Raw genomic sequence first — 144,179 nt, forward strand, 5'->3', positions numbered from 1 at the left:
TATATCCTTGATGATATCAAGACAATGCATTGGTATGTTCTATGAATTAGGACTAAATGATGTGACACGATGTTTTTGTTTTTTTTGTTGAAGCACTTTATCGAAAATGAGTGTACGTAGGAACGTCTGTGTGGGTGTGGGTGAGAAAGAAATGAACGTGTAAACGTGTAAAAATTTATTTACAAAAAATCTGCAAAACAGAATGAAATCATATATCACGTTATTGAAAATGAAACAATTCCACCAAGCAAAGTGTATTGGTTTCTTAGAGGGTGCATATCATAAACATAACACAGACTTGTTCCTGACAGAGAGTGCATATCATTAATATAACACAGACTTGTTCCTGACAGAGACGCTCTACAAGTACAACTTTATGCAATGTATTTAAGTTGTAAGTAAATGAAGCACAACATACAATAACTGAAGCATAGCAATTAACAATTTAAATCTTGGTACAGCTACATTGATACACTACAGATATAACATTTTGTTTCTCAAGTATCGCATTACCCATTATAAAGCAGTTTCTTAAATCTATATGTTATAAGGTATTAGAAACACTGACATATTCTAATAATGCTAGTTTTTGCTTGCTAAAGTGAAATCTAGCCCATTAACTTTGTATAAGCAGCTCATAATCTCATTATGCGGATTTTTCGAGAAACCAGTCGTCCTATATTTACACAATATCTGAAAGGATTTGTATGATGCTTGGGATATTTTACGCATCTAGCTTTTCTCTAGACCTCACACTAAAATGATTTTAAAAAGTTTAAAAGATTCACGAAATACGACTTTTTTTTGCTAAAAGCAAATCTAATGCCTTGACTTATTTAGGGCCTATTTATTTTGTCTATGCCAACGTCCTTTTTCTGCCGTGAAAGATAAAGAGCATATACTGTTAGGAAAATTATGACTATTCTATTCCAATGATTGTATGTATGCTCGACTAATTTAATAATTGCTAAATACACCTTCTCGAATCTCGCTTGTGGTCATCTATTTTCGTAATTTTAAGTTTTTAAGCTCGGCCGGGCACTGATCCCTCTACAATTTCAAAGAAATTTGATAAACATTTTCACTAGGGTCAACAACCAAAGCAGACCATGTTAAAATGACGAAAAGCAGAGTAATTACCGCTGTTCGCTACTAGAGATTTTTGTGTGGATAATCATATTTTGTATAAAGCAGAACATTCCCGAGAGGAGACAGTCTGCTCATTGCATCCCCAGCATAGGTCCACCTCCCAATTATAAAATACCCCCCACTCCTTCTCCTCCATCGCATCCACTAGGGCGGATGCTACGCCATCGGGTCAGTGCTAACAGACAAGACTTTTTTTTATACTTTTGTCAAACTTTGTTGTAAAACTCTGTCACCCTTTTTGTTTCTCCGCGTTTACACTCGCGTTTGAGTAATTCGTAAAATAAATGAATTTTATAAAATGCGTTAATATAAAATTTAACAAGGCAATAATCCGAACATATAAACTTATTCAGAACGTTTTCACCATGATCACTTTGCTCCCATATATACCAAAAGACATTTAGAACATAATAATTGAGCAGAATGATAATTAAAATTGCACATACAATTTTTGGATTATAATACATAACAACCACATTTCTTTTCTGTAGTTGCATGCTTAAGTCATATCTATCTATCTATCTATCTATCTATCTATCTATCTGTCTTTTTTTGTTGGTTTAGCATATGCTGCCGTAAATAACAATATTTACTCCGTTAGATATGACAATATTCATTCATCTAAAACACACATATGTTACACTAAACTAATATTAAATTTATAGGGTCTTGCGTCATAAATTTTAAAATCTATAACATTTTGAATCTGAATGTGCAGGACACTTCTAGCATCTGACTGAATCAGACTGATTTTGAATTGTAGACATGTAATGATATCGGACTGATTTTGAATCGTAGACATGTAATTATATCGGATTGATTTCCTATTCTACATTTCGACGATAATACGCTATCTCTTTCCACCTCTTGATAGGTTGCTTAAACCCTTAGAAATGTTCATTTGACATAAATGTAGGGAGCTGAGATGTTCTGGACACTACAATGATAAGTTTAGATACAATATATGTATAAAACTGCAACATTTTCATATATTCGAAAGGACCGGTTAAGTTAAGTCACATTCAATGAAAAGCACAAAAACATTTTCATACATTCGATTTCCAGTTTAATAAATATCTTCTATGGTATCCCAAGGACATTGTCATATGGTTTACGCTAATCTTGCAAATGGTTGTACTTTAGTGAGATTTTATTTTCTCCTCATAGTAGAATACACATCAAGATTTCCAGTTTAATAAATATCTTCTATGGCATATCTCCAGGTATTACAGTTTTCTTGTGATAAAGGAATTTAGAAGTATTTTATGATAAGTAGAAAGAAGTTCAAGTGGGTTTTGTACACATTCAGATATTGTTTTTTTACACATTCAAATCGGTTTTGAACACATTCAGATAGATTTTTTTACACATTCAAATCGGGTTTAGTAAACATGCAATGCAAATGAAAAAGATTAACATTCCACTCGAAAATCTTATATTGAATGACATACATCAGGTGATACAACACCAGAAATGTAACCGAACAGAACATACTCTAAATGTAGAAATCTATTTAGCACTTATACAATTATTAACTGACATTAAGTGAAAAACAAATGTTTAAAAATGATAAATGATATTTTTATTAACACATGTAAAGAAAAAAAAGCTAGTCAGATGTGACAAGAGCAAACAATAAAGTCATTCACAACTCTCTCATCATACGTCAAAGTGTAGCGACAATCGCACACAAATAGAAATGGTTATAATTTTAACGACGATGGTAAATATGACCTTTGGTCATGTAGTCAAATCTAACACACTAACAAACAAATACATACAAACACAATTGAACGGAAAGATGGTTATATGAGAATTCACGAAAGATCTTCTAAGAAAAAAACTAGAAGGTTAATGAATAGAGAGATAAGGTGTCATAAAAGATACTTTGTAAGGTTGGGCCAAAGGGATGACAATGAAGTTGAAAGAAGGAAAATAAAGGTATCACTTTAACATTTTGTCCGTGATCGTGTCATACATCCACTCCAGTCAGCGGTTGTATAGAATTTATAACATTAGCTTAGAGTAGAATAAATACCAATGAATTCAAAGTGCATACTTTAGAAGCATAGAATAGACAAGAACGACACGTAAACATTTATTTATAAATAAAGTAGATTAACTGAGCAAATATTAAATGGAACGATTTTAAAAAAATTGAAAAGCACAAAACCCCGAAACAAACAACAAAAAAAACCCCATACATTGAGACAAAATCCTCAGAAGAAGAAATACCTTTAAATGTTGTCATACATTATATTAAGCAATGTTCGACAAATTTGAGTTCGTCCGACTAAATTAAAAAAATCTTTTTCCATACTTCGAATATGCTATTTAGCTATTGCACTATAAGAACGATGTAAGTAGTATACAAACGGATATTTCTGGACCACTCAACTAGTTTAATCGCACAAAATAAAACGGTACAAATACATACTTGCAGTGGATATATGACGACGTTATCTTATATAAGTAAAACGGTTGAACACCACATATTTTCAGCAAAGACACGATTTTCATAAGGATTCAAACAAGTTAATATTATTTATTAAGGTATATTACTTTACTGATTAATTCAATTTATTCAAGGAGATTTCTCACCTTTCCAACAAATTAGATAATTTATTTGCTTGAATTTTTGCTGATAAGTGTTCTCCATATCAGAAATACATGTTTGCGATATCTCCATACAATGCTAACACACCTTCAAAAACTTTCTCTAAACTATAATAATCTACTGAGCTGACCATAAACGTTTCTTGACCTCTACCTAAGAAGCTAAATGGTTTTCATTTCTCTTTCTCTTGTTTTCAAAAGGTTTATTTCAGATACCACGTACATAACATTTAGAGGAAATATGAACCTCACAAGATTCCTGTATACATTTTGATAAGAATGTGTCAAAGGAGATTAAAATTAAAAATCAGAGTTTCAATGACAATATAACAAAGAAAAATGAATAGTAAATTGATAGATAATTATTTAGTAATTATGACATCATGTTATGCTGTGCTATCCAATCAAAAAGTATTTCTCACAATCAGTGTCTATATATATATAGAGAGAGAGAGAGAGAGAGAGAGAGAGAGAGACAGAGACAGAGAGAGGGGGAGAGAGAGAGAGAGAGAGAGAGAGGAAAGCGAGAAGAACAACACACATTTACATATGTTCGAGTTTAAATAAAACGTTCTGGTGTCATATATACAGTGATACAAATGCGATCACTGGATCGAACGAATTAGTATAATCCAACCCATTATTTTATACAACAAATGAACATTTCATTTTGAAAAACAATATTATTTACCAAAACACCTAAACATCGAAGTTTAGACATTTGTTTTAAGGCAGACTTTGACAAGCATTAGACACGAGCAATAATAATGCACCATGCAAGATGACGGAAACAATTACTTTGCAACGCAATCGAAGGAAATGAATATAACCAATAAAATATTTTAAGAGCAATTTCTAAGTTACTAATGGTAGTGATAGCTACATTATTTGCATATACAAACGTAACATATATATTTTTAAAACATTATTGACAGAAAGGATTAATGGGACACCAGTCACGTGCTTATTATCATAAAGCTGAAAACAAAACAAAACAAAAACGAATAAATATACCCGTATTTGAGCAACGCAATATGTACAAAAGCAATTTGATACAATTTCAGTGGAACAAAGATGGAGTACGAACTTTATCTGTACAATAACACCTAATTATACACTAAGATTTCGTCACCTTCCCCCATAACGAATTGAAATGAGTAGAGTTGTATCTTTCTCTTCAAGCTCCGCGCGTTGCATATTTATGTAACAATTCAATTCAGGACAAAGTTTTAAACTGAACATATGGCAACGAGCATGTCTATGTGAGTAAACCCTGGAATAACAGTAAGATAGCTCATTTGATATTAAGCTTTGTATCTTGGAAAAACGAAATTTCATTTCATTCAGCGAATGTACTGAGTTCGACTCTCTTTTGGGAAATACTAACTATGCACTATAATGATAAATATTAAAACTAGGGTACCAAGCTATTCACTGTGCATGAAAAAGGTCTTATTATAAGCATTTCGATCAGATTAGGATTATTACTTATCATAATACGCCGTGGACACCAAGACGTTATCTACTTCATTACTATCGATTTGGATTGTCCTTATCACTAGTACCATCTGATAATAGATTAACTTTTGCACTCATTGCATTATATGTTTTTTGTAGAGACCAAAATGGTCCTTATACCTGTGTGTTTAAGTTTACAGAAGTTATAATTCCCATTAGATATTGATTAATGAATGTTTTCACGCACTTAATGCATATAGCGACAATATGCGACCGTTGCTTTGCTAGCCTGCCACGAAATGAAAGAAGGAGATAAGGAAGAAATCCAAATATGAAGGTTTGTCTTTACTTCATGATACAAATAAAAAAAAGAAAAGTGAAATAGCCATTGACGGTGTCTTAATTTTGTTTAATCAGTGGACAGCCCATTCTTAAAATGGGAACTAAAACATACATTAAGCGGAAAGGTATATACTAGACTGAAGTTTGTTAAAATTGATAGACTATATTTTGAAAAATGCAAACATAACACAGTTAAGCCACACAAGCACACATGATTCAACTGTGAGGCACATGGAAAATATGTTAAAGATTGTAATCTTTAAAATGCAAGCATGCGCAGTTAAATAATACAAAATCGTTTACAATGGACTGAAACAAATTGCATCCTATGCTGAAAAATGTAGAGAAACATTGATGAGTATCGAATTGCAGTTTTGTTAATAGCAGGTTAATACAGTAACACATATAATATTTACCAAAAAAATGATTATATGATTATATATTTAGACTTGTACTCTCAAAGCACACAATAACGAACCTTACAATGAATTGCAAAATGCACTAGAGAATCAATCATACGTGGCTAGTTATTTATCAATAGACGTACGATTGAATTAGCAAGAAAATGTTATTAAGTTTAAAAGACGTGCACATATATTTCAATGTTGATTGTAGCCATCACAAGACATGTGTTTGATTCACTAATTGTAGCCATCACTGGACCTGTGCTGCATTCACTAATGTATTTTCAAAAATATTTAAATGACGAGAAAGCGTCCGTATCCATTTGCCACACATTGTACCTACATGCAATATTTTTCGCACACTGTACGTTTATGCATTTTGTTCAGCTCTTGGTTCGAAGGCAAGTAAAAATTACTGTTTTCTTATTACAATGGTCTCGGAGGCAAGTCATTCGCGACCGTTTCCTGGTATCACAGGATGCCGTGTCTGCAAGCTTTTAAAACTATAACACTAGGTCTAAGAATGTTCAATAATCGTACTCCGTTGAGTACGCTGACGTTCCATACGTATCACGGTGGGCAGTAAAGATATAACGTTTTTAATTTTGTTTCACGTGTGCCTCTAAGGGATTTCTTGTCTATGGTGGCAGCGACCAAATTCTTTGTTTCAAGCACTTCAAAAAGCAAACAATTTGCAAGAGATTGCAAGATTTAAAATATACGCACAAATTAAATATGAAAGAAAACAAATTAGGTTTCTACTCTTACATTAATATATATATATATATATATATATATATATATATATATATATATATATATATATATATATATATATATATATATGCAATAAAGTGACTACGAACAGTGCTAACCTAGTATCTAATTAGCCTAAGCGCTTTCGACTCTCATTGAGTCTTTTTCAAAGGCAAATACGAAAGATATTTGTCAGCATCTGCAACAAGTTGAAATGGAATAGTTGAAACATAATGTATTTGAGGGTTTAATTCCTGTAGAAACAGCCATGTAAACTTTCGGAAGCACAACGGCTTTTGTGTTTTATTTGTTTGTTTTATATTTGTCTTTGAAAAAGACTCATTAAGAGTCGAAAGCGCTTAGGCCAGTTAGAAACTAGTTTTGCACTGTTCGTTGTCGGTTAATTGCATTTATCTTAATCAAGCCCTGACACACGTGATCCGTTGCTGGATCCAGTGCACTTGAAAGGATCTGTTATTCGTCATATGATTTGTATTCTTTATATATATATATATATATATATATATATATATATATATATATATATATATATATATATAATTTGACAAGTAACATAATGTATGCTATATGTATGACCTGAACTCTTATCTTTAGAAACAATATTCTGAATCAATCTGAACTAATTTTTAATGAAGCAGACGATGTTAGCACTATGACCATCATAGGCGCAAAAACGTTCGTGCACTCTCTTTTGTATAAAAAGTCACCAACAGTGGTACGATGTAGATAAAGACGCAACAAGTACAGACACGCTGAAGTAAGTCACTTCTTCAAAAGAAAATGGAACGATTGTGACAAGAATATTTTGCAGAGGGATGCGGGTGATATTGTTGTATTATTTAATCTTGTCGATGGACATCATGAACATTAAAATGTTTTCGATAAGCCGAGTATTGTAACAGCAGTTATGATATCCCAGATCGGGAGGGACAGTTGCATATAATTAGAAGTTTTTAAATAAGGTTACAAATAAAGCGCACCTACCGAAAGAAGTACAATACTGAAATCTATCCGATCCAGAATGAGAAGGAATAGCACTGTATTGACAGGTCCTAGCTAACGGTAGAAATTAACGATACTATTCAGTGACAAAAACATAATTTGACAGGTGCAACACATATTATTGACTACAACTAACAACCACTATGATCGTGAAATAAGGCGCTTGAAGCATTTGATTTTACTGTGTCATTCAAAAGATATTATCGGAATTTTTTAAACGGCCCAACACGGTTAGAAAGTCACTTCATAAACTGTCAAAACTGATGGGCTGAAAGCGAGAACCTTTGTAATTTAATTCAAACGTAGCGAAAAAGATATTCATTTAATTGATTTAAAATTTTAGAATGCAAAAACACTTGCTGTGTTAAAAATCAAGATAATCGAAGTATATGACATTTTTAAACAAGACAATAATATTTGTGAGTGTGATATTCACACTCTTGAGAGCCTAACACTAGAAACGGCAATTCCGACGACAAAACTTTGATTAGGTGCAGTACGTTACACGCGGTGAATGTAACATTGTCTGCTTATCACTACATTTACAACATAAATATAATACAAGGGTTGCTATATGAAAACAAAACGTCTTTTGTTATAATTCAGCTGGAATACCATCTTTTAGAATCTGAGTCGCAGAAATTTAAGGTCGTTAGTTCTGCGACGGTTGTTCTTATAAAAGTGTTTAAAATAAAAGATTGCCTATTCGATGTAGAAATAGTGGCCAGGTACTAGTTTGCTCAATTGATAGGTTTCCCACGAGTTACTTCACCCCACGATTGTCTTACGTTGCCATTTCAGCTACTGTCACAGAATTCAGACAAAAGATGTTTAATTACGGAGACACAACTAGCTTAGTAACACATATTTCGGCTTTATATTGCAAGATATATTTGACGGTACAGTTGGACTTCGTATTTTTCTTTCCGATTCTGTTTCAAAGACAATAATTAAAATCTGATACATTTTTTTCTACCCTTTTCCTTGGTAAACGAAAACGTACCTTTTGTGTGAAATCCTACAATAACCAAAGTTGTTGTCTTCTTTGTGTTTATACCTTATGCCCCTATTTGCCCATGTATTTTGCCGCTATTAGGGATGAAGGCATATAGTATAAACTCAACACCACAATTGGAGGATGTACCAGTCGAAGTTCGTGTGTTGACGTCCTTTGTGCTGCAGACATGAACACCATTTGACAAGGGAAGTAGAGAACATTTTCATGTAGCTAGCGTGTGGTAAGAGAGGAAATTCGGCAACTGGGCCAGCCGGTTAGGGTCATTTCAGTTTGAATACATTTTATATGTTACGTTTCATATAATGGCACTTCATTTTGCTGCATCTTTACACGCCAGAACTCGCAGCGGTTTAAGAGCCAAAGTCAACGTTGCACTTATTCTTACAATACATTCTATGATGCGAGAAGAAAAACCTACAATAAATTGCAAACAGGTCTTATAAGATATAATTGCTTTGAACGGTTATAAATAGAAGCTAACCCTGAAGCTCATTACATGCTGAATTCTTCTTAGATCCCATTATTCCGTGACAAACAATATCCTTCTTCACAACAAAGTTGTCCTAATTAGCAGCCAATTAGACTGGTGCACATCTATGAATATGACGTCTGAACGAGATAGCAGATATCGTTCCACATAGCCTCTCAAGCCACAACATCACTATCTGGTCGTAAATCCACCTCAACTGTTGTTTGATCGGGAGTGATATTTACATCATTCGTCTCTTCTACTTCCTCTTCTTCTTCCATTTTTATCATCTCTGTGTTCCTATTCTCTTCCATAGATTTAGTTTCATCCGTTTTTGTGTTATCTGTATCTTTCGTACCCTTTCTTTCGATGATAACTTCCATCTCTTCAGGAATATCTATAGCTATCTCATCGTATGATGGTGGTGGCTTGGCGTCCCCCTGGTCTCTATCATCCTTTCTGCCTTTGTAAATTCTAAATGCCCTCTGAATGATTCGTGCTGCATAGTGCTCCTTTTGACGCATTAGCGTGCTGCTGATCTGCTGGTACAGAACCGCTCCTTTTTTTCTCTCTTTTAAGTCTACTGGCATATCTCCTAAATCCGACGTTCCCAAGAAACTTTTAGTCAAAGCATCTAAAATGTCTCTACAGTTAACCCTGTCTCCTTCACATATAGGAATATCGAGTTTGACCAACATGAAGTGGTTAGGCTTGGGGATACGCAGTGGATCCTCGAGATAATCCACAAAGTCAGAAAGCTCTGACAATGTAATGTACTGGGTAGCTTTGGGATCATACTTTTCCCATTTCTCATAATACATGTCAAAATCATCTGGGGTCAGACCTTGTTGAACATCTTCAGTGGCCTGACTAAAGTTCTCCAAGATGACGGCGATATACATATTAACAACCACTAAAAAGCTTATTATTAGATAAGTTACAAGAAAGAGCACGGCTATGGGATATGATCCGCACGTATTTTTGTGGTCATTCTCCGCTGTTCCATTTTTCTTGCAGTCTTTCTCGTTCATGAGACCTTTCAGAACCCCATCCCAGCCAGCTGAAGTGCACATTTGAAACAACGTTACTACGCTTGAGCCAAACGTTCGGAAATTGAAGACATCATCCAAACCTCCTGTAAGCTCCACATGCATGAAAAAACTCATGCCGAAAGTTGCATAAATGGAAAGAACAAGAAATAGCAAAAGTCCTATATTGAACAAAGCTGGAAGCGACACAGCTAGTGAGAAAAGAAGAGTTCTAATTCCTTTAGCTGACTTAACCAGTCTCAAGATTCGACCTATACGGAAGACTCTGATAACTCGAAGCAGCGTGGGTGATACGGGGAATGTTTCCATTGTGGTAGACAATGCGCTAGCTGAAAGAAACAATAAAAGAAAAGCTGACTTCAACCACGATGCCATCACTAGTAACTATCATCATCAGTATTATTATTATTATTATTATTATTATTATTGTTATTATTATTATTATTATTATTATTATTATTGTTATTATTATTATTGTTGTTGTTGTTGTTGTTACTGTTAGTGTGATGACTTATTTCCGTTATTAGTTTCTGTTACTGGTATTGCTGTTACACCCTTACTCATTTCATAAAAAGAGCGATCATATAATTTGTGTGCATCATTGGCAGCCGGTAAATTATCGTTTACTGTTTCTTTTCCCACCTGAAAACTAAAAAGCTGGTTATTTCCTGAATTTATACAACTTTTGATAGCAGTATTAGCTCCCTATCTCAGCTGACATGTCAGTCTGCATTTTTCATCAACTGTATTTGATTAAATCATACGATGTAATAAAAACAAGATTACTTTATATATACGGTTTCAAGAATCAAATCCAAAAATAATCCAAGAATAATCCACGAATAAAATTTTAGAAGTCCTATTAATAAAATATTCTAATAAATTGAAGTTCGAGGTCCGATGAAGAATCCAAGATGGAAGGCAATAACGTATGCTGTATCCTGTTTTGTGTTGTAGTCTATAGTTCCTTGTAGAAACACAAGAAGTAATCCGGTGTTTGAAATCCGAATAAACTTTTTCAGAAAATGTCTTTGTTCAAGAATTCTGTATGAGCACAAAACTATTTCCTGAGAAAAAAAATAAATCTTTTAGTATCCAAATAATCTGATGCAAAATTAACATATAACTAAAAAATTGGCTACAACAGAAGGAAACGACTTGACATCAAGCGTTTTTACGCCCAGACTATCTAAATTCTCTCTAAGCATCACTTATTAAAACTAACCAATGCGCAATTTCGGAAATGCCTGAATTGCGAAATAGAGGATCACGTGATCATGTTTACATATAAAAAATTACGTAGTCCTAGTATGACCTTCACAAAAACCAATCATTTTACTCCGATAAAAAATTTGTTTACTTCACTAAAACTATTTACAAGCCTAGGGTCACGTATTCAATATAGCCTCGATCTCTTCATCTTATTACTCTCACAATAGAAATAACTTTAAAAAAAAGAACTTGTTCACGTGGCTGTTACTAAATTTGAATTAAGGTCGGGAACTAGGTCAGCTTTAAGTGTTTACCAAATAAACTGTCACGGTCGAACTATTTTCTGAAAAATCAAAATCCCGTAAAGAAGATTATATTATAATAGCATGTAATAGAATAAATTGTTTTAAAGCTGAAAAACAAACAATACAATTAAAATAAATATGAGTTACATCACATTTACGTAACACTACCCCCATAAAGAAAAAAAAAAGATTTATCTGACAAAGCTTCTTTTTACCAGAGATTAATTATACAATAGGTTAAAGAAGAACATAAGAAAAACTCGTATGAATTACACACAGTGTACATGAAATTCAAAGACAGTCATGACCTTAGCATCTGTAGGTTTAACTTGTCCATGTCCCACGATATGACCTAGAAAAAGTTACACTAGCATGGCAGAACTCGCTTTTTGATAAATTAATTGTCAAACATGTATCATTGAGTCTGTCAAAGAATTTCCGAATTGTTGCTAAATGTTCTTTCCAGGTGTAGTTGTAGATGATGATATCATCAATGTAAGCATCACACTTGTCTAGACCAGAGATAATCATAATCATGAGACGTTGAAATGTACTTGGCGACCCTTTCATCCCAAACGGCATTACTTTATATTGGTAAAGTCCATCTGGAGTCACGAATGACAAAATTTGCTTTGCTCTTTCACTTGTGGAATTTGCCAAAATCATTTCAGAAGGTCAAATTGGGTACTATAATTGGCATTTCCGATCTTAATAATACATTCATCGATTCTTGGTAACGGGAATGAATCTGTTTTTGTCACACTATTGACCTTCCTATAATCAGTACACATACGGAAAGTTTTATCTGGTTTTGGAACAATTATGCATAGTGAAGTACAGTAACTTCTACTGGGCTCCATACAATTAATTCTCCAGCAATTACTGAATTTACTTTTTCAAGTATTCCTGTTTCAGAGGATTCATACTGTACGGATGTTGTTTCACGGGTTTGGAATTTACAATTTCAACGTCATGGAAAATTTTGTTTATTCTTGTAGCAACGTCTGAAAATAAGTGCTCATATTCAAATAATAACTGTTTATGTTCATTTCTTTCTTGCTCTTGCAACTGTGAAAGCTTCTGGCCCCGATCTTTCATAATTTTTGAATTCCGTAGATTTGTAACTCCAGTATCAGTAGAATCTGATGATAGTCCTTCACTTAAATCTTCAAAAATAAATTAATTGCATGTTTAACTTGGCTATCTCTTTCAGTATACTGGTACTACGATAATTTATTTAGATCCCAAGAGCACTAATATTATAATTTAACTCATTCATTTTTTTCCTAACCTTGGACGGGCCGTAATATCTAAACTGAAGAAATATTTGAGGATTGAGCATGAGATAGAACTCCATTATTGTCAAACTCAAAGGTTCTCTTCATTGAAGTTCTGTTAAACCGTAATTTCACTTTTGGCTTGAATTGCTGAATACCAAATTCAAACATAATAGGCAGGAAAGTTCCAGACCTAACATTTGACCCTTGACCCGATTGGACAGACATGGGACGGTCAAATTGAGTAAAAAATCTTTATCAAAGCCTTTACTATTGTTTAAGATTTTATATTCCTCAAGGGAACTGCCTCTGGAAACCTTGTTGAGGCACACAAAATGGTCAAAAGGTATTGATTACCTGACATGGTCTTTGGTAAGGTACTAAAACAATCTACCATAATTCTACTAAATGGTTCGTCAAAGGCAGGAATATGTTGTAGATGAGCGTTATGTATTTTTTGATTGGTTCTACCATTTGACAGGTAGGACAAGATCTCCAGTATTCGCCAACATCACTTTTAATTTTTGGCTAATAGAAGTGAGTCAAGATCTTTTGATAAGTTTTATTATTCCCTAAATGACCAGCCAAAGGAGTTTTATCGGCCAGACTAAGTATTTCCTGTCTGTAAGGTTTTGGAACTACAATTGGATATGTCAATGACCATTCGTCACTAGCAGGTACATCGGGAGGTCTCCAGTTTCTCATAAGAATTCATTTTTTAATGAAATAACAGACTTGAACTTAAGTAGCTTTAGTTTCACTAATGACCCTTTGAAACATACAGGAGATCTCAGGATCTTTTCCAGTTCGACGAAAACTGATTGTCGTTTATCACCCTGATTCGAATAAAGAGAATGAGTAGTTAAAAGAGGATCACTGTGATCAATAGCTTCTGACTGATCCAAATAAGGAGTGAAAAGTGACCTCATCAAAAGCCCGACCATTACATGTGTCAGCTAAAGGAATACTTTCCTTATCTACATCATTCTTAAGAGCTTTCTTTGCTATAGCTATGGTAACTTCACAAGCTGGAAATAAATCAGTGAATTCTTTTTCAATTGGATCGACTTTCTGATCTAAGCAAGGCTTGTCAGTTACAAGTGGATTAACCACAACCTTGTCTCCAGCTAGGTCGTTGCCTAATAATAAATGAATGCCCTCAACGTATAAAACAGAGACTGTACTGATTGTCACGGGTCCTGAGACTAAGTCTGATGACAAATTTACACAATGGAGAGGAACATTAACAAAGCCGCACTCTGCCACCTGAATAAGAACACTCTCGTTAGAAGAAGACTTCTCAGAAATACGCAAAATGCCTGACAATAAAAGACTCTGAGAAGCTCTTGTGTCCTTTAAAATCTAAATAGGGATAGGATTGGCCGAAAAAGGTTTCCAAATCACGTAAACTAGCTTATTTTTTAATAGCATCTAATAGAATAATATTTTTTAAAGCTGATAAACAAACAATAAAATTAAAATAAATATGATTTAAATCAGATATACTTAATACTTCCCCCATAAACAAAAAGAAATATTTATTTGATAAAGCTTTCGTTTTACCATAGATTAATTATACATGAGGTTAAAGAAATCATAAGAAGAACTTCCATGAATTATAGACAGTGTACATGAAATCGTAATTATTAATATTATTCTTGCGGTTGTTGTTGTTGTTTGCTGCTGTTAGTGTGATGACTTGTTTTTATGATTGGTTTTTGTTACTGGTATTGTTGTTACACCCTTTCCATTCCATAAAAAGAGTGATCATATAATTTCAGTGCATCTTTGGGAGCCGGTAAATTGTCTTTTATTGTTTCTTTTCCCACTTGAAAACGGAAACCTCGGTGATTTACTGAATTTAATCAACTTTTGTTAGCTATATTAGCTGACATAACAATCTGCATGTTTAATCAACTTTAATTGGTTAAATCATATGATGTATTAAAAACAAGATGTTTCCGTATTTCCCACTATTCCAAAGACTTATAGGCTACTACATTTGTATGGGAAACTATGAATGCGTTTTTCTGAGCTATACTGCACGACGTTAGAAGCAACAAAGCGCAGAACAGAGTTATATTTTCCCATACAAATGTATAACCTTTTACTTATATATTTGTTATGTATATTTGATATAATTTATATTTAATTTAATTTAATTGTTTGTTTGTTAGTTTTAAATTTCTTTTTAAAATTCCGTTGCATGCTATTGTCATGTAATTTTATTTACTGGAATTTGACATTTTCCAGAAATTAGTTTGACCTATTTTTATCATTAACAGCGAATGATAGAAACTTTGTATTTAATTTCTGACCTAGTTCCTGTCCTTGATTCAGAAATCAGTGAGTTGAAGTAAACAACCTTTAAATATTTTGTTAAACAACTTTTAATTTTTTTAAAGAATTATTATTCTTTCTTAGTGTAAGATTTATAGAATGAAATCGAGGCCATTCTGGAAGTACGTGATGTTAGGAATGTAAAACTTCTATGTGGTTATAGAAACATGATCATGTGACCCTCATACAGGAATCTATTTTGCGTTTTAAATTAGTGTATAACAGTTTTCTATGAAGACTCTAGTCAGTTAGGCTAAAAACAATTAACACTTACAGGTGTTTTGCTGTGACCAGTTTGAGTTGAAATTCTATTTTATGGCATCATTAATTATCTTTCCTAGAAATGTTTTAGTGCTCATGCAGAATTTTTGGACAAAGGCATTTATTGAAATATTATTGGGAATTCAAAGCTGGAATATGATTTTCTGTGGTTCAACAAGGAACTGTTGACACATCAGTACAACACTCACCAAAGCATTGAAATTCTATTTGGAATTCAAAACTGGAATATGATTTTCTGTGGTTCAACAAGGAACTGTTGACACATCGGTACAACACTGACCAAATCATACTTCATCGTCCTCCATGTAGGATTTTTTTCAGAACTTCAATTCAGATTCATTTAGGACTTTTTTAAGGAGTTATATTTTTAAATCTTGGATCATTCTTGAATTATTTTTGAATTTGATTCGTAAAACGGTAAGTTCTTTTTCTCATTTTTTATCTTGTTTTTCTAAGAAAATAAATTATTTGTTAAATCTTACAAAGCTAGTTGTCTTTACTCTTTAAACACACACACACACACACACACACACACACACACACAATTAATTTTTCCCCATCTATCTTATCTGAATATAATTGACTTACCTAGAATAGATAGTACGACAACCCCAAAATCAAATACATTCCATGGAATTTTGAAGTAATACCATCGTAGGCCGATGAGCTTGAGAACGCACTCCATGGTAAAGATACATATGAATGTGAGGTTTACATACTGCAACACAATCACAAACACTGGTGACTGGCCGTAGTGTTCCATTGTCATGGTGACCATGTTCATGATGATGACAACCATAATGGCAATATCAAATTTCTGGTTGGTGGTGACATCAAAGATGATCGCGGCTGGTAGAAACTGAAAGGCAAAAATATCTGGCATATAAATGAAGTATATCAGAACAAAAGTCTTTTTACAGTAAAGAAGGAACTAAAGTCTTTGTTACTGCCCTCAGCCTAACCTAGCTTAAGATCGGCGCCATAACCTTGGGGAACACCTGTTTGCCGTTGAATAAATCAGTACAGTGCAATTCCGAAACAAGCAGTTTACTGTTAAACATCTTTGGGTAATCAAACCATAAAAACGAACCATATACGAATTTATTGAATTATAGGTTCAGTTCAAGTTTTAAATGTCACATGTCTACTGTATTTTTGAGAAAAATAGCATTTACAACGTGATATAGTATCGGAAAGTTCATCACATGTACAATAAATGGTGAATGGTCATTTTTCCAAACGTGAATGCATTAGCAACATTGAAAAATCAACATTATATATATATATATATATATATATATATATATATATATATATATATATATATATATATATATATATATATATATATAATTGACTTACCTAGAATAGATAGTACGACAACAGTTATATATAGATATCACTATAAAATATGTGTGTGTGTGCATGTGTGTGTGTGTGTGTGTGCGCGCGATAAAATTACATCAATCTAAATATGTAAAGATTTTTACAACGACCTATTCCTATGCAACATTTCATGGATATATATATTTTCATATAAAATTAATATTAATTCGGTTATATCCTACGCTGTAGGAAAGTGCGATTTTGACAAAGGTCCAGAAAAGGTTTTAATAATTTTTTGTTTACCTTATTGGCGTATCATACATATTTAAAGGACAGGAGAGAATCATTAAAATGAACGTCAGTTTATAGGTGTGTGTTATTGACAAAATATGACACAATCATGATTTTTTCATTCTTACGATCATCAAAAGTAAATTCTAATTTTGATTTTTTGCGGTAACTGGGTAATTATGATTTCTGATCTGATAGAATATATGATGACGTTGTTACTTGAATCAAGTTGGAATGAATTAGAATCCTATTTCAAATTGTCTGCTTAAGCGCGTTAATTAGCCCAGAAATTAGCGAGGTCCGGAATTATTTGTACTGCACGGAACTAATTAAATGTGTAAGGTGTTTTGCCACTGTTAAATTAATCATGGCATTTAAAACCCAAATAAGCTGAAAAATAATAACCATCCGGTAATGCGCATACTTTTATGAACAAGTTCTTTCAATAAACATTAGCTGGATATAACCAGTTTTGTATAAAGCTTACAAATCCAATCATTCGTCACTCAAGATTGATATTACAAAGTGTTAAAGTTCCCTTCAAAACTAGAAGTGCGATAGTAGTCAAAGCTAACATCACTTACATGAAGTTGTAATGCCACACCCCCCAAAGTAAAACAGTATCTTCAAGTTAACATAGGAAGTATATGTTTTTCATCTAATATTGATATGATATAATTCTGTTAAAAATATAGCATGATGATGAAAAATTTAATATAATTATTTCAGTGATATACTATTCGGTGAAGCATACTCACAGAAGATGCTTAAATATTTCTGTATAACGAACATAAACATGTTTTAATATTCTATGTAAATTAATTGTAGAAAATGCCTTACTATTCTATATCACATGCACATAGAATACGCCTTAATATCCTGTATTACATACTCAAAGATGCTGTGCTAGCCTGTATAACATACTCAAAGATGCTGTGCTAGCCTGTATAACATACTCAAAGATGCTGTGCTAGCCTGTATAACATACTCAAAGATGCTGTGCTAGCCTGTATTACATACTCAAAGATGCTGTGCTAGCCTGTATAACGTACTCAAAGATGCTGTTCTAGCCTGTATAACGTACTTAAAGATGCTGTGCTAGCCTGTATAACGTACTCAAAGATGCTGTGCTAGCCTGTATTACATACTCAAAGAAAATGCTTTAATATCCTCTGTACCATGCATATAGAACATGCCTTACTATTCTATATCCCATGCATATAGAAGATGCTTTAATATTCTGTATTATATATATATATATATATATATATATATATATATATATATATATATATATATATATATATATATATATATATATATAAGAGAAATTAGGAAAAATAAAAGATACTAATGATAACGACTAACAATGACAACATAGAGTGAAAACTTACATTATCGTTTAATGACTGCCGATGCACATGCGTTTCTTGTTGTCGGGTCCGTCTTTGCAGACGTCCGACATAGTGATCACTTTTGATCACTAGGCCAACATCAATATTCAAGCTTTGTGGATAAAAAAATCAATGTGAAAATAATTTCTAGAATACTTATGTTCTAGGCTGAAATAAGACCATATACAATGCTTTGTTTCCATCCTTTCCTTTACATCCTCGTCCTTTGACGAGAAGGCACAAAATATTCCTGTAAAAGTAAATCTCTCTCGTCTTGGATGAATTATATCAGTATAAGTCTTTTATATCGTTAAATATATTCATATTGTTGATCTAGTTAAATCATACAAATCACCGTGTTTTCTTTACCACAAAATGTCTTCCTTTAGTTTTCTATCTCAATGATATTTGCTTTGCACAGTTATATATAGATATCAATACGTCAGGAAAGTCTTAAGTTGAATGGATTTTTCTATATTTTACTTATTTAATATTTTTTAACTGAAGTTTGCATTTTTGGATTTAAATTACATATAATTTTAAAGATATATGCATCTAATTCAGCATAAAATATATTACTTGCATTTTCTTAAGTAAATACGTAACAAAATTTTCTTGACTGAAACAAATTGTCAATTTTAAAAACTAGTGACATTCAGAAATCATATGTGAAAGCAAAATATTTGTCTCCTAAGTAAAAAACAACTGATTACCTGGACGTCAGTTTTTTCCACGATTTGTGTTAAAGTTCTGTATTCTATGTAGTTTCAATAGTTAGGAAAAACAGGGTTTACCCTGTATTTGCTATCGTTAGCTCCATTATTAATTACTTTCCAAGGTTGTTGTCAACCGTTCACGGACGATCCGATTTGTTAGTAAGTAAAGAAATATGCCCACTGGCGAAAAATCCCTTTTGTCTTGATTTCGGAATAAAGCAGTTATATTTGTTGGAAGTTGAAATTAATTGCTTCAAGTCTGAAGAACAATTATAAATGATCAGTCTAGTTATTGATATTCTGCTCCAAGAGAAAAAAAAATTATCTCTCGAATTATAACAATATGAAAATATTCTTTCTCTCTCTCTCTTTCGTAATTTCTGGCTTCGATTTCCTTTTAAAATTAAATATGGAAGTATAATGCGACATCCCTGGAAATCACTGTGGGCATCATGAGCATACAACAAAATAATATCAGTGCTGGGTACAAGGTGCTGTTAAAATGACTACAGTCTGAAAACCACAAGCCATATACCGCATACTAAGATAAAAGAATAATTAACCAGCTTTACTGTCTTCTGCTTAACAATTACTAATTAAAATTTCAGTCATTAAATACAGGATAGATTATGCTTTTTAGTTTAGTTTTAGTTTCGTCACTTTATCGTAAAGCTATAATATGATAATGAATCCTTAAAATAATCATTTTTATAATCTTCTTCATAAACAAAACTTATTTAATGATGCAAAATATTCAGACTTTATACAACTAAGATTTTATAACAGATAAATATTTTTTAAACTCCAAAATATATTTGCTGATAGTTTTCCTCCGATGTCTAATTTTTATAAATATCCGCGCTCTGAATTTACGTGACTTTGTAAATTTTTCGAGGTACAATTTACTATATTTAGCCATTAGGCATTATGTACCTAATTTCAGCAAGGGAAATTTCCGCAGGTTATTATCGGATAGGAAAACATTCGCAAAACGCCCATAGTAGCAATAAGAGGAATTTCTGTTAAGGGATCTTTGGTATTTTTAATTTAGAAAAACGATATCGATGAAAAAATAGACGAAAAATATTTTTGAATAAGGGAAATCAGATATTTTTGTTAATATTTAGATATTTCTTTGCTTGCTGATTCAATGTGTCCAAATAATTCGCTAGATTTCAGAATACATATATGCACTCTACTGGAAAACCATACAGCATAATTATGCATCGGGCGATCGCAAAATAGTAACTTTTTGAGGAGGAAATTAACAATTTAGCGATACGCGTGTATGGCACCGTATTAGTTGTTATATTAAGTGAAATTGAAAATCATATTCCTTGTTATAAATACACCGTTTCAATGAAACGAATGAAGAGAATTTCTGTAATACTTACTATCACCTAAAAGGAAAGAAACATTAGGCTATAAATGGACACGATATTTGAATAAGAACCGCAAATAACATTCAAACTGCAGAAGATCAAAACTTTGGTGCAGTGGGTGCTCATTAATATATCAAATGAACTATGTAGTCCCATGCAGGAAACGTATTGCAAATTATAAAAAAAGTTGTTTGGATGATTGATTGTGCATGGACAATAAAAACTAACGCGAGGCCTAGGGATTGATTTCTGGGGTGACTTGGATGACATCCTCTTCATTGCCTGGTAATATTTTTTCTGGTCATCGGTCATGAACATTTCAAGAGACCCTCCAGCCTGCAGATAGAATATATAGGTCAAAGGTCAATAATGCTACTACGGTTACAGAGCACATTATGGATAGGTCATGCGTATCGCATACTACAGTAACTGAAAAGCTGACTATTCTGCCAAGTTTAAGACGTTTGTTCGAAGACTGCAGCATCCACATTGGATAAATACTATATTTATTACCATAAGGATTAAAATCCATAATTTTGAAATAAATGTCAAATAATACTGAGACAGACAAGGATTACTTTCAAACAATACTTTTGAATTAAAAAGCTGTCTAATTATTCTTGTTTGTACTGATGCCACAATCTCCGACAAAAGTACATGATGTATTTTTGCTGCACGGTGACATGGATATGTTGCTAATAAAATAGCATAAATGTCATCTTTGCAAATGACATGAAATGAAAGTTGGAAAAATTTCGAAATTGCCCGCTGCAATTACCAAGTCCTGCAATGACAACTGTTTTGTGTGTAATTTTGTTTACTGTCCCATCTCACGTATCGTACAAGGTTTCCACAAAGTGAATAATTCTGAAATTTAGTCAGTGCAGTAAAAAGACACACATAAAACATCTATACACCGATATAGATTGAGGAAGAGACGTCGAAGAGCACATAAACAGCCAGGTATGGATGCTGGTCTACGCAGTAAGAGTAGATGAGGACAACATGGACCAAGGAGGGAGTTACAAGTCTCTACTGACTTTGGGTCTCGGTATAGCTTTGATGGGACTCTTCGCCGCCATTCTCTTCATGGCCTTGTAATATTTTTTCTGATCTTCAGTCATGAACATTTCCAGAGAACCACCTGCCTAATGAATGATACAAGTTGAAACAAATAAAGTCGATATACCTACATATATTCGATGTTATCCACAGTATGCTCGCTTTTGTTACAAATATCATCACCTTATACAACCTTTAAACCATGATACAGAATCACCTGCAAGTATTCAATTTATTCTGTCATTGCTTAAGTTATTATTTCACCTCATTGCAAATTGATAGTACGATATTTTGTAATTTCTTTTAAAATTTTGTACTTACAAATGAGTTAAATTTGTCCGTTATTTGTCTAGTTTAATATATTTAATATACTTCATATTTAAAATCTAATTACCTCTTCAAAACTGCGATAGGCACTCATAACTATACTTTATCCCACCTTGAATTGAAAATCAGGATTATTTAATTTTCTTTTCTTTGGCATTTAAATAAACATGTATATACTTATCAAGGAAAGAATCATTCAATCAATAAATATAAGTTTGGATGGTTTAGTTAAAAAGCGTAACCTTTGAAGTTTAAAAGGGACACAAAGGCAGCATTTAGTATGGACTAGAAGTGAGAATACATGGATATCGTTGAGAAGTTAACGATATACCAAACACGCGTTATTGGAACATCTTTGAATGAATGTACATTTCACATATTTTTTAATAGGATTTATATAACCATGCTTCAGAATTAAGTTTGGACATGACAAGTTAATGATGACCGCAAGGATTGCTTTTCGTAAAAGTAAATGCGATGAGAAAACTACTTGGACCATGTATATGACAAGTTAATGATGACTGCAAGGATTGCTTTTCGTAAAAGTAAATGCGATGAGAAAACTACTTGGACCATGTACATGACAAGTTAATGATGACCGCAAGGACTGCTTTTCGTAAAAGTAAATGCGATGAGAAAACTACTTGGACCATGGACATGACAAGTTAATGATGACCGCAAGGATTGCCTTTTCGTAAAAGTAATATCCGACGAGAAAACAAACTGGATCATGGAAATGGCTTTCAATGATGACCGCAAGGATTGCATTGTCGTAAAGGTAATATGAAATAAGAAAAGAAATTTGATCAGTTACTTCTTATCTGTATCGAAAGTGTAATACAAAATCCTACATGTTGTGTTTTAAGAGGTATCTGCATACATAAAATGTTTACTGTGACCCAAACAGACCGTCAGTGAAAAACATATAATTTCAATATAAGAACAGACTACTTGCATCGTTTCACAAATATTGCTAATGGAATTTTTGTGTGTGGCTTCAAGGGTGAAGTGTCTATTTTCCTCAAGTTATAGCGTTCGGTTGAAAACGTTTTAGTAACGGGACAGGTATATACTAATATTCCCCTTGCAATGAGATGAGAAATGCTTTAATATTAAGACACAGTAAAAATAATAGGATATATTACTTGCATAAACTCCTTATTTGATATAGAAATCAATGCCTTGATGTCGACGGGTTGAAAAGTAGCTTTCAAAAGCAAAATCCTTTTGAAGAATTAATAACACAACATTATAAACATCTTGTATTGTTAATTCACACGATTGGTGGTCATTCTAATCGGCTTTAGCAACTAAAGTATGGATCATTATTCTTATTTGACATCTTATCATTCTTTATTACAACATGTTATTACACACTGCAACCATATACAAAGTGCATTATATATAGTATATACAAATAAACGAACATTATTGCATGGTACTGGACTAAATTATATATTTATAAGTAACTGGAAAGATAATTTTAAAAAACCTAACTATATACAATTAGAAATTTTAAAACTCTAATAGAAAATGGCTTATATTTCCTCTTTTGTAAGTCACTACTAGTTAACTACATGAACCATACATACGTCTGCAATTAAACATACCTTTTTTTTCTGTTGGTTAAAGTTGTCGATAATGACACCGATGAAGAGGTTCAGGGTGAAGAAAGATCCGAATATGATGAACAGCACAAAGTACAGATAGAAATAAATGCTGACCTCTCGTTCCGGTTGTTGGTCGGGCTGACGAATTGAGGTAACATTGTTTAACTTATCAAAGTAGCACAAGGGTGATTTTGCTGACACGAATGCATCAACACCAATGTTTAAGCAATTATTCTGAACATTTTGCAGCATTTATATCTTATAATGAATGAAAAACAAACACGGCATGAAAGACGAATTATTTTAAAAGAATATGTATTTTTTTTTTTATATGACATAATTTTGTTATATATATATATATATATATATATATATATATATATATATATATATATATATATATACTGACGCGTGGCAAAATAGACTGTAGGTTAAGAAATTTCGTTTAGATTGATAAGCGGGTGATGATGCAATATATTTCATGCATTTAATCAACTTAAGTTATACACTGCCGATACACCTCACCTACATTTACCAGTTTATTACAACCGATGATTATTCTAGAACTCAAAGTAAAGTCGATATAACTAGCATTAGAACACAATGTATGTTAGATGAACGTATCGTTCATTTCAAATTACCGATCACATTATGATTAACCCTTATCAGTTTTAAAATACAAGAAATAATTGCAGTAGTCGGTTGCCTACTTACTCCCATAATGTCGATAGCATCATTCATGATGTCAACCCATCCCTTGTAGGTAGCCTTAAAGTAGAAGAGATCATTTATTTTTAGTCTATATCAGCGGAAAGACAAGTAAGCTCTGAATTCGTTAAATGTTCAATAGTGAAACTAAAAATCAGTTTATGGTTATACTTGCAGACACATTTTCATACTTGGCGCTATTGCATAGATAAAACTATACTAAGTTGATCCAGACATTTTGGGGAGAGGGTGATTATAAAGAGAACGGTTATTTATTTTACTCAAATGAAAATCTGTGCTGCTTTTCAATGAAAACATTTAGTACTTTTCTGAAAATAAAGGTTCGACTGAACATTATGAAACCCGGGTTTTCAACAATGATATGACTTTTAACTATTGCATTTTGAATCGAAGTCTAATATGTTTTACTTGAAATATATAATTATTTTTAAACCAGATATTTACCGATACACCTAAAATTAGCATCCGCATTTTTTAAAAATATATTCATATGCCGGACAGTTTAAATAGAACCAACACAACATCAATGTAAAAAATATTTCACGAATACCTCGACAACAAGATACATGAATTAAGCAGTTTGATAAATTAGTCAAGGTGTAAGGCGTCTCCATATTAAAATATAAAAATGGTCTGCAATGTAACATTATTTTGGGGATTATATATCAATGACTTGAAAAGTCTTGCAAGTCATTCTAATGCAGTTTTTGATTTTACAGTGCGGAAAAGCATACTTTATAAATTTGCAGTAAATAATCTGATAAAAAGTAACTGTCTAAGAAAGGCAACTATAAACCATAAAACTAAAAATTCTGAAATTTGTACTTTACCGGGATGAGCCTTTTCTGTAGTGCAACTATAAAACATAAAAATAACGATTCTAAAATTTGTACTTTACCGGGATCAGCCTTTTCTGTAGTGCAACTATAAAACATAAAAATAACGATTCTAAAATTTGTACTTTACCGGGAGGAACCTTTTCTGTAGTGGTTTGTGTGAAGACTGTGATGAATTTCTTGCCACTTGTAAGAATCCTTCAAAACGATGAACACTACGAACTTACTAGACGAGTTATGCTTCTTTTTTCGCTGAAGTAAATATGTTTAATGTGATGACTGGATGTTTTAGGCAATTTTTCCCTACGTACTCACGCATTTTACATTCTTTAAATTCCCTTTTCATTCAGTCAGTAAGTCCCAGAAACGTTGCAAGTAATCAAAATACAATCTTTACTGTAAAAGGTCCAATTTAAAAACTTAATATCACCCTTCAGCTCCTAATTACGAATAGGTAAAAGTTGGAGAACTCTTTCAGAATGGACGTTGGAGTTACAAATTAACATTCAGCCAATTTCAGAAACTTACCACTTGAAAGAGTGCTAGATACGAGTTGAGAACGTTGTCGAAGTTAATTGGTGCATTGATCCAGCTTACATTTCGACCCGCCTTCTCCATCTCCAGACATTGTGTCTTGTTGATTACTTCCGTGCGGTTCAGTTTATTGCCATCTTTGTCTGCACATTTATAGAACTTTCCAGAAAAGAGCTGGACTCCCACAATACCGAATATCAACCAAAAGACGAGACACACGAGCATGACATTGAAAATGGCCGGTATCGCCTTAATTAAGGCATTCACTACAACCTGTAGAAAATATAGATAACTTAGTGGTACCAATAGTATCAATATTTTATGGATAATGAAGTATTAGTCCTTCATTAATTAATTCTTTCTCTGCATTCTTTATATGTGTTCGTTCAGTAAGCATGCACTATCCACTAAATAACATCGAAGTATATTTGACATTGGTATTGAGTTTCGTTGTATTACGACATTTTGGTCTTAAACTAAATAATTGAAAAGAGCGAACACCAGCAAATTTTGTAAATATTCAACAAATAATTTATTTCTCAAGAATACAAAGTGAAAATGTAAACATACACATTATTGCAAATTAAATCACAAAATAGTCCAAAAAGGTTTATTACCAGTCCTAATGAATAAAGTTATAATTAAATTTCAGTGGTGTTCGAAATAATATCCGACGCTAAAGGTGTTGATGTGCCTGTAATCTCAAATATGCTAAAATACCAATGGCCTGAAGTGTGATGATGTGTAAACAGTCTTTATATGAATCACAAAAATATAATCCAATATATACTTGTTTGAATTCACTATAATTCCCAGTTAATGTCGCTGTTCAAGAACACTACTGAGCACTTTGTAGCTCCAGAGAATAATATTTTGAATCGATAATTCGAAGCGAATTCAAATACTAAACAGAACATAATGACCGATTCTGCTTCAACCTCTTACAGCACGAATAATTTTTTATTATAGATTAACAAGGTTATAAAGCCATATACCTGACATAAGTCACACAACTCATTTTCTTTATAAAAAAAACCTATCAGTTAATGGAAACTTCCATTCTAGAATGTTATGCTACTAAAATTATAGAATGTGGAAAACATCAGGTCGGCTGGACATTTTTAAAGAGGAATTCTAATAACCATGAACCAGAATCTAATAAATATGTTTACCTCTATTGATAATGATCCTAATTTTTAACCCACACTCATAAAGAAAATATTAGCGATTTATTATTTGCTTACAAAAATAAACGTTATCTGTCACGAAAAATATGATCTTGATTTTGGACAAAATCGAGTACAAAATACAGTTATAAAGTATTATCACGGAGAAAAATTTGACAATTACCAATTATATACACATAATACTTTCATAGTATAAAGTATTCGTTTTTTTAAAAATAAGACAATCAAAATAAAGTGACGAGATTCTTTCTAATTATTATTTTGTTTATAATATTATTATTTGCTGTAAAAATATTCCCAACAACAACCAGTCAAATAATATCTTAATAGATGCATCAGTTCATTTTATTACTCCATTGCAAATGAAGGCATAGATAATGTCCAAAGTCATCTATCGGTCCTCCACTCACTTTCACTCTCTCTCTCTCTCCGAAGACTATGAACAGGAACCTGACAATAATAAAAGAATTAATGATAATGAAAAATACAACAATAATAAGAAAGACAAAAGAACGGGGGAGGTGGAAGCAGTAAAAATACCCTCATTCCTTCCCATCTGGAGACGGCCCTCAGCGGTCTTAGTGCTCTCAGAGTTCTCAGCGCTTTGAAAGCCCCGACCTCACCCATGCCCATACTCTCTGCCGCCAGCATTACTATTGATATCTGCGAATACATGTATTTCAAGCATTGAAGCGATTCTAAATATGACATGGGCTACTTTTATCTTTGTACTGGACAAAGCAATGTCCTGGTAAGTTCAACATTTTAAGGAGTGTTTGGGATAGAGCCTGATTTGAAATTTAGGATGCTCTGCAGCGACTATGCTTAAACCAGATATTTTTAAAATGTCTGACAACTGGACATAGTTTACCCATATTTCTGACAGTTGGATATAATTTACTCATCTGTTGACAACTAGACATGCTTTACCCATCTGCCTGACAATTGGACACAATGTATCCATCTGCCTGACAACTGGACATAATTTATTCGTCTGATAAATGGACAAAAGTAATCCATCTGAAGTCAATAACAATAATATTTGTTTTATATGAAGATAATTCTGTTTGATAGATAAATACCTGTTATGCTGTTGGTATGATGATGGAATAAACTGGAAACATGACTGCCGCAATAAGTCATAATAACATAAAGTATATCATGTATATCGAATATCCATACTGATGCTCCAGCATACGATCAATGAAGTAAATGAAATGAAGAATTAATAGAACCTATCACTTACCCCAACAATTACAAAGTCCAGCCAGCACCAAGCATCGGTAAAGTACTTCTTAAACCCAAAAGCAAACCACTTAATCACCATCTCACCTATGAAGATGTATGTGAAACACTTGTCACAATATCGCAGAACATCACCGAGAACTGGCCTCGATGATAAATTGTAGTCCTCTAGGGCCTGAATAATAATAATAATAATAATAATAATAATAATAATAATAATAATCCTGTTGAGGATAATGTTAATACTACTACTACTACCATCACTACTGCTACTACCATATTAACAACACCAAAAACAGCAGCTATTTTTAATATCATAACAACTGTTCCCTGCAACATTATTCCCTCTTAATACCTACTTTGTATGTATGTATGTATGTATGTATGTATGTATGTATGAGTATATGCATAAATATAGGTAATGTTGTTTTCTTAATGCTGGAAATAGCGGTAAAATAACCTTTCTCTTAAGGAATAAAAAGTATGGATATTTCATATGCATATTAGTTATGCAGTACTAAATATAGTCTACAGTAATTCATGGGTATTTAAACCAGTAGATGTGGGTACGAATATCCTATCTGCAGATTAGCTAGTTCGAGGTGACTTTTTAAAAAATGAAAGAGATAAAAATGAGCTTATACTTACCAGAGATAAAAATGAGATTATACTTACTAGGGATAAAATGAAATTATATTTACTAGAGATACAAATGAGATTATACTTACCAGATATAAAAATGAGATTATACTTACTAGAGATAAAAATGAGTTTATACTTACTAGAGATAAAAATGAGATTATACTTACTAGAGATAAAAATGAGTTTATACTTACTAGAGATAAAAATGAGATTATACTTACTAGAGATAGAAATGAGATTATACTTACTAGATATAAAAATGAGATTATACTTACCAGAGCTATGCTACTCATGACAATCATGCTGATGATGAAGGTCTCAAAGTACTTGTGTTCACATAGCTTGAATGCCAAGCATCTCAGCTTCCACCACAGCATGCCAATTTTAGTATTCTCAACTTTAGCACAACAAATACATTTCCTTTTACAGACTTCACAGAAGCAATCATCCGGGTAAGTCACAAATTCAACGTCCACCTCGTTGATTTCGGGTTCGCCCTCGGCATCCACCTTCTTCAAACTTTGATTCTCCATGCCCTCCGACGTACTGCTGAGGTTGGAGCCAGAGTCAGACCTCAGGCTTTTCTTTTCATTCGATGCCCTGCTGGCTGGTCGTGTTGACGCCTCTGAGTGCTGAGAGGGAAAAAGGTTCAGTCAGCGAAATTGCATGTACATTTGCGTCGATTTTAAGACAATATGAAAGGAGAGTTGTTAAGCTCTCGAGATTCCATACTCTGTCAGAAAATATCGCTGCCGTACGAGTGCTTTGACTCATGGATAATATCAACCTTAGTTCATCGTCTCTGTGCATTGGTACCAATGCACGCTGACTGGATATATCTTATAAGTGTTACGCTATGGCATTATGGATATACTACGATGTATGTCGCGTGATAGATTGCAACATTGTCAACCCTATGCCGCATCACTTGGAGTAATAATACATTTCTGACTTTTTCCTCTTATGTATTAGGCAAAATCTTTGCATTTCAGCATTACAATATTTCAGAGTAAATATCACAACAAATGAAATGTATATTGCATGATGCAATTATCAAAAGATACAGTTTTCTTTTAGGTAGTAGTCTACCACTATATTTATAGCGTTGTAACCATGATAATATGATACAAAGAAGAGTTAATCTACTGTGAGGACTGTAATATAGAAACTTTCCATGCTCAGACCACCCCAACCACATCTCCACCCACACTAAGCAGTCATTTCCAATATTCGACTTAAGGCAGTTCTTATTATGTTGCTCTTAGTTTTTGCAAGTATTTTTAATCAACGTACAAAATAAGAAAAATACACATTCGAATATTTAACTATAAATTATTACTTTGATATGCACTTGTCAATTGTTAGGTAAGAAAAACAAACGCTCAAACATCGCTTTAATAATTCAGTATATATACGAGACAACTATACGAAAGCCATGGAAGGAAGGAACAAAATAAGACGATAAAAGCATACAGCATCTGAATGGTTGCCCAATACTTATAAAAAGCACAAGTAGAATACATTTCTTGAGGACAAAGAGATTTTAAAAAATTGATTTTAGATATTCAAAAAAACAAAATCAACAGTTTTCGAGCGTTAAATTGTACGGAGACAGATGGGGGCAGACACGAGGCACCAGGAAAAAAAATTAATAAAGACAGACAAGAAGTAGCAACACATTGAATGGAAACAAGTTGGGACACACTAGAAACATCCGTACAACGATGTAATGAGAATAGATGAATCTAGACGCACATAAACATAATATTGCTATAAAGGAGTCCTCAGAACGCATAGAGGCAGATGCGTTTAAAAGGGTAAATGTATCAGGACAAATATTTATTAAGAACAGATGGGGACAGACGCATTTAAACATACACGACGTACTAAGACAAATATTTAATGAGAGTATACTGTGACATAAAAATCAGCAGGGAAGGATTTACAGAGAACAGATGGGGACAGGCAAGGATTACCAAGAAAAAAGATTTACTTAGAAAAAATATGGGCGGATGCATTGTAACAGACAGGAAATACCAGGACCAACCGTTAATGAGAATAGATCAGAGCAAACAACAAAAATAACAGACAAGGCGTACAAAGACAAAGATTTATTGAGAACGGGGGTGTGGGGTGGGGCAGACAAGAAATGACAAACATGTAACAGTAACAGATGGGGACAGATGCATTAAACATACAAGACGTACCAGGACAAAGATTTATTGAGAACGGGGGGGGGGGCGGCAGACAAGAAATGACAAACATGTTATAAGGACAGACCAGAACATGTATGAACTACCCGTACAAAGAATTGATGATATCAGATGATTCCAAACAAGTAACCGGAGGAAAATGTAATGAGAACATATGAGGACAAACAAAGTACAAAATCATATATTTGATTAAACAGATTGGGACGGATGCAAGTACCAAGATAAAAGATTTAATGAAGATAGATGGGAACATACCAAAAAAAAAATCCATGACAAAGATTTAATGAGAACAGATGGAGAGAGACAAAAAAATCCCAAACCAAGGACTTCATTAGATCGCGACAGATGTATTTCAACAGATAAAAACGTACTAGAACAAAGATTTCATGAGCATAGATGTGAACGTACAAAAAGTACCGGGAGAAAGATCTGAGAGAAAATGGGAAAGGCAAGAAGTACCACGAAAAGTATTTAATTAGATGGCGACAAATGCATTTATATAGATTAAAAGTGCCATGACAAAGATGGACAAAGATTAAATGAGATCAGATGGGGAAAGACAAGAAGTGCCGAGACAAAGATTTCATGTGAACCTTGAGGACATATATATTTGAACATACAAAGAAGTACCGCGGCAACGATTTAGTGAGAACAGACCGGGACGGATGCATGTAAACAGACAAGAGGTGCTAAGAAAAAGATTTAATGAGAATAGATGTGGAAGAAAAGTAACAGGATAAGGCTTTAAGAAGATGCAGACAGAATCCACGCATTTACACAGAGAAGATACCATGACAAAGATTTAATGGGAGCAAATGTGGACAGAAAAAAGGTAATATGACAAATATTTAATGGAAATAAATGGGAAGACATGATGTACGAGGACAAAGACTTAATTAGAGAATACGGGGACATATATAATTATCAGCCGAAGAGATTAAATGAGAACATATGGATCCAGATAAGAAGTACGCGAACACAGATTTAATTAGAAAGGATGGAACCATAAAAGAAGTATCAGAACAAAGATGTAATCAGAACAGATGGGCAAGATGCATTTGATCACACAGAAAATACCAGGGTAAAGATTTAATGCGAGCAGACGGGGATATGTGCATATAAACAGATATAATATACAGAGACAAAGATCTAATGAGGACAGATGGGGACAAGTGCATTTAAACAGACAAGATGTACCAGGACAAAGCATTAATGAAAACATGTGGGAACAGACGCAATTAAACAGGCAAGAAGTACCACGAAAATATTTAAAGAGAGCATTAGGGGATGTACAAGAAGTACCAGGACGAAGGTTTAATGGGAACAGATGTGGTCATGACAAGAAATACAAGGACACCGATTTAACGAGAACAGGTGAGATTAGGTACATCTGAAAAAAGTACAAGGACAAAGATTTGATGAGAACAGATGGGGTCAGACAAGAAGTACCAGGACAATGTTTTAATGAGAACAGGTGTGAACAGATGCATTTCAACACTCGCGAAGTACAACGACAAAGAGTTAATGAAAACAGGTGGAATTAGGACGTGCTAGGACAAAGATTTAATGAGAACCGATGAACACATGCGCATATAAACTGACAAAAAAGCAAAACAAATATCTAATGAGAACATATGGGAAAGGACAAGAAGTACCAGGATAAAATTTTATTGATAAAAGATGGAGACATATGCATCTCACACCAAATGTACCAGGACAAAGATTAAATGAGAACAGATAGAAACGTACAAGAAATAACAGGACGAAGGTTTAACGAGATTAAATGGAAACAGACAAGAAGTACCAGAGCAAAGATTTGGTGAGAGCAGATCATGACCGAGGCAATTTTAAATAGACGAGAAGTAGCAGAATAACGATTTAATGAGAACATATATGAACAAAGAGGACCTACCGGGACGAAGATTTAACGAAAAGAGATGAGAATTGACAAGAATTACCAGAACAATGATTTAACGAGAACAGATACGGAATATACATTTAAACAGCGAAACATACCAAGAACTAGATCCAGTGAAAACAGATGAGGGCAATGTAATTAAACACAGGAAGTACAAAACATTAATGAGAATAGACGAGGATAGATAAATGGAAAGAAAATTGTTGATTTTTTTATAGCTACTTTAAAGAGACAATATGCAATAGAAAGTCACATACAATCAGCGATGCAAAGAAGAAAGGTTTTTGCTATAGGAAAAAAATGTTTATTATATACCGCATTTTGAATATAATTACTAAATATTGCCAATTGTTTTGCATAATTTGTGTTGTTGCTGTTGTGTTATTAAAGAAACATAAAACGCTTGAAAACTTAATTTGGAAAGCTAACTAGAGCAAGCTTATTGCTTGCATGATAGATGTTTTAGAAATAAAATCACAATTGAATCATGCAAATTTTCATACTAATATAAAACAGTAACAGGCATGACAAACAAAGAAAAATTCAACACCAATTCACAATCAAACAAACAACTACAAGGAGGGTAAGTAAGACAGTTTAGATGGTTACAAAACCGGAGTCTAAGTGCAAAAAGGTGTCATTGAAGATGCATAAAATTTCATATGCAAAATAGAAACAAATATATATTCTTACCATTCCATCTGGTATATCGCCATCCATCACTGAAAATTTAATCATATAATACTTGAACCGTCTTGTAGTGGTTTTATAAACAACATACTTTTAATGCATTCGAAGCTTGTATATTAAGTACCACGAAGCATAGTAAGTATAACTTCTCTGTCGCTTATTAAAGCATTGTATGCACATATTGTAAAGCCATCTTTTCCTTCAAAATGGAAGAATGATTTTTTGACATATTTTGTCAACACTTCTTTCGAGACGTTTATTCGCTACATATGCAATGGCGAAAGCAAAATTGAAAATAATGAAAGCATTTTGATAGGAAAGGATACCTATATATTATATATATAACAAGCGCTTTCAGCTATTAGCCAGTCTTCCTGGAAGGCAATTATATAACAGATAGGGAAGAAAAACAGTAAACACAAAGAAAATTGTTAAATTCACACAACTTTACATGACCGTTTGTCAATCAGAAGTTTCGATTATAAATTTTAGATAGCGATTCTGACTCCCATATATATATATATATATATATATATATATATATATATATATATATATATATATATATAACTCAGATAGATATAAAACTTAGCCAATCCTCGAAATTAGGCTTACCTTTCAAGTAAAAAACTAAAACAACACAAAAATACCCACACAATCCCCCAAAACCTTAAGTCTTTGCAAAGGTTTGCTCTATAGACAAACTGTATCAGATATAATTACTCTTTGCATACAGATATTGGTTCACTTGCAAAGTGAAAAAACGAGCTTGTCTTCATAGAAGAAACCGCTTTTCTGAATTATGTCACAATTTAATTGTAAAATCATACATACATTGTCAGTTAATTACCATTCTCTATGTCGATTATGAATTTAAAATTACGGATTCAATCTTAGTTCGCACGTGTCTAATATACACCATTAATATGAGATACACATTTGTAAATATACACAATTAATATGAGATACACATTTCTAATATACATAATTAATATGAGATACACATTTCTAATATACACAATTAATACGAGATACACATTTGTAATATACACAATTAATATGAGATGCGAATTTGTAATATACACAATTAGTATGATATTTACAAGCACAAATCTCCCAACATCAAGGTTTATGTTTATTAGAATACTAGCCGACCTTAAATGTAAGCCATCCAGAGAAAAGAATACAAAGAGATTTCTAAAAAGCTGCGGCTTTTGCTAAAGCGCGCTCACACACACACACACACACAGATATAATTACTCTTTGCATACAGATATTTGGGAGATTTGTGCTTGTAATACTAGAGTAGTATATGAAATTGTGTCATGAATGTAGTAATGATTTATGTAAAAGCCGTACTATATTAAGTAAACAAAACTGTGTGTACATGCAACATTGAGTGATTTAAATGCAGTGCACACATTCATAACGTGTATTATGGGGAATTTTGGCACCCAAAATGTGTACTTAGAATCCTCAAAAGCTTCCTGTCACCAGAACCTGGACTAAATTTTCATCATGGAGCAAAGCTCATAACAATGTTTAAATACGATTCGGTTAGCTTCCTTTGTGACTCTAACAAACTTTAGCAACATCGAGAAATTTTGGTATGGACCTTGTCTTGCCGACTATCAAGCATGAAGCTCCTTAAAGTAGGTGATACATGGATCAAGCATTTCAGAGTGTCGGTGTTTCTTTTCATTTTATTCATTTGAATGTCTTGAAACGATTTCTTCCCTTGACTGACATTATGTCATGTTTTGTATTATTATACTTAGCAAATATGCAAATATACAGTGATAATTTGCGTGTAAATTTAAACATATTACTATCTCTAACACAAGGAAAGGAAAAAAAAAATATCGTGTAATTTATCCATTTTCAAATGAGACACGTAAATAAAGTTCCTGAATTTAATTCACCAGGATTGAAGCCCACCGAGACATTAAATGTATCAAAAAAGTGTATGAGGCACAAATCGTTGTTCCTGCCTGTGTTAATATTTTGCACACACATTAAAGAAACCATCAAAACATGTAGCTATTCTAGACAATCCATATCACACCTAAGCCATGCAATGAAATACAAAGAGAGGTTGGTGGGTCCCTTTGAAATCGTTTTGTAAAAGCTGTTGAGGTGTGTTTGGTGAAAGTCATGATAGAGATGAGGGTGAACCTGTTGTTTTGGAAGGTGAAATGTGCCCACAATCAACCGCCACCTGGGAGTCAAGCACGTTGCCATTACCAATAACAGAGCCGTCTGCGAATGCTTCCTTGCCGTTCACTCTTGACAGAGGATGCTTTTTTGACGTCGACAGCTTAACCTTGACGCACACAATCATGTTCACTTTGATCCAGTTTCCAAATCTGCAAAAAAGGTTAGACAGCTAATTTCTCTGCATACTCGGTGAAGAATAACAGGTGAAGGGGAATACAAGAATTATAAAAATGTCACTAAATCACAGGTTGGTAGTACATTTGGTAACAAATTCCAACTGAAGGACGAGAAACAAGAGGAAGCAAAAACAGAGATATAAAGGATGCTTCATTTTCATATTACCCAATTAAATATGGTTCCTTATTTGATTCATTACTCAAGCTTTGATCGAATTCTGTCGGATATAAGTTGCTGAGAGTCTACCAAAGATGAGTATCTCCTATCTTCAGTTTCGTTGATTAACATACATCTTTCTGTCCTAATAAAGATGGACAATGCAATCGATATTTTGGAAATGTCATTTGCTCCAATAACAAGACTCCATGAATAACAATCAGAGACGTAGACAATATGGCGCAGTTTAAATATGTAGGTTGATTCATGCTTATAAGGACACTAGATGATTTGTTTCCTTTGAGCTAAGCCTCGTCTTGTACTACTTTTATGACTGTCATGACAGAGTGTGACTCATGACGGCACATGTAACTAGTACTTCCGATTTCAGAGTAGCATATGACTGCAAAGATATTATATACTCATTGAGTTACAATGTCAAGCAAATTTACAATATGCTGTCCGTCGTCCCCAACTCAAGATTTCCGTTATTTTCCATACTAGGAAGCTGTAATTTGTCTCCCTGGAAAGAATCCAGTTCACGTCCGTCATTATTGACTTATGGGCCAAATTTTAGACATGTTTTAATCCAATCATTATGATAATAATTTAGTACATTTTCAAAATAATTTTGCAATAAGATTCAAAGCATATTACTGTCATTTTTAGAGCTCTATATTTCTACTATCTTTCATTTAGAGAATCTTAATATGAATACAACTTTTGCGTCTGATCAGCTAATGCTTCATAGCTGATACTCTTTCAATAACATCATTCGTCTTCATTATTATTATTATTATTATTATTATTATTATTATTATTATTTGTAATAGTCACAATAGAAAAATTGGTTTTCATTTTCTTTTTTTTTTCAAAAGATTTTGTTTGCTGCGAAATCAAACACAAATTTGTATCAGAAGACACATAGGTAGTAAACAGTGCAATTCAGGCAATCTATCTAAATTGAAAATTACAAATATATTTTTAGTTGTCATTAATAATTAATTATATTTATTTTATGATCCATCAATCATTTTTATTCCATATAAAGACATATACACATGTATGTAAGTATGTATGTATGTATGTATGTATGTATGTATGTATGTATGTATGAATGACGCATAAAATGACAATGACTATTTATAACTCTCTTAAAACTAGTGTACATCACCATATATGAGTGAACAACGGAACATAGTCTGCTAACCTTCTGAACCGGTCAAACGCCTGGGCTAATTTGTTGGGTTCTTCATCCCCAGAGTCCGTTCCGGACGAGAGGTTTTCAGATCCAAACGAGCTCAGCAACAAGGCAAGGAAGAGATTCAGGACCTGGAATGTCATTATTATAGGATATACAGAAATTAACACTTAAAGGAGTCAGACCAATGATTCTATTCTTTTCAGATTTATACGTTTCCCACCTCCAAAGAAAGAAAACAATCAATGTTACTGGCAAAGAACCACCCCCACCCCTCCGACCTATTGTACAACCAGAAATGCAAGAGTCCGAGATAACATTGTCAAGCTGGATTTAAGACACAAACTAATTCGATTTAAATTGTGAACGGTATAGTTTTGGAATTTAATAATTCAATCGGTATGTAAATAGCACCTTAGTTTAGATAATGATATTACCTGCGGCAAATGAAAAAGAAGTTTATAAAATAAATAACACGATTAAAACCAATTTTGACTTTTTTTGAGGCGAAGAAGAGTATAGATTAAGTATAAAAATATCGAGACAAGGAGGTAAATCATGATATACCTATTTTCCTGTTTTAATTGTACAGACTCCGTCTCGATTTTAACAATGTTAAATAAATAATTGAACATGATATTGTAAAAGAACTAAAACATTGTTAGACTTAATTACCCATGGGACTTGGCTGAATAAATGTTGGTCAACTGATACATATTTTACAGATGAAGAAGACTATTGATGTTGATGAGTGAATAGTTCCTCCTATTTTCATTAGATGTTTTAAATTGCAAAACTACAATAATTATCAAGTGAACACAGCTTTATTTCAGAGAACAGAGCTTTATTTCAGAGAACAGAAATAAAAAATATCTAAAATAAACCGAAGCATAACCAATTACAAAAATGTTACAATAATTAGTTTAAGAAGTTAATTTTTTTCCCTCAAAATAATTGAATGAATACCTTCTATTTCGGAAGTGTTAGTTATTTGACTCTTTCTTCCCTACTTCTCAGAGTGGGTGCACATTCACTTTGTTGAGTTTAACAATTTAAATTTATTTCAAATTACACATACCACAAGATTCCCGATGACCATGGTTAGGAGAAAGAAGGGGACACAAGGCCAACTGGATACCCTCATGCATCCCCACATTGACTCTATCCATTCTCCACACAGCACACGGAATACTATCATAAACGAGTGCATAAAATCCGTGAAATTCCATCGCGGCAATTCTTCACCGAAATCTCTTTCGTATTTAGCATAGTCTTCTCCAAACAACTGCTGCCCCATGACGGCGAATATGAACACAACTATCCCGAGCACAAACGTTAGGTTTCCTAAGGCGCCCATAGTCCGCGCCACAATACTTATCAGCATGTTTAGGGTCGGCCAGGACTTAGCCAATTTGAAAACTCGTAGCTAAAAACAAAAAAGTTTTATAAACTTGACGTGATATTTGTAAATATGTACCCTGTATATACTAAAGTCATTTAAAATCCATTTGAAGGCCGCATAAAACTGACATATTTTAGTTGTCTTCTTCCTTTGCAAGATACTTAAATTTTGACTGCAGAAAAAAAACATCATGAGGATATCTATGTTTTATGCTTTATGTAGACACGAGACAAAGCTGCTTTAAAAAAGAAAAAGCAAACTGAAGAAAGGCATATTATGCCAAAAGACGTTAACAGTAAATATTGCATGAAAACAAAATCATCATTATAATGAAACGTATACTCTCATGGTTCTTTTATTATATAATTTGTCATAATGAAGTAATTACGTTTTTATACGCGTTACTCAGAAATAATTAACAGCATTGATACAATCTGCCAAAATGATTTTTTGTTGTGATGGTTTCTAATTGCGAGGATGACTACAATTTTCAACAAACTAAACGAAAGGAATAGACAAGAGGAATATTTACTAATTGACTTAACACAGTAATTCATATACATATAAAATACATTTTGAAGCAATCAGAGAATTTTGCCGCTTAAAGACATTCCAGAAAAAGATTCTTAAAGTGTGTGTGTGTGTGTGTGTGTGTGTGAGAGAGAGAGAGAGAGAGAGAGAGAGAGAGAGAGAGAGTCTAGATGTCATTTGATCTGTTCATAAAGTTGAGAAAGATTAGAAACAAAAATGATCAAAATTCCTGAACATAATCTTAAAAACTGTTTCATCATCATATCATTACGATCATCATCATTCTTCTTATTATTATAACCTCTTCTATGAACGGCTTTAAGAGGGATATTATTTTAGCCTATAGTATATTTTGTTAACCTAATCTTCGTTATTTTTCGCTAAACATTTTTTTAATTCCTGAAATGAGATCGCAGCAATATTGTTCTCTGTACGTATAATTTTTTACGCAGGTCGCCAAACCTTGGATTATTTTGGAAAACTTATGTTTTAGTTAATTATGGGAAGTCGGAAGATATGGATCACTGCGCATTAGAGGAATATTCAAAAGAATGTTGAATATTTACTATATGCTAGTGTCGCTCATGAGACATATTTTCAACTTCACATTTTGATTTTAAAACTAGTTATGTCGAAAAATAACGACGACAGACAACTGTTTGTAAGCAAACGCTGCCACGATCAGCTCCAGAAATGAAAGTATTTTCTGGTTTATTACAGACACTTTCATACTTTATCGATAAATACTTCTCTGATATTGATTTTAGGACAGCCACTTTCATAGTTTATGGATAATTGTTTCTCTTGCATTTTATATTAGCATTTGATACTCATTTTATGACATTCGCTTTAGGTTTTCCAAGCAGTCATTAAATCGAGAGAATTTAGAACCCAGTCTGCACAACACTGACGATTGGAGATTCTTGTCAAATAGAAAATATTATAGGTTTGATTATCAGAAACAGTCACTAAGTATATGTGGCGAAATGTAATTATTAATAACATATGCACGACACCCATAGTAAATGGGACTTGCACAAACACAATCATCCTGTGCGTAGGGTGTATGACTTGCACGCACACAATCATCCTGTACATAGGATATATAACTTGCACACACACACACAATCATCCTGTACATAGGGTGTATGACTTGCACACACACAATCATCATGTACGAAGGGTGTATGACTTATACACACACAATCATCCTGTACTTAGGGTGTATGAATATGTTTATGGGCCTGAGTTCCCGATTAGAATTTATGACCACAAATTATCAAATTGTGAACGAGTCTATAAAATCAAAAGTACACTAGTTACATCTAGCAACTTTCCTTTCATAATGAGATTTTTCCATTCGTGATTCTTTTTAATTAGCTTTAAATTCAACAAAAAATCTCCACTCAGTATTAATTCATCATATTCTTTTTCTCAAATTCAGTTTCTTTTTTAAACTCGAACATTTATTTGTGACGAAATTAAGACAAAGTACTTACCAAACGAAATGTTCTGAGTACGGACAGTCCCTGTACGCCCTCCAATAACAATTCCATAAAGCTAAGCATAACAATGAATATATCAAAACAGTTCCAGCCATCCTTCAAGTACTTAAGCAGACCCAGAGCAATTATTTTCATGAAAGCTTCCACGGCAAAGATGTATGAAAAAACCTGAAAAGTAATTCGCACTTATATCATTGATATATATCACGATTAAAGTGCAGAGCTTTACACCTTGTTTGGATAAACAAAAATGTCTGATTATTTGCTTCGTAACATGAAACAAATTTATTATCCAGTAAATAACAAAAATCCTCATCGAACTAACTATACTGTATGTAGCAAACAATTATACAAAAGAAGAAAAAGTTTACAATGGTTCCACTTCTAGGATTTCTATTTTTGTACTGAGTTCAATATATAATAAAGGCACAGTCATGTTTTCGTCCCCACCTCCGGTAATCCATGAACAATGTGCATAACTGTATTTAAAGAATCTACGCCTTTCTTCATTGATATTTAAAGATGGTTAAGATTTGGGTTCTAGAGTATGCATCTAGACCTTACTTTTTATGTTCATCTCGGAGAAGATTGCCAGCTCTATAGCGTTTGTTTTACCATTTCTTAATTTTCAGAGGTAAATTATTTAAAACTGGAGAATCTTTAAAGTGTAACGTTTAGGTTTTAATACTTAAACTATGTAATGCACTTTAAACAATAGTAATGCATAAACTGTGAAAATTCGTGAAAATTCATTCCTCTGTTTCAAGAATGGTATAATGTAGTGAACTTTGTATTATTTCATGTACTGAGTACATGCCCAGCTTATGAAAACAACCATTTCGTTAGATAGTTCATAGTTTCCTTAATAGTGTACATGAAAAATAACAATCCAAATAGGTGAAAAAATGTAAACGTATTTTAACTCAATATTGTTAGAAATGTAAAGTAAACAACTGTGCCATGTGCCTGATATTTCTACAGCAGTCTCCCAAAACACCTAAGTAGCTCCAAAACGAGTAAAACCTATCGTTTCCGGTAGGTACAAAACCCAAAGCATTCGAGTTCTTCAGATTTTGTATTTCATCTTACCTAAACGTTTTGATATGCTACAGTTTAAATCTCTCAAATTTAACTTGAAATATTGATTGTGTATCTGCGTAAACGTTTTAGTCATACAACGGAATGGCACGGTAGATTGCTTCTAGTTCTTCATAAAACAAAAATGATAACCTTATGACCACCGTACAAATTCAATATTCCATTTAACAAGCTATTACAAATATCATGCTCAAATTGGTTGAAAACTATTGCTAACAAAAGGTAATGATACGGAAAGTAGAGCTTACCTGATTTCCTCTCTCTAACGTCGTCATCATTTCCTTGCTGATGCCATGGTAGTCCATTGCCATAAACACAGTGTTAACCAAGATACATAGGGTAATAAACAGGTCCACGAAGGCATCCAGAACGAAAAGTGCGACATATTTCTGCACGTAGCTTTGCCACCACCACGGACACTCCCAGCTATTCACTATCCTCCAAACCTTGTCTTTTAAAGGTTCCTTCTCTATGCTTGCAATGCTTACAAAACCTGCATTTAAAAATGTAGCATCAGCATACAACCACCCTCAGCAGATTAATATTTTGTGTATGAATGTCCGTTCGGCATTAATCTGAATATTATAACTTAGGTATTTATCAAATGGGCAAGACACGGTATTTGAACTGCATTTAGTATGACATAGATTAGCATAAATGTGGAAGTGTTCATTGTATGCTTTAGTTTTTATTTATAACTTTCCATCTTCTTTTTTTCTTATACTGCCTTTCGTCTTCGGACTCTTCATTCTCATTATTATTATTATTATTATTATTATTATTTCCTTATTGCTATTGTTGCTAGTGCTGTCAAAGAAAAAACTTACTCTTTCTCCTTGACATGTGATCCAGAAGATCATTGAGTAACATGACATCTGAAAAGAATAGAAATGGAAAAAATCTGCTTACCATCGATAAGAAGAATAGAAATGGAAGAAATCTGCTTACCATCGATAAGAAGGATCTATTCATACTGCAACGCTTTTTAACTTCTTTTATTACTGAAACTTTTATTGGGTTTTTTGTGTGTGTTATTTTTGTACACCAAACAAATGTAAATTCACAAAAACGAGTTTCGAATGTCAATTTTTACATTTCATTTGACATGTTAAACGGATCAGAAAATAAACTTTAAAAACTCTGCAAAGTTCAAGTTTGTCAAAATATCATTTAACTGAAACGTCGGCATTGGGAATGCTATGTGAATAATATTAAATGTTATAGATTTCGTAATATTTAATATTGAAATAATATTTACGTTGCCATTTCCGTCCCAAGCGTGATATTTGCACCGAGAGTGATATATACAATAGGCATGATATATCCATAGAAAATGATTTGTACAATAGGGGTGATACATGCACAGAGAGTGATATTACAATAGGTTTGACGGCAATAGGTAAGAGAACGGATGAAGCCAACGAAATGATCCAAAACAATACAAGTAAAGAAAATCACAAATATGCTAAGGTACAATTTGTATTCTGACCACCGCCTCTTTGGTAGCTGATTGTATTTGATAGTACATATTATAGGAAGAAAGATCACAGTTTGACACAAATTATTAAAAATGAAATAAAAGAAAATAACGTCACCTATGAAGTACAACTCATTTGACGGTACGAGAGTAAGATTCATCTTTCCATTGTTTCCATTGCACTTAACTAAAATCTCAGTCCCTGATCCTGTTTTAGTATAATGTATTTATGACCTGCCGTCTTGTACGTCATTAAGGCTTTGTAAATTAATCATTATGGTCTTCCACTTCTGGTTTAAAATATATATATATATATATATATATATATATATATATATATATATATATATATATATATATATATATATATATATATATATATATATATGTATATATTAAAAAAAATAAAAAATTAAAAAAATAAAAATCCATGTTATCGGTCATAATCAGTGATAGTTTGCCTTTGGTTATACATATCTGATAACGATGTACTTAATCCGAAAGAAAACATAGTAACAGGCAAATATCCATATATTATACAAAACGTAATGTTAAAAAACGCAACAAATTGAAAATCACTGGATGGTATGCCGACTTTACCATCCATTGGTATGGGAGAGACTCGAGTGGGTATGTGTCCTGTCCTAGGTTATAAACCATTTTGAGAACGAAATCAGATTCAGATTAAAAATTAAATATTGAAATTAACTGTCAGAGTCTAATAGTATTTTCAAAACATAATGCAAGTGAAGAAGTCTTTAATTTGATATAGTCTTGTTAAGTTCGTTTATTTCGCCTACTGCAGAAAAGAGTGATATACAGTCAAAATGTATATATATATATATATATATATATATATATATATATATATATATATATATATATATATATATATATATATATATATATATATATATCCTGAGATCTGATTCTAAAAGGGTATTTAATAGCCAGGTCAAATGGGTTCAGTCTCTTTGAAAAAGATGATCACTGTCTGCTTGAATGTATAACAGGCAAAATTTTTAGAACGCAATCATTCTTACCTTTGTGATCTACATTTGTAACACTAGGTGCCCGGCACACCGGAGAGCTGTTGTCTCCCTTTCCGAACTTTTTCGATGTATCTCCGTTTGAAAAACAGCTGTTAGTCTCCTGTCAAACATATATTGTGAACAATAATAATTTTAGAAAAGTGTTATACATGTGTAGTGATAATATGAACATATTTCTCATCAAGACAAAGATAGAAATGATAAAATATGTTTCATTGACATGAACAGTAAAATTATTGACTAGACGCGACAGAGATCAAAATGAAGCTCAATACGTGTCTGTAACGTAAACGGTAAATGTATTAATCAACGAAGACAGATCAAAATGAAGCTCAACATGTTTCTGTAGCGTGAACAGTAAAATTATTAATCGTTGAAGACATAGATCAAATAGAAGTATAATATGTTTCATTAACGTGAACGGTAAAAGTATTAATCAAAGAAGACATAGATAAAAATGAAGCTTAATATGTTTATGTAACGTGAACGGTAGAAGTATTAACCAAAGAAGACATAGATCAAAATGAAGCTCAATGTATTTCATTAACGTGAACGTTAAAAGTATTAATCAAAGAAGACATGGATCAAAATGAAGCTCACTACGTTTATGTAACGTGAACGGTAAAAGTATTAATCAAAGAAGGCAGATCAAAATAAAGCTCAATATGTTTATGTAACGTGAACAGTAAAAGTATTAATCAAAGAAGACATAGATCAAAATGAAGCTCACTATGTTTCATTAACGTGAACGTTAAAAGTATTAATCAAAGAAGACAGATCAAAATGAAGCTCAGTATGTTTATGTAACGTGAACGTTAAAATTATTAATCAAAGAAGACAGATGAAAATGAAGCTCAGTGTGTTTCATTAACGTGAAATGCATAATTATTAATCAAAGTAGAAATATATCAAAACGAAGATCAAATAGTTTGATTGGCAGGAAACTGTACAATTATTAATAAAAGAAGAAAAAGATTAATATGCAAAAGGACAGCGAAGTTATGTAATTTTGGCGACTGTAAACACCACGGGTTAGAGACTGCCGCATTAGTAAAACTAAAAAATACAGTATTGTATAACATGATTCACTGAGACAAAGCTAATCAAGCACGATAAGCCAGAGGCGAAGCTGCGTTAGCTTTCAGACTAGTTTGTTCTACGTAAATGCTGTGACATCAGTGCTTATTCGGCTGTCGGTTCTACTGATAAACCATTTTACGATGATTGCGAGAGGGTACTAGTATTTGATAGGATGTTTGTGCAAGGGAGAGTAGATTACAAGGAAGTTATCTGAATTTGGAAGTAGGACCGTTTTGGTATGGATGGGATATAAGGTTAGAAAAGTAAACAGGCGTAGTTATTTTCAATGGCTTCCATCTCTTACCGGAAATATTTTCACAGATTACAGTAGACAAATGATTAATAGTGAGCCTTGCTTCCTGACAATAAAAATGATAAGTTTTGAGACCTTGGAGTACATAATGTATACATGTAACCAGTATATCCTTATACCTACTCCTTCCGTTTATAAATTCGTAGATAAGCATACGTTCAAAACTCTCAAGGGATTCTAGATTTCAGTGTCTGCCAAATGTATTGCAACACTGATTTAGCTCATTGCACATTTCATTCATCTTTTTTTCTTCTTAATGGTTCAGGAAATTCAGTGCATTTGTGACAAAGTATGGATGCAGCAAGACTAGTTTACATCTCTAAGACACTAATTTAGACAAAACACGGTGCAAGAAATCAGCATACGATGTATTGCATTTTATATAATGCTGCATTTGAATGAAATGACTGCAGTTTATCATGCAGTTGGTCTTTCGCTATCAGGCCATATAACGCTTGTTCGCTCTGTGGTCCTGTGCAAAATCCAAGAGAATGCTTAATTATAAGAACAAAATTTGTATACCATGAATTGTCTCCCTGGAGTTATTCAAGGTATCACTGCACTTAGCAAGTTAGTTCAACGGTTTCCGTTCTTTTGTGTATTTGTGATGAAATTCAGTACAGTAGTTTCACCAATAATATTTTTAAGTTAAATATAAACTTAAGCCATTTGGTGGGTCGAATTAAAGTCAGACTAACATTTCAGTCAATCTGATCGCCTCATTCTGTACTTACATGTACGTCTAGGCTCAAGTTATGTTGATGAAATTCAGAAATATGTACCAAGCCTATATACGGGAATTACATGGACACGACACGTAAAAAGTCATCATACGTTGTGTTATATTATGCTTCAGGAAACATTTCTATTCGAATGAAATAATTAGAATTCTTTGTCCTAACGACCTTTTCGCAATCGGTCTGATCACACCTGGTTGCCTTATCATCGAAATGCTATAATCAATCGGCTGAAATCAATCACATAATCAATATTTTTTCTCTTCTGTTTATGGTTTATTGGTGTTTTCTACTGAATATAATAATATTCTTCACTGGTTAAAAAGTCCCCTTAAAAGTCAGAGAAACAGTAATGATTTCAGAAAAATATTAATAATGCTTAAGAATTGGAATCGGATACAATATCTAATGAATGAATTATTTAGTGTAGTGATACCATCAAATAAAATCACTTTTAACAGAAAGCAAAGACGGGCGAAACAATTGTTGGTAAGAAGGTGCTGTGGGAATATTTCCATGCTAAATGATGCCAAAGAATGATGCCAAAAATAAAAAAAAAAAATAAAAAATAGAAATGTTCGAATTTCGAGCCGATTGTTCCTTTCAGAATAAAAATAATAATAATTTCTTTCATTTACTAATATATACAAAACTATAACTTTACTCTATCAGACATTGTAATTTGAAGACACATAAAGTTTACCTTGTGCCTAATAATTAAATCGTTTTAATGCAAATAATGTGTCTAGTTTGTTTGAGCACGATATGTATCTGCATTGTCAAAAAGTTTTCTATCTTTATCTTTAACAAACACAGGCCAGTCGTGTGACAAGTCTGCACACATATTACAGGGGACATATGGTCAATATAATGCGCGTGCTATAAAAATTCGTAGGTTTCCTTGGAAATCAAGTCATAGAAACTATACAACAACATATAGCAAAATATTTTAGATCAGTATTTGCTCAGTAAAGGCAGATTTAATTTAATTTTAGTACAAACGTATGAAGTCAAGATGCTTATGTGAAACGTACCACATGCAAATGGGCGAAGCTAAATAATCAGTTTTGTATTTTCTCCAGGAAAGGAAGGCAAAGCCGCAGGGACAACACAGCTGGACATGAGAACAACGGGAAGCTGGAAATTAACACCTTAACGGCATAATCGTGGAAAATTATGCAAATAAAGAAGTCAAAATCAAAATTAAATTATTGATTAGTTCACATAGAACATAAGCTTATGTGGTCAAAAGATATGATGGAAAACAAGAAAAATTAATAGAAGTAAAAGGAAATGAATATCACTCGCATGTGTGTTAAACACCATGTCACGATAAGTAATTAGAACAGAAGTATTTATCCCACGATGATTCGATCTTCAGTTAAATCTTTTCTGCTTGTTTTTTATTATATATCTTTCTATTACTTTCAGCTTTGTTCTCAATGTATACAATTTTTATTGCATCTCATGTTAAATTTTCTAATCTTTAATTTTTGCTTGTTATAGACACACACACACACACACACACACACACACACACACACACACATATATATATATATATATATATATATATATATATATATATATATATATATAGTTTTAATGTCTTCAAATACAACGTTTGATTGGTATTATGCGCAGAGCTCTCAGTGACATTGTAAACAGTTAACCTTTCAATGGAAGACAATAATACTATATTGTATAATCTTAAAACAATATCGTAAAGAAAAGTAACCAAACAAGGCTTTTGTCCTATTTTTAATTCTGTTAGGTTTATTTTTATGTAATTTGACCCCATCACTAGAGTGGGAAGATGATTGTAGCCTCATCACATTCGCATCCAACTCAATATACTACATGACTGCAGACCTAAGTTCGTAAGAAAGTGACACAAGACCCTGCCAACACGGAATCACGTGTGATCCAAATAAAATAATATAACAAAATATATTACAATCAGTTTTGCAAATAAGAATTCACCAAGTTCCAATAATAATGTTCAAAGGTCAAACACGTGGTCCTCCGGAGAAACAATATGTTGATTGTCTAGGATTGACAATCTCATCAAATTATTTGACTTTGCACGTGCATTGGTTGTTGTGTTTATATTCTTATTTTAGACATGGAACGTCCTACCAAAATTTAAGACATTTAGTGAAAGCTAGAAAGACACATTTTCCTTAATCGGCATATGAAGGAATACACATTAAAATTGTAATATTCACGGTCATTTGAACTTCCAGACATAGTGCTTACATACATTTTATTCAGTTGTTACGGAAGCTGACGTCACTGAACAAAAAGGCTTAAATGCCGCTATAATAGTGATACTGCGATAATAGGACGTGCTATTGTGCAATAATTAGGCATGTATGCAGATCTGTTCACTCATCATGCAAGGAGGTCAAAATGTATGGTCTTGAAACTAGTTCGAGGATATTAGACGTTGCAGGTCGCATCTAGATACTTCGCTTTGGTTACTAGTGTTACGACTCTTTAGTCATCAACTAAGTAACAGTTAGAAGCAAAACCATGTTTCGTATAACTTATCAAATAATTTGATTATCTATGCTATAAAATGAACATTTAGGAGGAACGTACAGTACAGTATAATAAATTTAATCCAAAATAATCAAAAAAGTTCTGTTAAAGTGGAAAAGAATGAAATGTTACGTATAAATTTCAGATCCGGAAATAAAAAATGGGCCGCCAAGGATCCTGACATGTCAAAATGGCGTTTTATCAGAACTCAATTTGAATAATTCATAATAATTATAGAATAATATTGTAGCAGAATGAGCATTTTCTATTTTAATCGAATAATACAAACAAATGTTTCCTCTCAAATTATATATAAAGATATATATAACATAAAATACGTATGCACAACAACACAATAAATGAAAATGAGAAAATTGTCTAAAGACAAGAACTTATATACAAGCGTAAAAGATAAAACATGCATTTTCCCCCTTCTTGTTAAGTGACAGATTGCAAATCTCCGACATCGTAAAACAATTCACATTATTTAAACCCCACCAACGGGAAATACCTTAATTGGTCTAAGAACCCCCTTGACCAGTCTGTCCAATTCGAAACAGTCCTAATCTTATCAACATAATTCTAATAATGTTATCATATGTAACTGAAAACACGTACGTAAGCATTAGAGATCCTGTGCAAATTTACGTTTTTAATGATCGTAAACTAGAACCTATTCATGTACGTAATTTCAACTAAAGATAATCACTATAATCTACTGTCGTGAAGAGAATTTACCGAAATTATAGATATGCATATAATTAAATGCATTATATCTAGTGAATGCAAGCGATAGTTGCAGGACGAATATCAGTTTCAATATGTTTTATGTACATATTTCGTCCTTAGGCCTATAAATCAAATATATTATAATCGGAAAACAAACACTATCACATTGGCTTTCAAACTACCAAAATAACATTTGATATTTGCCATTACAAAATTAGTCCAATCAATCCTCTCCTTTGTCAGGGTCGAGTCAGTTAAATGTGAATGTCCAATCATGACCGTATTCCCTACATACAGAGTTTCAAAGGTAGAACCAGTGTTGCTGATTCATTGCCAACACTCACAGCACCATTCTGAGCCGATTACGGAAAAAGCGCCCATTTCTACCTTAAACATATTCATATCTGTGAACTACATCAAAAACTCTCAAGAAACAAATTTGATCATCTTATCGGATTCTCTTTCAAAACGCAAGCCTTAAAAGGCCTTAAAATTGAAAGTCAGCTAATATCCCAAGCTCAAAGAGAAACGCAACTTGCGTATATAATCTGGAAATATTTTTCTTCGCTGCTGACTGACTATCTGACTTACCGACAATATGCCACCAGCTAGTTTAGTTCTAGCTCAGCTTATTTTACTAACCAATCAAATAAACTACTTATTTTGGAGGGCTAAATGTAAATTTTGAAGGTTTTATTTCCTTACGTTTTTCGGAACATTTCACCCTATTTTCTGGGGAACCTTTTGCAGATGTGCCATAAAAACACATACATTGTGGATTATGTTTCAGTAATTTAGCTGACTGTTTTGAGATTGGCTGAAATCCGTTGTACTTCTTTACTGTAATATTCTGTCTCTGCCATGTTCGTTGTAGTACTTCTATTTTTGTAATATTCGGACTCTACCATGTCAGTCGTGGTACTAATTCAATTTTTGTATATTCTAACTCTTTCATGTCTATCGTAGCACTTCTTTATTTTAATATTCTGACTCAACCATGTCCGTCGTACCAATACTTCATTATTGTAATCTTCGGACTCTACCATGTCGGTCGTACTAGTACTTCATTATTGTAATATTCGGACTCTACCATGTCCGTCGTACTAGTACTTTATTATTGTAATATTAAGATTATGCTTTAAAATAGGTCTTTTGGGGCATTTTATCAATCCTGATATAATGTTTATCATATATGTCACGTATCTATTTTTTAAACCAACATTGGTGAAGTCATCGTTTCCTTTTTAAGAAATAATCGTTCAGAAGCAACATGAGCATAGTTTGTTAGCAAAAAATGTTACATATTTCGCCTCTGATAATAGCACGTTTATTGTTGCGTTACATATCACTGTTATATAACTATAAGAAAGACTTAAGCCGATTTATGAAATATTTGTGCCACCGGGCTTGTATGCATGTATCAAGGGTAAGAAAGACATGGGACCAATATAAAATAATTTCAACATGCGATAATAGGTATGACAAATGTGTACAAGGTAAAGAACATAGATAATATTTGATGAGAGACGAATAAAGGTTGGAAAAAACTAACAAGATGATGCATGTCTTTGTACATGTCTTCTTTAATTGATAACGATATAAGTATAACTGATTGATATTGTTTATCCAATAATAGGTAAGAGTCGTGTTTGTGAAGCAAAAACTAGACTCGTGTTTGCAAAATTTGTTTTGCCCAACTGCACACATACAACCACCTGTAATGCCAGAAAGTGTCAAAAATGTATCACAATGGAAAATATTTGTATAATTGCACAAAAATTGAAATATATGTTCCATGTACGCATTCCTGACACGTATACTTAATTTAGTTAATCGATCTGAAGAGATTGTTGCTTATGATGTTAGTACATTCCAAAAATTCAAACGCGAGCATTGAAAATCGAAATATTAGGTTAATGACCGCAAAATTTAATCAGAATATATGTATAGTAATACAAATTTATGTATAAAAAATTGTATTTCTCAACCAGAATTAAATTTTAATTAATTGTGCGAAGACTGACTTTGTCAAAAGAGACCAAAGCGAAAACATGCGTTAAAAGGAAAAAGGATGTCATCGCGGCCTATGAAAACTCATAATTTCATCTACAGCTAGAACTAAATATGCATTTGCATATGAATTGTCTAGTTAATGTCGTTTTAATCAATTGACCCACAAACAGTCTGATAAACAAAACGTTGAAAAAAGAAAATACTCATTCGAAAAGTTAAAAGTATGTTAACCAAATATAACAAATCTAATCAGGTAATCTACGTATGCCTACAAATGTGTCAAACAAAATTAATTTGTCTACGTTGATAGGTTTTTACGCAATTTTGCTAACAAACCTATAGAACATACGATGGTACGGTACCAAATCAGTAGGGAATAAAAATGGAATGGTCAATATAATGTTGATTAATTCAAGCGAACTATATCATTTAGAAACACGTAATTACAACACTTGTACGGGGAAGGACTTGATCTTTAAATATTAGAAAAGACTTGAATGCAACTTACATTTGTGCCGTAACTGAAATGTTTGATAGGAAACAACCTTTCCATGAATCAAGTACGTGAAATAAATTTAGTATAACGGAGTTATTAAGCGTAAACTGAATTTAACATTTGTATTCATACAAGTTGAATTATAGAGCCAGCTATTAATAGGGAGTTCTTTCTCGTCAATTACAGACAACAGTCAAAGTTTGAGTAACAAAATCGTGTAGAGACGACAAAATCAGAATAACAACTCCAGTAACGTTTTCGTTTGACGTCTAAATTAATATGGAGCTGTTCCCACCGAAGTTTAGCACATATATGATATATGAGAAAAAGTATTTGCAAGACGGTTGGGTTCATGTGCGAAAGATAAGAATGACACATTGATGTCGATCGAACATTTAACTTCCACATTATCTATCTTTTAACATTGACTTCCACAAGATCATGATTCCTATACAAATATGGAATCCGTTTGGAAATTATTCGAAAATAAAATATCAATTTGTGTCAGAGTGACCTTGATCTTTGATGTGTTTGAACTTAAATTAGTAATTTGCAGTCTCTGCCCAAGCTACGCCAATCTTCAACGTGTGATTAAAATAGATGCAGTAGACTTTTTTCAAAGTAAAAAAGCTAAAATGACAACTTAAGTTTAAGTTATCTTGACATTTGATCTTTAGATCCACAAAACAATTTGTTTCATTCTGTACCCAGAAGCAGTCGATCTGTCGAGGTTCAAGCGAAAAGACCACAGGAAACTGAAGTTATCGAACGAAAACGACCTTGTTTATGGATATAAGAATGTACTTATGCATGTTGTAAGTTTAAGGTGATACAAATAACAATATAAAGGTTCATTTTAGAATTTTGTATAATAATTTCATGCAAAAATAATAGCCTGGTGCTCTATGCTTCAGTCGCACCAAGTAAAGCAATACAATAGAAAGGAGATGCACATTTATTCAGGAGTAAAAACGACAATCATGCAGGATGGCAAAATACATTTATGCCCTAACTTACGTTGTCGTCCAGTTTGCTTTTATCAACAACCACGTCTGGTAGTAAGTGATGTCCCTTGATTTTAAGGGCATTTTCCAGTTGAGCCAGTCTGTTATCAACAGGCGAGTGAGTGGAGTGTCTAATGCTTCCATTTCTTTGAGAAGCCGTGCTACTCCGCCTGGATACACGACCATCTCTCAACGCTCGCCTAAGAGATGAGCCAAAACTTCCACGATGTGCAAGAAGGGCAAATTTTTGACTGGTTATATTGCATAGATCGTCTGATGATGGAGTGACAGCATTGGAATCGTCGGCATAGGGCAAATTTAAACCTTCCAAATAGGGCGCAACTAAGGGCTGCCTTTCAGCATTAAGTATTGGATGTTTGGGTTTCCGCAAAAGGGAACCGCTCGGCTTACGTCGTATATACGGTGAACCAGGCAGACTGAAGCTTGGCTGAAAAGGGAGACATACAGCTACGTAAAATATAGAGGGAAACTACAACTTGAAGGATCAATGGTTTGCTGGTGTGAATTTAAATCACAAATCTTGGATAGCTTAAACGAGAAATGAGGTAGGCTACACATGATTCAGAGCTATTATCCCAGTTTCGATTCTAAATAGTTGCTTTAAAATACGTCCAGAAAATCAAACGCTTTTATTGGTACGATTTCAAATTTTGGCTCTCACTGGAAAGATACTGCTTGCTTTTAGTTGTCTCAATGTATTGCAGTTTCCCAGTCTATACTCCGAATTCCATGCTTCAAACATGAAGAGACTGTTAATGTTTTCAGGCTGAATGAAATATATAACAGTAGTGCCCTGAATCGTCGATGAACCATGTAAGACAATCAGTGGGTATCAAAGGACGACCTAGTTTATTAGAATTATCTCCCTTTCTTGTTGCTTGACCACACAGTTTTGTTGCTAAAACAAGCGTATCGATCAGCAAATACATTGAAAGCTGTCACAAGAAGCGGACCCAACGTGTCAATGGAAGCTGAAGCAGACGTGATATTGAATTAGCATCGGCAGTCCTATAGTCTAGGTGGAACATAAAAGAGACACCGTTGACACAAAGCTACCGGTACTTCAGGTTTATAATATTCTGAAGGTAGTGCTCTTCATTAAGTCCATGCAAGTTCAGTTGTTTCTTACACGGCGATGAAAGGGTGTCATACAACTGCATTATGTAATGGGCTTCATGTCCATATCAGTATTAAATTGAGACGCGTTATATTATTGTACAAATTGCATTATGCTTATATTTTAGCATTAGAAAGTATTGAACGGAACCTGTAGCTTTTTCAAACAGTATTTGTTGCTGTTTTTCCTATTTATTGTACAAGGTTCGCAAATGCGATGATACAATATGAATGTATGCATTAAAATTATAAAAACGGCTGTGTCTTTATGTTAAAACATCATGTAGCGGGTTTAGAAAGTAAAAGAACAATGTTTGATCAATACAGAATATCACCTTCTTTTCCATAAAAGCTAAGGAATCCTCTATTGGTTTCTCCGACTGAATGCTCATGCGTTCTTGGTCTTGGACGGTTTTGCAAGAAAACTCTGAGGGACTTTTCGTCAGCTGAGACAAAATCTCTTTAATTTCCTGGTCTTCCTCTTTCTTTCTGTCCTCTTCAAACTGTGAAATGAATCATGCAAAATCAGTACTGTGCGCTAAGTAAATTTTACAAGATGAATACTGTTGTAAATTTAAACCAAACATCGCTTTGAAATTAATTAAATTTCGCTACATATTTGTGTACTGAACTGCAAAACAAAGGCATTACTTCGAAAATTTAACGGCATGAATACAGAGAGAAAATAAAATGAGGTATTATCAAAAATAGGATATAATTCGACATGCGCATTAGAACACAAGGTACGATCTCTTCTATATTTAATCGAAATTATTCAGTTAATACCCAAAATAAACATAAACTTCTCATGCTGCATGCGTTTGTGTGCTTTAAAGACTTAATATATTATTCTCAGCTTTCAGTATCGTATTTGCGAGTTTTCATGCATTAATTTACTTTATTTGCTTGATGTAAATTAACGAGATGCTGTCAACAATCCATCATCCAAAGCAAAAATGTTAGAATTAAAAAGGGTTTTAAAAGTAAGTTTCTGCTTTTAAGTATGTAAGAGAAATAAATAAGGAAAATAGTCACACACACACATACACACACACACACACACACACACACATATATATATATATATATATATATATATATATATATATATATATATATATATATATAACAAAGGATAATGGGGAAAATAAATTTTCACATAATGATAAAAATACAAAAGGTATGAATCATAAAAAAGAGAGTACGCAACCAAAAATTCAATACATATTATAATGTTTTAAAGAGCAAATAAATTGATTAGCTGCAAGAAGATAGATATATTAAGAAGCTCCTGCAAAAGCAAGGCATTATACAAATATACAAATGTATTATCGAAGCTAACGCAACGTTTAGCTGACCACCAAAGATTACATTAAAATATAGTGCCGGTACCATACGTTGGGATATAAATACTTAAAGAGAACCTTTCAGAAATCGGTTGCCAAATCGTGAACCATATACGTTCGCTAAAACGATCCTTTTCGGCAGAAATTCTTAATCCCAGGATACGGGACAAGAATAAATTGTTATTCCAAAGGAAAAGGCTGTACCGAAATGTAAACGAATTGGTCAAACACGAAGGATGACTAAAAACGTTTCACGCCAACATGTTGAAAAGATCAGTTGAAAGAACTTATTCAACAGAGATACATGCGTGTCTTTGTAATTATGTAGGAACTAGCGAATTATTCACGAATATTTGTTCTCGATACTGAAATGATTGAATAAAACCATAGTTGCGATTGCAAAACTGATTTGTTGGACGCCTACATTCCAAGTGTATATGTTTCATATTGAGGCAATTAGTTTTTCTGGAAGCAAAGGGGCAGACTATTTTGAATAAGCTGTTAGTGGCAATGTTTCGTGACAAGCTATTCGTTTGTGCATTCTTAAGACAATGCTAGCAATGGGGCAGACTATTTTGAATAAGCCGTTAGTGGCAATGTTTCGTGACAAGCTTTTCGTTGTGCACTCAAAAGACAATGCTTCTTCTTCGGCTCTTGCTCTGCTTACATTCCGTGAATCCTAAAACCTGTTTCCTCATTTGTTAAGGGGGTAAGTATTTCTAAATATTTATGTACACCAGGTATCTATTATGTTGTATTCTTCTGTGAATATATTATAAGCCACCTTGACCTTTACAATTACATGTACATTATTATCCGTCGGGTATATTTTATAATTACACGTAAAATATCATCCATCGGTTATATTTATAATTACACTTACAATATCATCCATAGAGTAGTTTATAATTACACGTACATTAGTATCCAACGGGTGTATAAATAAATCTGATATTTTGATAACGAATTATCGTCTCTTTTACTGTTGCCGCTGGGTGTATCCCGGTGTCGTATCCCGCTCCACCCCGTGTAATTTAAATAAATACAATTTTTTTATGCATATTCAGATTGCAAATTAATTTATTCTTGTTATGTAACTTTAATATAATTGTTTGTCCTTTAGTTTTTTTTTATTATTTCTTTACATGTCATTGCACTGTAACATTGCGTGGTGAACTTGACCTTGTCTAAAATTGGATTCATTTCCGCTTGACCTGATTGATCTGTTTACATTAATGTATTATCGTTAAATATGTAGACTAAATCATGAATTAAGCCAGAAACTACAAGTACAGCACTTCGTAACACAATTTGTTGTTTTACCAAGGCATCGCATAATTATTTGAAACTTTTCTATAGCTGGTGTTCAATGTGCCCCAAGAGGCAGGAATTTGCATGGAGAAGAGATCAGTCCCATTACTGCTGAACTTCTTCGCTATTCCAAATTGACCTCTGTACTTGCGAATACACTCGCAGGCTATGATATTACGCATCTGTAGACGTAGATGATAGGTACAAATGTTGTGCCATATATATCTTTCACTGAAGATTTTCTGACTCGTAGATGATCGTGTTATTTTCAAGGGACACCATTGTAAAGAGTTATAATCTGTTTCTAATCGGAACTAAATCAGTACATATGAAAGATTAGGTTGGTTTGAGAACATAAGATGACAAGGGGATCAGTACCGTCACCAACCGCAATTGTTCCAACAATTAACAATATAAGCTACTGCAGACTGCATTATCAACATATCCGCACATCTAATGGCATAGTTTGTAGTATCGACTGTTGTATCGACTGAAGTATAGACTGTGGTATCGACTGAAATATAGACGGTGGTATCTACTGAAGTTTAGACTGTGGTATCGACGGAAATATAGACTGTTTTGCCGACTGAAGTATCGACTATGATATCGACTGTAGTATCAGTGGAAATATAAACTATGTTATAGACTGTAATATTGACCGTGTTATCGACTGAAATTTAGAATTCGATATCGACTGCGGTATCCAACAAAACATGGACTTTGATATTGACTGTAGTATAGACAGGGGTATCGACTGTGGTATAGGCAGTGGTATCGACTGTGATATAGGCTGTGGAACAGACTGTAGTATAGACAGTGGTATCGACTGTGGTATAGACATTGGTATCGACTGTGGTATAGACATTGGTATCGACTGTGGTATAGACAGTGGTATCGACTGTGGTATAGACAGTGGTATCGACTGTGGTATAGACAGTGGTATCGACTGTGGTATAGACAGTGGTATCGACTGTGATATAGGCTGTGGTACAGACTGTGGTATAGACAGTGGTATCGACTGTGGTATAGACATTGGTATCGACTGTGGTATAGACAGTGGTATCGACTGTGGTATAGACAGTGGTATCGACTGTGATATAGGCTGTGGTACAGACTGTGGTATAGACAGTGGTATCGACTGTGGTATAGACATTGGTATCGACTGTGGTATAGACAGTGGTATCGACTGTGGTATAGACAGTGGTATCGACTGTGATATAGGCTGTGGTACAGACTGTGGTATAGACAGTGGTATCGACTGTGGTATAGACATTGGTATCGACTGTGGTATAGACAGTGGTATCGACTGTGGTATAGACAGTGGTATCGACTGTGATATAGGCTGTGGTACAGACTGTGGTATAGACAGTGGTATCGACTGTGGTATAGACATTGGTATCGACTGTGGTATAGACAGTGGTATCGACTGTGGTATAGACAGTGGTATCGACTGTGATATAGGCTGTGGTACAGACTGTGGTATAGACATTGGTATCGACTGTGGTATAGACAGTGGTATCGACTGTGGTATAGACAGTGGTATCGACTGTGGTATAGACATTGGTATCGACTGTGGTATAGACAGTGGTATCGACTGTGGTATAGACAGTGGTATCGACTGTGATATAGGCTGTGGTACAGACTGTGGTATAGACAGTGGTATCGACTGTGGTATAGACATTGGTATCGACTGTGGTATAGACAGTGGTATCGACTGTGGTATAGACAGTGGTATCGACTGTGATATAGGCTGTGGTACAGACTGTGGTATAGACATTGGTATCGACTGTGGTATAGACAGTGGTATCGACTGTGGTATAGACAGTGGTATCGACTGTGGTATAGACATTGGTATCGACTGTGGTATAGACAGTGGTATCGACTGTGGTATAGACAGTGGTATCGACTGTGATATAGGCTGTGGTATAGACTGTGGTATAGACAGTGGTATCGACTGTGGTATAGACAGTGGTATAGACTGTTATATTCATTTTTTCCTCTTCTTATATGGCTTATCTATTTAAATTTGCATTTTCACTTTGTTGTTGAAAAAGAGTTGTTTTGTTTTAGTAATTCTTGAACAAGAATACCATATTTTCGGTGAAGATGATCTCCTTTTGGGCAAGTACACCTTTAGTGTGCCGCAGATGCAATGTGCTCGTTGTAATCGGTGCTGACACATACTATTACTGGACTTGAATGATAAGCAAATTGGATGACTTGAAGAATTTGCGAATTTTGTACGCTGCAAACGTGACCCTCTGACAAGAACATATTGCACTGAGACCATATATAGACCTCAAATGGGTAATAATTTAACATTGGATTTATCAAACAAGTTGAATAATCTCCAGTTTTTGCTAGCCTTGGCGAGCAAAAGCTGGACATTATTAAACGAGTTTCATAAATTTAATAATAATTCAATACCCATTTGAAATTCTTTTTATCATATACTGCTTAATTCAGTGCAATTGTTTTAGAAGGAAAGAAGAACGAATAGTTTCATTCATTCTGATAGACGATGCACCTTTCATTTGTTGTGCGTAAAAATAGTCCCAACCAAAGTTGAACTAATATTGACCTTTAAAAGTAGATTGCAAACAATAAATCAAAGAACAAGCGTCCTTCCGAATAAACAGAAAACAGATAAAATCATTTATCAACATAGTTTGTCCAAAATGTACGATGTATTGTTTGATGCACTACCCGTACAGCTAAAATCTATGTTTACATAACAATAATGCCACTTTCACGGCTAAATATTACATTTATATTGCGATATTCATGTGAAAGTAGGTTTATAGGATGCAGAAATTCTCATATTTACTGTAATGTGTGTGTGACCTGATATCTGCAGTGTTTGATTTGGAACAGTAAACTACAGAATATGCAAACAATTTTAATTTTGACTCGGAATTCCAGTGGTTGGACCAGCTTTTGTCATTTTAGAGACTTGTTTATATCCACATTCTTCGGCAAACAGGTGTGAATTGTTATACTTTTTTAAGTTAATATTTAAACCACGCTTGCATATCGGGTGGATTTCATGTTATAGATATACCGCCTCCCTCAACCCCCACCCCACACAAGCATTACCCATATTTTCACTTGGTATTGTTTTTGTTTAGTGGTTTTAGCCATATTTCATGTTATATGTTATACTTGACATAACAAACCCCTGTAGGGGTAAATTAGCCATATTTAAGCAGACGAGACCATTTTACCACAATTTCTTTTCGCGAGTCGGTTTGAAAAATGGCAGTCAAATATGTTCATTAAAAACAAAAAATTCCAGAAGGCGGGGTTAAAAACGTTTTCTCACGATCTCAGCCAATCACTAAAGATAATATTGTGCTATAATTTCATGGGCTTTTTTCGACCAATTAATATCACATAAAGGGATATTTTAACGCAATATAAAAATGCGAAACTATACATACTATAGGAAAGCTATACCTACTATGTGATCCAGTTCTTTATGCAATCCCCAAAAATCCATATTTTCGTACTAAATGGTGGCTTTGCTTCCCTCGCGAGACCTACCGTAATATCTCAGTACTACATAAAGATGATTCTTTCTAATACATTTCTCGATGGGAATAAGGAATGCTGCTTTGTCTGTATGATTCTTTCTTGTCTTGTTCTCCCTACTTTCATATGCTGCAAATGGTGTTTACTTGCTTGTTATTTAATACTGGTTGAACCCTTCATTGCAGTGCTGATGTAAGCACATGCTAGCATGGGAATCAAAAAATAGACACGGGACTTCGTCATTTCAGTTTCTTTTGTAAGACAACGTGCAACTTTGTCACTTCTCTTCGCCCACTAGCAATATCTGGCTACAATCCCGCCCAGCTGCAGTTTCTCTTTCGTAGTAGATGCTGGTTTTTTGTGAAAACAATTGCACGTCATGGAGATCAGACTTGAGCGTCTTTGGAATGCATAAGTAGGTCAATTTAGGCTACAAAATGTGTCCTGTAACAGAGAAATACGGTAACGTTTCTTGAATGGACTGCAGATGAAGGTGGCATCTCCCTCCAAACTCTGCTTTTATGAACTTATGGATTGTATCAGTCATACCAACTACTGCGTCCAAAGGGATGTAGTTTTTAAAGATGTGCCATGAATAGCTTCTCTGCCTCGAATATACTCTGTCTCGAAGACACCACTTGCTCAGACGTACTTCTTTCACATTTCACTAACCATAAGTTGCTAATAAATTTCATGTGCCATGGCTAGATCTTCATCATTTTAATGATTTTGAAAGAATGATTGTCCGTTCTGAATATCGTTGCATGTGGAAGAGGCCTAAGTCTGTTGGAATGCAGTTTCTCAAACTGAAGGTATATTCAGAGCGGTTTCATATGATCGACAAGATACTTCTTAGTTTCATACTATAAGCGAAATTTGATTGGTATAATTCTTGTTACTCATACATGAACGTGAAGTGTTGAGCACTTTTGAAATTATATTAGAGCGTTGAACGCGTTTTCACCTGGAAAATAACCTCTGATCGCTTCTGTAATTGTCTTTCTGAACAACACGTTGTCAACCTTATCTGAGACATAAATCGGCTTGATAAGGCCATGAATACTCGTACCACCCATAATATTCAAAATGAACCGAGAAATACTCATTTTAGATGGAATCCTTCGAACCTAAATACAGTTGACCTCTTTCGAAAGGTTTATTTTATGAGATGGATATGGCTTTCAAAACTCTCCCAGTACAGATGTTGATCGAAATGTAGAACCAGCTTTGCCCGGTGATGTACATTCGAATCTCATCTTTGAAAACGTATCGCTTGGGTTTGCATTGATCATACATAAAATAAGCGAATGGAGGATACTCACCTATTAGTACTATCCATGATCATCCTGAACTAGGTGGCTAATTGATGACTCTAGTTTTTAAGTTGTCTAGATGGAATCGTATGCACATAGAGCTTGCAGTTTTATAATATCAGAGAAGACAATAGATTACCATGTGGTCTTCAGATATGTATGAAAATATGTATCATGGCATTGGCCTCATATGCTGTTGCAGAAGGTCTCGGAAAATACCGCATAGGGATGGTACCTGGTGTAAGACCAGTAATTACTCCGATCCTAAAAGGTATTATGGTCATCAAAGGTTCTGAGAGTGTGATAAAAACTATTCGCTGTATAATGTGTAAAGTGGTCAGGGACTTGTCAGGGGATGCATGTGCATTGGGATGCAGGTGCATTTATTTCAATTTTCCGTTCATGGATAATATCCCACCCAAAGACGCAGTCTTGCTCGTCAGCATCATTTTCTGCGATAGTTATCAACAAAGGAATATACTTTCATGGGCATTGCTTTGTATATAGACATTAATAAGAATAATATTGCATACGTTAAGTTGCATCAGTAGTATTAACATCACTCCTGCCTCAATGATGTCCTTTCTTCGTTTTCAGATTAGTGATGTTCTGGGTTTTGATGAAAGACTTGTTAAATAGGAAGTAACGTATCTTTGAAGGTGACATCATTAGACTTACCGTTAATTTATGTGGCAATGATTATTGAGCTAAGATGTTCGTGTCATTTATATATCATGTAAGCATCTTAGAGGACGTCTTCATTTCCTTTACATGATCTAAAATTATGGCCTATGCGTCATCATTCTCTTCTTAGAACTATGCAGCCCCGAGGACGGCTGCAGACTGGTGGAACGATCTTAGTCTATAACGTGATTGTCAGGAGTGCCTGCCGTCTCGAGGCTGAAATGTTCTTGTAACTTGTTTCCTAGTTTAAAAGGTTATATTGCCGGACTGATGAAATATTGTACCAGGAAAAACTGAAGCTTTATATGAAAATTACTATTGCCGCATATACCAATTATAACAACTATCTTTACTAATTAGTTATATTTTATTTGGAAATTGATTGTTTAATGGGAACGACTTAAAAACTGATTTCGTTTTCTAGAGATTCTTTCACCATCTGCTCACAAAGCACATTAACGGTGGACTCTTGGAATGACCGTATCTGATGGTTTTCCCAACTTTCACTGGTCAGTCTGAACGATTAGAGCAATATCGTTGATACGACTCCAGCTGTACCGAACTGACCTGGATGTGTCAAAATGTCTCCAGATGACTTGTTCTCAGTATTTATACAACGACCACCTTTCTCACACATACATGGAGAGAGACATAATAAGATGGAACTCTTATGACTTGAATGAAAGTGTGCTCATATATCGAACAATATGCCACTGTGGCACAATAGTGTTTCCATAAAATGAAGGTGTAAATTTCAAGTGTGTTTGCAAAATTTTTTTGAAGCAAATTTTCAAGAATTTTCCTTTCAAGAAATACAACTCACTGTGTTGTTGTAAATTTCTGTACAAACCATAGAAAATATTTGCAATATGAGACGATTTTGTTTTGTGATAATTTACGAGAAACATCTAAATCCAAGCACTGATGTAGCTCTTATATGTTACTTCGTAGGAAACAATGCAAAAATCCACAAATACTGTATTTTGAACAGACGAAGCGAAGATCCTGACTCATAATCAGTAAAAAAAGTGGAAACATCCAGCGTAAACGCAATGCATTCTTTAATCGGAAACTCCAAATCCCGCGTTTCTAGGAATATATAAAAGAAGCAAAGCAATTTCACACACGCGTTGTAAAAAGTAGGCGTTTGTTTTACAACATTTAGGTGCAAAAAAGAGTTTGGGATTTGCTTGTCTCGTTAGGAAGAATAAAGAAAATAAGAGTAACAATAACAATGGATGTTAGTCTAATACATCAATTAATTCATTAAATCGGTCGTAGAACTGGTAAAGCATCGTCTGTCATAGTCTACTGGAAACTTTAGAATTTCGACTTAACATAGTGAGACAAAAGAAACAACAACAAAATACTTTCTTAGGAATGCATATTTCTAAATATTACTACCATAGTCAGCCACATTTAAAATAATGTTGGGATTCGTGGTACAAGTGTTAAGTCACAGATAAAATCAATAATCTCAGACAAGTTATGTAATATTTCACTTGGCTAGTCAATAAGATTGTTTTTACATAATTTGCTTTGGTATAGGTTTTTTTCTTCCTGGGGCGGCTTTTTTTGTAATCTCTACTACATTTGGTGGTGGCCGAAAGAAATGAAGCCTTAGTTATCAAAACGTAGATCGATGTAAAAGAAACTAATTATGTATTAAAGTCCATTGCAGGATCTGTCGTGTTTACTTTTGTATTTCATAGACGATAATCATTTGCGTAAAAATGAACAAAAATTTCACTCTTTAGCATATTTTGTTCCGCTGAAAACATTTCGGCATAGTTACGACATTATTGCACACTCGTAGTAATTACCCTTGTCATGTTCACAACAATCGCGCGAGACTCGTGTTTTGGTGTTACCAAAAAGGTCAATATAAGGTGAAAGAACATCTTCTGGTTAGAAGTATATGGAACACGACACAGTCGTTCTATGACAGAAATTTAACTGAAAATGTAGTATCTTCCATCATTTAGATTTATTTTTACACATGCAGCGAATAAAAAATATCTATGTTAATGCAAAAATCTTTCTTTAGAATTAATTTGAGGTCCAGGTATATTTTGTCTGGATCCAAAGTGTGTGGATACGTCTGTATTTTGATTTGGAAATAATAGCAAATATGCTATTTTATTGTATGTTAAAAAGTTATAGTCATTGATAATCTTCTTCAAATAATGTTGCATATATTAATGTTTGTAAATCTATCCCAATGTGTGAAAATCGAAATATGAATAATACATCGTATCCACAGATTTTCAGTGGTTGGAGTATTTGTACTACATTGTCATAAATTACTCACGTTTCTTTAACAATCTTTGACTAAATAATTTTTTAAAGATCAAGTTGTGAGTATAGTTTTACTTTATTTATTCTTCTAATTTTAAGCTAAAAGGAAAGACCATTGTGGTCATTCTCGAATGCGCTCGTCGAAAGTTAAATGCGTTACTTTTTCAAGAATTTTCACATCATGTTAAGAGCCAAAGTAACTGCTCTGACAATTTGTCGTAACCTCTAAAGTTTGGAGAATCTCAATATGTAAGTCTACCGACCAATGCTTCATCGAATATCTATTGACTCAGTTAATAAGAACGCCTATACGTACCCATATTTCTGACAGTGGGTAACTTACGTTTGGAAGAAAACCACCACAATAACGATCTAAATCAGGTGCTAACACACCGCGTGGAAAAAAATTGTACGCTTTATTAATCACGTCTAACTCACTTTAGGATACACGTTCTGTAATAATTTATCTGCAATGGCTTTAGCCCAGAATTTGAAGATTTTGACTAATACATGAAATAAAACGGAATTATTAAGCGAGGAATTATGTTAATCAGAAATTGAACACATAGCGAACAACGTTACAAGGAAGCACGGAGCAGATGTGATTATATATCGATAACTTCACAATAAAGTGGAAAAGAAATGCATTACAAAGTCTGGTTGTTTATACCTGTTTTTTATTATATATTTGTTCTTAAATATTAGATTTCAATCTTTGAGTAAAGAACGATGGCAGAATCCAGTCACTACACTTATATACTAATACACGGAAACAATGGACTATTTTTGTTATAGGTCCATGGTTGAAAAAACCTTATGGCAGCAGGGTATTCTCAAAGATTATCATCTGTGAGGAGCGTGATGTGCCCTAATTAGTTACCATATTAATCACAAGTAGTCCCGATGCAGAAGATTTGCAGATACATCTCAGGTTGCCATGTAATGTTGAAGTTCCAATAGAAGTTAAAGAGTATTTGTTAAAACGTTAAGTGCATACAAAACAACACCTGTAGTGCAAGATAGGACATCTAATCGATAGATCACATACAGGTTAAAGTTTTGATCGTGTACATTAAACAGATTTAATCCGGTAGATTGAAATATCAAGTCAAAACATTTTTGGTCTCTACTTACCTAAAGAGCAATACTGTTTCAGCCAGATATATTTTTAATTCTATTATAGCAAACAAATAAAATTGATCTCTCACGAAAAAGTAACATTTATCAATTAAATGGAAACATTCAGACATTTGTCATAGCACGGTTTTTAGAAACAATACGCTGTATGTTTAAGACAAGAATGAAATATATACACAACTTTGAAGCATTAATCATTACGCTTATTTTCAAACAAATGAAACGTCAGAAGAGTATACGTATACTGTCCTGTAGAAAAATATATTTAGCTGAAACATGTGATTAATTATTTCAAATAGCGAATGAATGACTGAGAGATGTGTTCTTATTACAATACCGTTACCTTAGCAAAGTCCTGTCTTAAAGCCACCTTCTGTTTAAATGGTACAGTAAATAAAAATCAATTACACATTCAGTTATAAATCATTCGTTCTCAGTATGTTTTGAAAAATGTGCTACAATACTTGAGACATACCGCATTTAAGTAAGTCGTTAATATCATCATTGTAAAGCTTCAGTTATAGCTTCAGCGGTGTAATTTTGGCTGGCAAAAATGCATGATCCCTTTAGTAATTGTAATTTTTTTAAAAAAGTGTTCTGGTGTACTGTTGAATGTACAAATCCATTTAAATTAAAATACGAAGTATGATTCCGCATATTTATCCACATGGATGTAATGACAAGGAAATAATTTGATTGATGTGACCGACTCAGTCACTTTGCTTAAAAGTCCATAAAACAAATCCTCCCAATCGATAAACTACATCGTTAAATATTCATTACATTTAATACTTCAATAAATAAACTTTCCATTAAAAAGTTCATTAAATTCTAAAGTTGAAGCCAGATCAAACATTTTGGTTACAATTTCCATACAAAACAGTTAGTTTCATTGATTAATTGGTACATTAAACATTTTCTTCATCAAATACTTAGAATGTCGACTCTGTCCTAGGCATATAGATTAAATACAGCAACTGTCTGGAACTGTCATTGAAACTTAACACAAATGATGAAGTTAGAAATTTTGTAAAATAATGTCTTTCTCTTAAAAACATTTTACGTTCATACAATATCGTAACTGTCAGTTTAATAAATCACATGTGGTTTTGAATAAATCATTCTCTTGACTTAACTGGTTATCATACCATCCACGCACTATATAACATGGTCACTTAACTCGTTATTTTGATTTGCCCCTGGATGGCTGGACTACTTAAACTCAGTGTAGATAACAGTTATTATTACTAAAATTTATCACAACCAATGCAAATACCCAGTTTTCGGATCGAGGTAAATAATGCTGGAACATTCTTATGACAGGATATTAAAATCTGTGTGAATATTTGCTAAGTTTTTAAAACTATTTAGCTTAATTAATCCCTGCCCAATATAGTCTCAATGTTCTTTTGTTTTCCACCACTATGACGTCTTCTAAGTCCAGCAGCAATAGCCCTTACAATCTGCTGAATACGGAAACGAGCAGATGTGCATGATTGTTTTCTTTTCCAAATTGTCTACTTGTTTTCAATAATATCAGATTTTCATCACATGCAGGTGTTCTTTATTACAACTAAAAGAAGTGGTACAATGTTTGCATAGAGACGAATAAATATGTATAGAGAAATTTTAATGAGATGAACGGTTTAAATGTACTGATTTCAACAGTAGAGACAAGATTCTGTAAACATACATCATAAAGCACAGATTAGTGATTTTTAAATATCGTAATTTTTCTGTCTGTTTAGTTCAAAATCCTTATTCATGATGTGATTGTATTATATGTGTAAAATGTTACCAGCTTGTTTTTAATGTAATAGATTTAACAAAAACAATCGAATCGGTACCGTGATTTCCCAAAACTCGCAACATATATATTCAATTTAAGCGTCAAAATAAATATTCAGCTTGAAAGGAAATCATTATTTCGGATAGTTAGTGCAAACAGACTTGACAATTAATAAAATATATAAGACGCCAATATCCTACCCCAACGTGTCCAGATAACTAAATCGTCTGGTTTACAGAGTGCAATTTTACCAAAGTAGTCCATTTCTTACATAGCATAATGTAAGTGTAATTTTTCAGACAATTTGCAGATCGAGAATGTTAACATTGGATTTGTCAATATTTACTTCGTGTTCCATTAACACCCAGGTATCTCGTGCAATTAATCAAACTTCCCAGTACGGAGTCATTATATAGTGAATAAGTAAATACTAATTCCGATCTCGGTAAAACAGAGCACTGTGAAACTGCAATTGGATTTGATAGAGCACATTTTATATACTAATACATGATTATTACCTGCACGATGGTAAGCTTGAATTTAAATAGCCCATCAAACTGGTATTATTTAAAACATACAAATAATAACACTCTTTGCTAACGTCTAATATGGAAAAAAACTTAAACGTCATATATTCTGGCTTGGAAATTATAAAAACTTCTGAACTTAAGATTGTATCTCGCTAACTCACAAATGAAGTTACTGTTGAAGTTCCTTACTTAATGGAAACTCAATCTTAGGCCTAGGATGATATTTTAAGATATACATTTCGGATGATTTCAAGTGACAGTCTATAATTTTACATATCGGCTCCTTGTTAAACGACGGAACAGATTCTGTCCTTTTTCAATGTGGTGCGGATCATGCACGAAAAATTTCGGAAACGGCATTAGGATATCATAACTTAAGATAGAATGCTACTCAAACTTTACCGCATCCAGAAAGTCTACATATTGAAATACGTTGAAGTCTGGTCAGTTGTAAGTCGAAGCAAAAAGATATAATGGGAGCCTACGACATGTTTCGTCACAGTGGTTAAGATTAGTTTGTAAATGTATTGCCAGTCTGTTCCTGATGACATGAATTTACAATATTTATATATTTGTAAGATGTAGAGTTTGAAAATGCTTTGCAGAGATTGGTATCAACTTGAACGAAAAAAATATGAATAAATTACCGCCCAAGTACAAAACACTTAGCAACAAAATGTGTGTAAATATCATGAACATACCTGAGGCTACAGGAAGAGAGTTGAGTATTTCGCACTTTGGTAGAATAATTGTGTCCTGAGGAGTTATTTAATTGTTAAAGTTATTACTTTGTGAAAACCTATTTATAAACTGCCTCAGTTTGGTTAAACATCAACAAAAAGTTATGTTAAAATGATTCGTTCCCATTCGTTCCCCTGAGTCACTCTAACGTAGGTACATAATTCGAGAAGTCGTATAGGGATCTGCTTAATGTTCGAACGTCTTACACATAGGTAAACATTTGAATCATTGTGTTGATGCCGTTAAAGCCGTCTTGAAATGGTGAACAAGAATTTTTTTAGCGCTTATCATAAATATATTTCCATTTTTCATTATGTACATTTGTAAACGAAATGCACGACAATTATTTACCTTCAGAGATCATCTAGGTATATACAATGATCTAACATAGTGCAGAAATCCTCATAAGCTGCGTAAATGTTTGATAAAAAGCTAACTTATATGATCCATGAGTAATTATTATATTACATAATTTAAACTTAATCCATTCATTCTTCGTATTAGAGAATATCAATGCAAGTAATACTGATCTAATTAGCCACAGTCGCTCATTTTCGACTTATTCCTATATCAGGCAATATACCAGTTTCAAATAAGAAAGCAAAAGACATTCTAATCACTAATTCGCTGCTTTTATTCTCAAAATAAACTTGTCTATCCATGAAAGAAATTATATAAATAGTAAGACCTTGTCATAAAACACTGTGCTATCCTTATATATTTTGGAGATGTTTCAATGTAAAGGTTTGTTAATGGTTTTGTAATGAAAACTAAACAATAAATGTTTAGACATGCTTGTCCGCTTTTACCTGTCTTTCAGCTTTCTCTTCGTCTGCGTCCGCCTTGTCCTGTTTTTGCTGTTCGGCATACGACATGGCCACAATAGCGAGGATCAGGTTCACCAGGTAGAAGGATCCCAATAAGATGACTAGGATGAAGTATATACAGTGCCACGGACCTTCCGCTCGCAAGATCTGCAGGCAAAAGATAGAAACTTTTAGCTGAAGACTTTTGGTAATTTCCGCATGAGACTTCAAATTATAAAAAATAAATTTAGTACGGTCTTTGTATATAACAATACCATTTTGGTTTACGTATTGCCGAGGGCTTATAATTCCTTTCTGTCTACAGTGGAAGATCTTTACGTTCTTTCAAGTCAGGTAAATATTGCACACTAGAATATATGGTATACGATATAAACAAAATTTGAACACTTGGAACGATTTTATTCTCCACATCGACTACATTTTCACTTTAATGTGAATTAATACCATTGTAAAATCTGACTACGAGAAACGCGTGCATTGAAGTGCATAAATAACCTGCTTAATATATCTCCAAACTAAATGGAAAGATCTGGTAAGCAGCGTTTTCGGAACTCTTTATTTCCTATCGCATTTTTGTCATGATTGATTTTCTGATGGACTCTATTTCAAAATCTTCCACTCATCTGTTAATAACCATGAAGATGGATGACAAAAGAGAAATAATTGTAGATTTGTCAGGGGAAACGGAGGTGATAAATCCTTCCTAATAAGAATTAAAGAATTTCGCAGGAAGCAGTTATTTCTCGTATCCTGTATTTTTCATTCTTTAGAAAGTATAATGTGCAATTTAATTTGTTTCGGTAATTTTGTCATTTTTGTTTTGATAATATGTGAAACATAGACAAATCCTAATGAAACTTACGATTCAAATATCCTAGGTGACGAATGTAATAATTTTTTAAATAAAAATAAGTAAGCCAAAACTTCGAATAGATTTCGTAGAGTGATTTCAGCAAATTACAAACATTAAAAAAATCTACAAGCATTGTTGATACGTTAAATGAAGATATTGTGTGGATTAATTGCATCATTCTCTGATAGGTTGTAGCTAATACGTACTATTTGGTTTTGTCTATTTCAGTCCACTTGCCTACACGTCAATGAAAATGAAACATATGATCTTGTTGAAGTTTTAGAACAATATACAGCTAAATATATATCTTCGGGTAAACTTTTATTTAAATAGGGATTTTAATTCTCGTACGAACGATGCGAATTTAATATCCGAAACAGTGGAATATAAAGATGGTTTGACATTGCAAAGAACAGAAGGAAGGAACGTACAGTATAGTGTAATCAAAGACCACGAGCTCTGTCCAGGTGGTCAGTGATTTTATTTATTGATGTAAGTAGGCTTGTGAAGGGCCATATGAGTTTGGTGAATTTATATTTAGAGATGATACTTATTGAAAACTGCCAAAAAATCTACGTGATGTTGAATTTGTATACAATATTTAGCAGTTTTACTGTTTAATTATTTTTTCTAACGAGGTTGAAAGCCTTAGCTGGGATCATTAAACATTCTAGGATTTAAAATGCATAACATCACCACTGTTTGAATGAATCTGCATATAGTTAGATATTTATACAAGTATGAGTAACGATGTGATCAATTTTATATAACTTATGCAAGATGCAGCCTCAGAACAGTTCGACAAAACATATGATTCTAACAAAAAATCGACAAAATAGAACGATTCTAAGAAGATTAGGGAAACTGAATACTTGGATGAAGGCTGTTGTCAATCTCGTTCAGATTTTACATTTATATTAGATATTTTTGTTTGAGACACAATACAGATGAAAATAGCAAGAATTTTCTTATTGTAATTTCAAATATACTCGAGTCAAAATTGATTAATAGGCTGAAAGCATAAATGTTTAGTGGAGTTGGTAAACCGTTGTCTGAAACAATTTCGGAAAGGAAGAAATAAACGTGTGAGATATGAATGACCCTATTTAGATTTAAAGCTGACAGGGGTTGAATTGTACGTGCATTTTAAGAATATGCGTGGTTAATATGACTTCAGTACCAATAATGTCACCTCTGGTAATTCCTTGACATAATTAGTATGTATTCGAATCCTGGTAGCACGTTACATTAGAGGCTGTTGAACCATTGTATAAAACAATTGGGAGCATGGATTCAATATGTTCGGAAATGTATCAATGTTTGTTTGATATATCAATGCCACCTTGTTGTAAAAAGTGTTAATCATTATTTAACAAATTGAATTGGTCCATTAGCCTGATGCGATGGTCCTAATGCTCGAATACATCAAAATGTTGATTCAACTAGTCCAAAGAACAGTAGGGAAATAAAACTTAATAAAACACGCGTTATAGTCTAAATCACATGCATTTAATGAATTAAAACATACAATACAATTACGGTCAATAAATGTTTAATAAGTGTTCAATATTATAACTCAATGATTGACTTATAGCTTTAATTCATTCAATAATTTCAATGGTTTTGGGCACCAGTTCTATACTTGAATGTGATTTATTTATTTTACAATGGCATTTGCTAATGTTAATAGATCTCTCCAGTGGTTCAGAATTATAAAGGAAGGTATTAGTACTAAAATTGTTAGTCCTTTGCGAGCTATGTATTTATAAATCAGGTCATTTTTATGTATTTAGGTGTGAATTATATAGACTTGCTGGAGAACTAGTTTTCATATTTTTTCATTCCTATATTTTCACATGTGAAAAATATATGATTATGTTTCCACATGTGGAAAAGTAAACTTTCTCATCATTCCACGCGACGCTTGATTGTTTGTGCCTTCAAAAGTTGTACCTGCAACAACAAAAACGAGTACTTTGTGGGCTAGAACAAAGAAATATAAATTGCATGATATTTCAGAAATGGAGATTAATCTTTGATAACAAAAAAATTCGATTAGACGCCGATCATGTCTTTCTGAAGTTATTTCCCCTTCCTTCCCTGAAAACAACGACAAACCCGCTGTGGCGCTTTGCTGAATCGGACTTGCGATGTTTTCAGATAAGGTCAAATGATTTACAAAAAAACAAAAATGTAATTTACTGCGACATATTAGGTCAACCCAATTATGCCGCTTCCTTAAGTCACGTATACTTATATATCCAGGCTATACATATGAGATGAATTTACGAAAAGTTTGATCTTGTAAATTGTATTTTTTTCTATCGTTAGTACCGGATATATTTCATATTGTGGCACCAAAAACTATATATTTTAACTTGTGGCTTCGCCACCAGTTAACATATCATATTTTTGGTAACACACGATGGAATATATCGGGCATTTAGGTAGGAAAATAAAATATACTCTGCATGAAAATTAAGGAACAAATGTCAAAATCTTTCTGGTAATATATTGGTAATAAACAAAATGGTGTTTCATCGTCATTGTTATTAATGATAGTGTTACCATAAATAAAATGTATCTGTTTATTTCGTTACATACAGAAGATTCTCTACTGTGTTTTAAAACGGGATGTTCTACAATCAACTTTACATAATGTTAAAAGCTTACTATGACACTTTACAAGTGTATACCGATAATGCCAGTTATTTTTTGAAAAAGGAAGACATCAAACCGCTACTTGTAAATAAGGGGACAAATTAATCAAGATAGTCCAATCTAAGTATCGTGCAGTTATTTATGTGTTTAAGAATGCTGGGTGGTTCAGAGCGTATCACGTTTGTTTATAAAAGTAGATACCTTTCACTTCCATTGCGAATGTTGTATAGTATTTTATACAATATGTTTCAACAAATGACAACAATAAAATGCAAGCATTGGGTTTATTAGTAGCTTAATTGTCATGCTGACACATGGAAATTTCACCGTGAAAATCAGACCAATATTGTTGAGATAGGTCGTTATAGAAACCTATCCAGATAAGAGAGGTTTTGTATATTATCTGATCAAAGAATGATTGAACTAGAGCACATATTCCTCTTTGTGTGTCATTTTTATCTGAACCTCAAAACCTTGGTACTTTTCTTTGTCTTGCTTTGTGCAAATTTGAATCACTTGTACCTTTTCAGTCAAGAGACAAATACATTTATTTATCAATGGAATGCCTGATTAATACTTCTAGTGTTTGTTCCTTGATAATTACATTAGTGGACACTTGTTAAACATTCGTAGCATCTGAACATTAAATTAATACTATTCACCTTAGTGCTATAAACTTTATGTATAATTAAATCTTACTATACTGTTGAAAGTATCAGGATTTGTATTTGAAAAGAAACATTTTTAAAAATTGTCTGTGTAAAGACCTGTCGTCAAACTCGAAAAATGAAAATATATTATCTACCCGTGTACAATGCTCATGCATTTCTTAAAAGTGGTATAGCACCTGTTGCATAAATCGACGCACCATTAGAGTGTCAGCTGTTGCATTATGGGACGCACTATTAGAGTGTCAGTAGTTGTATGATAGGACACACCATTGCAATCAGCTGTTGCATTATGGGACGCACTATTAGAGTGTCAGCTGTTGCATTATGGGACGCACCATTGGAGTGTCAGCTGTTGCATTTAGTGACGCACCATTAGAGTATCAGCTGTTGCATAACATGACACACAGAGTATCAACTGTTTTATGATGCCACGCACCATCAGAGTATCAGCTGTTCTTTTGACATCATAAGTCTTAGAAAGGGGTATGTATACTATGCACCATAAAACTAACAAATACAGTGTTCTGTTTTTGAAAAAATGTCCATATTTAAAAATGGACGGCAAACCGTTTCAGTCTCAGCATCATTGGATTGTGTGACATTGAAGTTTTAATGAAATATTCTCTAAAGTAATCGGCTGGCTATTTCAGATGCGAAAGAGGTTTAATTACTGATGATATCATCTAGTATAGCAAGATTTTATACGGGGACAGCACGGGGACCTCACGTCTCCAAGTTATGACCCATGGGTTCAATCCTTGGAATGTAAGGATATTCTCATAGACCGATGTTAATTGCACAATGAATTCATCATGTTATGAACAGCAAGTGAAAACGAGGTTAACGGGTGAGGATGTTGGTAGAGTCCAAGTTATGATTCAGAGGGTAAGAAGCTTAGAGGTCAAGATGGACCCTGTTACTAACATCAGTTGCACATTTGAATTCGTCTTGTCGTGTACAGTATGGTTGCAGTCTCTATAGTTTCCAAGCTGTGATCTTGCGTTACTTGTTTTAGTGTACAGATTGACGATTTGGTCAATATCCGTTGCATCTATTTTTATGTTAGTAATTCTACCATTTTTATGATCTTTTATCCAGTTTTAGGGGAACTGGGTTTTATTTGAATGTTTCAGAGCGAGACAAAAACGTATCGCATCACTTCACACAAAAGAAGAACAGACAGGACACACTCCGACACGCTTCGTGAATCTTTGTCTAAACATGAGCAAGGAGTTAGCATTATGGACTTTTGGTCTGAGGAAAAATAATAAACATTTTTATTGTTGTTTCTTTTATTTTGTTTTCAAATAGTTTGCATCAAATACCCCAGCTTTACGGTTCTCATTACTAATTTTAGGTGGAAAATATAATTAAAAAACAAACCACACGCACTTTAAGTAACAACCAAGTATCTAAGCCAGTCGCGGCGCCTGATTCAAAATTAAATATGAGCGAAATAAATATAAACATGTTTGAAAATGACTATCTAGATGTTGGATCTTAAGCACCCCTTACTCGATCCTTTGTCAGGAAAACTGTATGTGTTGTACAAATACATTATACTCAATACATACCAACGAATACAGATTTTCCCAGTAGTCTTGTGTCATCAGACGGAAGGCACATAGCAGGGCCCATCCAAAATTGTCAAAATTTGTGTAACCATGGTTTGGATTATATGGCAATTCAGCGATACACACGTACCCCTCATCACACTGTCTGTAATGTAAAGAATGTATATCATCAAAGATAAAAGAAAATAATAGCTCTTTGGGAGTTTTAGTCTGTGTGTAAAGAAAACATCAACTCTGTTTATAAATTTTCAAGCATTCACGATTTCATTTTTATAACTAGTGTTTTACTCTTAAACTTTATCGGCCTTAATTATTTTCTCTCTCTCTCTCTCTATATATATATATGTATGTATGAATGTATATATATATATATATATATATATATATATATATATGTGTGTGTGTGTGTGTGTGTGTGTGTGTGTATGTGTATGTGTGTGTGTGTGTGTCTCTATGTCTGTGTATATGTGTGTGGTATACACTGTGACATCAATTATTCTTCTGAAAAATACATTTTCTCTAATACAAGATCCCTAAAAGATACTGTTTACTATTTTTAAATGCACACATATTGTTTTTTTGTTGTTTGTTATCATACCATATATACGCTAATGGTTGTCTCAGAGAACGTCCGTCTGATACGGTCAACATTAAACGCATTTGTTTCAAGACATGTGGTGAATATTTTGTAGATTAGCTATCTTTTAACAACCACAGATGACTAAAGCGAGCATAATATTTAAAATAAATCTGAAGAAACAAACCATGCCTCACATCACTGATATGGCCCATTCTAACAATGGAACTTACCGTACCTCACATTACTGATATGGTCCATTCTAACAACTGAACTTACCATACCTAACATTACTGCTATAGCCCATTCTAACACTGGAACTATCATACTGTAAAGGAGACTAATATAACCTATTCTGGGATTTGCACTGGGACAAGAAAATCCCAGTTACGGGGTTCTATTATTTGTCTCCCCACTCGGTAAAACTTTGTGGGGACACATATAATGCAACCGCGCGACTGGTATTAATTTGTTACAGTTCAAACTCTAACGTAGATTACTTTTCTCACTCAATAATTTCCATTAAAGTCAGAACAACTCTAAGTTATTGCAATATAATTTACCACCTTCAACATGTACAGTTTTCATCGCTCATTATTATTTCTTCTCATTTGTCTGCAACTCACTATGTCTATTACTGTTTTATGCAACTCAAACTAATAATCTCATTCGAATCTAACTATATTTACCATTTATACACCATCATCCACAAACAGTTACAGCTTAACGGTTATAATTGTGACTTATTTTAAACATTGCGCAAGGAGGTATAAAGGCACGTGCAAATAATGTTTTCATAAGGCGAATTTGTTTTGGATAGTATTGAGGTATTATCGCATTGAAAAGATGGATGTTAAATGAAATTAACAATTATTACAAGGAAATGTTTCATTTTCATCAGTTCTAGTTTAGAAAAGGTATGCGGTAAATAATGAAACGATACTTGGTACTCAGCTCAAGGCCATAGCGAAGTGTAAATTCTAGCGAGGAACATTGCATTGGGTTATTCGTGGAAAATTTGAGATCTTTGTTACTATCGTATATAACTTTCCTTTTCTTTGGAGGAAGTGAAGTTGCGAAATACTTTGTTGTAACTGATTTTGATTATATAATTACCCCGTGCATGAAAGACACCAAACACAGTCCCTAGCGGATAACCGCTAAGGATAACCATAAGTTCACGGGTTTTGGAAAATGTATATGTTCTGTCCTGGAAAATGGTAAGTGCTGCCATTAGTAGTGCAATGATATGCTACAGGGAAATCTTCTTGTGGACCAACGCGTGGACGGGTAAACGATTCCCTCTTTCTGTTAAGCACATGATTGGTCATTTTTGAGTGCATGTGCATCCTTGATTCAACTGGGGCACACCGGGGATGTTTAACAGAAGCAAAATGGTTTGACAAAACACATTTGTGATTGTTACTAAGTGTTTGGTAGTTGCTGAGCTAGTTAAGATTTTTGTGGACAGTGATTTATATAGCCAGTGTTTCTGGAACATTGTTTTATAATAAGTTTTGACATAGACATGTCCTTATGCTTGAAGTTTTAATGCGTTTAGAAGCCAACTATTTCAAGTTTGCTTTCGTAACCATTGTTTTTATTGGTTATTTAAGATTTCTTGTCCAAACTGGTGACCGTAAACTCTTTTTGTTTAAAGTTATTTGTTTTTCTCCTCTAAAAGTATTTTTGTCAATTGCAGGAGGAGTTGACGTTTATTGGATTGGAAAACAACTCCATCGAGATAAACACAAGATAATAATAGTTGCGTCCGTTGATATAGTCGTTCCTGGCGTGTGGACACCATGATCTCGAGACCTTCTGATTGAGACGACCGTGCTGAGATAGGAAAGGTAAGGTTAGCAAAAAGGCAAGATTTCCATGTCGCATGGGTGAGAAAAGGTGAATAACTTGGAAACAATACGTTCAATACCGGACCCTCGATCACAAGCTGTCATTTTCCGTCAACAAAGACAGTTAGCCATACTCTATGGTCTTTTTACTGCTGATATATTTTTATATTCGTTAAGAATTGGATTACTTTTCTGTGTTATACCGAACTGACGTTACTGATGTAAGAATTGGGGGAATTATTTTTAGTCCGACGAAGTTACTCCAGCTAACGGATTCAGGGTACTTATAGATTTATAGGAATCTACGAACCATTCCGTCATCAATTTGAGAAGCAAATTAATTGCCATTCATTGGAATAAACTCTCGGAATTCTATTCCATGGAAGAATTACATATGTCTCTTCAAAAGATCACTAACCTGTAATTTTCTGAATACAAAATTCACTAGCTCCTGACTGAAAGCTTCTTTGTGGAACATTCAAATCAGCGGCAAAAAAGCTTATTGGTTTCATAGGTTACTACTGAAATATTCCAGCAGTTAGATTAACAGAATTTAGTAGACTATTTTTTACCTTATTCTTTTCAACATTAAAAATGTATGTATTTTAATAATATTAACTCTACGCAGTAAAATGGTCACGGAGAGTATTTCTCATCTCCATGTGCATAGAGCAGATTTTGCTTCTTCTCTCAGATCGGGATTGCCCACGAGTAAGAGCCCACACAGCAGAAAACAACAACATCAACAAAACAAAAAATAAGACAAGATGAAATTTGTCAGTGGGATCGATTATGAAATGTATATTTTAACATCTAATTATCGTTGAAACTCCCAAAGTTTGACGAAAATGAATTCCGAAAGTTTGATGTGTGATTAAAAATTACATACAGATGGCGTGTGATGTGTTTTGTTTTTCTGAAACGATAACTTGCTGATTTACTGTGTATATATGTCTGCTATTATTCATAGATAACATTACACATCCTGTGATAGAGAAAAAGTAGAATAAAACTAGTTATACCTTTTAGAAAAAGCTTTTTGTATTTTTTGAGTATTACAATTACATAATGTGTAACTTCTTTGACCTGTAGGAACTTAATTTGTGTGTGTTTGGATTTTTATAGTCATATCGATAGGATGTCTGCAGTGTGGAAGTTTAAAGCGATGTATAGCACTGGGGCATCATGCATATACATGTTGCATCATGCCCCACCCACTCACATTATCCTGGCAACAGGCCGACCAGTCTTAACACGAATATGTTCATACCGAGCGGTCAGCGAGGCAGCTGCAAAGTACAATTTTCATAAGGCTTTATCTTCACTCGGCCAGGGTTCGAACCCACGAGTTCCAGCATCCGAAGCGGACGCTTTAACCATTTAAACCATAGGAGTGGTAACTTAATTTGTAAAAAAAAACCGAGGAGTAATTAAATATACATGTACAGAATAAAGCACCGTGTCGTCTAAAAAATTTTTATACCTTGTGTTTTGTAGTATTTTTCCAAACTTTTTACCAATATCGTACATAATCAGTCTGAGCTGAGTGTTTAACAGCAACACATTGTCTGACCTATGTGTGTATTAACAGCAGGATGCCCGGTATTATCCGTACATCAGTTTATCGCGGTATTTGTTTTCCAGTGTTACGTACCACGACACGTTTTCAATGTACAAGTATGTCGGTAGTTTCCGACAGTAAGGAATGTACATAAATTCTTGAGGAATCTTGTTTCGACTTTAATGATTTTAACAACGTGTTTTCGTTATTCGTGACAAAATAGTTCCAAATATGGATCCTTTTTTTAAAGACAAAATACTTGTATCGATCACAAGTAAATGGTGACAATATATATTTCTATTTATGATTCACTGGTCATATCTTTAACGCCTGTCATTTATGCCAACACAGTTGCCAAATGAGTTGTGAAACAGATTCGAGCAAAATCGAATTTCATACAAATTTTAGATAAAAAATAAATAGCAACAATAACAACCCATACAAATTTTTTACTAGCGCATGTGAATGTGTTAAGCATATGTATTCCTTTGTTAGGCTAAGATATCGTCCTTCAATTTTCTGGAGCGCACTTGTTTCTATCTGAACTATCCGTAAATGATGAAGTCAACTAAATATTTTCTCGTTTGTTTGGCAAGGGTGTTCAATGTTTACTGGTTCTCTCTGACAAATATATTGTCCGGGTGTTGACATCCCACTCAAAGTTTCACTGCCTACAATATCAATAGTATAACTAGAAAATTGTAGGTTTCAGTATCAACACTTCATATTTTATCAAAACACTCGCTTATGTTGGCACTAGCTTTCATAATATCAACTTTAGCATAAACTTAAGCATAAGATTGTAGTTAAAGCTTTACTATTACGATTTATACAGCAATTAACGTACACATAGGAAATTGATTTTTCTGCAAAAATACAGGCGATTCTAGTATGTGTGTGTGTGTGTGTGTGTACGGGCTGTGCTGTCCTTTTGAGTTGACAAGATGATTAGTATTTTTTCCCTAACAATCTCATGGATATAATATGGCATTGTTTTGCTATACATCAAAGCAAGATATTTTGTTCCAATTATTGACAGATGGAATTAAACAAAAATGTGTCAGGCACCTGCTCCAGAACGTTGAATTTTTGGTCCTTAATATAATAGCGGTATACCGCAGTACGTTGAGAAAAATCGCTGTAGATCGAGGTACAAAATTTGTCGTGGTACCCTTCTCTAATTGATATAATCACACAGTTTGAAAGTAAGCATTTAACAAAATCACACTGTTTGACCAATGATTATTTAACAGAATCACAGAGTCTGATCAATGGTTATTTAACAGACTCAAAGAGTCTGACCAATGGTTATTTAACAGAATCACGTAATTTAACCTATGAGTATTTAACAGAATCACAGAGTCTGACCAATGGTTATTTAACACATAAATAATGAAGGACCGGAATAAAGAAACTGTAAACTCTGCGTAGTGTAGCCTTGCGTAAAAGTTGCCGCATGGACAAGTTATTCGAAATTGTGACAATTTAAGTGTGTGTAACGAACAACAGTAGACTTACCGTATTGAAACTTAGTCGCCATGTTACAATTGTTTTCGTATGCTTTAAATTATTGCTTACACAAGCTACTTTTAGTCATGAGGTTATTAAGTCTTGCGTCATATCCTCTTGATTTGTAACCTGCTCTGTTAATAAGAGAGTGGATTGAGTTCTCTCTACGCATTTAGGTCTACGTCAGCGTTGTTTGCTTGAAATCAAAACAGTGTATTATTATGTAGTTCATGACATGGTGAGTATTACCTTCGAGAACATGATGATTTATACGATAATAAATCGTTGTCCTTCGTGGCCTACTGAAAAAGGGACACCTTGGAAAATAATAACCAGCTCCTGGTCGGAAAGAAACTTATTCAGAAATGGTCTTTGCATCAGTAGGAATAAATCACTAACAATTTTGAAGTTAAACAATATCATAAAAATATACGGAGATGATATTTAACTTACCCTGCCCCAGAAGCGTTTCCGCAGATGAAATTTTGATCTTGCCTGAGATAGTTTTCTGCAGAAGAGAACATATGTAACTGAGGACGTGCTCGGTATTTAGGGATAATACAGGATGCAGAATAGAAAACTACCAATAGATGAAGCAAATGAAATATTACATAAACATTTTTCTTTTACTGAGTTTTATATTTATAAAATCAATCAAAATCGAAGATGAACCTCTTCTTTCACGCTTATAACCGAATACAAATTTGAATGGAATTCTGCAGAATGCTCCACCCTTACAATACATACCCCAAAACTTAGCATAACCAATTTAGTAAGAAATGAAGGTCTTTACAACTTTAATTTACTTTTCATCAGTTTTGACATACGTTATAAAGGTGAATGCACACATCACATTGCACGACCATACACGCAAAAATGCCAAGGAAACTTGACTACACGTATTCTTTGATACAGAGTGTCCCTCGTTCTTTGCTAAACCATGTACGCTTGCTAGATATATATGAATCAATGCTTCTTTAGCTGTAGTAATTAACGAAAAATGTCCTCAAAATTGTTTTGAGTCTCGCCCACTCTTCCGCAATAAAGCCCCACCAAAAGTCCGATATACCTCCGCAGACACCATAAAAGCAAGTCTGACTTGAGAAAGATTTCGAAGTAAATGATAACATAAATTTATTTGAAGCAAATTATGAAATTATGACATTACCGTTTTCTTTTTCGATCGTGCATTCTCTTTCTAATCTGCTATTTTGCACAATTTATCTGATTCCACCACATCCATCATTTCTCTTATTATGGCAAACATTCTTTTGTGAAGCCGAGAAGAGCCCAACATAATCGCATGTTATGAATCAATGTGTATTAATAACAAATTTATGCATTTCCTTTTGTAGCAAAATAGCGTTTTTTGTTGTCTAAAGGTCGTTACAAATGAAAGTGTATCAGAATCAATAATGACATTAATTACTAATAATCTGCGACAAAGCTCTTTTCTTGCTTTTATGAAACAGTATGCATTCACTAAGAAAATGATGGAAATCCTCAAGAACAGGAAAGATTAGCGATAAGATTACATCTAAATTGATCACTATTAAGCGCACGGCATTTGCGTCTTTACTTAGTTAATAACAAAGATGCTTGCTTATTACCAAATGCTAAATAACTTCAAGTAAAAATGTTACGCTGGATAATTTCTTTTTGACCAATAACCAATTTCTTTATTGTGGTTTGTTGAGGGTTGTTCCATGATTCGCTGAGTTTTGGCATATACGAAATGTTTTTTAACAAATAGAGTCTACCCTAATATTGGATTATATTGTTTGAGTTAGAAGGCACTGTGTTTGGAGATAAGGATGGGAGTGAATCAGTTATTTAATTCTGAGACTGGTTGTTGATCATATTTTGGTTTGGTTAGTTGGCTATCCAGTTTTAAAATAAATTGCTTCTCTTCGAGTATAGTGTTGTAGTGCAAAACTATTCTGGATTCTTCGAGCTGTAAAATTTTAAGTTTGCAGGAGTCTGAGTGTGTACAGGAAGATAAAATGTCATATGTATATTCCCGAATTTTGAGGAGATTGTCGATTAAATAGATTGTATTCTGATTATGTTTTGATAATGATACTTTAACTTCCTCAGTTGTCCAATTCGTATTGGTACGGGATAAATTATAGTTTCAAAATGGTTGCTTCATGTGCCATTGGATCATAAAATAAGAGACAATTATGAAGATAATTGAAAACTAATCTTTGGAGAATGCTGTGAATGTTACTGAAAATGGACATAGGTCTGATATTTGACAGAAAATATTTGGCAACTTTCTTAAATATTGGCTCCATGTCAACCATTTCCCCACTTGGAAATTTCCGTATATTTAATGACTTATTAATAGTGATTTGCAAATTGAAATATTTCGTCTTCTTAAATGAGGAGCACCCAATATCATCTGGACAAGAAGCTTTGTTGTTTGTAATGCGGCAATTGTGTCAGTTATCTCGCTTTCGGTTAGCTAGATTTCGTTTCATGTGTGTCGGGGTTTTGTCTCAAAGAAAGGCAAATCTGTTTCGTGATCATCAAAAGAGGTAATCGAGTAAAAATCATAATAAAGTTTAATTTTGGAAATTTAAATAGACTGGTTCTGGAACATTAATATGGACTGGATAAATTGTTGATGATCCAATAATGCTCTGGATTCGTTTTAATGTCCTCGGAGAGACAAATGCCCAAGGTTTCGAAAAATAATTTTCTTGCTTCTTTTTGCAAGTTGCTTATTCTATTTCTTTGCTTTTATTATATCATTTTATAATGAAGGGCTGTTAAATTTTAATGCTTACTTAAATTTTAATGATTACTTAAATCTAATTTCACGTCTCAATCTGAATTAAGCCACAGTTCGTGTCATGGCCTAATTGTATCTAATTGAGAGGGAATGCACTGTTGAGAAAAAAGATTTCTAACGTCTGTTGGGGATGGGAATTGGTTCATTTATTATGTTAATCTGATCACTTTGCACTTAACGATCGTGCCGTTTGTTCATTATTGGTCTAAAGAGGTTTGGCATTTAGATCATCCATAATCAATAGGTACGGAGATATTTAGCTCGCATCATCAGTATTACTGGATGAAAAGGTCTCACAAAATTCAACGGTTGAATTTTGTGGTCTGTGAAACGTCCATATTAAAATTGATTTGCTTTTCATGATATAGTTGTAACCAAATCATCTTATAGCCAATATAGTCAACCTCTGGTCTTCCTTCCTAGAATAGCCACATACCAAAAACTGATTTAAGTCCTTCCCAAAAGTCCGAATGTTTTGTCCGGAAGAGTATCACCTAAGTGAGTTTCAGTAAAGCAAATACACATCAATCAGATTCATATAGCTGAGATGCTAGTTCTTCAACATTATTTCTACTGTTTCTGACATTTGGATGAAATATTGAAATTTCGTATGTTTCAAACATTGGACCAGAATTCAGATGTATGTCTTACCCGCTGATGAATTCAAACACTGACAAGAAGAATATGTTCATGATCATCTCAATCAATATACAAACATGTCGAAGTATCCGATAAACATTTTTAGTTAGTGTAAGAACATAAAAGACAACCTGGATATGCATACGAAATATTTCAAACTCAATAAGGTAAGTCATGATAACATGATGTGTTTTCGGGTGAAACAGTATAATATACATTCTATATCAATGCACTATTTAGTAGCATAAGGATAGTAATATCACAGAAAGACGAGTATGTGTTCGGCTGAAAACTCGTAAACAGATTAAAACTGGACACATCAACCATAAAATGGAAGAACTGCTCAATAATGGAACGGGAGGGCAAACTAAATGAAATATAAATATATGTAGAACACACGATAGAAATAAATTAGTCGACTTTAGAAAGGCGGTACTTACTTTGTTTAATGTAGAAACTTAGTTTTGAGAAGAATCTATACAGAAACTTAATGGTGTACCTGACTAGTGACATTTATTTTGTAAACAACACAATTCGTAGCTAATATTTAACTAAACATAGATTATATATTTAGGTCATTATGAATTGAAATTTGTTTACTTCAATCTGAGTTAAAGATACAGCCTGGATTCTGACCTAAGAAAGATCTAGAAGTCAAATTCACCATCTGGTTGATATAGTATTTCCAGAAAATGGGAACTGCGACCTAGGTCAAGTGAAGAGGTATACACAGTTGTTTACAATAGGATTATTCATTCTTGCCTTAACATCGAAAGTGTTTTCTACTGTTGTGTTGATTTTTTTTAAAAATTCAGGTGGATTTATGTATCCAAACTGTTATGCACTGGAATTACAAATTGCTCAGAAATATTCTTATACTAAAACAATAATTTAGAGTTATCGTGAATTCAGTCAAGGATATTTATGATAATATTATTGTCATACGTAAACAAAATGTTAATACATCGCCGTATTCCAGGTCACTGGCACATTAGCACATTCGAAACTACATGCACATCAACACATTCAATATTGGAAATAATTTTGAACACCAATGAAATTTAATTGGAACCTCATGCAAGTGGACTTATGATACAACTTTTAAGATTATATGGGATTTAATTCATAATTCTACAAGCTTTTATAATTTTCATTTTGAATTCAAGGGAAAGAAATTATTTGTTGGCATTTATAAAACTTGTTGGTATATATATATATATATATATATATATATATATATATATATATATATATATATAAAGTCTTGAACTAAGTAACATAAAGAAGCAAAACTATCAAGTTATGTAGAATTTAACAAATTGTTTCATTTGTTTAATTCTTTAAGTTATAAAATGAAGATTCCAAAGGACCTATAAATCCTAAAAAATTCTAGATAAGACCAAAAGAACTTAATGTTCCGAATGAATTTCAGGTCCTCGAATGTGGTGATGCGAAAGTGTTGATGTATCACGATGGCATTGTTCAGAACTCCTTTGAATAAATTCACAATAGTCCCAGAATAATATCCTAGTCTGAACAGTAATTTGAGCACTTTGCAAATTGAATAAATAATCTCAACAAATAATTCCTTTTAAATTATATTTAGAACCGTTAACACATTTGCAGACTGATATCAAAGCAATAGAATGAAACACGTGAATGAATTAATTGTCCACCTCTATTTACTTATATACAAACATACGGCTCATCGTCTTAGCATTTTCCTATTTGTCCCATTCTACTTCCTAGGTGAATTTATTTCACAGTATCTCACTTGGCAATATAATACATCTGAGAGAACCATACGATTTGAAATCACATCACTCTTGTACACAGGTGGATTATTACGATTGATTTTAAAACTTGTAAACACATATTTCTAGCTATGATGTAATATACAGGGACGCACCAAAAGTAAGATATAGAATATAGATAAACATAACAATATGTATACACTCATATATGTACTATATATGCATACTTATATATACGCACACAAATACATATGAGATTGAATCAGCAGGAATACAAGCATTTAATATGCCTACTCATTTATAACACTTCTTTTTTCTGCCAATAGACACACAAACGAATACCACGGTAGATTTCGGCCATTGTAGAAAATCAAAGTGTATCCCTATTTATTAAATCTATCCTATTTGAATACGAGCATATGCAAAAAGTATCAAAATGGAACGCAACAGCAAAACAAAAAAGAAGAAATTTATTCATACCTAGGTTTTCCACATGCTTACGATACTCCTCACCCGTGGAGTTTTCTGGCCATGGCGTGATGCAGTGATTTCGCAAATTTCCCATGTAGAGCTGCATGCCGATAAGAGCAAAGATCGACAACACGAATGATGTCAATATCATTACATCACGTAATCGAACAACAGCTACTAATAAGGCACCCACGATAGTTTTCAGGCCTGAAAAATACATCGAGATAATTACAGCTAAGCAAAAGTCTACTATTTACGATCCGATTTTGAAAATTGTCTCAAGACACTTTGCGCTAATGCGAATTAAGGTAACTTGCCATTGCTAAGGGATTGTCAATTTATACTTCTAGCATTCGGCGAATGCTAGTGTTGTTTGGAAACATGTGCTTATAGTGCATCTATGCAACCACACCTAGCCAATAACAGTTATAACATTTCGATCACTCATAAGATTCAAAAACAATTTCCGATAAGTCAGGTATAGCGATTTTCAACAACTTTGTTCACCAGATAAACCCACTGCTGTACATCATGACTTAACACAAACGGAATACTCTCAGATTTTGTATCATGATGGATTGATTCATTGATTCTCAGTGTTGATGAAGAATAATGAAGCCTAAAATTGACGCCTTCAGACTGCCACCATTATTCCAAAATGGTTTCCTTGTTCACATCTACAAGATGAATATTTCTTAGCGGGAATGCCCGAACAGTTTCAATTGGCCATGATGGTCGCCAGTGTTTAGCAATCACCGGTGTGAAACAAATGTATTAAATAGCCACTCTAATTGGAACGTAGAATCCTTGGAGAGCCTATTACATAATATAAACGAAGACCAATCCACCCCATTTTTCTTCATTTTTAATAATTATTTTATAAACCTGTACTGTATTAATTTTAATCATTAACGCATGATCATATAGATGAATTTCTTTAAATATGTTGCAATATTAAGCGTCATACATTCATGTGCATGAAACCCGTGCAAAGTGCAAATAAAATTACTTTGGATCAGTTAGAATCGATGATTTAGTAACATAAAATAGTTATACTATAAATGTAGAAATTAAAAGGTGTTCAGATAATGGAGGTTATTGTTGTGCTCAAAATAATGCAAGTTACTGCGGTGTTCAAAATAATGCCGGTTAATGTGGTGTTCCAAAAATGTAAGTTACATAGGAAATAGGTTGTCGATATTGACGCTACCTTTTAAATAAGAATTTAGAACTCAATTTTAAAATAATACTACAATTGATGGTCACATTTCTTTTGCAACATGAATTTCTGGCACTATTTTCTTCCGTGAATTTAAAGTAGTTTTAGACACGGGCCATACTTAATACTCACCTGGCACCACCGCTACAGTTTTTAGTGCTCTCAGTACTCGAAATGTTCGTAAAGCTGACAGATTTCCCAAGGTTTTTATTACCATAGTAAGATAACTGAAAAATAAAAGAGAAATATAACTGGTTCGGATTTTTAGGAAAACATTTTCCGCTTGAGGACAAACGCTCATATATATATATATATATATATATATATATATATATATATATATATATATATATATATATATATATATATATATATATATATTAAAATTGACGAATCACCAAGTGAGCCGTAGAGACGCCAATTTCAGACGCCGTGACGGTTTACTAAGCTTGACGTGCTAACTCTAAAGATGGCTACTGTTGGGTTCGCGTGCACTACTACACTAAAGGAATTGGATAAATAAATCAGAAAATTACTTGAAAGGTATTGCAATCATGCCTCAGTCCAAATGTAGCAAAGATACAAATATATTGTTTTTGTGAATGCAAACTTTTTCAGCAAGATGGAAATGTGGTTCAGATTTTTCGCCAAGTGCCATATGAATGAGAAAATGAGTCAGAACCTGCACGACATCTACTTAGATGTAGAACCTAGAAAAGTGAATAAGGTCCACTGTTCTTGCACGGCGGGGTAAGTTTTTGCCTTTTGTTGTTAGACAATAGGGAACGAAAAGGAATAAATGACAAAAAAACAAAAGAACAATGAGACTGACAAAAAAAAGTAAATTGATCTACTCGTATCATGCATGCAAAATTAAAGATCGTTGATGCAGTTTTTGTTCAATTAATATATATCATCATATTATATTGTATCTTGGTATTTTGTTTATTCTTTCTGTGTGTGTACGCCTCATGGGACCTTTCCCGTACTTCAAAAATAGTTATATAACCCTAAAGCTCTAAATTTTACATATATCCAGCCGAATCCTGTGTATAAATTGTCCGTTCTATCTACTTGATAAAATAAGCAAGGAAAGTCGTTCATAGGCATTTTACTCCAAGGGTCTGTTGCTAATATTGTATCAATCCGCATGGTATGAGAATGAATCTTTGTCACTGGATAAAATTCTGCTGTGGGCAGTGCTTGAAAAATCATTAGTTACTTGTAATATAACGACATCGTAAATACACTAAATACACTTTCTTTTATAACTTTAGGTATTAGATTTCGATATTTATTATTTTGTTCCGAATAAGAAATACACCAACATGTCCTGACGAGTCAAACACATATTTTCTACAGAACTTTGGTTTGGTGGTCAAGTGGCCTAAGGCTATCGCCGTTACAGACCATTCACATTTCACCTCAGTCTGCGTGGGTTGGAGTCTCGGGTTGGCCAATGTATGTATCCGAGAAAGCTTGCCAACATCATACCGTGGGTCGGTGGTTCATCCCGGGATTTTCCCCGAGTTCTTCCTCCGCCAAATATTTTGGCCGCTGTGTACAGCCTATCGCGTGCTGAAAATGGCATTATACCTACAAAACTAAACAAAAACCATATAAACTGCTATTTTTCATCACCTTAAATGATGAATCTTTTTCAGCTTTCCCAAAAGCTGAACGTTATTGTAATTAGCGTTTATCATAAAGCAGACATTCTTTCCCTATATAATACACTAATATCCAGAATCTCACCGCGATGACCGGTATATAAACTGCATTGACATCTTGATACTTACCGTTGTGACTTGTGTATAAACTGCACTGATATTTAGATACTTACAGTGAAGACTCATTTATAGAGCGCTCACAATTGCAAATAACATGAACTCATCTGCCGTACTAAAATGCGCCATCACACCAGGGTCTATGTGTTCGCTTGGAAATATTAGCAGAACGAACATCATCGATTTTAATCGGCTGGGTGCATGATCCGACGGCTAGTTAGATAGTCAGTGTTTGCTGCAAAGCGGGCTATACACGAGTTTCGACGGCATTTGATCACAAGATGCAACCAAGATAAAGATAACAGCAGATCATTTAGAACAGGAACAGACTTATAGAATACTTAAAATCTAATTTTATGTAATTCCATAAAAGTAAGGAAGCAATCGCTATTACACCAAAGTGCTAACCTGTTCGACGGAGTACTCACGCTATCGCTATAACACCGCAGTCTAACCAGTTCCACGGATCACGGAGGTATGTAAATTCTGTTAAAACAAACCCACGAGCTGTAATCTTCACCAAAAATTCCACTGTGTATATGGCTGTGAACACTGTCCTGTTTAAATAAAACAAATGCCATTTTAATTGGGACATTTTGTACTTCACATCAATATAAAATCTACTAATGGTACCGTTGAGCCAGAATAACTCCGAATTTATTGGATTACAACCGGATGCGAACATAATCCCTTAGGACTTAAACTCAGACACATTTGGCGATCAAGGTATTTTAAAATGGTATTGATACAATTAGAATGCATTTTCATCCTGTAAAGTAAAAGTTTTTTTAAATAAAATGATTGTTCTCAAACAAAATATGCGTAATTTTATCACCCTACTTATGCCAAACTGAACATATTGGACATCATTGGACTACATAACAAATTCTTTCATGTACTAAGATGGGTAGAGTAATGTTTAACTTAGCAGTTAAACGAGAGAGAGAGAGAGAGAGAGAGAGAGAGGTATTACTCTGTGACATTTCCTCCCGGGGTTTTGTTGGATGGGTACGTCATGAATATACAGTTGACGATAATTGTCAGAATCACCATTGCACTGAACAAAGTGCACATAGTTAAGGAAATACGTCACACATAACAAAATGTTTACCTTAAAAAGGGATAGTTCATAAATGAAACAATGTAACCCAAGAATAGTTATCTAAAAGCAAGGTGTTTCTCAAAACAAGTATACACTCACTGCCTGTACCTTTTTCAAATCCCAGTTATGTTACCATAGAATACAGAAGGGATAATTTCAGGTTTCATGAGTTAATATGTCGTGTCCAATGTTGATTAGTGTAGACTACGTGCTGTCGTCCATGTGGGGTAAAAGTTTATATTTGTTTAAAAGTCTCTTAACCATAAACAGGTAACTCTCCTAAATGTAATTTATATTTTGCTAGATACAACTAATTAAGTTTCAATAAGCTAGAACATTTACCATTTGTTGAGTGACAGTGATGAAGATATCAGTTAAAAAGAGTACAAGCAAGTCATACGCAATCTAAATGTACCAGCTGTTGAGTGACAGTGATATCGATTAAAAAGAGTACAAACAAGTCATACGCAATCTAAATTTGAAAAAGATGTTACAGCAGATGTACCTACATCTGAAATTAGATAAGAGTTGGTAAAAGGGATCATAAACGATATAGACTAAATATTTTAAAGCATGGGCGTAAGGTCACAGTAACCAACATTTTACGTGGTTTTTTTAGCTCTTGCCTGTAAAGGTGAACTCACTTATCGGGTAATAGCCCCTTTAGCTAATAAAAAGAATACAGTAAAATAGGTCACGATCAGCTTTTGCATGGTTAGTTACATTGCTGAATATGCTTTAGGATGGAATGCATGATGAGTCTAGATTTAACGAGGATATTGGTAATGTCATGAGGATATTGGTAATGTCATTGGTAATGTCATGAGGATATTGGTAATGTCATGAGCGAAAACACAATAGTGAGTCAGACGTGAAACATTAGTGATTTGCAATTGGTATTGTTGAGTTTACTTTTGAAGATGCATCCAGCTACAATTGCATTTAGTGCAGATGTACAAAGGTCCAATGTATAGATGCAACGAATGGTTAAAGAATGAAAGGAAAACCACTATGCCTTCTTGCATTTCCGTCGTGGGAATTATATATAGTTCATCACCTTTAAGGACATTGAAGTGGGACTGAGTGCACAGCTGTGGGGAGTAATGACTGAATGGCTCAATCGCCTCATTATTGATATAATAATGAGTAATATTTATAATATCACTTATAGTTTTATCCATACTTCAATAATTACCGATTGTTCGGAAAAGTGCATAATTTCTTACATCTCCCATTATATTGCTGTTCCACATTAATTTTAATCGTATTCGAAATGTATACAGAATGTGGGGTAGTGACCATTGTTTTTGTTCGTCCTTCGAGTTTAAAGATGACTATGACACCCTTGTCTGGTTTGGTTCCTGCGCATACGGGAGTTGCAGATCAGGTCGAATTATGCTCTGACCTGTCTCTGGCACACTTGACAGGAGATGCCGTTTGGTTTATTAGACCAATGGAGTAAGTGCTGGATTTCTGAGATTTACGATGCTTTTGCTTTTGCTATTCCTCAGCAGTTATTCTCACTTCGAAGTCCGTAGCACCAGTATGGATTTGACTGCGCCAGGTGAAGGATCCTGTACGAGATATAGATCAATGTTGAAGTTTTTCAAGGATGACTTGAGGGAACTTTGAAGAATTTATATTGACCACTTTGGCAACACAATGACTTCGTAGACCCTCAGTCTTGTTTGCAGACTGACGCATCTGCGCTCTGCACAATTATGCGTAGTCTGCCAAAGGCTACACTTGCTTTTTTCAAATATTCACCTACAAAGGTGCGACCAACCATTATATTACTCTTATACCATGTTATAATATTGTATAGGTTCTGAGCCCATCTCATGTGCCTAGGGCAACATCAACAGCATACTCAATAGTGAATAGTGACATAACATACTGTAGTGGAGAAAGATAACGTTGACGCTTGTTTCAAATCATTCTTTCCTACACCGGGTAGGTGTTTTAATGTTGTAAAACACCTTTTTGTTTACTTAATACTATTTCCATAATTAGAAAAGAACTTCATACAAATAAAAGTTTGCACATATTTTGTTTTCTTAGGTTTATGCCTGTGTTAAGTTTATCTTGACCATGGATGACAAGCAAACCTTAACAATCAACGAAAATTAATAAACGTTCATAGTAAAATTTTCTACTTACAGTCCATTTAAGTAAGTATTATTTGTTGCTTGTACTACCAGCACAGCTTAATGTTGCTTTTGTTTCCATACGTTTTTGTTACAAAGTTATTTTTACCAGAGACTTGTACATGCACTTGTATATATTCATTAATACAGCAGAACCGTAAATAACAGTACACAGATCATCCTGTAACTGTTTAATCAGAGTGGACGGCTACACAGGCTTCCTCTGAAAAGTCCTCTTGGCAGATTGAGCACCCAAGCAGATATGCTCATGATTTCTGGCTATGAAAGTACACGGCAAGGACTGTGTGGACACAGCATGACATGTGTTCAAGTGCAGTAGGATCTAGTGTCCATACACTTCATCTGGATTCGTAAAGACGTTTTGACAATGTCGTGCCACTGGAATCAGACAAATCTTGACACGTCTGGACGAGAGAGTTGGGGAGAATTTCTCCTCACTTAATTCTAAGTCTACAGTCCCCTTACTCCCACTAGATATCCTCAAGTCCGGTGACAATGGTCGAGCTGCAAAGCAGTAGATATATACACGCTGGGATATGTAGCTGCAGACATGCACACAGGCGGCTAAGAACATAGAGTTACGTTTTAATCGACTGGAGCAGCAGCAGAACTCAACAGCTTCGTGTGTAACTAAGCAGCCCTTTTAAAGATCAAGCTGTGCACTTCCGTGGTATGAGGAATGGGCAAGAAAAAATACCTTAAACTTTGGCTCCTTCACCTATGCAGGCTGAAGAAGGACAACTCACTGAAGTAGGAGGTCAATATCCAGTGCCTATAATGCTCAATGTCTCCATTTTGGACCAGGATAATGTGAAACAGGAAGTTGTCAAAGTGTTGTACAACCAACTAGAAACAATTTATGTGAAATTGGAAAATGTCTTGGAAAAAGTGGAATCCTTCACAGAATTTGTGTTCTCGGCGCATCTAAAACTGTTTGCCCCACCACACATAAAAATCAAGCTTGATTTGATTAGAATAATACTGCCATACAGAGACTACTGAATGAGCAGCATAAGCTAGTTAATGCCTGTTTAGAGAACAGTACTTACTCATCCAAGAAGGCAGCATTCAACAACATCAAGACAATTGTCAAATGAAATCTCAATGAGTTGCACAACGTATAGCTATGCAGTAAGACAGATAATATACTACGCGGATAGGAATTTTATAAGAATTTCTATTGCGCCTTGAAGACAGCCTTAAGGCCACATTCATTAATTATACAGAGTTGACTGAGTTTGAGAACGGAATTAATCTGCTTTCAAATGGCAAGGCCCCTAGAGGAGATGCTATACCAACATAGGTCTTTAAAGGAAGAGGCGCGTTTATGACACATAAATTAACTGAACTTTTCCAGTCAATGTGGACACAAAAGACTATATACTAAGAGTTCGAGGACGCATTGTTTGTCTACTTGTACAAGCGTAAAGGCAACATACAACCCCGCGTGAACCATTGGAGCATCTCCTTGCTGTCAATGGTTGGCAAAGTTCTCACCAGAGTTCTCTTGAAATGCTTTGTGCATCACACCGATCACGGGCACCTGCCTAAGAGAGTTGCTTCAAGTAAGGAAGAGGGACCACATACGGGTGTTTGCAGCTCGTTAATTCCAGGAGAATTGCCAGAAACAGAAATCCATCTTGTACATGATATGCATCGACCTGGCAAAAACAACTCACACTCTCAGTCGTGGGGACCTTCGGAAGAGCATGGCTACTTTTGGTTGCCCAAATAAATTCATATTAATGGTTCTGCAATTTCATGGCATTGACGATCGTGTGGCGGATGACATTGTGTCATCTGAACCATTCGCAGTAATTAGTGGAGTCAAACAAGGCTGTAAGTTGTCCTTAACACGCTTCAGTATGCATACTGATGCATTTCGCTACAATGCGAAACCTGGATAGTGTACAGACGCGCTGTCAAGAAGCTGTCATGAATGCATGGGAAAAATTGATGAGGATCTGATAGCAACACCTGATCCCATAGACTGCGATTCTCACACGAGCAGGCATTCCAAACGTTCACATTATGCTGAGGTAATCACATATGAGATATCAGAACTGCAGCATGTCCTCTATCAATCAAGCAAACCTTTGCTGCATCTCATGTCAAGTGCGCAATAGACAATTCAAAACACATATTGGGCGGATCAGCTACTCGTGCACTCACGAAAATCAAACTAGTTAGTGATCCCATTGCGATCTTCGATCTCGCAGGAAGAATACACAGCAAAGATAGAGTGCTACTGTGGCATAGATTTGCTGATAAAGGATGTCTCGAAATATTATTTTTTTTACAAATATTAATTAAGATAAAGTTAGATGTATTATAAAATATTATATGATGATCTGTATATTATATATTTTTATTGAACTGATCCGTCCATGGTTAAAATACATGTATTGAACTCAATGTCCTGGAACTAATGAGGTACATTATAAACATAATTTTACTATGAACTTATGAAATGGGACCAATGACTATATTTGGCCGTACATCAGAACCATGATATAATGATGTACCTTAATGAGAGAGTGGTCTATGAATGACTTCATATTCATTAAATCTCTTTCTATAACTCGACATTGAATGATGATAATTAACAAAATATCGTCTTAAATATGACTGTGAAAAATACTAAATCTCATTTGTCTCAAATCATTAAAACATGTTTGATTGAGACCATATTAAATTATAATTACATACAATAAATCAGATTCTGGATTTACATAATATGAATCAGCGGAGTATCTAGGCAAAATAACAATAGATTTTGCGAAAGGATATGGGTGGACCAGGAGATATATGGCTAGCCGTCTGATTGGATTGAAGATGCTTAGTATAAAAAAGGCGTTGGTGGCACTGAATCTGAAGATAGTCTTGTCTTTTGCAATTACACAACATGTCTGAAAATAAAGAAAAAAATGAGGTGTTGCTAATTTGTCATATACTATTACAATACGGATTTAAGGACAATGGATTCAAAATGATGTGTGCCATTTAGCAAAAAGAAATAAGATACAAATTCTAGTGTACTTTATGATTCTAATACTTAAGCGTGCACACAAATGATGATTGTTGATAAAAGATAATGTCAATTTGGTAAGATGCGAATAAATCAAATCAAAATTCGATTAATAGGTTCTAGCAAAAATATTTTATGCTTTAATATTAAAATATGCTTGCAATATATGCAATGGACAAAAGAGTATGTTACAAACATTTGCTGAACGTGAAAGAGTACAACCAAACTTTTGAAATAGTTGATGTGAACAAAAATTTTCTTTCACGATATACAAATGATTGATGTGAACACACATACTTATCTAATCCGAATACATTATGTATATCAAGCTTTTATTACAGGAACAATTTTATGTATTTAAATGAATCAAATTGGCAAGTATGTTCGTACAAAGTGTATGGAAAATGTCGACAATTTCTATATTTCCTCCTACTGTTCATGTTATGACATATAGTCTTAAAAGCTAAGGGACAGAAAGATGCGAAACCAACAAGATTAGTAAAATTAACACATAATTTATTTTTTAAATTCCAAAGTGAAAATTTAAGAGGAACTTACAGTAATATGAATTAAATCCCAAACATTACTAAATGTGCTATTACAAATACAAAAGTATAGAGCGTTTGGAAAAAAATTATAACAGTCTTGAATGTGCTGCAGTAACAGCTGTACTGAATAGGCTGATGTACCAGCAGTCTTGATGTATGACAATGATATAATTCAGAATGTCTTTGAATGAATACACTATAATCCTAAAATAGTGTCTTAGTCCAAATTATCATTGAGCATTTTGTAATACCAATTAAAACTTTAAAATATGATTCCTCTCAACAACTGAAAATGATTACACTGACAGAACATTCAAGTTACGCGAATTAGACACAGTAAAATGACCAGGGTATGCGTCATGAGCTCGCCACCAAAAGAGTCTAAATTTCTGATTAAAGCTAAACCATAACTATTCTGCTTCCCCAAAATACTCCACCAACCCCTTCATCACTTTTGTTAAAAAGACGTTTCAAATAATTGACTAAATTTTGGAGCTGAAAGAACTGGCACACTAAAGAATGATCTTTAATTTATCAAAAGTATCCTGACATTAGTCAACACAGTGAAACCTAGATTTCTTGCTGAGCAAATTGATCAGGGGTCCAGCAATTATAGAAATATTTCAGCAAATTTGCCAATAATATACAGAGGTACGCAAATATCACTTCAGATCCTTTTTCGCTAACAGGCACATGAATTTATAGAGAGCCGTGACCTTAGGTTTGACTTGAATGTGTCCCACAATATGTCCTAAAATGTAAGACAAGAACAGCATAATCACTTTTACTCGAATTCTCAAATGTGAATCACAGAGTCTATGAAAGAATTCCCGAATGGTTTCCAAATGATCTATACAGGTATCATTGTAGATGATAGCGTAATCGACGTGGTCATCACAGTTATCTAGATCATATCCAATCATGTTCATTAAACTCTGGAATGTTGCAAATGGTTTTAGTTTTATTAATATTTAAAGGAATTGCTTATGGAAATCTTATGGACACGCACATGACGGCGAACAATCGTAGGAAAGGGGCTGATACTGTAAACCATTAGTCTGGTAATTGGTTCTTCAAATGTAGGAATAGGTTGCAGATGGGCTTTGAATATTTTCTGAGGGGGTTTTCCTAGAATTTGACAAGTGTGACAATATCTACAGTATTAACTCATTCGGCCCCAGAGGTTTTTGTCGTTTTCGCCTGAAATGTGTGTAGGAAAGAAATTTGGGGGGCTATTTCTGAATACATCGTAATACATCGGCTTTCAACAGATTTTCCATGAGACTAATGCCTAGTTGTATTAGAAACATAATTTTCCATTGGTTATTTTGCTTGCGCATGAGCAGAAGGGTAAAGGAAGGAGTTTTTTTCTTCTGTTAGCTTAAAGGACCCATCATTTTCGTATGGAGACCGCTCTTTATTCCAAATGCCCACTGTATCCTACTTTTTGCAAAGGATCACTTGTCTGTGTGGTGACTTTTAGACCGGTCTGCTTTAGATCTGAAGATAAAAGGTCTAAAATCCGGATACAAAATCGTATTCCGACCACATGCGAAGTTTAGGTGGAAAAAAACGGGTCCAAAAATTAGGTTTTTCCCTGTGTATTTTGTAGTGCAACTAGAACTTCCAGATTATTTGGCATCATTTTAGAGTATATATGTCTGCTTTTTTGTAATAATACCCATGTTGGTGTATCTTAAATGACCTTGATGTTGCAGAGCTCGTAATTAGGGTACAGCCTCATCATTCCTACAGACGGGATTGCGGCCGAATCGGTTAAGAAAGATCACTTTTAATTTTCGACAATCACAAAAAGATTTAAGATCTTGTCATAAATCGTATTGACTCCTATATGACCGCCGAAGGAGTTTCATGAGCTAGACTAAGCATTAAAAGCCCTAATAGCCCTTTGAATCAAGCAGGAGATCTGTGGATCTTGTTTCTGTTCGACAATGAGTGATTGTCTTCAGTCACCCTGATTTAAATAAACAGAATGAGTAGTAAAAGGAGTATCACTTTAATCAGAATATATTGATTGATCAATACAAGGAACATAATCAAAAGGCCTGCCAATACATGTGCCAGATAAAGGAATAATTTCATGATCAACATCATTCCTAAGAGCTCTTTGTGTCAGAGATTTAATTCTTAAGATGATGGATTAACCACAATCATATCTCCATTAAGATTATTGCTTAGTAATAAATGAATACTCTCAGTGGGCAAAGAAAACACTGCTCCAACAATCATGGGTTCTGAGACGAAGTCCTGTGCCTGATTGACCTAATGGAGAGCAGCATTAACACAGCCTCACTATACTTCCTGAATAAGAACACTTTCACACGAAGATCACTTCTAAAACAAAGTCAAAGTACCTAATAACAAAATACCCAGAGAAGCTCACGTGTCCCTTAAAATTTTAGTAGGGATAGGCTAGGTAGAATCAATAATAAGTTATATCGAACCTATCGACATGAATGGTGCATACTTCTCTATAATAAAAGCAGACTGGGGTTCGACGAATCCAATGTATTGATTTCAAAACAAGATTGTGACTTTGAACATGTGGAATAGATCTATCTTTATTCTGTTTATCTTTTTCCAACCTGTAGCAATCAGAAACGACGTGCACTTTCTTTTTACAATAAGCGCACGTTGGACGAAATATGGATTTCTGATTAGTCTTATCAGAAGATTGATTTCTAAAAGTTGCACCAGATTGAGATTTGGAAGCGCTTACATGAGGCTGAGATTTACAATTGCCCACAAAATGCTGAGAAGAATACTTATTATCAGATGAAATAGTGAGTCAAGGAATCGTCATCAGCTATTTGAGGAGAAATTTAGAAAGCTTCTACTGTTTGCTCATCAAGACAGGTCCTGCCGTGACTGTGGATGCAATTCTTGAAGTCTTTAAATACATGAGTGGTCTAAGATTAGCAAACTCTATAGTAACTTTCGTGACACAGCCTCACTTATCAAATAGGTTTTCTTTTATCAATGTATATTTGTTATAGGTTTGTTTAATTTCTTTTCTACGATTCCTAAACCTTTGTCGATATTAGTCAGGTACCATCAAATACCTATTAAAGATACATTAATGAACCACGTCATAATCAGCACGCTGGTGTCCTTATAGTGAAATGTAGATATCACGAGCTCTGCCAATAAGTACACATTGTAATAACAAAGTCGAATAACCATTTCAAGTTTTCAGCCATTTTCTCAGTTCCACTTCTTTTAATCTATAATACATTCCACTTTCTTCCTTCTCTCTTCAATATGCAGTCTGTCTGCCTGTCTCTCTCCATCTTCTACATTTCTGCCTCTCACTGTGGCTGAATTTCTAATTCTTCTCTTCATATACATTTATACTTCCTTACCCTCTCTATGTCACTGAAGTTACATTTGTCTCTCCTCTTTTTTCTGAATCTTATCATTTGTTCTGAAACCAAGGCTCTTTTAATTCAAATTCCATCTGGGTTTTTTATATAAAAAACTGGAATTTGTTTAATTTTCTAATAAAACTAGACAGCTACTTACTAATCAAAAAGCACTGTAATACAAAACTTCATTTCCAATTCATTACTGAACTAAAATATTCCTTATCTCTTGCTAAAGACACGCTTTTCCTTTATAAATATCGGAATATTTGCCAACCTCAAGCAACTAGTCGTTGTCATAGACTATTCCTCCCTGGATACGATTAAAAAGAACTGTCTCCACTGCAGATGACATTTTAAATTTAAATATTTACTTGAGACAACAAAACCTCCGAAATAAAGTCAAGTGAATTTTAAATACAAATTTTAAAATATCTCTCATATTTTACAGACATTCAAATCCCATATGAGTCCCCACTTTCTGTTATGACAATATGGTCTAAGACTAGTTAAATGAAAGAAGCTACACCAACAAGTTTACTAAAGCAAGGAAATAATTCATTTAAGTTACAAAGTGAAAATTTAAGAGGAACTTACAGTATTGTGAACTTCATTCCAAATATTCCTATGTTCTATCATAAGTCCAACTATACAGAGTGCTCCGAAATCAAAATGACTTCAATGTGCTGATGGGCAAATAACATTGAATAGGTTTATGTACAGACAGTCTTAATGTATCACAATGATATAATCCAGAATGTCTTTGAAGGAATTCACTATAATCCTAAAATAGTGTTTTAGTCCATAAAGTCAATGAGCACATTGTAATTCCAGGGAATAGTTTAAAAAACGATTCCTCTCAATTATGCCTGAAAATGAGTCCACAAACTGAACTTGAAAAAGGAAAGGACTGAATAATTTTGTTTATTGTTTACTACAAACTTCTATAAAACCTTAGAGAGAATAAAATGCCTTGGATATGGGTCACAAGTTAGCTTTCATAACTTCTAAGTTTTTGAATAAGATTAGGGTTTGAATTTTAATATTAGTAAACAACTTATTTATAATATACAGACTTGACAAAACCAGGTAGTTCATAGCTACTCTACCCACAGTAACGGACAGCATTTTAATATTCTAATTCTTTACTTAATGATTATACCGCTTTTCTGATTGATAAATAACTTGTTTTTATTCCTGTTTCCATATACAAACTAACAATCCATCTTTCTCTTCATGCATTTATGTTCTCTACATCAACTATTTACTCGAATGATATTATAAACCTTTATACTGAATGTCCCAAATAATAATAATAATAATTAATAATAATAATAATAATAATAATAATAATAATAAATAATAATAACAATAATAATATTACTAATACTAATAATCGGGCATCTTCATTATGATCATCATCAATAAATATATGCTACTATAAAGGTGCTTCCACTTAAATTAGAAGCTTGCTTAAAAACGGGGTCAAATCATTGTAACACATAAAACGTAGCTTTCAGTTTTGATTAATGTTGAGAAATATAAATTGTATTGCATATCATATGATAATTACCCCCACACCCCCAAAAGGACATAAAAACAGTCTTCATGAATTTAGATTAATATGATATTTACGTAACTGACATTAGTAATTTTGGTAACATTGGTAACTGTTCTTCCGTTCAACATTCAGGATTTGATAAGGAGAAAAGAAAATATGACCAGAATGAACAGCTGGAAATATGAGTTCTTTCTTCTTTCGCTTGATAACCTCTTCAGTTTATTTTCGTGAGTGACAAGTATCCATAAATGTCCTTTGCATGCACAGAAATACTGAAGTGTGTGCAATTGTGATGAGAGTGGAGCATCACTATTTGTTGTCATTTGGCTGCTCTTCGCCACTCCACCCTTCTTTTCTGTTTCATTTGTATGTCTTTTGTCGTGATCGCAACTACATACCACAAAATTAATTTCTTGCATTGCTTATCCAATTTTACTATTTTAAGAAACCTTTTTAAAATTATATCCTTGCATAATTTATATGTAGATAGTCTTATTTACATAAGAGAGTTGTGAGAAAAAAAAACATGCAAAATTAATGATTTCTCCTTCATTGATTAAATTATTTTGCGGTCATTGCTTCATATAACTTTGCTGATCTGTTTCTAGCTCATGTTGAAAAATTTGGAATCGCATCTAGCTGTTAAAATTTAAGCACTTCATGGATTATTTATGAAATATTTTAACTCGCAAACATAAACTGTATCATTATATTATGATCATAGTTTACAAACTTTAATGCAATTTATCCCTTCATATATCAAAGACACTCTAGACTGCAATAGTAAGCTGAAATGTGTTCTGAAATTGTCAGATAAATAATTCTTCGTTTCTTTAATATCACTTATCTCGACTTAAAATATACCATACAAGTAGTACTGAAGCTTGCGAATGCTTCAATAGTAACGATAACAGAACACGCATGTTATCCAGCGAAACTATTTGTCATTCAATAAAATCGATTCTTTAAAATAGTTATTTTAATGTGGGGCGTAAAATTGATTAAAAATAAAAACACTGCTATGTGCAGTTCCATGCTATGTGCAGTTCCACGCGATGTGCAGTCCCATTTGTTTTTCTAATGTATCGTTATTGATGGGGAAATTAAGAAATGACTTCTTGAATAATCCTTTTTAAACCAGATGTAGGACTCAAATTTGTCGATAACATTGTTACAATAAAGAATCATTCCACAGAAAATCATTGTGATTTCACAGACTGTTTAAAATATTTTCATTCTTCAATTAAATTCACTTAAAAAGTGTTGCATAATAAAGAGCCATTTGTGCACGTAGATGCTGTTGAAAACAGATGTAATGATATTTCTACGGTATTTGTAAAATCATCAATGTTCATCACTTTCTTGAATATCATTCGTGCCATCAACAATTGTGCAAAGATTGAATCATTGCACGCAGATGAAATATTCAGAAATTGTCGACATAATTAGGTCAGAATTTATGAAATAAAATTAGTCAGTTGGTTTTACGTATGCTGATTTCGACTGAGTATCAACAGGTCACAGATAAAAACCAGCCCTTCGTTCCCTTCGGTGTTGAAATGTACCTAATCTAGGTAGGATTAGCAACAGATGTTGTGTTGTTTTGCGATTATAGTGCACGGTATGTGTTGGCCATTTCAAAAAGGCATGCCTACACGTGCTTACGACATATAATCTTTTCTATTTCCTTGTTCTTTGCAAAACTCATAAAGAAATTATTGCCATGCAGTTGTGTGCACAAAGTTGTAACGGTAGTGTAAATTAATGTGAATATAGCATACCCCGTCGTCATGAATGACATTCTCCTGCTGCATATTTTAGTTCAACCAGCCGATTGCGATGTGGTTACTTATACTCACTTGATCAAGAGAGTGAGTGCGTCAAGTGCAATGTTTCGACAATAGCAGCTCACGTTTCTCACGTTCTCTATCCTTAAGTCTCACCACGCATACATAAATAGACTGACATTTGCATGAATTCCTTGCCAGGAACCTGTCTTCTATTTGACAGCGTTGTTTCATCTGCTGTAGAGTTAGTAATACTTGTGCACGTTCTCTATACCATTTTGTGTTCGATAGGTTGGTTTATTACGTTAAATTATTCCCAATTTACCTTTACCTTATATATATATATATATATATATATATATATATATATATATATATATATATATGTATGTATGTGTGTGTGTGTGTGTGTGTGTGTGTGTGTGTGTGTTATTTTAATATAATCTTGTATAATTACTCTTGTTGCAGATAGTTATATATGTATGTAATTGGATTAAGCCGTTCCTAACGCCGAGTAGTTTTATTGTTAACCAAATTTTTCCATGTATACGCAGCTATAACACGTAACGGTTTTTGAACCAAAAAGACCTATCAATCATGGCTCATTTATTACACGGTTCAGTTGCATGTATATCCAAATTAATTATGGTAACAGAAGATGGAACCAGCACTGTTGGACCGGCCCAAAGTCTTAACTGTCAAAGGATCATGCTCCGACCTGTACCTGCGTGAATGTAAAGTTCATTAATAGACAAAATGAATATTACTAATGGGATCATTCCTTGCCATATGCCGTATTAAAGTGGCATTGGGTATTTTCATGTTCGTTCGATGAGCAAAGTATTACTGAGTTTTCACTTTCGCTACATATTCGACGTATGTAACATACATTTCATTTTCGTTTGATGAACAGCAATCGTATAATAAATTTCATGTTCGGACGTTGAACGACGTAGCATAAAAAATTCATGCTCGCTCGATGAACGACATAGTACGATAAATTTCATATTCGTTCGATAAGCGACGCAATATCATAATTTCATTTTCCATACATGAACGATATAGTATCGACTTCGTCTTCCTTATTTCATGGTGCATTGTCATACTTGCCTATGTTTTGTGAACAGTAAAATTCCATAAATTAGTCTAAGTTGTTTGAAAAACGTTAATTCACGATTTCTTTAAATGAATAGCACAGTTTTATATCTGTCAAACCGAACAAAATAATTTCGTATACGAGTGAACATACCTATATTATAATACATGTTCTGTACATAAACAAATATGCATAGTCAAACCTCTCTGAATGAATTTGGATTTAATGATGGGATTTCTTAATGAGTCAAAGTACAGTTTTGTAATACTGCTTTAGAGTGAAACTTGCACTGATTTTAAATAATCACCAGCTTAAACAGAATACTATATCTGGGATGAATTATTCATTGGACAATCGTCGACCACCACAGATATGGTACACAAGTTTCATTACTCATCTACTTGCTTTCGACATTGAAGATAGTCTTTGTTCTGACCAAGTACGTTCCGCCTTGCGAATGTTAAGTCGTGTCGTAGCAAATCGTGCAGTATAAAATTATATCCTTGTCCTTTAGTTCTTTCTTTTTCGTATTATCTTTGTTTCCACGGCCAAAAATTCGTGTACCTTGCGGAAAGTAATCATGTTTTCGTGCTTGGTTCTTGTCTAGTTTGCATAATCGTCCTATAGAGAAGGTGCTGCTTCTGAACGAAAAATACTTTTCGAACGATCAAGTTTCAGTTATTTGTTAGGTAATATGATATTTTTCTCACTAAAACGATAGTTATCATCCAGTTATAGATACTGGACTTGAAGAGAGGGATACGTAGATCTGAAAATCTCTTATCCAGCGTATTTAGCTTGCTGCTCACTGCTTTGACGTGTTTGTTTCCCCTCTATCATTATTCCTTGACAAATACGACATTTTAAAGATGCCATACACTTGGAAAGAACTGTATTTGCTATAACATTCGTAGCTTACTTTCAAAGATCATTTACTTTGTGTGTGTGTGTGTCTGTGTGTGTGTGTATAATCTGTATTTATGTATTGACTCCTTATATTTTCATCAACTACTGCTAGAACTTTTACTGAATAATAGTATTAATATAAATTGTTTTATTATATACTTAAATGCAAAATATAGAGAATTATTGGCGAAATAATTTTCATATTTTTTAGCCTTATATTTTCACATGTGAAAAATATAGCCATAAATTTTCACATCTGAAAATATAAGATTTTCATTCGTGCCATGCGACAATTAACTCTGCGTATGCACAAAATATGTTCCCGAAACAACAAAAACGAGCATTTTGTGACCTAGAAGAAAAAAAATCGAAACTGCCTTGCATTTCAGACATGGAAATTAATCATTCATGCAGAAATGTGACCAGACGCCGTTCGCATCTCTCTGAAGTTATTTCCCTTTAATTCCTTGACAACAACAACAACAAACCCTCTGTGATGCATTCCTGAACTGGACTTAGATTGTTTCCAGATAGGGCCATATAGTTTACAAAATGCCAAAAATGTTATTTACCGTGACAGATTAACTCAGCCAAATACTAGCGCTTTCTTAAGTCACGTATATGTATATCATCAGGCATTGAAAGAGGTGAATTTACGAAGAGGATGTGGTGAGAAGGTGTTTTACTAAAGAGTGAGTTTAATCTTGTAAACTTTGATTCAGGAGCAAATTTGGTATATAATAAAAAGAAAAGTTTTCTTTTCTACGTTAATATCGGATATATTTCTTTCTTTTTGGCACCAAAAAACTATATATTTTAACTCATGGCATCGAATTTTGTTAATGTACCAAGTATCTGGTAGCACACGATGAAATATATCCGACATTAATGTAGGAAAAGAAAATATCCTCCACACACTTTTCATCTACTGGATTCCAGAACCTGACCCTGTTCGTACAATATTCTGTATAAGAAAGTGTGCATATGAAAAAAAAAATGTCAATGAAAGTATGTACTTATTTAACTCAAGTCGAAATGGCAACAGATCTAATTTTGAACAAAGGTCTTAGGAAATGGCAAAAGAGGATTCCATGATCATGTCCTCCTCAATCAAGACAAAACCACGAGCCCATGTTGAATGCTCGAAGTAGAAATGATAGCTCAAAATCAGATTTTCACTAGATTCTAAGAGTAGCCAACAACTAGTATCATCTATTCGTGATGTGCAACATATAGCTTTCTCCATGTTTGCTTCTATATGTTTTTGTTCTTAAACGTAATAAGAAAACCAATTGAAATTAGGCCAGATAATGATGATGTTTTGGAGAGTAATTGATTAAAAACCACGCCAAGTGGCTAGAAACTGCTCGCCCCCATAGTTTCGACGCTTATTGATAACATAGGGGTAATTCCAATATTGCATATATCCAATACTTTCATGTGTGGTGTTTGCTTACACGGAGCAGAGAGTGTTTTGGAACTGAGCTTGACATGAGATCGTTTTGATGAAATATAATCTCAGGAAGATATGTCTGACAATTGTTTTCAAACTATGATGAGAGAAGAGGAAGAAGTAATAGCACACCTTTTTATATTGATAATATTCGTCAATGTCTTCTATGGGTTTTCCAATTAGTTCTACTGGAAAGTATTCCTCCAGGGAAGGTGGGAGCTTTTTGCCAACTTCCAATTTGGCATTTGGCTTTCGCGGATGATGTTCCTCTGAATGTGCAGGCTCTACGTCCTCCCCATCCTCCTCCAACTCAGCCGCCTGCTCCTCTACCTCTGCTTTTGCCGCCGCATTCTCTTCCGCGATTCGTTTCTCGATATTAAAAAGAGAGTCCCGAGTAAAGAGCCTGAAGGGACTAAACTCCTCCCCTGGCAATTCTTGCTCCATTTTGCCGTCAACGCTATGTATTGGTCACAAGCGGGGATATGTTAATGCTGGGCCCTGGAAGATACAAATGAATTTAAGAAGCTGGACATTATTCAACGAGTTTCATAAATTTAATAATAAATCATTACCCATTTGATATTATTTTTATCACAGTTTTTATTTCAGTGGAAATTATTTAGAAAGAAAGAAGAACGAATAATTTCGTTCATTCTGACAGACGGTTCACCTTTAGTCTGTTGTGCATAAAATATTGTCCCCAACAATGTCGAACTAGTAAAAGTAGATTGTACTTTTGTTTACAAACTATAAATCAAAGAAAAATCTTCCATCCGAATTAACAGAACATTTTATAACGACAAAATCATTTTTCAAAACAGAATAATCAATGCGGTGTGATGCCAAATTGTTTGATACGGGAAACAGTAGGCCTAGAGTACATGTTTACCCTAAAATGTCCCTTCCAGAAGTAAACAATATATTATCATGTTCGATGCAGAACATCCACCCCTACAAGTGGATTAGCAGCAATAGAAACAAAAAAGAGAAAACGTGCCCTTACAGGTAAGTGTGTAAAATGTGGTACAAACAAATGCAAATTTATCGCCCTTGACAAGTCAAGGAAAACAGGTGAGGGTATCGCAGCTTCATTAGGAAAATTACCAGGAGATCAATGGGCTAAGCATCCATGAGAAAAACATCTTCCCGGATATAAGTATTGTGGTCCTTGAACCCGACTTGATATCCAACTTGACGAGCGAGGTCAAACAAAACCTCGAGAGGATCCACTAAATGCTATTGATCAAACATATCACGTTCATAATGTTGCGTAGAAAAATAAGGATTTACAACAACTACATATGCAGATGTCAAGTTGATTCACTCGTTAAATTCCATAAAAATATAAATCTCTCAGAGAAAAACTTTCTAGCTTCCTAGTAAAATCTGCGATGAAATGTAACCTAGTATGAGGGTAATTAATCAACAGATTGTTAGTCTTATGGAATCGATTTACAGCGCAAGAGGATATTGGAAGGGTAAAACATCGATTAGTAAACTCGCTGATGCAGCAAATGTCAAACATTATGTTGCTGCAAATTGTTTAGCACGACAGGCAATATGGCAATTTTTATCTACCACGATCTAAACAAATTCAGTACACAAATTTTGATGTCAGCGCTCCTAATGAAGTTCATCAAGCAGATATTTTTTTCTTACCATACGATACTATTAAAACATGTAGACGTTAATCACGCACATACAAATACGCATTAATTGTAGTTGACGTTGCAAGTAGATATAAAGAAGCAGAACCACTATCAACGAATACAGCAACATACGTTGCATCTGCTTTTGAACTAATTTATCAACGATGACCCTTGCGATGGCAACAGTTGCTACAGGTTGATCCTGGCGAGGAATTTCTTGGTGCAGTATCATCTCTGATGTAAAAATTAGACGAAGACATACTGCGATTCATCGTGATCAGGCAATCGCTGAGCGATTTAATTGAACACTTGCTGAGCGGTTATTTGGAGATCAATATGCAAAGTGAATATCAATGGACCTTAAGTCCAGGTATAAGAGATCTCTTGAATGGGTTGCAAGACTACCAAGTGTAATAACTGCGTTAAGTAATGAAATTACTTGTTTAATTTATATGAAGCCCATTAATGCGATCACAAATATACATATGCTAATACAACGACATATCTGCTTCTCAAACCAACCATTTATAGGTAATGTGACTGTAAGATACTTATATGAACTTGGTGAACTTGAAGGTGGTTAAAAAGATTCCTATTTTGGAGTGTAACGTCACACATACAATTCACAGCGTGGTAAGATCCACGGGTAGACCCGCAAGCTACAGACTAGATCCAACTGCTCTTCAACGTGGATTTGTAAGTGAACAAAGGAATTCCTGAAGATACACAATTACTACCGTCTTCACTTTTGCGAACTGGCGCCTCGACGTAGCTTACACTCAAGACAGGTCAGCATCACATTTTCGCATGTGTGACCAATGATATTTATTAGTTATATCTACGATACACTGTATTGGATTATTGTTTGAATGCTGCTACAATGTTACTGTGTTAGAGCTCGCACAATGGTTATTCCGTCTTTGTTTCAAGGTCATAATAAATTCAGCGTCGAGACCAAAGTCGCGCTTATTTTGTGTCACACTATAATTAATTTTTTTTTTTATTTCTACATCGTCGTTGATTTCCTGAGTTTGATTATTGTTTTCTGTGAAGTCTACGATAACTCTCCTCAGCAGAGATATTCTTCTAATTCGAGACACTGCGAGATAAACTAAATTTGACCATTCGATACGATCATCAACAATCCAAATATTAACATCCGAAATAGTTAATCCTAGTGCCAATGAATCATTATAGTATATCCCAGCGTCCATGGAGTTTTGCCCATTCTTAACGCACTCTCAACAACAGTTACAGGAACTAAAACAATATCATTTAGCACAAGATTTTGTTTACTACCGTAACGAGGAATTTCAACGTCGATATTTTGCCGTCGAGTATGTGCTGGACGATAAAACAATGGTACGTGTATATTTGAAAATTTCTTTACGTAACAGAAATAATTGTGGTTGAAGTGTATCACGAACTATCTTTCTACTTGCAACTATCAAATCGTTCTGTCTCCATAAATTCCAAAAATTGCTCATAGGAGTTTCTGAAATTATCTCACGCATTATTTCACATCGAACTTTATTTGGATATAGTCTGATTAATTTTTTTAAGCTCTCTTAATTCTTGATCAAGCGCTATATGATCATCATTTATCTCCTTATAGTAATCAACAAACTCTTTCAGCCTTTGATGCATGGATGATCCACCAAAAGATTGTCGTTTTCCATGATCACCTAACATTATCATAGTACTACTTTTTGTCAATAAATATTTTTAATGTCTCGAACGACACTGTACATATTTTTACCCCCAGATAATAATTTTTGGAATATATTGTTTTGCCATTCGTTAAGGAGTCCATGTATCTCCCTTCCATCGGAAGAAGCTGAAGCTGTGATAAGTATGAGATTTAACTCCTCATTCGTTCATTTCTCTGGCGAGTCTATGTGTAGGGTTTAACACGATTATATCAAGTCCACGAAATAATGTGATCACACGCGTTGTTTTACCAGAACAACCCGGTCCATTAAGATAAACATACTTATATATGGTCATAGGATCATATACCGAAGGTACAATGACATTTCTGATATTTGATTATTTTTGTAATAAACTTCCTTGATTTCCACGTCGGCAGACTCAGAATAACTAAGTAGTTTTTCTTGTTTTATTCTACATCCGCCCCACGATGCATCAGCGCTGATATGTAATTGTTCTAGCAATCCTGTATTTATTATTAATATAAAATGAATCTGTGGCGACTCTAACAGTGGATTCAGGAAATCTATTTATCACCGTTAATACATTTATCTAAAGGAAAGCGAGCATTGAAGATCTTAAATGAGTAAACTGTGGTGACTCACCATCAGTGTAACTCACAATTGTACCTAATTTAGGTACATCCGATAAGTTAACTTTACTTCGACTTATAAATGTGTTTCTCTCCTTTGTATCAGTAATTATAAAATCAAGTTCAGCATCATCTATAATTAATCTTGTACAATGTCGTTTATGATCGTACGATCGTCGTTGCGTAAATTTACCAATCACTGTTCTGCCAAGATATTTTGCTATTTTATTCTCAAAATCAGTTTTATCAGGAATTTCATCATCAGAATATTTATTTTGTTGAAGTAACCAAACTTGTTTCTGCGCACAACAATATGATATAATTGTTTTACTTGCAATCAATGTTATCAATGTTTTCGCATCAAGCATATATCGCAATAATACTCCTGGAGCCCTACCGCGTTCGCTAAAATGTTTTTTTTTCTTCAAATCAAACAGCGATAATCGGATGAAGACCTTCAGCGAACATAAATGATGTGATTCGTGCAAATCCAGTTATATCACAATCTGGAAGAGGTCCATTTATCGATTCTCTAGTCATCTGGTGTGTTGGTTATCCAAATCTCTTAATATAAGCAGAACACTCCCATTCCAAAAAAACATTCGGTATAACATGCAGCTATATTAAACGAGATAACATCCTTATAATTTTATCTTGTATTCCATAATCCACCTTGCCCGTATTGGATACTGATGGAATCGTAAGACAATTAGACTGAGCAACTTTTCATAATCGTTGGTGTATTTCGAAGATCTTTCATTTTGGTATGAAGAAATTCTGTTCGATAAATCTCATAATTAGGTCTTACAAACCGATCTAAATTTTTTTCTCGATACAGATTCTTTCGTCAAGGCTGATTAATTCGTCATGATTTTCTTCAGAAATATGAATTTTGAATCGGTCAGGTTTCTTGCTTCCTGTAGATTTTGGCAACGATAATAATTAAGAAAAAAATCCAAACAACGAATAAGCCATGCCCGTTGCGTGAACTACTTTCAAATTTCTAGCTATTGGTTAGTTTATAACATAGGACCCGTATTTTCATTGGGTTCAGCCCCATTGCTCGAAGCTCAACAGAAACAGTACACCCTCCCACCATTTCCCCACATGGCGGGGACTCTTTTGCACCCCTCGGGGTTGATTATGGGAGAGGGTGTGCAGAAATCTGTTGAATGTAGAGAAGGCTTTCGTTTGCATGTTGTGCCGTCCATAGAATTATGTCAGTGTTGTTTAGAATTAAATTAGATAAGATTATATGTTGTGGCATCCTCAGAGCTAAGGTTTTAAAGAGCTTGATATTATGCTGTAATTATGCTACTATATGTTATCTTAGAGCTTAGAATTTATATACTGTAAAGATTTGGTATCGCCCACTGGACTTGCTAGAATGTCGTTGGGCAATCTAGGAGTCACATGGGATGGCGCCGTCCTTATACATAGGATTATATATATATAATGCAAGTACGTACTCTGTGGAATTGCTAGAATATCGTTTGGTAATCTAGGGTTCACATAGGTGTCGTACCGTTCTTAGATGTAAGATTGTAAGTATTTCCTATCGCCCTCTGAACATGCTAGAATATCGTTTGGTAATCTAAGGTTTCACATGGGAAGTTGTGCCGTCCTTAGATCTAAGACTGTATATAACTTTTTATTTTAATAAATATTTATTACATAATGAATTTTGAAAATATTGCTTTTATTTTTGCAATTCTAAAATTACATGAAGATATAAAAATTTCTGATCAACTTGATCCCGAAAAATTTATTTGTGATTTTGAATCATTACAACGACAAAAATATGAATATTTTTATCCACCACCAGCAGAATTTCGATTCATTAAGCTGATTCAACAGTCTATGTTACACTCCTTGGCGACAGTGAAGTTGAAGAATTTGTTTCTCTCGCAAGCGCGATTGACAAAATTTGATCAGAATTATCTGACGAATACGAAACAAAAAAGATTGTGAATATGCGAGTAAGGCAGTTGAGAAACATTATATATGATTGTGAAACGATCCATAGTAAAAGTGAAAATGAAAACAGTGAGAAAGTGACAAGAGATTGTGAAAGTGAAAGTGCTGTCACTAGTGACTGTGGTAACAGCGAAAAAGAAAATTTTTTCTGACTAGAGTAACAATATTTAATCGGATTATGATATTCATTTTTGTTCTTCTAATGATATTTCTTCATTTTATAAAATTTGTTCAGACTGAGATTTATTTTTATTCTGATAATAATATTTAGTCTGATTCATATTTCGTTTGATTTTGTTAATAATATTTGGCTTTATTCAGGAACATTTTTATTTCATTTTCTGAAATTATTATTATTATTATTATTATTATTATTATTATTATTATATACTTTTATGTTTTCTGTAGGATTTTCATTATTTTGAGTATTATTTACTTCACCAAATTATGAAATCAGTTCTTAAATTATTACTTTGATTAACATTTTTCCCAACAAAGTATGAAATGTGATCGTCGAACACAATTTTGAGCATCATTTACCCAGCAAATTCGATTATCAGTGAAGAATAAGATTTTGTTTATATTCTGATAATAATATTTATTTAGATAAAAATATTTATTCTGATATAATATTTATTTTAATTGTATAATAATATTATTTCTGATAATAATATTTATTCTTATTCTGATAATAATATTTATTTTGTAAAGTTTCTGCTTTCTGTATGAGTTTTGGAATTTTGAGTACCATTCACCCCATCAAATTAAAACATCTGACTGATTGTCACAGGTTAGAGTACAATTTATCTCATAAAATTATAAAATCTGACTGATTTTTACAATTTTGAGTAACATTTATCTGAAATCTGATTGATGATCAGTAGCACAATAAATTCTGTTATAATATATGTATGAAATTGCAATTTTTGTATTTTTTCTGTTTTCAGTCTGATTTTTACAATTTTCAGTAACATTTACCCCATCAAATGATAACATCTGAATAATTTGTACTTTTGTGAGTAACATTTACCTGAAATCTGGACGGGAAATAGTAAAACATAAATTCTGATATAATATATGTTTTTCCCTTCATTATAAATCACGATTGAAAATCAAACACGAACTTGAAGATCTATGAAAAATCTTTATGATCTTACATACAGATGTATATATTCAAAACTTTATATCGCAAATCAAGCAAGTGTCCGGTCTGGTCAGTAAACTTGAAATGTATCCTTGCTAATAGCGGATTATGAAATCGCAGATAAACCGGATTAAGGAGTTCTAATATAATCACAAATCCAGGGGGTACATGAGGTTTTAATGTATAGAAAATATATCCTTGCTGGGCCTGACTGGACTTTTAAAGACCTACTTGACAGTTGCCATCAATTGCATCACAAACAAGATTGACTGCGATCGTTCATGTGATACTAACATTTCCTGGTGAAATATGCCTGTCTCCACCGTATGGATCATTGTTATATGAGAAGAGTTGATGGTGGGGATATTTTTCCCCATGCGGCAACGATTTTAGGAAAGTTTTCATCAATACTATCATTAATAGTTTTGCTTAGTTCTTCGTTGTTAAATCATGGTAATATGAATATTAGTAATTCTGTTTATTTTATTATGTTTAGGAAATAACTGTTTAAGTGTTGTTGTTCGGGGTTTGTTTGATGGTGATCGAATTTATCATTGCCGTAACGAATCACTGTTTCAACGATAGTTTCGCTGATATACTTAAGATTTGATATAACCTCATTTAGACTTTGCATCGTGTCAATCATATGTTGTTTTATTTCGTTATTTTAGTATTGTGTGATACTGGAAAATAAATTTTGTAGGTCATGAAATACACGTACTTACTCAGGTTTACTTGGTATCGTCGGCAAGTGGTTTGATAATGGTTTATCAATGTCATATTCATGTATATATCTTCGTAATTTATAAATTGTTTAACCATCACGATCATAAAATTCAGTTCTAAAGCCAGGAGATATTCATGTTTCTCTTTTTCGATATTCTGGAAGTTTCAGAAATATTTTCTTATCTGTCATAAAGTCGGCACGTTGAGGTTCTAACTATCCTTGATAAACAGATGGTATCTCTGGCCATCCTAATACTGTTCGGATTGACGATTGAATGAATTCGATATAATATTTGGCCAACTATGATATACTCGTAATTGTACTAGTACTATTTCTTTCGTTGGAATTGCAGTTGCGACTCAATTCTTCTTCTTGCGTTAGGTACACGTGCGTCATAAGAATAATATTTATAATCACGCACAGACTCACCTTTGAGAATTGGTGCGTCCATGTCAAATGCCGGATCAGATACACGTTTTAACATTTTATTATATTTATTATCGTCTAACATGAAGCTCACATCCTGTCATCAGACTAGCAGTTATATTTCTTCTTTTTCTGATAGTGGTACACCAGACAACTTGCTAATTTTTGACTTGCAGCTTGATTTATTATTTTGCCAACATTTGCAGGCATCACTTCAGTGGATGTTAATTTTACTTGCTGAGGTTTTCGTCGTATTAATCGTGCTAGTCTAACTTTGATTGCTGAGAATGCTTTACTAGCAGCATCACCAACAGCATCAATACCTTTATCACGAACAAAGTCAATAGCTTTCATAGATAATTGTCTTGCAATCTGTGTTGCTTTTGGGTCCATTGTTCTAAGTAAACCCTGAACAACATCATCGAGTCCATCACCGTATGTAACTTTATACGTAATTAATCGCGAATGTATCACACTGACCATTAGAGGTCCACGTTGAGCATTATGTATGATCCTCTTATTTTGTTATCACTGATCTATTTACATATCCTTAATCACTGTGATAATCCTCAACGATTTCATCTATGAGAGACTGATAAACATTAATGTCTATGATTCCACCTGTAAATAATCTCTGACAAATAGCAGCTGCTTCACTGATGATTTCTGGGTAATTATTACCAGCTCATTTTCCTTCAGTAAAGATTTCTAATCGTTCAACCTCGGCAAGAACATTGCTAGGACATGGAGTAACAAGACCACTTCCTCGAGTAGCAATACCACTTCCAGTGGCGCCGGTGGTAGAACTTGCATCCTGCCATTCCTCTATTTCACTTCTTGTTTGGAGTGGTTGCTGTGGTTGTTGATTTTCTCGTTGTTGTGATTAATTGTTTTTGTTTTTTGTAATTGTTGCTGTGGTTTCTATTTTATGGTGTTGTAATTGTTTTTATTTTAATTGTAGTTGTCGTTGTTGTAACAAAGTAAGATAATTATTTATCCCATCACTAAATACAATATATCTTGGATCATTACTTCGGAGCCGATCTACTCTGTAGCGTAAGCGAAATATCCATTTGTACCAGTTATCACAATTTACAGTATCATTAACGTATTCGAGTTTCAAAATTCTTTTTCTTTGATCAAAACTGCGCAAAACGAAAATAATTCTTCCACGCCGTCAAGTTTATGTATTGTGGTAACACTTTCTTCGGTAAATGTATCAGTTATTTGAGTTCTCTCTCTTGCTTGTTCTGGTTCTGGTAAATGATCTTTTATATCACCTATTTCAGCGCGAGTTTGGTCAATACCTTCAATTATTTCTTCCTTGACTTGGCAAGGGTTTAAGCAGCAGCTATTTCACCTGGAAGCTCTATTAGGATCCTTTTTTTGTTCTTTGTGATATTTTTCCACTTGCTTCAGCGGTTTGCTCCAACGTGGACAGAAGACCTTTGGCAACATCCGTAACCAACCGGTTCAAATAACTGTTCTACACCCTCTGTAAATTCCACCTTAGACTCTTCACGCTGTTATAGTTGTTGCTTGACAGAATCACGGAAGGGGAGATATTTCCTAAATGCTCTAGTTACTCTCGAACTAGTTTAGATGTGTGATTCTATTATTGATATAATAACAATGTAATAATAACAATGTAATTACTCACACATTGCAGCAGCAGGGAGGGTGACGACCATTAATGAGTGTCGATGTTGGGTAAACAAACACGCATACAAAGTTGAAAACACGAGCGACAAAAAGATAAAACAACAAAATGAGCCAACCCAATTAGAGAAAATCGCGGTCTGTTAGAGGCTTCGATTTGACGTTATTGACCTTGTATTTTCATTATTTTTCTTTGGAAGCATTATTTTCAGAAGCGACTTGCTCCAAAACTGGTCTGTTCACTCTTCCTGCTGCTTGACTTGTTAGGATAGCGCGCTCCAGACCCAGATAATCGTACAAAAATATAGTTTAAAATATGCACACTATATCCATCTCTGCCACCATCTTCATTTGCGTCTATAAAACAAAGGAAGAAAATCATGTATTACTATGCCATATACATTTAAACTGCCTAAACATCACATGGTTACTGCGAAAACATGAGCCGAACTGTTGGTAGGAAGGGGTGTAGTCCTCGGTGTACGTTGTTTTGCACCATAAGTACTTTATTAGCGAACAATTTTGTTGAGACATAATCGTAACAAAGACGTAGTTTGGATGCTTGTTTTCGAGCTCATTGTGTCCACATAGGTTTTGGTTTTGGTTTTGAAATCACGTGATTCTGTTGACTAAGACTCAAAAATACACCCATTCACGATCCGAACTGATACATGTCATACAAACATTTAGAAACAGACAAAAATACGGTAAGTAATTATGCGAATACAACAACACCAACTTGTCGTGCATGTAAACATACATCAAACAGCATCTAATATGCAAATGAAATTCCTTACAAAATGTTCCTTGTACACGAATAAATGTTTCTCCAGATCTAACATGTCGACAACATCCGTTGAAATATGCAGGTAGATACTATCCCAAGTCTTTGTAGAATATAAACTTTTCTTTCAAAACAGGGACTAAGGGAATACTAGTAAAGTTAACCTGAATGCTTTGTTTTGAATGCAAGGACTAAGGGAATACTAGTAAAGTTAACTTGAATGCTTTGTTTTGAATGCAAGGACTAAGGTAATACTAGTAAAGTTAACCTGAATGCTTTGTTTTGAATGCAAGGACTAAGGGAATACTAGTAAAGTTAACCTGAATGCTTTGTTTTGAATGCAAGGACTAAGGGAATACTAGTAAAGTTAACCTGAATGCTTTGTTTTGAATGAGATCATTTATACCTGTTAAAACCCTATATTGATATATGTAAGCGAAATATTTTCTATAAGTGTACAACATCATATTGGTATCGAGTCACACGATTTTCTGCACCTGAATAATTGCATATTGGTATCGAGTCACACGATTTTCTGCACCTGAATAATTGCATATTGGTATCGAGTCACACGATTTTCTGCACCTGAATAATTGCATATTGGTATCGAGTCACACGATTTTCTGCACCTGAATAATTGCATATTGGTATCGAGTCACACGATTTTCTGCACCTGAATAATTGCATATTGGTATCGATAATCAAACGATTTTCTGCACCTGAATAATTGCATATTGGTATCGATAATCAAACGATTTTATACACCTGTCATTTGATAGTGGTATAAACTAAATCCATCTCTTATGTTAATTTATTTACATATTGCTTAGATAATTTGAACATTCGTCTATAGTTTATAATAATTATGTAACCAGGAAGGCGGTTCTTTCTGTATTTATGTGTATCAAAATCATATTCAGTAGGAAATTAAAACAATCCAATTCATTTAAACATTTATGGATTGCTTTTAAGCTTTAAAATTCGCTCTCAGTTTAAAAAGGTCTTCAGTGAAATTTTGCTAGTCTCCAAGTGACCCATTTTCAGATCTAAGAAGCGTCATACCTTCTTGCTTTTTGTTATCAAATACTTATGCAAAGAGTGCAGTAATAATATATAATTCAAAAGTACTATATATATATATATATATATATATATATATATATATATATGTGTGTGTCTGTGTGTGTGTATGTGTGTGTGTTTATATAAATCTAAAATATATTTATATAGATCCATACATGTCGATGGTATTTTGATATTTTTTCACTCATTGAGATGATATGAATCAATAAGAGGCAATGCTAGTTTGATATTGTTTCATTCTGTTTGATGGGATCAAGGAAAGGTCAATGGTATTTTGACATTGTTTCACTCAAAGAGTTTGTATAGATCAATCAAAGTTCATGCTATTGAGATATTATTTCTCTCAGTGAGACGGTATATATCCATAAATGTCAGTGGTAGTTTGACATTGTTTCACTCAATGAGACGGTATCGGTCAAAAGAACTCAATGGTATTTCAACATGATTTCACTAAATACGATGGTATAGATTAATTCAAGTCAATAAAATTCAATTTGTGAGATGGCATACAACCATAAAAGGAAATGATATTTTGACAATGTTTCACTCACTGAGATTGTAGATATAAATAAAGGTCAATGGTATTTTGATATTTTTGTACTCAGTGAGATGGTATTGACCAATACTAGTCAGTGGTATTTGGACATTGTTTCACGCAAAGAGATGGTATAGATCAATAAAGCTCAATGGTATATTGACATTGTTTCACTCAATGATATGGTATGGATTAATAAAACTCAATGTTGTTTTAACATTGTTTCACTCAGTGAGATGGTATATATAACAAGGTCAATGGTAGTTTTTCATTGTTTAACTCAAACAGCTGGTATAGATCAATAAAGGTCAATGGTATATTGACAGTGTTTCACTCAATGATATGGTATCGATTAATAAAAGTCAATGTTATTTTGACATTGTTTCACTCACTGAGATGGTATAGATGAATAAAGGTCAATGATATTTTGACATTGTTTCACTCAATGATATGGTATGGATTAATAAAACTCAAAGTTATTTTGACAGTGTTTTACTAAATGCAATCAGTTAACTGTATTCATTCAATAGCTATATGTATAATTTATCAAATTACAAACTCATCTTATGTGAATGCGTCAGCATACACCTTAAAGATTATTAATAGCGGTTTCACAAAGATTGAAATAACAATAATAAAATATCTGTACAAACAAACGTAAAGGATTATTATAACGTTATTTCTTCAAGAACAATGTAATGAAGTTAACATGTTCGATTTTCTAGTCTCAAACTTTTTAGCGAAATGAAAGTAGTGCAAATTATACTGTTTTAGATATTTTGACGATATATTAAGCATTAGATTCATCGATTTTGGTTTCAGTAGCAAAACAGTAAGTAAATATGTTTTGTTTACTTTTTGTGCTTGTCATTTGCTTGATAAAGGGATACATAGATTTTCAAAGAGCTGGGTCGTTTTTCTGACTTACTACACCGTCTTCGGTCATGTTTGTTTTCACTATAACACTTCCTTAGGAAAAAAAAAACGTCTCATGAATCCGGTACATTACAACAGATTGCTGGTTTGGAATATACATCTGCGTGAAATTTATTTTCAACGGTTTTTGTACCTTGCAAAAATATTGAAACTAGAATTTAAACTAAAATAACATTGAATTCAATGGAGAATACTACCAATAATTAATAGCACCGCAATAAGCAAAAAAAACAACACAATTTGTATGGGCAAAATGGAAAGCAGACTCTTGGCCTTCGCGTCGTACATTCACTCCCGAGGCAAAATTTATGTCATTGATGACATTGATCTAAAACGCCACCACATAAAAGAATAGCTGGACTATTTTGTTGATAAATCAAAAATATTCGATCATTCAAAGTCATGGCAGAAATGCCAAAGACAAATACTGTTCTTTGTGACTCCACAGAATAATTATTGAAAATAAACACACCGATGTGTAGTCTAAACCAAAAAGACAGCCAAAAATACTTGCTCCTGTCCAGTTATCACGAAAAGCACATCAGCTTTAACCAGTCATAAAGAGTGAGAAGGGTATGCTCAAAGAGACATTTAAAAAAAAACAATCAGAAAATGTCCTCAGAACTTAGTCAGACCTCTTCACTCAATAATATAAACGTTTACTTCTTTGTTTAAATTTGTATAGAAGTGATTAGCTTCCCATGGATTTCGTGCACATCTTAGTTTTTGCATATTTGGAACTTTACATACATACATACATACATACATACATACATACAATACATACATACATACATACATACATACAATACATACGTACGTACGTACGTACGTACATACGTACGTACGTACGTACATACATACATACATCAACATATATATAGATATTGTCCTGACGTGTCATTAATAGCTAGTACATACATACATACATATATACATACATACAATACATACATACATACATACGTACGTACGTACGTACGTACATACATACATACATACCAGCTCATTATTAATTGTTGATACTATTGAGAAACCCGTTTCATGTTAATAGTTTGTAACGGCTTACATTCCTTTGGTTCGCTTAGGTTTTACGTTTGGAACTGTAATTTTACATTGCATCATAAAATCAACTATCATGGTGAAGTGCCATTTTACACCAACGCATACATATCGTTGTTAATTTGGAAGCACGTCATCACTGGATTATAAAACAGATGTTACAATTAAAGTTTTTATAGGGACACATTAGCATGAACATCGTAGCCTGTTATATTTCAGTTTCTTCAGTTGTTTCAATTGTTCAAGTTAAACGCATAAAAGTATTTTTACCAAATTGCAATACCACATTTGCCAAAATATCAGTAGTTCAAAGTATAGTTTTCAGCTGATTTAAAATGTACACTGCACAGCGTTTTGTAATGGTTGTAAACAAATCTTTCGTATTGCAACATTCAAATAATGATTCCAGTTTTGTCTGGATGAATATATTTGGCTCATGATACATTTGCTGTAATTGTAACGAATTTGACCAGAGTTATAGTTTTTGCACTTGCCATGCCTCACACCTTAGTTAAAGAGGTGACTCGTATCGTATTGACTGGCTGACATAAATCTTGTCTCAATGGTAATGTGGGCTTAGCACAGCCCCCGCATGACACAAACTAAATTCGAAGCGATGTCTTATAAATACAATTACGTTTTGGTCGCGCTGTGACGACTACAAAGTGGAGAGCTGGAACAGCTATAGAGAATCGATTTAGACTATTGCAGTGTTAAGTAAACATTATTTATAGTATGATGAATCATTACTTAGGTCTTCCTTACCTCTAACCAGCACCTGACTTTGCTAGAATGAATTTGCATAGACAGAGTTCGGTGTCTTAGAACACTCTCAGAGAAGCAATAAAAGAAAACAATGGTATATGTAGTCTACCGCGTTTCCCGAGTAATCATCACTTCGACCGTTATCGAACAAACTTGTCTTTTAAATACGGTAATGTCCGCCATCTTACATTGTTTTAGTGGAGTCTCTTAGGCTGGACGACGTAGTAACTTTTGACGATTAGACATTTCTCTTCAAACACCACTTCTAGGATGACAAAGCCTGACTAATATATTGCACTTTTTGAAAAAATTAGATCTTAACGCAGAAAAAATATTCCTCTTGAACCGGCGAGACGTGCATTTCTAAATAATGCGCCATCACTGTCAGATAGGTAGATAACTATACATTTTGTCAAAATGTACATAGCATGAGGCAGAAAACAGTCAAGCCTAATATGAGGAAGACAGCATTCATTCCAAAAGAAGAAAACGTGCCTTCTCGTGGGACACGCGTACGAATTAATTCGAATATTAATATTGCCTACGAGTATCACACAGAAGGAGACAAAGCATTTTTGTTTTTAAGGCAAACAAAGCATGTTAAAACGTGTTCCATGTTGGTCTCACTGCTTAAGAATAAACACTTCTCACCTGCAATAATTTAAGGAACTTAGACTAAAACTTGAACATAGCTTTATACAGAAAATGATATAACGTTTCGAAGGGGACTGTGATTGTTACATCGTTATAAATGGGATGCTTTATATCAAACTTCATCGCTGATATTTCAAAATGTAAATACCCTTGTCGATGGACATACGTCTAGTAAGCAATTTATACTAGGAGATTTCAGCAAGAACTTGTGTATAATGTTAATAAACATTTTCAAGCAACTCAGATTTTACATTGTTATAGAATTGCTTATATGACAAAAAGGTGATAAACCAGTTTTACCATCAAATGACAGTGTCAACATTATTTTACATCTACTAGCCGATAAGTCATACAAATCAAAGTTATTTGAAATCATCTTTATTCAATAACTCTGTTGCTTTCTGGTGATCATTATTTCACAAACGATATCCTAATGGTGCAAGTTCACATTTCATTTGGGATAACAAGTGTGACAGTATCATTGTCACAATTAAGATGATCCATGAAATCAACATCCTTGGTGCCAGACCTTAGTAAGTGTCATACACTATTGCAAACGGAACTACATCAGCAGCAGCATCGCTATCGTAATGACATCTCGTTACCCTCTCAATTCTCATTCTAACAAAACAGTTTTCAAAACAATCTGTGGAAACACGACAATATGCACGATACATAGATTGTGGACAATACATTTATTTTACTCTCAGTTTCTTGTCAATGCACATGAAGTATCTTTGGATTGGAACATGTAGGTACTTGAACGTATATTCCTTGTATTTGTTGGTATGGATTTATGGCCATTTTCAGCGCTTGATAGGCTATACATGGCGGCAATAATATTTGTTGGCTACTGGCAAGCTTTCTCACATAACCGCGTTTGCCGAGCCCGAGACTGGAACCTCGCGGACAAAGGTGAGATGTCAGTGGTATGTGAAGGCGATCGCCTTAGACCGCTCGACCACCATGGGATCCATAGTCTTTTATGTGAAACTGTGTCTCAAGACCCATTTCATTATCCGTGATTAACATGATTTTGTTTCCGTGCGTCTTTGTTGTTACGCCTTTGTCATTTAAACGACCGCTGTTGCTTTTATGGCTTTGTCAGGTCAGGTGATAAAAACGTTATAAAAACGATAAAAAAATTTCAGGCGGACGACACAAATCAAACGTTACAACTCATTAAACGTTGTAGTATAGGAAAGGTATAATAAAGCCTTTGGAATGCATATACATTAGAAATTTAGCGGCAGAAGTTAATTTCAAACGTCCCGCTAACAGATGCAATGCTGTATTCAAGAAAGCAATATGTAATCTTGACCGTATTTGTGCTTTCTTTTCCTTATTCACATTTGTGATATTAGAAAAATAGCTTCTTTTATTTGATACTCTTTACCAGTTTTAGAAACAAACACCTAAAATACACAGGACATTGTGGACGCGCGGATAGTTTCATGCAACATGTGTTTATCGCCTCGTGCAAAACATTGAGTCCATGGAAAATCTGACGGTCTACATGTCGAAAGTATTTGCACAAATTCATGAAAAGTCAATTCATCTTTCCATTTATAAATTTTTGAAACCTTCTCTGATATTGAAAAATTGTAACCTACCAAATGTTCTAAGAAATCTATTCTTGGCAAAGTATCATAGGACGTTTTTTTTTTTTACCTGTTGCACCATGTAGTTGTTTGTTGATGACTTCTCCGTCCACGAAGGCAAACCAAATTGTGTACGACCAGTTGAACGGTCGAAACTCTCGGACCGATTAAAGCTATCATCAGGTGATGTGGTGCTTTCAAAAGTTGTCTAATGAATGAGCTTCCCTTAATGAAATCTCATGCTCCAGCAAAGACGTTTAACCCTGATTGACAACAACCATATCAGTCCACACTGTGGGATGATTGTCCAGAAATAAATGGACATACATTATACATGGCAGCGGCGACCCCGTCCAGAACGAACCTGTCGAGAAGGTGCTTGACGTTAACATCGATCAGTATTATTCTGAGATCTTCACTCATCTCTTTCCATGCAGTTCTCATTCGTGACTCGTGACTCTTAATGCTGCAAAGACCTTATGCGAATTGTGGCGCTTTACAAGAACCTGACGGTTCTCCAAGACAATGAAACCCTTGCAGTATGCAAAACAAACATCACACGATCTGGAATAAGCTGCTGCAAGATCGAGATTGGAACGCTCACCATGAATTCTTTTACACCAAGATTAAGCAGCTTTACAGTGACTGTGTATAAATGCTACGCACTTATACGGATTCGTCGCTACTGTATGCTGCACTAAACGGTATAAATGCGGATGTGGTAAAGTCGTAGCTGGTAAATGAGTCTGACACCAGCGAATGTCCGAAAGAATATAAACTCTTTAGAAACGAACATAAAATCCTTGTTAATAAATTCAAGGATGCGTGCTCTGGCAAGCCTATCACCAAATGCATTCGACTGCAACACAAACTGTATTCAGTCGTAGTTGGACCACATAGCCGTCTCGCCTCCAGACACAAATAGAGAGCAAAAGGGTTCGCATCCTTAATTGTTTAAAAGGACCGCCTGCACATCATGCATGTGAAATGTTTTTTTTGAGTGACACTAATTAGTGCACACAGCGATTCAGATCCGGTCGTGGAAACATTACATGGGTTGTGTATCTTTGCACCAAGTTGAGTTTGTCTCAGTTTGACATCAAGCGAAGGACATTACTCGACGGAATCACCACTTTCGCGTACGGGCAACATGTATAATCAATCAACATATACACCGACTGATGCATTATGCATTAAGATAGACTTATAGTTCATCTTTATTTCCAGGAGTGACTTGCAATTCTTCTCGAACAAATAATCTCCTAGGAATTTTGTTTTCCATGGTTGGACCGAAGCGTGTTAAATAATAAAGTGTTTTTTGCCTCTGATTATCAATCCGGTTCGAGATGGTAAATACATCTACAGACCATACAGGGTCAGTGACACGACATTGACTGCCTTCTAACTCCCCTGGTGAATACGCATATCAAAAGAAAAGAGGAGGTTGTGAAATTGGTTTATATGTAACGGTGAAATGTAACAGCGGGTTCGCAGCTAATTACGCGTCTGCTTTCATTCTTTAGCGCTGGTATGACTGATGAAAGTTGTGCCACTCACTCGTGGGATAGCACTGCAATCTGTGATCGAACACCCCGAAACCTAATTAACAATTCATGTATCCTACTGATGTCCGTATAACCGTTCTGCATTCATATGGTTAAATTGTTCCACATTAGCATAGTCATGTATGATGACATATCCAACACGAATCCACACCCATTGTTCGTTAATAATGCAACAACTACTCCAAGAAATTATATGCCCATAGACTCCATGCGTGAATTCGTTTATGTGCATCTGAGATACTTTCCAAATCTTAAGACGTCAACGTTGCAGCCTCTTTGTATTCAATGGAAAAATCTACGATAGTTAACAAGTATTTGTATCTTCGTCCCCAGAACCGGATACGTGGAAGAAACAGAATATCAGCCAGAAGAACTTTCCTTGGGTGTTTTTACATCTAATAATCCACGAGATATCTTTCTTAGCGCATGTAGGTAAATTTGCCGAAGCTCTTGTTTGGCCAACCATGCCTGAACAATTCCATGGGTGACTTGTACTCCGATATCTAACTTTCCTTCGGAAGCTTCGCTTTTTCAATAACCGTGATGGCTGTAGTATATTTGGATAAAGTCAGCATAGAAACCACTCAATGGTTTATTCATATTGGGTTGATCGGCAAGAACAAAATCTTCCACTATTGATTCATTTTCCACATTAGATAAAGTTACAACCATTCATGATTTTGTTTTGAGTGTTGTAATACGATACAGCTGTAATACATTAATGATAATTTGTGGCATTGAAGCGTATGGTCTCTCATTTATTGAACCTGTTATAGAAAGATTTTATGAAAATGTATCATGCACGAAAAACTATCCCATGAATATAAACCCAAATAATCTTACAGAACAGAAATTATACAATTATAGGAACCTGACCCCAGCCATTTTCCAACCCTAAAGCCGCAAGCCGTAAGCACCACCATTATACAAACCCCAAGAATGGGCAAACCCTAAAATAAACTATACGAACATGCAGACCCACGCGGAAAGAAAAGTCCCAGACATGTTACTAGAACTATTCAGCAATCGAGTAGAATCCAAGACACCTGTAACGAAGATAGGCGAAACTTTACCTATACCGCCACGAGTACAAAAACATGCACTCGCACGGAACAACAACCAGAACTATAGAATGAATCCATAGAACTCCTCTCTGCTATGGAGAAGTAATTAAAGGAAGGAAAAGGCGTTGTGGACCGTGTGATCCTCATGACCTTGTGGATCAGTTGGAAGCACCTGTGTGATCGATTCAATATGGCGACATCGCACCAGAAGTCATGGGGCCTATCGATGTGTCAACAGTTTCTGACGATGACATCATAGTCCCTGATACATTTCGTGCGTTAATGAGTGAACTTATTGAAGAAATAGTTGATGCATACAACAGACTTAGTTTGCAGGCCTATAATGTATTCTGAAACGATTGAAATACTTCGTGTTTAACGCGAAATGAAAGCCGCTTTGCAGAGGATCATAGCAAACACAACTCACAGTATCGCCTTCTTGATTACAATCTCATGAACGAAAAGATAGTTTGATGTAATTTCTTTACACCAATCGCTGCCAGCTAATCGCCGATTGTATTGGCGGCCCTAGAGCCTCAACAATTTTCATACGCAAACGTAAGCCCACCTTCAGCTCTGTAATATCGATTAAATCTGAACTGAATGCAGCTACCATCGCATGGTCGTCAATAAGAACATTCTCTTTTGGCGCAAAGATATTAATGAAATTTCAGAGTACAAACAAATATAATACGTTGAACTTAGAGGGTATGGCTACCATAGCGCGCCAGATATTGTAAGGTTTACCGCAACGATTCAAATTAATTTTTCTTCTAACGTCATCAGTGGCAGTTATGAAATCGGACTTCCTGAAGCGTTACCGCAGGAGGCATAGCACCCCATTGTTACATACTGTGTAGCCGTTCACCAGCAACAAAGTTAACTGGATATGTCTCCATGCAGTTGACCCAAGCAGAGCTTAATCAGCTTAATGCTGCTAAACAAAAGAACACATCAGAGGCATTCAAATTATTCAATTCAGAGGTGATATAAATGAAAATGACCACTGGAATATTTAAATTCCTCGCAGGAATTTCAGCGTTGTTAGCGTTTTCGGCGCCAGAGGTTTCAAAATCAGCAAGACACGTCGAAACCGCATCATGGATGGCCTTAGAAAAGATTGCTGGTGGAAAAATCTATTATATTTCGTCTCGTCAGCAAAAACGAAAGTAAACGTTTTTTAATTACCAGTAACAACTCGCAGAATACCTCCAGGCAGAGGTATGCAGCTACCCCGTATGACTCAAGCTGGTAAAGTTATTCAAGCATTTCCAATGTGTATTTTCTATGAACATTGATCCAAAGGCTCTTGAGACCTGCTTCTCTGCAGGTGGGAAGCTGGCATTCGTAAATTGGACTTGACAGAAGGGCATGGGACTCATTGGGGAGCATAAGTGGTGACACCAAAACATCTATTATATTTTGACATATAGGGGCTTGCAGTATCAACTGCGTTTGTGAATTATTCAACCCGAGTCGGACTAAGTTGTTTCCTACTTCTTTATTTAAATCTACTGTTACACACTCGGCTTGACGGGCCGATATGTGTGCATCTTGTTCTTGAAGTAATGCGTGCACTTGCGGCAAGTAAAGCTTCCAAAACATTACAACCAGCACCGCAAGCGATTGTGGAATTTACGTTGTCACTTAAAAAGAACACCTAATATGTGAAATAACTGTGATATATTTACGGACTTTACTTTTTGCGAAGCGGTGCTGGTATGAATCTGAGCAGGTTTCCTACCAAAGAATATGTGACTGAGTTTATCAACCGGGTTGTTGTTGCCGTTGACTAGGGCGAGGCTATGATGTTTCAAGATCGAAGTGGAAAATTGCAAAACATTCTACATGGACTTCAAGAGTTTCTTTCAAAGCTACGATGTATTTTTGCAAAGATCCTGTCCTGGCCGTGATCAGTAAAATCAGGGAAATCAACGACTCTGGTATACATGTTGCGTCTATCAAAGTCTATGTTGAGCACAATGCAGATACAATGAAGCGATTTGTGGATGAACAGATCGCAGATGTGCCTTTACAATAGAGCGTAGTAACTTCATGGGTCATATTCTTGAGTTAATTAGGCAGAGAAGGCGAGGAGGAATTTAATATAGTAAATATGAGACATGTTTTCAATGTTGATGGGGATGGTCCTGGTGAATCTAGAGGAAACTGGGGTCCAATGACAATAATGCAAAATAATTATCATAATGGTAAATTAACTGTGATACGTTTCCCTAGAGGTGTCAATGCTAAACAAGTTTCATATACACACTATCAATATCATTAGTCATCAGAGATTAAATTCAGTTTGTAAGACTCAACGTCATTCTAGACGGGTACTTAACAATCTTAGGTGTTTGTGTTTACAATTAGATTTATCATTATATATATAAGTGATGGAATCTTAGATGAAGTTGCGGAGGTAACATATGAGGATGTTATTCGGCTGAAACTGGATGCTGATATTTATAGAGATTTTGTTCCACTTGTCGAAAATGGTGTTGCCATATCCTCGTATACAATCGTGTTAATGGCCAAATAGAAATAAACTGTTGGAACCACCATGATGCATCAATACCAGCTCGAAGCTAGCTTAGAATCATTTGATCAGCCCGTGAAAACACACGGTTGGACCAGCAGGCATAAAACTACTCAGGGATGGGGTTCACTGCTGAACCCGTCCCGGTCACATTTCCCGTTGTTATGTTAAAAGAGCATTGATTCAAATGAGGAGAAAATATCTCGACTGTTCTTCAACACGGACGCGCTTGTCCGTTTGACAATTATTGGACGAAAACGAGAACGATCGATTCATTCACCATATAACACACTAGACTTGTTCCAAATTGTTATAAATATTTATCATTTTCTTACACTATAATTATACTGTTGAGGTGGTTGATCAGTTGTTATAATTTTGAATTTAAAATATTAGATACGGGTGCAGGACTGGATGAGGTATTTTGTTTTTCTGGGAGATTGTTCCAAAGAGTGATACATGAGTAGCTATTTTGTTCACTTATAGGTTTTGTCGCCAAGCTTGAGATAGGGAAGTGAGGTTGCCAGTTTTGTAGAAAAGATCATTACATCAGCTTTGCTATAGTTTAATATTTGTAACGTATAGTTTCGACTCCTTTGTATTAAATTAAATAACCATAAGAGCAAACACGAACAAGTTACGTAAAATTCAAGAATTAATTATTTCCCCATTAATAGAAAGTAAAAATTAATATTTTTTTACAGTATTGTGAATTAAATCCCAAATAATCCTGTAAGTTCTATCACAAGTCCACAAGTATGGAGTATTCCAAATGAATTCAAGCGGTGTTCTAAAAGAATTCCAATGTTAAATGTACAGATGTAGCAAAAGTCTGGAATAGTGTTGATATGCTAACAGTTTTGATGTATCACAATGATATATTCCAACCTTTCCCAAAATGCATTCATAATAATCCCAAAGTTATTATCTGATCAAATTCAGAAACAATTTCCCTCTCCATACTTCCAAGTCAAAAAGCCATATAAACATGTTTACCTCCGAGTAAAAGTGATCTTAACATATAATCATATACACTAATTAGCTATGTAAAGTGTTGCTTACAACAAAAATGTTAGTCAGATAGGTCTAAGCTCCTACCTTCAATTATGGGCAAAAGTCAATCAAACAATACAAATAATATGGACATATATAACCATAGACAAAAGAAAAAACACACCTCAAATTAAACATGCATTACAGTAGGTACGACCGTGCATCACAGTAGGTACGACCATTCATCACAGTAGGTACGACCACGCATCACAGTAGGTACGACCATGCATCACAGTAGGTACGATCAGACTCAAAGAGTTTCAGGATACATGTTTAAGAGGAATTTTTCTGTTTCATTTATTTCTGAAACAAATAAAGTTAGTTTTATTCAGAAAATAATCTTGAAAGGCTATGCAGATTGTCAGTAATATCCGGTATGCGCAAGAGAAAAGGTAAATTGAAACGTCACACACACAACTGATGATTGAACAGTTTCCAACACATCACATGAAAAGACTTCAGTTTTCTCTTAAAATCAGCAGTTGCTGTTGATCTTAAATTTGATGACAATTGATGACCTTGAACATTTTAACAGATGATTAAATGACACACATTTTCATATACAGAAATTTAACTCTGGCACATTTAGGAAAGAATTCTTGAGGTTTGGATATTTGTTGTCATTATGAAATGATACATTAATTTTGCTAACCCTTGACACTCGTTCTCTTAATTTTTAAATGCTTTTTTGATAGAAAAAGTTACCCTTTGATAAAAACCCAAAAATAATTGTCAGCAATTATAATATTAAATGCCATGTTTGAAAATATTTGATTTTCTTCAAATAACAAATAAACTTGGATTTGGTTTGTATCATGGACAATATTTACTGCAAAGGTCCGTTAGAAACTGCGTTCTTATCATTTTGTGTGATATTCCTCGACAGAGAAATTTCTTCATTTGTTCCTACATGTGCGACTTACGAAGAGAAGGGCTGGACCTTTGGAATGTTGTTTGCATTATGTCGTATGCTATTCGAGTACAGACTATATCATGGGTCTCAGACTCCTATTACCACGAGGGCCATATGAGGACTAGCACATTGGCCAAAGACTGCATCACTGACAGCTTTTCTTACATATAAATGGTTTCCAACTGAAATGATTGGAAGCAAGAAACAAACGATATAACAATCGAATTTATATAAACAATGACTTGCTGTGTGGAAAATAAATTGCATTATTAATAATTTTTAAATTCCAGGTTCACAGCTCCTTCGGCCTTGCAATTATAGATTCCGCTTCGGTTCCGAGTCATACCAAAGACTTACAAAATGGCACTAACAGCTGCTTTGCTAGGCAATCGCAATTAAGAGGTTAGTGTTAGAACTGGTCGACCTGGTGTCAGGATAATGTGATTAGGTGAGGAATCATGTTATATGTCTGCGGCATGATGTTCCAGTGCTAGACATCTCTATAAACTGCCACACTACAGACACTGTAGCGAAATGACTGAACAAATGTTAAAGATATTTTAAAAATCCAAATTACACATTCACGCATTTCTAGTGTTACGTTTTTAAAATAACCGCAAGTGGGAGATACACAAGAGAGGCGTGAATAAGGCGAGAGAATGCTTACTAGTTAAAAGCATAAGAAAGTATCGGTCAGCCATAGAATTTCCATGGGCAACAATACAGAAAAATAAATTGTTTTCAGTAGTGACTGCTGTGTTCAATGCTAAGAGCTTAATTCATAGACTGATTTGATGCAGTGCCCTTTATATAGGTGTATTATAACCTCACCCACCCGCCCTCACTTAAGCTGGGGCCCCGAGTGGCCGAGTGGTCTAAAGCGCTCACCGTTCCGGATCACTGCCATCTCACCTCTGTCTCCGTGGGTTCGAGTCCAAAGCTCGGCTAGCGTGGGAAAGCCTGCCATTAGATTCTCGTGGATCGGTGGTTCTTCCCTGGGTTTTCCAGTGTTCTTCCTCCACCAGTTATAATGGACGCCATGTATAGCCTATCTTGTGCTGAAAAATGGCGTTAAACCCTAGAACAACAACAACTCACTTAAGCTGTTTAGCTTTTGTCGGCGTTGTTGGGGTAAAGGCGCGTCATTGAATAAGAGGTTATTTTATTGTATTTTTTTTATTTGTCCTGCTTTTTGATTTGGGATATTTTGCTACTAATTTGTGCCTAAATATTTTTAGTTATCGTTTCATTGGTACAAATCCCAAATGTTTTGCATAAATAGATGACATTAGAGGCTATTTATGTAAAAAGACATATTTTGCACACTGAAGACTTTTGTACCCTGACTGTGTGATGCCACACACTTCAGGATCTAAACCATCGTGTCACAGTTTTCTTTGACATTGCAACCTAACATGGATTAATGGGTGGGGACACCATATAATTGTGTTCAAAAAGTGCAACAATAGCATGCAAAAAGAAGAGTTCCATTACGTATTCTATCATGAACAAAGATAGGCAAATGACCATTGCATTCATTGCCGTCAGGGAAAGCGTGGTTCGGTTGTTTAAATATAATACTGGGAAGATGGTGTTGGGTCCTTACTAGATGCCTTCTCCAACGACCGATTGAGTATAAAGTAAAGTGCAGAAGTCCGTTTTGGGTATTTCTATTTCAACAAACCGCTGATTTGTTGATTTATAAAAGCCTTAAATGATGTAAGCTTTTCAGCATAAAGAAAGAACTATCAAATAAATGAATTCTGTAAACTACCAAATAAATGAATTCTGTAAAGAAGAAAAATGTACAAAACGCTGAGCTGCTTTTATGAATCTGAATCTCAAATCCACGCAATTTTTGTTGGCTAGTCAACATCCCCCTTATGCCCACCACCCGATCCTATAAGACAATACGCCAACAACAAAGTTCAGTTCATATCTACCAAGCTGACACTGGAAATAAAAGCGTGGTCTCCTACTCGATGAAAAGGGCCCTATTCGTGGAGACAATAACTAATGTCCAACTTGCCAACAGTTGCCAAAGAGACAAGATAACTACTGTGTTTCGTAAATATCTACCAAACAGCTTAGAGACGACGTCATGTCGGGTAAGGGACCGACGGACGAATACAATTGATCATTCTCCGCATTTTACAGGGTTTAGATACAATGCAAATTGGTGCTACATATGTCAACTTTGTATATTGGCTGGATAAATAAGGTTTTGTTTTCTTTAACTATTCTTTACATTTTTAAGCTTTTTGTTTGCATGAACGTTGTAAATTACATTATTTTTGTACCCACATCCAGTTCACAACCGACCTGAATTCTTGTCTTGAGAATGTCTATGATTTATTCGGAATTCTTTAATGAAAATGAGTGAACATGTTTATTGTGGATGAGATTTAATCATATCCTTCTCAAATTAATAGCGCGTATCAACGTATTTTCTTTGTTTTAAATTTCAAATTAATTGCTTGTTATTGTTTGAAATTTGTAGACGTTTAAAACGGACAAAATGTGTCGCATAGAATTCAGAAAAGACCACGTAAGATCATAAATGCAGTAGAATAAATTTCAGATATTTTACATTGCAAAGTGAACATTTAGTCTTGTTTGTAACCATATAATCCGTCAGTTATTTTCATACAATACTGTAGTATAAAATGCAGCTTTAAGTGACGTCCACTTTTATTACATCCCTCCTTTTCTGTGTTACACTAGGTGATTGTCAAATTGAACGGATTGCCTTTTGTCAAGTCGTTTAGGATGCGTAATGAGTAAAATTGTTTCTTTACCGTACTGACAACTACTCACATACTACGGAACTGTAAGCTAGTTGCCAGAAATCTAGTAAAGTTAACTCTTGTCGAGAATTTCAACATTGTATACAGGGTATCTATTAAGAAAGGTATTCTTTCAAGAGGTGTAAAATTCGTTTGTAGACAATGTTGGAACCTTGAAAACAAAATCAGTGTACAAATGTTTGAATCTTGATCCCTGAAAAGCTGTTGATTTATATATATGCTCGGAGTGGAACAATCAGTAAAATTGCAGATGATCAAGTTATTGTTGAAGCAGTAATCACAAAATTGAATATGTACAATTATTCGAGCATGCTTATTGTCTACCTCTGCGCAACTTGTATCGATTTTTCGAAAGTATGGTTCTTGTTGATGTGTTGAAAACGCTATATATTCGCTCACATATTGTTGGATCCTGTACCTAGGCGCCAGCACCGCGAATCAGCCGGATGGCTGCATTAAAATATATTGGGGATTGGTGTTTTAACGTTCAACTCAACTTATTTGGGGTTTTATATATGCGGCTTGTTAATTGCGTTCAAATAGACCCGTTGAATAGTTGGAGGCCCCTTGGGAACATGCCTTTGCAGAGAATGGGTTCTGACATATAGCAATATTGATTTCACTCTGACGAATCACGAAACTTACTCGGTTTGTTTGAGAATTTATGATGTTCATAAAATGTCCATCTAGTTCTGATAATTAGATAAAATGAAACTATTTCATACCATGTTTAGGAATGAGATTTGCCCTGACGTGGTAGAGTGGAGGATGTGGTAATACATATGCAACCGTGGCATGTAGATGGTCGAGCGCTGTAATACTTCCCTTCGATTTCCCTGGATTTCAGTCACGTGATATGGATGCTGATAAAATATTTATATGTTCCCACCACAATGCGCCGTCATGCAATTGATGTTTGGTGCAGAGGAATAGTATAAAGTTAACGAGTAGGAATACGACTTTTGGAACATCGATTGCTCCTTCATGTTTCAATTAAATCTTTAAGATAGATAATGATTATACTCAGTCCTACAATTTTCGTAATTAATAATCATTCTACTACCAATATTTGTTATGTAAACTAAAATAAAATGACTCTTTTAATTAATATTTCCCCTGTGAACCTTATCATACACGATTGGAGTTAGAAGTTAGAGAAAAGGTAAAAATAAACGTTTGAGTTTAGCTCAGATCGTATCATGCAAAAAAGCAGAGTAAGAAATCCAAAGACGACAATTCCCCATTATATACGTATATATGATTTGTGTAAATTAATCAAGTCATGCCACGGTAAACTGCATAATACAATTAAATATTTATGTTATATATTCCAGCATGTAAAGCAGATAATGCCCTCTTAATCTAAACAAGGGCCGCAAGGTAACATGGAAGGCTGTTAACAAATGACATGTCATGAACTAAATAAATAAGCATAAATAAGGGTAAATAATACCAATATTCATTTAACAAATAATGCGTTTTGTTTAAGGATATTTATTAATAATTTTGAAATCTATGGTCACGTCGCGAACTTAGTATACCAATATATTCAAAGTTAACACAGCAGAATATTTTGTAAACTGAAACATAACTTTGCTTCGTACAGTCTTTAATATTCCAAATATTATCATTTTAGGACAAAGCCCGAACGTTCTTTGTCATTTATTTCTTAAAAGAGACTCATTCTGTTATGAGGAAGTTTTTTCTTTGTTTTCCTGCCGAGCTTTTATCGTGAGTGAAAATAATTCGTATTTGCTGTTTGCGTTAAAAAAATAAATGAACGCCAACATATATCGGAATAACGTTACAACCTTTGTACGTCTTAAATACCATTCAGTATAGTTTATTTACATTATATCAATTCAAATATTATAAATTTTATACAGTGTGAGAAGGAAATATATATTTACCGAGGTGTCTACTTTGTTGTTTTTAACATACTAGCAAAGCACAGTAGAGTTCCTCGTTCCATTGTTACGCAGCTTTGGAATGCTATGTGGATATCATTATTCCATTGCCTTCTCGAATGATGGCTGGGTAATAAATTCAAGAAGGGAATAAACAGTTTTTATCAACAAGGATTTGCAGATGCGCAATAGGAATCTTCTAATGTAGTTTACAAGCTGAAATAAACGACCAATTTATCCTCCTCCGCTGTTTAATATTGCTCTGGTAGTGCGAGTATAATGAGAATTCTGTCAACAGAAAAATAGCAAGACCGAGTAGGAGAACCCTTCAACGACGCACTTTGAATATTGACTTTTATAAGAACACATATCGTAAGAGAAATGTCGTTGGATTCATTATCGGTTCAACATTATCCGAACTTATATTCGCCTGGAAAAGGTGAAATGAAACTTCACAAGTGGCTGCAATGAACACAAGCTGCTTTTGTCTTTCCTTATTGCATAATTGTATCATTATCAGCTTGCTCGCAATAAGAGTGGTTAGTACCTGATTTTTTAGGTTGATTCTGATGTGTTTATTAGAAACGAAAAGATAGTGTATATTTCGGATTTATACATATTTGGACCAGGAGTGGAATCTTTTCTGAACGTTTCTGAATGAGTTATTCTTAACAAGAAATTTCTATCTGGGAGTTAGTAAAAGATCTTAGCTTAGTTATATATATATATATATATATATATATATATATATATATATATATATATATATATATATATATATATATATATATATATATATTAACGGTCTGTTTTCATTTTCTGAGACTCAAAACTCAGTCTCAAACTTACGCTTTTCACGCTAGTGTCGGAACACAAGTCCATGACTCATGTAAACCATTGTTATTTGTTTTCAGACATGATTGAATACATCGTTTAATGGATGGTATGTTGGGGGGGGGGACTAACCAATCATTACGAACTAGGATGATATTTTTAGCTTTTATTTCGGAGGATTTGTTTTTTTACTAGATGAAACTCGTGTCCTATGCCAGCATAAGCTCGATCGCTTCCTGACTATGTGCAGACATCGGCGTTCATATGGTTGCGGATAAAACATTTGCCCCGTCAACAACCATAACATACCTCGGATACGAATTGGATTATGTGAGAATGGAGGTTCGCCTTCCCACGGACAAACTAGAAAAATATAATAAACTCACACATTTCTATCTTACTCGAAATAATTTTCTCAAGGATTTGCAATCCATAATAGGTACTCTTAATTTTGATTGCGAAGTAGTTTTGCCGGGACGAGCTTTTCTTAGGCTACTCATCAACTTGACAATTGGCATCTCAAAACCGCATCACCACATTAGACTAACAAAAGAGATAAAAGAAGTTTTAAGAGCTTGGAAAAACTTTTTAACCGGTTTTAACGGTAGATCTTTATTCTTACCTGACATTTGGTTGACTTCCGACACGTTGGACATGTACACAGATGCTTCTGCCTCAGTCGGATACGGTGCGATCCTAGGCACACACTATTTCTATGGCATTTGGGGTCAGACATTGACCTATCAAAATATAACGCTTCTAGAACTCTACCTCATCGTTCTAACAAATGAGGTCTGGGGAGACACTTATCCAATAAATGTATATATTTCCACACTAGCAATCAAGCCTTAGTTGAAATCATAACCATACAATCCTCTAAGGAAACAAAAATCAAGCGTTTCATTCGCAAATTTGTACTCTCTTGCCTAAATTAAATATCTTGTTCATGGCAAACATATACAGGTTATACGTAACATGCTTTCAGATGTCCATTCGTGCCAACAGATTTTAAGTTTCCACTTGATTTCTCCCTATGGGGACTCACACCCTCATCGCATTTCGCTTCTTCCAACCTAGCCCAGCTACAGAGTACGCTTAACCATTTGCTTAAAAACACCCTACAACCAGCTACACAAATTACGTATAAGCTGGCTTGGACGCCATATAGAGAGTTCGTGTAAGACACTTTGACCGAGTTCTCTCTCCCAGTTTCAATAACTAATTTGGCCTTTTCATAACGCACTTTATCAACAAGAAATATGCAGCATCTTCGATATCCGCTTTTGGTTCTGCAGTTGGATATGTGCACACATTTAACGGCATCGCAGACCTTTCTTCATCGTTCGTTATTCAAACACTCAGTCAAGCCCTTCACAAAAGCAAATCCCATGATGTTCGTTTGCCAATCGACAAAGTTGCGCTTGATAAGCTTACAGTTTCTATGATGCATACTTTCTCAGACCATTTCAGGCGTACAGTGTATTTGGCCATGTTTACATTGGCTATCCATGCCTTTCCCAGAATAGGAGGGATTACAGTGCAAACAGCTGCACATCAGAATGATAATTTGATATAATTATGTGAAGTCACTTTTTCCAACAAGCGTCTTACAATCACTTTTCGACACTTCAAACAAGGCTTGGGAGAACCACATATATGCGACATGTCCGATTACTCATTCATAAGCATACTTAACATTCAAGGGTGATACTCCAAGACCGCTTTTAATGAACCAAAATAGGCAACCAGTTTCCAGAGTAGAATTAAATACAGAACTAAGAAGAGCGCTTTGCTTTTGTGGCTTTGCCTCTAATCGTTTTAATCCCCATATTTTCAGAATTGGGACCGCCACTGAGGCGGCAGACAAGGTTTCAGTGACAACCAAAAAAGGGAATTAGGCTTCTGGAGATCAGATGCATTTAAGAAATACATAAGGTTAGGCAAATGGGTCCCAGCTTTGTAACACTTCAATCACTCTTTCTAAGATCGCCATTCTACTGTGTGTGCTACTTGCTCTTTCAGGTCTCGTGGGTTGCACAGCCCTAGACCCCTGGGCATCGACCGTGCTTTGCAGAGATATCATTCACTCGACCGGGACTATTCTTTGTCTACCTGCCTTTTCGACCACCATGAGCGTATGAGGGTACTCGAACAGATCCGGAAGACCAACAGTGCATTCAGGAAGTACGCATATCCGTTTTAAAGTTTCCTCCCAATTTTCCATACGTGCTGGATATATCCTAACTACCGGGAAGTATGAGGGTGCCCTACTACACCGGCGCTACAGAATGTATCGATTTAATTTAGATCAACATTTATATTTTCTTTTCTTAGATGCTGAAAATTTTTGTTCTTTGCCCTACCGACCTTTTTGTTGCTGCCAGTAATGCATCAAGCTCTATTTGCTGTATTTCTGTTTATGGCGGTTACAGCCTCAAAACAATCTGTATTATACGATATGTATCATTGTTCAATTTCTTAGCACGTTTGCTCTAAACTTTGTCCAAATAGTAATGTTATGTTGTAAATACATATCAAATGTTTGGTTCACTAAAAGCATTTATGTTCAATGCAAAGTGGCAAGCATCAAACACAACGTTTGTCTTTGTTTTAGTCATGTACACATATACTTTGACTTTGTAATATTTGCACGACTGACTTAGGGAATTATGTCTTTTCACTCTCTATCTACCTCTCGACTCTATCGATGTCCTAAAGAGAAGACCGGTGTGTGCACATTTAATTTTAGAATCTCATCAAACAAGTTACTTATACAGAACCCTTTATTTCTAACAATAACTTCCACCCATCTTCTACACCATAAGAACACACACACACACACACACACACACACATATATATATATATATATATATATATATATATATATATATATATATATATGGTCTGTTTTGCTTTCATGAGACTCAAACTCAGTCTCAAACTGATGGTTTTAAGGCCTGGTGTCTGAAAAGAAGTCCATAAATAATTGTAATTTTGTTTTACGACATGATTGAATACATCGATGAATGGATGGTATGTGGGAGGAACTAACCAATCACAGCGAACTAGGATGATATATTTCGCGTGCTAACACACTGACGAGTATTACCGTTACCCATCCTTACGATTTTATAGTCCCTACTAACTTCTCTGAGTTGAGTTAACTTCTTAGCGAATGAAAGTTTGGGTTCTCAGAATTTAGGGTGTTTAAGATATGACAGATCAGCGACTGAAACATGCGAAACTTATTGCACAAGTCATACGTTATAAAATAAACTAATCTGTTCAAAAACTTATCCGGCATAATATCTTGGAAAAATTTGCACATTTTCATACATATATAAATTCGAAAAAAGTAAATGTTCACGATTACAATGCTTTCTTTAAATAAAGGGATACTTTGCGCTAAGAACTAAAAATACCCTTGATTTTTACATTCGTTTTAAACTGACAACAAAACTTGTTATATAACATTAATTGAATTGCACTGTTTATTCTTAATGATATGGCTTATTCGAACGTTCACATAGGAAAGTGATGGCAACCAGATTATCATGTAGACAATTTCCCAGCAACATTCTGACAAGACACATATACATTTTTTTCCTTACTCACAAAAAGTAAAGAAAGCTAACATTGTATTGTAATTATCTAATACGCTTCACACCATATTAGCTCTCCATGTACAATTTATAGTAATCATAATAGCAGAAAGTCGTCGACCGTTGACGTAATTACAATTATTGCAGCTGAATTAGCTGAAACATTCACGCTCTTGTAGAATTAGCCATACTTCCCTTTTTCCCTTTTGATTTCTTTTGCCATGCGCATTTCTCTGGGTTAGCTATATTAATCCAATAAATTGCTTGACTAACACGTATATATGTTTAAGACAGACAATGGAAAGTTGCTTCGCAAGCATACTTAAAGTTGGTTGATAAATCAACCGTGTTCTAAATTTCTATTTTCACTCAAAGAGAGAAAGAATAGAAAAGAAATTAATATATTAATTTAGTTTATGTCTTAATGAGAAATGTTAGCTTCGGAAATGCACTTAAGATTCCGTTAATTAGGAATATGGTTAGCCGCACACGAATGGTATTGTACAAATCGTTAGTAATCAATAGAAGGTCATAGCGGACAGATTAATTTGAAGAAGAAAAAATAAAAAACGTTTATCTTCACTGGATTCACTGGCGTACTTTTGATGTACAATCATATTGCATTGAATATATTACATTCACCCGGGATTTATTCTTGAGAAACGAATGTATGTAAGGAAATTCAGTTTCTTGTGAGAGGCGAGAGTATGAATGGACATCGTTAAATGTGCATATGCTTACGTACAAAGAGCAGAGAAATCAGTTATACGTAGTGTATTAGCCAAACACCATTGCAAGAATATATCAGGCAGTAACTGTAACGAAATGATTAATCTCTTTCATGTTTCAAGAGAGAGAGAGAGAGAGAGAGAGAGAGAGAGAGAGAGAGAGAGAGAAGGAGAGAGAGATAATTGCTAGTAATTCTTTTGAAAATGTGCATTTCGTGCGCAACTATGGCGTCATTGCTTAACAAATTGATTCCTGTGAGTTGGGTACCAAATGAGAAATCAAGAAATCTAATCCACTTTGCATTAGCGCTAATTGTCAATATTCCACATCACCCACACACACACCGTTGTTTCAACTCCCATACTTTCTCCATCTGTGACTCACTTTGCTACATTTCACCAACCAATCAGATACAATATCATTTCTTAAACTGTTGTATGAAACACAAGAAATATCGATATCAAATAAGGTAATTATTATAGACGCAAGCATACGCATATATTTGTTTTATCTACAGGTGATATCACTCATTCAGGAAATTTGCATTAGTTTATTGGCATTATGTACTGTATACCAACGGGTGCAGTTATCAAAACATATAGGTCTAAAAAAATGGTCAGTTGCATTTCGACTTTAGCATTGGTCAAATTGTACAGAGTGTGGCTCCTGATAGGAAATATTTCGCTTATCTTGAACAGATTGAATAACCTTTTCTAGAGTCTAATGCTTTTATGCTGATGTAAAAAATTAGCAGGTACACACGTGGATCCGCACTCATGTATATATTTTATTCTATCAGTCGGCACCAATGTTCTAAGTGGTCGGATGATTTCGTGCCATATTAATGAAATTGCCGTTCAATAAAAGCATGACTTTGCTGCTTTGAGTAGCTTAAATAAACACTGAATTCCTGCAGTCGACAAATCAATAAATTGACTCACCGCCGAAGCTTTCATCCAAAATCGCTCTCCGTGATCTTCGGCACACCCATTCTGCAATGTTAGATATGTTGCCATTTTCCAGACGTTCAAGCTTTTCAATAGTCGCCCACCTATGGAACTCAATATCCCGTCGTTCATAGATTCAAAGAGTTATTGTCTGTTTTCTTTCCAAAAGTCATATATGCAGCTCAACATGTCCAAAATAGGCACTCAAAGATAATCACTTCTGAAGTGTTGGTGCATTTAACATTTGTACAAACTGATATTTTTTGTTTAGGTAGCTAAGGTCCAAGCAACCCAAAATTACTTAAACATGGATGGGTTATTGTGAGCCTTCGTGCACTACTCTTAGCTGAATATCTGTCCCCAAGAAAGAATCATTACATATAAAGGTATGACAGGAAGTCATCTGTCAATAATCATCGATGCTATGACACCTTTAAAAAAGTATTTTAAAATCATAAATTTGCACAGGCTCTATATCATATGCTCTATTCGCCATATAATAAAGGAAATATTGATTTTTGTCCAGTATGGTACAGTTATTGCAATCACACTTGTTTTCTGAAACAAAAAGCCTGTGCAGACGATTTACAGACGGTCGTAAATCGTCATAGAATTCCAATGGTTTATTATACTTTTTATTGACTTGATCGTTTTTATAACAAGAATGTTATTGCGATCATTACAGTTGTATGGTCTTTTCATAATTTAATAGGATCTACACGTAGCCACGTCGTTTTGAGCCCGGTCTTTTCTCGCATGCATATTGAATGGCCCCCAGCCCGTCTGCAGTTACCAAGCAGGCGGACAAGGTACGAACAAATCCACTATTTCAAAATGGTTACAGTTACTAGTTACAACATCCTATTTAGAGTGTTAAAATCTGAACTTTGCGGCAAAATAATTGCTATAATATGGTGATCTTAGATACTATGGCATCTAGAGCGCACGTTACTTCATGCGCACACAATAAAAGATACATTTAGATTATCATGTATTCAAAATTATAAAGCAAAGATTGGAGAGCATTTTGTATAAACTCTGCTTGATTTCGGTGACGTACTTAGGGTAAATGGCACCCTTGTAGAATGAAGCTTCAAAGGCGATTTAGCGCCCTAAAATCTCTGGCGCCTAGGGCAACTGCCACTTCTGTCCTTCTCCCGCCCTCGTTAGTACGCTTCTAACTCTTTTGCCAATCTTTGGTTATCAAACGTCGTAGTTACATTGTTAGGATTTTGTGCCATGTTTACTTGAATTCAATTGATCTGGGAATTTGGTGACCGTGTTGTAATCATCCATCGCTGTATCTTCAAACCGTATGCTCTGTAATGATGATTACACGAGTTCACTGGTGATTTAGTACTCTTCTCTCACTAATGCTCTGGAAATTCGTCCTGGTTTTGTCCAGAGAGTCTATCCAGTCTTTCCCTGATGAAAGCATTTAAAATATATTAATTCCCGTTAATTTCTCCTCAAAGCGTAACAGTTTTAATCTGAGCCCGTGAATGGACAGCAATTTATACCACAACCGCGAATTTTGGCTCTCACTCAGGATCTTAGTTCGTTTTTCTTTACAATTTCGTCGATTACAGCCGAAGGGTACGCCTTATGTAACTTGGGGGACATTACACAGGAGCGATGGTCCGAAATCGTGTTCAGTGCTTTCACTAAAGAAGAGATGACCAGGTAGACGTATAGTGTGCGAATACTGGGTTTGCTCTTTCTTTCATTTCATGGGTGATAGTGCACTCCAGAATACATCCAGCAAATGATTTTCGT

At 34.3% G+C, this 144,179-nt stretch overlaps 1 protein-coding gene across 1 annotated transcript; it reads right to left on the minus strand.

Moving 5' to 3' along the window:
- Positions 1-6,877: 6,877 nt before the first annotated feature.
- LOC149804371 (sodium channel protein para-like) lies at positions 6,878-107,580 on the minus strand. Its single transcript, XM_089932269.1, has 28 exons — positions 107,269-107,580; positions 96,165-96,283; positions 91,078-91,170; positions 90,533-90,661; positions 88,450-88,544; positions 87,108-87,305; positions 81,891-81,945; positions 75,938-76,082; positions 70,161-70,325; positions 55,007-55,150; positions 53,548-53,982; positions 44,610-44,718; positions 42,917-42,964; positions 42,338-42,582; positions 40,986-41,159; positions 38,632-38,979; positions 37,563-37,684; positions 35,978-36,168; positions 33,806-33,834; positions 29,257-29,613; positions 28,341-28,514; positions 27,635-27,757; positions 25,902-26,180; positions 24,523-24,576; positions 23,809-23,946; positions 21,850-21,957; positions 16,285-16,559; positions 6,878-10,609 (listed from the first exon to the last, which is right to left on the minus strand). Exons 1-28 carry the CDS (start codon positions 107,578-107,580, stop codon positions 9,412-9,414), a joined length of 5,862 nt encoding a protein of 1,953 aa, XP_089788395.1. The 3' UTR covers positions 6,878-9,411.
- Positions 107,581-144,179: the final 36,599 nt, after the last annotated feature.

This window comes from Sinohyriopsis cumingii, chromosome 2, assembly GCF_028554795.1.
Source record: "Sinohyriopsis cumingii isolate HCF-2022 chromosome 2, ASM2855479v2, whole genome shotgun sequence".
Classification (NCBI taxonomy): Eukaryota; Metazoa; Mollusca; class Bivalvia; order Unionida; family Unionidae; genus Sinohyriopsis; species Sinohyriopsis cumingii.

Coding starts and splice junctions, on each gene's coding strand:
- LOC149804371 (XM_089932269.1), bottom strand. CDS start 107,580: ATGGAGCAAGAATTGCCAGGGGAGGAGTTTAGTCCCTTCAGGCTCTTT. Junction 44,719..53,547: donor AAAGCAAACTGGACGACAAC/GTAAGTTAGGGC, acceptor TATGTTTGACAG/GAGACTAACAGCTGTTTTTC. Junction 26,181..27,634: donor CCAGATGGGAAGGAATGAGG/GTATTTTTACTG, acceptor TATTTTCTACAG/GTTGTAGTGAATGCCTTAAT.